Raw genomic sequence first — 140,777 nt, forward strand, 5'->3', positions numbered from 1 at the left:
TTTTGCTGTCAAGTCTTCTGTGTATTTTAACTTCACATCTCATCACAATACTCATTGTAGTCATCATATATAAGATAAGATAGGATAGAATAGGATAAGACTTTATTGATCACACAATGGTGAAATTTTTGCGTTACCTCAGCTCAAGTAGGTAAAGTAGGTATCGGAAGGAAAATACAAAAGTATCACTAAATACAAACAAATATAAAATACACTTTATACAACGGTAGCATACAAAGTATGTGCTTATGGATGTGCTTGTGGAAATATCCAAGACATAAACTATATAGCTTAACATAACTATTCTATTACTGTTCCTGTGAAGTAATAGATATCTATACGTATAGACATGTACATGAACACACACATAGACACTAAATATACATATGTATACATATACATACATATATACCTGCACACGTCCATAAACAGAGAAGGTGCATTTTGCATTAATGTTGTCCATGGATATCCACAAAGTTCTGTGAATTATGACATCGTGATTGAGGAGTTATAGAGTTTAACTACTGTTGGGATGAATGATCTGCGAAAGCACTCCTTCCTGCAGCGAGGGTGTATCAGGAAGGAGCTGTGATAGTTGTCTAAATTGGTTCATATTTATCATAGTTTCATAACAGTTTTCATAATTATTTTCCCACTTTAGTTGTTACTCCTGTTCCATCTTTGCTGGTGTTTTGCTCATGTTTACCTGCATTAATAAAACCACTTGCTTTTGGTTCTAGTCTCTGCTCTGTCTCCTCCAGTGTCTCCATTTCTGTCCTCGTTCTTGTTCAACACAAGCACTTACTATGATTTTCTAAAAATAAATATGATTCAAATTTTTTGAATAGCAAATGTTACTCGAAATAATGACTGCATTGTTATATATTTTATTCACAGTTTGCAGAGTGCATCTTAAAAGATGTTGCAGTAGAGTTTGAGAACTCTGCTTCAAGTATTGCAAGTCTGAGACAACAAATTGCAATATGTCTTCTTGAGAATTCAGGTATCATTACAAATATAAATTACATAATAAACTACAAACTGTTATCTTGAACGTGTTTTTAACATTGTTCTTTTATTGCTATAATCTTATTATGTAGTCATGCAAACAGAGTTCATTATTGTTAAAAGTAAAGTATTTGCTTCTTGTTGTTGAAGATGACCTGACTGACCTATGCCACTATTGTGGGAACCAGGATGGTGACACCCAGTGGGTAAATGCTTATGTTTTACATGTCCTTAGCCCATTGAGCTTAAAAGATGATAAAAAAAAATCATGAAACAAAAATATAATTTTAAAGATGTCACAGACCACACATCATATGACTTATTGTAGTTGTAATAAATGGTGGACTGCTTTATGATCTGAGTATTTTGCAAAATTGTTATTTAAATACTTATTTATATAACACTATTAACATAATAATTGTGTTACCTTGTTTTGTCTAATTCAGATTGGCTGCGACATTTGCCCACGGTGGTACCACAGGAGCTGTGCAAAGAAGCCCCGCAAGAGCAAAGAAAACAAATTTGTCTGTGAAGCATGCTGGTCAGCCAGTTAGGGTTTCTTTTTTGAAATGTGTGTTTTGTATCGTTGTCTCCAATAGTATTTATTAGTTGTTTATTTATTTATTCTTTCATTTATGTTTGTGTTGCTGTGTGTGCTTCTGTATTGTTAACAACATTAAAATTCAGCTTTGATGTTGTTTCATGGTTTACTGGTGTTCAGCTTCCGCTATACCCAATGTTTCTGGTATATTTGTTAGTTTATTTCAATTGGTGGTTTGTTCTTTAATTGGATATTATTATTATTTTTTTTGGTTTTAGTTTCAATTAATAAGTGCTGTATTGGAATTACATTTTTTTACCTTTTGTTTTCTCTTTAGTATTACTTATTGTTCCGAATTTGTTTATGCATATCTCCTCCCAGCTGTTTCCATTTGGCCATTATCCTTTTTTGTGTTATATTTGAAATTTGACATTTTTTGCGCTGTCCAATAAAGGCTTGATTTAAATTTGCAGCAGAATGTGTCACATATGATCCTTCTGAATGATATCAGTCAAGTTTGAAGCAGAAATATTGTTTCAGTGACAAGTTATAGGCAGCAATCACTTTTTGGCAGGCTGGAAATGGCATATTATCAATGTTTATGTTCCTTTAAAAGTTATTCAGCATTTCTTACAGACTGTTTGGGATATGATGTGCCACATATGATCCTTTTGGATGATACCCAACAAGTTTGAAGCAGAAATATTGTTTCAGTGACAAGATATATGCGGCAATCACTTTTTGGCAGGTTGGAAATTGCATATTGTCAGTTTTATTGTTCCCTTAATGGTTATTTAGCAGTTCTGAGGGACTGTTTGAGATATAATATTTGACATATGACCCTTCTGAATGACATCCACCAAGTTTGAAGCAGAAATAGTATTTCAGTGACAAGTTATAGTCCACAATCACTTTTTGGCAGGTCGAAAATGGCATATTATGGGTATTAATGGTCCTTTAAAAGTTATTCAACAGTCCTTAGAGACTGTTTGAGATATAATGTGTCATACTAAAAATGTATTTAACAATGGTAAGGAGGTCTGTGTACACAAATTATAGGATTCCTAAACAGTTCATGTAATAGGCTACTTTTGTTAAACCCACAAATTCAAACTGAACGTCTGCACTTCAATCACATGTTGGTTGTTTGATTTAAATTTCACTGCCATGGTGGACAAAAGCAAAATTATAGAAACTGTGTCACTGTCCAAATATTTGCAAACTGGAGCTTATCTAAGGAGGCAGGGTGCCCCCTCAACACATCTACGGCCAATTTAGAATCATCAATTAGTCCAACTATGCATGTCTTTGGACTGTGAAAGGAAGCAACAACAGGTAAAAGACAACCCACACAAACTTCACAGGAAAAGCCCAGCCTGTACCGCTATGAGACAGAAGTATTAATCACCACAAAGAGTTCAGTTTAAATTTCCCAAAGCCTCTTTTTTAAAACAGTTCTGGGCAGTGTTCATTTTCCTATCCAGGTAATCACCTGGAGATTTATATTCTTCCCTCAACCCGGTCACGATTTGTTTAATTGTCAAGTCTCAATATAACTTGTCTTTTGGGTATCAATTTACTTTTTAAAAAATTTTTAGGTTTTGTTTGTGTCAGAAAGTAAAAATAGATTCTGATGAAAAACTAACGTACTCTCTCTTCCTTTTCCTCCTTGGCTGCCTGCTCGGCTGCCGTACAATTTCCTGTTGTATTCGTGATTCAAGTCCCTGCAGTAAACCTTCTAGATTTCTATCTTCTTTTATTTTCCAGATGTCTTTTTAAATGCTTTAAACATTTACTTTAACTATTAAAATCTCACCAGCTCTTTGCTCTGAACCTGCTTCTGCTTCCTGTCTTCACACCACATTTTGCTTCACACCTACTGAAGTACATCCCAAAGGTATTCCCAAAACCATGCACACTGTAAATTTGCTCTCAGTGTGTTGCTCCCGCTGTCAACATCTCTGCTCCCTGCACCTCAACTCTTTCTCTACACCATTATAAAGCTACACTTTGGACAGTGTTTCCGGAATGCAGGAGCTAGCGAGCTGATTGGAGACCAAAACAGACAATCAGAATTTTTGCATTCAAGTCTGTGATTGCTTGGTTGTGTGCCACATTTATAATGGTGTAGAGAAAGAGTTGAGGTGCGAGGAGCAGAGATGTTGACAGCGGGAGCGACACACTGAGAGCAGGTCTGCAGATGTATGTCAGCAAACAGAGCAGAGATCTGAGCAAGAGCAAATGCCAAAAACTGGGCGAGAGGGGCTGTTATTGTGTGTGTATATGGATAATAGCAAACACTGAAATACATTTCTCTCACGCAGCAATGAATTTTGTTCGCTCAAATTAAACTTTTCTTCGCTTAAAATAATTTTCTCCTTGAAATGCAACATTTGCACTTGCAAATTTTTTTCCATGCACTCAGAATAGAGGGACAAAAGTAACGCCATAAAACTCAGCCTCTTTCTCACAGTGTCTTTGTTTTATTCTTCTCAGAAGACATCTGTAAGAACAAAAAAGAAACTGATGAAACACCAGACGGATGACTTGCTCAGACTTTGTCATACAGTTCCTCTGGAAGTGGTGAACCTCGGTGGGTAGTCAAGTGTGTACAGTGTGGCCACTCGTGAGATGAACGCAGTGTTGGATAACTTGTGGTTTTTAGGTGGGAAAGGATATGATCCAGCAAGTGGGGACTTCTCTGACTTTCAGGCATGGCTGCAGTGCTACTATGTGGACGGGATGAAAACACTCCGGGATCATAATGGGAGAACGATATGGTTCAGAGTGAGTTTAAAGGAAATGCAACATAACAAAGCTCTGCCAGATGATTTTATTTATCACACAATTATTTGTCTACCTTTATAATTTTAGGGGGATCCAGGGCCCATGGCACCAAAAGGTAATGCTCCCAAGAAGTTTAGCACTTCAGGTGAAATGTACATGAAAATGTTCATTAAGTAACTTTTTTCTTTAATTTATTTTTTAAGATTCAAAGTCACCCAAGGCAAAAAAGTGGGCAAAGAAAGACGATGACCATGATTACACAAACAAGAAAAAGGTGAGCATGAACTGTCTTTTGGCCAACAGTGAGCTTCATGTTACTGTGGAAGAGTCTTGAGCCAACCCTCATTTTTCCTTTATAACTTGCTTGCTAAAAGCAAGCCCAAACAGCAAACATCCAAAGAAGCGCTTTGAATGATCTTCAGGAAGTCTGAAGAACTATTCCTGAAGACTAATTAAAGAAACAACAAGAAAGCTTGCCTAAAAGAGTTCAGGCTGTGTTGAAGAATAAAGGTGGTCATACCAAATATTCACTTTTACACTCAAACGAATTGTACAAACTCCATTTTTGCCTTATATACTGTATGTTTGTACATTTCAATAAATCGCTGCGCCCATTTCCCTAGCAAAAAACAAAACAGAAACGAGGAGTGGCTTAAGACATTTGCACAGTAGTTTGTATCCAGCATCAGTTTTATTTCACCAGGGGGCCAGAGCAAGGAAAACAAGGATCAAACAGGGAGGTGAGATGAAAACACCAAAGAAAGAAATTGATACTTTATTTATCCTGAAGGAAACTACGGTAGTGTTATGTTAGTTAATGTTATCATCTGTATCCCATTGTGTAAGCCAGTTCTTGTTATGTAGTTAGTACGACATGTATTTCTTGTCTGCGTGTTTCATGTTGTCAAGCCTCCCTTGTTGGTTCGTGTCATGTCTGCATGTTGTTATGCTTGCTGTTTTACTTCGACAGTCCTGTGCTTCTTTCTTCTTAGTGTTTAATTTTACTATTCTACTGTGATATCATAATTTTCATTTCATTTAGCTGTTTCCCTATATGTTTCCAATATCCATGATCACCTCCTGTCTGTATCTCAGACCTTTTTCTTCCTTTGTTTTGCTGTCAAGTCTTCTGTGTATTTTAACTTCACATCTCATCACAATACTCATTGTAGTCATCATATATAAGATAAGATAGGATAGAATAGGATAAGACTTTATTGATCACACAATGGTGAAATTTTTGCGTTACCTCAGCTCAAGTAGGTAAAGTAGGTATCGGAAGGAAAATACAAAAGTATCACTAAATACAAACAAATATAAAATACACTTTATACAACGGTAGCATACAAAGTATGTGCTTATGGATGTGCTTGTGGAAATATCCAAGACATAAACTATATAGCTTAACATAACTATTCTATTACTGTTCCTGTGAAGTAATAGATATCTATACGTATAGACATGTACATGAACACACACATAGACACTAAATATACATATGTATACATATACATACATATATACCTGCACACGTCCATAAACAGAGAAGGTGCATTTTGCATTAATGTTGTCCATGGATATCCACAAAGTTCTGTGAATTATGACATCGTGATTGAGGAGTTATAGAGTTTAACTACTGTTGGGATGAATGATCTGCGAAAGCACTCCTTCCTGCAGCGAGGGTGTATCAGGAAGGAGCTGTGATAGTTGTCTAAATTGGTTCATATTTATCATAGTTTCATAACAGTTTTCATAATTATTTTCCCACTTTAGTTGTTACTCCTGTTCCATCTTTGCTGGTGTTTTGCTCATGTTTACCTGCATTAATAAAACCACTTGCTTTTGGTTCTAGTCTCTGCTCTGTCTCCTCCAGTGTCTCCATTTCTGTCCTCGTTCTTGTTCAACACAAGCACTTACTATGATTTTCTAAAAATAAATATGATTCAAATTTTTTGAATAGCAAATGTTACTCGAAATAATGACTGCATTGTTATATATTTTATTCACAGTTTGCAGAGTGCATCTTAAAAGATGTTGCAGTAGAGTTTGAGAACTCTGCTTCAAGTATTGCAAGTCTGAGACAACAAATTGCAATATGTCTTCTTGAGAATTCAGGTATCATTACAAATATAAATTACATAATAAACTACAAACTGTTATCTTGAACGTGTTTTTAACATTGTTCTTTTATTGCTATAATCTTATTATGTAGTCATGCAAACAGAGTTCATTATTGTTAAAAGTAAAGTATTTGCTTCTTGTTGTTGAAGATGACCTGACTGACCTATGCCACTATTGTGGGAACCAGGATGGTGACACCCAGTGGGTAAATGCTTATGTTTTACATGTCCTTAGCCCATTGAGCTTAAAAGATGATAAAAAAAAATCATGAAACAAAAATATAATTTTAAAGATGTCACAGACCACACATCATATGACTTATTGTAGTTGTAATAAATGGTGGACTGCTTTATGATCTGAGTATTTTGCAAAACTGTTATTTAAATACTTATTTATATAACACTATTAACATAATAATTGTGTTACCTTGTTTTGTCTAATTCAGATTGGCTGCGACATTTGCCCACGGTGGTACCACAGGAGCTGTGCAAAGAAGCCCCGCAAGAGCAAAGAAAACAAATTTGTCTGTGAAGCATGCTGGTCAGCCAGTTAGGGTTTCTTTTTTGAAATGTGTGTTTTGTATCGTTGTCTCCAATAGTATTTATTAGTTGTTTATTTATTTATTCTTTCATTTATGTTTGTGTTGCTGTGTGTGCTTCTGTATTGTTAACAACATTAAAATTCAGCTTTGATGTTGTTTCATGGTTTACTGGTGTTCAGCTTCCGCTATACCCAATGTTTCTGGTATATTTGTTAGTTTATTTCAATTGGTGGTTTGTTCTTTAATTGGATATTATTATTATTTTTTTTGGTTTTAGTTTCAATTAATAAGTGCTGTATTGGAATTACATTTTTTTACCTTTTGTTTTCTCTTTAGTATTACTTATTGTTCCGAATTTGTTTATGCATATCTCCTCCCAGCTGTTTCCATTTGGCCATTATCCTTTTTTGTGTTATATTTGAAATTTGACATTTTTTGCGCTGTCCAATAAAGGCTTGATTTAAATTTGCAGCAGAATGTGTCACATATGATCCTTCTGAATGATATCAGTCAAGTTTGAAGCAGAAATATTGTTTCAGTGACAAGTTATAGGCAGCAATCACTTTTTGGCAGGCTGGAAATGGCATATTATCAATGTTTATGTTCCTTTAAAAGTTATTCAGCATTTCTTACAGACTGTTTGGGATATGATGTGCCACATATGATCCTTTTGGATGATACCCAACAAGTTTGAAGCAGAAATATTGTTTCAGTGACAAGATATAGGCGGCAATCACTTTTTGGCAGGTTGGAAATGGCATATTATGAGTTTTATTGTTCCCTTAATAGTTATTCAGCAGTTCAGAGGGACTGTTTGAGATGTAATATTTGACATATGACCCTTCTGAATGACATCCACCAAGTTTGAAGCAGAAATAGTATTTCAGTGACAAGTTATAGTCCAAAATCACTTTTTGGCAGGTCGAAAATGGCATATTATGGGTATTAATGTGGCCCTGGAGAGGAGTGATCATTTTAAGTGATTTATTTTAAGATTTAATTAAACACAGCAGTGGAAAATGTCCAGTACAAGCACAGCTACAAACAACTTTTTAAATTATACAGAATATGTAAATAAATAAATAAACCCATCTACTTGTCCTACTAGGGATTAAGTTAGGAAACAAGAGGACACACAGATGTTGCCAGCTGTCACCATAAACCTTACTACCCCCAGTGAGCACACTGGCTACCACCAATGCCCTGAAGATGACAGAAGGACTAGGGTTTAAAATCACTAGGACAATATCTTTTAAAAAACAAAAAACAAAAATACAAACAAACCCTGGAGAACAAAAAATTAAAAACAATTAAATTAAAAGGTAATTTATTTTAAATGAAATCCAATAAAAGTACAAACACTTAAAAGAGAAATGGATAATAATCTGCACTTGACTGGAATTTCAAAAGAAAAACAAAGAACAATTAGAATCACGCACAGCATGAATATGCCTTCTCTTATACATAAACACACATATGTCGAGTAATTACCAAAAAATTCAAGTACCCCACAGCTCAAGCAGCTACAGGTTTAGGATTCCTGAGGAAGTACTGTACAAATAAAATCAAGCAATGGCTCATCTGGTGCTTTGTTATTTATTTTTCCTGCTCTTTTTTTAGGTAGTTTTGTTTTCTACTTCAAAGGGAAACCGCCACATCCAAGTTATCAAGGAAGCATCTGTCGTGACTCACAGACCGGAAGAGAACGTTTTAGTTTTCATGTAACGCACTACTAAAGCAAGTGCAAACAACTCAGAAGTGACAAAATCACAAAGCATACCTTTCTGATACTTTTACTGCACATGCATACTTTGGAGGCTTGAGTGCTGAATCACCCTCCAAGGCCTATCACACCAGATGCATGTCGCATTTCATTTGTTATCCAAGGAATTCACGCTATTCTGAGTAATGTCGACTCCCCGGGGACCTTGGAGTTCCCATACACTACACTCATAAACTGAGAGAATCATTTTCAGGGTGAAATGGGCATGCGAGTATTATTTTAAGAAAGCCTTCGCTTGTAGGGTCAGGTTAGCCATGGATTTGTGTTCAGTTCAGGGTAGGCGTTGAAGCGAGATGTCGGGTCTGTTGGATAACAGCGACCTCTGCTGGCAACGGATTGCAGTTACAGACAGGAGTTGTAAATTCGTGTCAAGCAAACTATCGTGCGAGCTTAGAAACTTTAAACAATATGACGCACATGTGAAAAGCTACATTTCTAACATTTGCTTTCAGTTCTAAGAATTTCCTTAATCGGAATTTGTGTTTGTTTTCCAATAATTTCCTTCCTTGAGTCTTCCTGTGAGAAGAAGGACAGGAAAACTTGGGAGTCGAGGTCCTGAATGAAGGTTTACTCTTATCAGAACAGAACAGAAACCAAAAACACGTTTGTCAGTCACCATATCTGTGACCTCAGACAGCAATGCAACACCAGCTTAGTGCTGTGATACTATAAGTGTTTCTTAACATAGTCCTAAAGTAAAGCCTATCAGTGATGCTTAGCTATAAGTCCCTTAAAACACCACTTGACACATTTCTACAACTTGATGAGGAGTGACTCAGAAAAGAACCCAGACACAAACAAAACATGAGTGAATGCAGATGGTTTACCAAAGGACAAACCTAGTTGTTAGATCAGAGATTATGTAAAATCTGCCTTAAGCCACAGATTGAGTAAGCTTCATTATAAGTAGTCTAAGACAGACAGAACAACATATGAATCATAAACAGCGGAAAGTACCATCTCCTTCTACAGTGTTAAATATTTGTGTAGACACTGCAGATCAAAACGTTCAAACCACGTGGCTGTAAAACAGAGCCCACAACAACATAGTGTGTCACTCCAAGTCAGTGGCTGAAAGAGCGTGTCTCCTAGAATGAAACTGCAGCAACAGGGTTTGGTCAATAGAGTGTGGCCAAAAGACTGTGAGAGCCAAGTTCAGAGTCAAGTGTTCCACTATAATGGATAATGGATGCTGTGTTATCTCATATTTGGAGACAGGACGAGAGAAGCATAAACAACACAAGGTTTCCATGGAGTTTCTGGACTTCAATTAGTTAATCTGAAAGAAAATCTTACAACCGTATCAGACTCCACCCAAATGACCATTTCTTGTTTTTGTCTATGCACGTACACTGTAGTACCAAATCTCTTTACATAAGCAGGATGTACTCTGTGCAGTCATTAAGAACGCTGTGACTAGATCTAGGTAAAAGACAGCTTAAGCTCAAGATCCTTGCTTTGTCATCTGCCCTCTCATCATGCTGAAAGTTATTTACAGAGTACTCTGACTGATTAAAACACAGCCTGCTAAGATTGAATAACAATATCTTACCTGATAGGATGACTCCTTGTGAACAGTAAATTGTCACACTCTTTTTTATGATGAAGAAATCATTACAAGACATTAGCAAGTTTTCTTATCTCTTTAAATATTTTGTGAATATTGAAATAAATAATGCTTTTCATATTAAAAAAAACAGTTTTTTTTAAAACATTCAGGATTAAATAACAAGTTAATACCGTACCAAAATACATGTGTGTAACAAAGACTACATGACGACACAAGCTATAAAGAGACATTATGTTAAATTCATAGAATTAAAGCAACACAAGGCACAGCTTAGTACATTCTGGTGTAAATAAAGTTTTAAGTGGTTCATTAGCTACATTATTGCTCTATAACACTCTCTATCAAGGGACTAAAGCAATAATTCAGGTAAGGAATCTGACTCCATCTCAGGCTACTGAGGCCAACTCTGTGTTCTTTAGAGGTTTTCTCTACAAGGTGATTAAAATAATTCATTTTAACAATATTATGTGCACTATTTTATTTGTATTATAGTATAGATCAACAAAAAAAGAAAAAAAAGAAAGTGCTATCAGTGCTATAATACTGTCAAACTGAAGGGACACAAAATGTGTACGAAAATAAGATTTTTGTTATGTTTTTTCTTATAGTGGTACTCAATCTTTAACATCCTTTCCAGTATAATAATACGCCTCCTCTGCACTTCCCCAAACCGTCTCAGCTGAGCTGTCCATCTGATCGACTCATTTCTAATCCCAACAAAATCAAATCTCTACCACCTCCAGCTCGGCCTCCTGTCTTTTTGTCACTGCCACCGTCTCCAAACCGTACATCATAACAGGTCTCACTGCCATCTTGTAAACCTTCCCTTTCACTCTTGCTGTTATCCTTCTGTCACAAATCACCCCGTCAATTGTTTCCATCCACTCCACACTACCTGCACTTGCTTCTTCTCCTCTTTTATGCATTATCCCTGCTGTGGATGAGCAATGCCAACTCATCCACCTTCACTATCCCTACCCTGTCCAGCGTCAGGAAAACACATACCCAATTTCACTGAGTATGTGTTAGAAATTATAACACTACAAATAGGCCAAACTTTTGCATGTTTTAGAGTATTTTTGACCTAACTGCTTTTAAATACTGAGAGAAGCCATTTCCCAATATCAAAAGCCAAATATTTTCATTGTACATTTTTAAAATATCTTTCTGAGCACTGAGACAGCTAGGCAAAAAGAAGGTGGAGACACATTCTTAAATTATCTGGTCAGCAGTGCAGTGTCAAAAAATAAACAGATAATTTACATTGTTTGGCTCTATATGGACTAAAGTGGAAAGAGCTCTCCCCCCCAAATTTTTTTGGGCTCTATATGGACTAAAATGGAAAGAGGAAAGTGGTAAGACTTACAATTAAGCCGACTTACTGTTTAAAGATTGTCTGTGGCCCTTTGACTGGAAGCTTTCCCACTTACACTCATAGTTTAATAGTGTTGTTGACTTGAGATATGCATTCAAGAATGGAGGAATTACCTCTGATTACTTTCTGTGCCTTCCATTTCTTTCTTTCATTGTGTTAAAAGGAAGAAAGGTACTCAGCTAAAGTGTTTTATGTAAGATGCTCAGATGTTTTCAATCACCATTAGAGACCATTCTAATGCAGTGTTCACTGCAGCTGACCGGTTGTACTTCTTTCTTTTTCTGCCCACTTCCTGTTCTAGCCCCTCTTTGAAACAATAAGCTTTTTTCACAACAGAAATGTTTCTGTGTAAGGTTCCGCTAAAGGCTTGACATGGATTTCCGTTGGTGCATTATTATAACCATGAATACAGGGGGCTTGAAGTTTTGACACTGCAAATTAAAAGTAGTGAGTAACAGAGACTCAGTTCAAAAAGAAATTATTGCCACAAGCAGCGTGATCCATATCATCTCTGGAATAAGAGCTGGTGCAGCGTTCCAGTTGTCAGGTGTATTGCTTTTTGAGCACTTTTTTGGTTCTTGGTTCTCTATGAGCTCGTATGTTCCCACCACTTTGATGTAGTCTTTCTCTTTCGAAATGCATCTGTACGTGCCATAGTTCTCCTGTGACATGGACGGAATGAGGTGCAGACAGTTGGTAAGCATCTGCAAACAAGGACTCTTTTGGCCTTTTTGCTCCCATGTATACTCGGCGTGGTAGGAGTCTATAGGACAGGACAGATAGAAAGGCACACCCTGGGGGAGTGAATGAACTGTCCTCAAATGCACTGATGATAATGGACGTATCTCACGTTTGGTCCGGTTTCTTAGCGCTTGGAAAAAAGAAAGAAAGGAAAAAAAGAGAAAGAGAGCGATCAGAGAGATTAGACTAAATTTGTTCCTGGAGTCTACAGCAAGATGAACAAATGTCTCATTGTTAGCTACCTTTAACTGTTAAATTGCATACGTTTGTTTTCCCATCCACGATATTCTGAATGCTCCCGCTGCAAAGACGAATAAAACATGTTTCAGTGAGTGATGTTTCTGCAAGATTTTTTGCTCTTTGATTATCTGTCAATTCAATTCTGATAAAGAATATGCAAAGGATTCATTTCTACAGCTGTTACAGGTATTGTGCAAAACATAATAATAAAATGTCCCAGAGGATCTTGGTAAGACTGCTTCTCGCACTTACGGGACAGTCGAGGTGCATCCATCGTTAGTCCAGGCACAGTATGGATCCCGGGCCAGAACACATTCTTCGCAAGACTTGCTGTACTCCTGACAACTCTGAAGGTTTACTGCAGTTATTCTCTCAGCAAACCCCACAATTAAGGTTTTCTGAGCAAAGGAAGACAAAAATCTAAATTTACTTTAAACCTGGATGAGAAGATTTTATTTTTTGGTGAAATTGTAGACTCTATAGCCTGCTTATTGATAGATTTGTCTTTCTCCTGGCGCTAGACAACTAACATGAGGTGTTTGTCAGCTAAAAATAGCTGCCTGTGAAGCACAAAAGCAATGAGCCAACAGATAAAATGCGACGCTCTGCAAAAAGAAATTGCAACATCATGTTTCACTGAAGGTTGGCGCTGACAGCAGCTGAGAGAAACACTAATGCCAGAACCGCAAAGCACAGTGCCCTGCACTTAGTATGGCATTTTAAATGAACCGTACCTTTTTAGAGTCAAGCTTCATTGACTGTATGATTGAAGAGTTGGAGAGCTGTGTTTCAGATATGATAAAAGGTTCTGACCCAGACTCCAAGACTTTATGGATCTTCCCGGAATCTGTTGGAACAGGAATTTGATATTGTGTTATTTTTTGCAAGTGATATATCTGGCTAGGTATTTTTAGCTTATTGTTCCTAACAGATATCACAGACAATGCATTCTTAAAAGGTAAGACAATTGAAAGGCAGCGAAGGCGCTAATGACAAAACAAGAATCCAAGGACCCTGTGCTGTTGAACAATGACATACCAGTAGCTAGAAGCAGAATGTTATAAAATCTTTGGTCTGCAGCCTGAACTCTGTCCACGACTATCTTGGTGTAGTTGTTGGTGCTTATATAAAAAGGATCTGAGTCAACCCAGTCGGCCATTTCTGAGTGATCCTTCACAATATTGACTGTGTCACGTGGCAAAGACTTGCTGTTCTTGGAACACTGAAAAATAAATGCAAAAATAGTCTGCATACTGCATGAAAGGAAACAAATAGTCTGAATTGTCCAAAAAACAAAGCACAGACAAACTTTTCCACATCGTAAATTACAGGGGTGGTTTTATTTACAAAATATAGCAACATGACCAGAGAAAGGACCGCAATTGGTGTCAGCCCCTCTGTGAAACTTGCATTATGGTTGCACCACAATGAGGGGAAACTGCAAATACAAAGGGCCTTCATTTGTTCCATTTAATCTCAGTGGATACCAAATAAATAACCACAGTCTCTATGATGGAAACAATGAATGCGATGAAACTATGCGTGCACACGGCTGTTCCCATGTCTTTTTGTTTCTTTGTTTTTTTTAAAACCACAGGTTGTACTCATGCACATGATATAGAATAAACTGCTTAGACTGCATGTGAGCAAAATGAAAATAGAAATATAAAAATAAAACCATTAGAGGAAGTTCTCTGTAAATTCTGTTTCCTTAAGTAACGTAGCAACGCAATAAAGTTCTTACCGTTCCTGGCCTTGGTGTGGGAATGTTGGCGTTGTAGCCCTTGAAATTGGAGTTCTCAAATATATTTTCAATCATTTTTATTGTATAGATGCAGACTGCTGTAGAATTCCTAGAGGAGATATAAAAAAGAAAGGTCACCAGAGAGTTCATTATAGGTTTAAATCATCTGTAAATTTGTTATTGCGTCAGCTCATGGGAGTGGAAAAAGGGCAACACCCTTGACAATGAGGACAAACAGATGACCAACAGTCTAACATCATGTGTTTTTGGAGCTACAGTCCTAGGATACAAGGAATGGAAAGTCATGGTGCTAAAGCAGTGGTTCTTAACCTTGTTGGAGGTACCGAACCCCGCCAGTTTCATATGCACATTCACTGAACCCCTCTTTAGTGAAAAATAAAATGTGATTTTTTTCAAATTCAAGACATACATATGTTTTTTATTGGTGCACAAAATTAGCCGTGCACGTCACGGCGGAGGCTCTGCCGAATCCCTGAGACCGACTCACCGAACCCCTGGGGTTTGATCGAACCCAGGTTAAGAACCACTGTGCTAAAGCAATACCGCCCCTCTTAATGTTTTGCTTTTGATTGTGCTGTCACTCTCATGTTTACATGTTGCTTAGGTATTAAAAATGAAGCATCTAACCAGTTGCTCGTGAAGAGGGCATAGACCTTGGTGTCTTGCCAGTTGTCTGCATGCATCACATAAACATCTTGGAGGCGGTTAAAATACAGCGACTCCTTTGGAATTCCACACACAAGACGGGCCTTGAGAAAAGATGTCCACATGTTCTGGAAAAATCGTTTTGATCCACCTTCATCCACCTGAAACATGATGCCGACAGGTTATTTCGAGAGGAAGCTCATTAATCCTGCTTCGGCTGAAGGCTATTCGATACAGCTGCCATTACATTCAGCTGTATCAGAAATGTGAAATGAGAACACCCAAACACTTTTAGGGCATGTCATGTCTCGTTTTGCACAGATGTCAAGCGAGGATCCTGAAAACAACATTTTAGCAAAATGAAAGCATTTCAGGCTGGTTAATGTAAAAAAGATGAAGTCCAAGTTTTTTTATTGGTGGTGGGTCAAAGGTTTGTTTGCTTTTGCTTTGTTGTGCAAATCAATAATTTCCTGTGAAGGAAATGCTGGATGAGCATAATTACTGCTTCCATAAAAACATAAAGCCTAACATCAACATCAAGCACTTCTGATCTGACAGACCTTAGTATCTTGTTTCTTCTTTATGGAAAATTATGCAGAATATTACTGTAAAGGAAGCAGGGGAAACCCTCACAGAATAATATTAGAATTATTCACAATCACTGCCTTTAATTTAGATTCAGTACAGCAGATGGTTGTAACATAAAATAAGATATCAAGCAGATTTTGCGTTTAAGTATCGACTTGTTAGGGCCCGAGCACTTCGAGTGCGAAGGCCCTATTGTATCTGCTCTGTTTCTTATTATTATTATTATTATTATTATTATTATTCAGGCAAAACAAGGGCCTTTTTGAGGGCTTTAACATGCTCAAAAACTCTTGAAATTTTGCACACATGCCAGGTCTGGTGAAAAATTTTGTATTTTATTGGTTTTACATATGAGCACTGGGAAATGGCTCTAGAGCGCCACCTATGCCTTGTTAAATGCAGCCCTACGAACACATCGTTTGAGCTACATGTCTGAAATCTGGCACACATGTGTATCATGCCAAGACGAACAAAAAAGTCTGTGGGCCCATTGACGCAAACCCAACAGGAAGTCCGCCATTTGGAAGTGAAGGTGACATTTTGGCTCTAATTTTGCCATTTCCATGCCTCGAACTTTTGCGAACTCCTCATTGGAATTTCATCGTACAAGCTTCATATTTGGTCAGTGTCAACTACACACCTGGGCCATGTTAAATTGCGGAGCTTTTGAGTTTTCGGGATACGGTGAGGCCGTGGCGCCACGGCGAATTTCGATGACTCGCCATGAAAATCTTATTGCCTCTCGTTCTGTCATACATTGTCCGACCTTGACCAAAGTGGACACATATGATAAGGCTCCACCCCTGAACATATTTCAACTGCCATATTTGACATCAGGGACAGCGCCACCTAGTGGGAACAGGAAATGTCATGTTTTACACTTTGGGGTACAGTATTGTAATGGGTGACATCTGCAGCCTCAAATTTCTCCAGGAAAGCCTTAAGGAGTTGGTCTTGGGTTACAGAAAAAACTGTGAGTTTTCGCTGAAGGGTGTGACCCCAGCAGCATGGCGAACATTGAGGTCTCGCCATGAAGAAACAAATTAGTGTAACTCAATGAAATCCAATGTGATCAGTACCAGATTTTACAGGGATGATGTCAGACCCGCCCTGAACAGATTGATATGCCCATTGTCAGGAATACGTAGAGCGCCACCTAGTGGCACCAGGAAATGTCATGTCTTTCATTTTGTTGTACTGATTTTCACAGGTTCATCGTGGCCACCTCAAAAGCGGTGAATATCACCATCAGTCTCTCTTGATGCTTCAGTGAGAAAATTGTGACTATAAACTGAACGGCGCGCCCTGGTGGCAACGCAGTTCACCATGAAAGATGAAGTGGCTTTTGAGGGGCTTGAAAAGTTTAAAAAGTCTTGAAATTTGGCGCACACCTCTAATGTGATGAGGGATTTCTTTTTATATGTTCATTTTCCTTGAACAGCACAAAATGGCTCCACAGCGCCCCCTACAAAATTTCAAAACAACAGCCCCTGCTCTGTGTTTTATGTATGAGTTTGAAACCTGGCAAGCTTATTGGAGATATCAAGATGTACAAAAAAGTCTCTTGGAGCAATATCCCAAATCCAACAGGAAGTCAGCCATTTTAAAATTAAGGTGTAATTTTAGCCACTTTTTCACCTCTTTTCAGGCCTCATACTTTGACGAACTCCTCCAAGGGATTTCATCAGATTAACCCGATCTCCTGTGTATGGAATCTAAAGACCTTTGTGATGTTAAATTGCGAAGCTTTTTACGTTCAGGGAAACGGGGTGGCCATGGCGGCACGTGGAGTTTCAATCCCTCGCCAAAAAGCAGTAATCTGCTGTCACTCAAAAACACAATGTCCAATCTCTCCCAAAGTTCGCAGGCGTGATGAGACTCAAGGTCGGAAATGTTTGTTATCCCATTTGTCAGTAATGGTTAGAGCGCCACCTAGTGGGACGATTATAATAATGATTGAATGAGATGAATCGTTTGCTGGTGGTTCTAGGCATGAATTCCATCAATGTGACATCAGATCGGACGTGCTGGTTGTAGGTGTTGGGCGTGGCCCGACGTGCCGGGGTGCGAAGGCCCTCATAACGCTGCTTGCAGCTTTAATTATTATTATTATTATTATTATTCAGGCAAAAGAAGGGCCTTTTTGAGGGCTTTAACATGCTCGAAAACTCTTGGAATTTTGCACACATGTCAGGTCTGGTGAAAAATTTTGTATTTTAATGGTTTTACATATGAGCACTGGGAAATGGCTCTGTAGCGCCACCTATGCCTTGTTAAATGCAGCCCTACGAACACATCGTTTTAGCTACATGTATGAAATTTGGCACACATGTGTATCGTGCCAAGACGAACAAAAAAGTCTTTGGGACCATTGACGCAAACCCAACAGGAAGTCCGCCATTTGGAAGTGAAGGTGACATTTTGGCTCTAATTTTGCCATTTCCATGCCTCGAACTTTTGCGAACTCCTCATTGGAATTTCATCGTACAAGCTTCATATTTGGTCAGTGTCAACTACACACCTGGGCCATGTTAAATTGCGGAGCTTTTGAGTTTTCGGGATACGGTGAGGCCGTGGCGCCACGGCGAATTTCGATGACTCGCCATGAAAATCTTATTGCCTCTCGTTCTGTCATACATTGTCCGACCTTGACCAAAGTGGACACATATGATAAGGCTCCACCCCTGAACATATTTCAACTGCCATATTTGACATCAGGTACAGCGCCACCTAGTGGGAACAGGAAATGTCATGTTTTACACTTTGGGGTACAGTATTGTAATGGGTGACATCTGCAGCCGCAAATTTCTCCAGGAAAGCCTTAAGGAGTTGGTCTTGGGTTACAGAGAAAACTGTGAGTTTTCGCTGAAGGGTGTGACCCCAGCAGCATGGCGAACATTGATGTCTCGCCATGAAGAAACAAATTAGTATAACTCAATGAAATCCAGTCTGATCAGAACCAGACTTTACAGGCATGATGTCAGACCCGTCCTGAACAGATTGATGTGCCCATTGTCAGGAATACGCAGAGCGCCACCTAGTGGCAACAGGAAATGTCATGGCTTACATTTTGTTATACTGATTTTCACAGGTTCATCGTGGCCACTTCAAAAGCGGTGAATATTGCCATCAGTCCCTCATGATGCTTCAGTGAGAAAATTGTGACTATAAACTGAACGGCGCACCCTGGTGGCAACGCAGTTCACCATGAAAGATGAAGTGGATTTTGAGGGGCTTGGAAAGTTTAAAAAGTCTTGAAATTTGGCCAACTCCTCCAATGTGATGAGCGCTTTCTTGTTACGTGATCATTTTCATTGAATAGCGCAAAATGGCTCCACAGCGCCCCCTACAAAATTTCAAAACAACAGCCCCTCCTCTGTGTTTTATGTATGAGTCTGAAACCTGGTAAGCTTATGGAGGATATCAAGATGTACAAAAACGTCTCCTGGAGCAATATCCCAAATCCAACAGGAAGTCAGCCATTTTAAAATTAATGTGTAAATTTGGCGACATTTTCCCCTCTTTTCAGGCCTCATACTTTGACGAACTCCTCCAAGGGATTTCATTAGATTTACGCGATCTCCTGTGTGTGGAATCTAAAGACCTTTGTGATGTTAAATTGCGAAACTTTTTACGTTCAGGGAAACGAGGTGGTCATGGCGGCACGTGGAGTTTCAATCACTCGCCAAAAAGCAGTAACCTGCTGTCGCTCAAAAACACAATGTCCAATCTCTCCCAAAGGTCGCAGGCGTGATGAGACTCGAGCTCGGAAATGTTTGTTATGCCATTTGTCAGTAATGGTTAGAGCGCCACCTAGTGGGACGACTATAATAATGGTTGAATGAGATGAAATTTTAGCTGGTGGTTAAATGCATGAATTCCATCAATGTGACATCAGATCGGAAGCGCTGGTTTTAGGTGTTGGGCTTGGCTCGACGCGCCGGGGGTGCGAGGGCCCTCATATCGCTGCTTGCAGCTTTAATTATTATTATTATTATTATTATTTTTCATTGAAATGAATTGCCTTTTTGAGGGCTTTAACATGCTCAAAAACTCATGAAATTTTGCACACATGCCAGGTCTGGTGAAAAATTTTGTATTTTAATGGTTTGACATATGAGCACTGGGAAATGGCTCTGTAGCGCCACCTATGCCTTGTTAAATGCAGCCCTACGAACACATCGTTTTAGCTACATGTATGAAATTTGGCACACAACTGGGACCATTGACGCAGACCCAACAGGAAGTCCGCCATTTTGGATTGAAGGTCACATTTTGGCTCTAATTTTGCCATTTCCATGCCTCGAACTTTTGCGAACTCCTCATTGGAATTTCATCGTACAAGCTTCATATTTGGTCAGTGTCAACTACACACCTGGGCCATGTTAAATTGCGGAGCTTTTGAGTTTTCGGGATACGGTGAGGCCGTGGCGCCACGGCGAATTTCGATGACTCACCATGAAAATCTTATTGCCTCTCGTTCTGTCATACATTGTCCGACCTTGACCAAAGTGGACACATATGATAAGGCTCCACCCCTGAACATATTTCAAATGCCATATTTGACATCAGGGAGAGCGCCACCTAGTGGAAACAGGAAATGTCATGTTTTACACTTTGGGGTACAGTATTGTAATGGGTGACATCTGCAGCCTCAAATTTCTCCAGGAAAGCCTTAAGGAGTTGGTCTTGGGTTACAGAGAAAACTGTGAGTTTTCGCTGAAGGGTGTGACCCCAGCAGCATGGCGAACATTGATGTCTCGCCATGAAGAAACAAATTAGTATAACTCAATGAAATCCAATCTGATCAGTACCAGATTTTACAGGGATGATGTCAGACCCGCCCTGAACAGATTGATGTGCCCATTGTCAGGAATACGTAGAGCGCCACCTAGTGGCACCAGGAAATGTCATGTCTTTCATTTTGTTGCACTGATTTTCACAGGTTCATCGTGGCCACCTCAAAAGCGGTGAGTATCACCATCAGTCCTTCATGATGCTTCTATGCGAAAATTGTGACTTTAAACTGAACGGCGCACCCTGGTGGCAACGCGGTTCACCATGAAAGACGAAGTGGCTTTTGAGGGGCTTGGAAATTTAAAAAAGTCTTGGAATTTGGCCCAAACCTCCAATGTGATGAGCGCTTTGTTGTTATGTGATCATTTTCCTTGAATAGTGCAAAATGGCTCCACAGCGCCCCCTACAAAATTTCAAAACATCAGCCCCTGCTCTGTGTTTTATTTATAAGTCTGAAACCTGGTAAGCTTATGGAGGATATCAAGATGTACAAAAAAGTCTCTTGGAGCAATATCCCAAATCCAACAGGAAGTCAGCCATTTTAAAATTAAGGTGTAATTTTAGCCACTTTTTCGCCTCTTTTCAGGCCTCATACTTTGACGAACTCCTCCAAGGGATTTCATCAGATTAACCCGATCTCCTGTGTGTGGAATCTAAAGACCTTTGTGATGTTAAATTGCGAAGCTTTTTACGTTCAGGGAAACGGGGTGGTCATGGCGGCACGTGGAGTTTCAATCCCTCGCCAAAAAGCAGTAATCTGCTGTCACTCAAAAACACAATGTCCAATCTCTCCCAAAGGTCGCAAGCGTGATGAGACTCGAGCACGGAAATGTTTGTTATGCCATTTGTCAGTAATGCTTAGAACGCCACCTAGTGGGACGACTATAATCATGATTGAATGAGATGAAATGTTAGCTGGTGGTTAAATGCAGGAATTCCATCAATGTGATATCAGATCGGAAGCGCTGGTTTTAGGTGTTGGGCTTGGCTCGACGTGCTGGGGTGCGAGGGCCCTCATATCGCTGCTTGCAGCTTTAATTTCAAGTTGTTCTCTTTTCATTCTTGACTTAAGTTGCGAGACATGAAGCTTCTCCGCTGGTTTACAAAAGTCACTGTAGTTTTTAAGCTCATCTCACAGGTTTTGTGTTTTTTTAACTGCGTCATTTTAGGCAACCTGTACTGTTGATGTGTCCAAATAAAGTATTTGTTCAACCTCGGACTGAACTGACTGACTCAACCTTCCCTCTGCTATTATCACACCGTCTCACACATACTGAGCCAATAATGCCTCTCCTTTATTTTAATGGACATGATCACATTTTGCCATTCATTACGAATATTGTTGTTCTAAAGCTTACAACATTATTACAACATTTTCCAACTGTGTGGCAAAACAAAAACAACTGAAACAACCTCAAATTTGCTTCAAGTACTTTGGTATTGGACATACTCTGTCAATGCCAGAGCCTTGCACTCATGCGAAATGCAATCGCAAAACTTTATCCATTTGTAGATTAAATTAGACTGAATGCCACATTCAAAGGTGGGTGTGGTCCATCCTATGAGGACTGGGCACAAAGGGTTCCAGAATGAGCGGGCACAATCCACCTTCCAAAATACTTGAAAAAGGTGTGCTTATGTAGTCACAGTAATACTTTTGATTGTTCCTAATTATTGAAAGTGAGATGAAGATGTTTTAGAGAATTTATCTGTACACAAAGTTGAGTTTCATTGATGTTAACTCAGCTTTTTTCACCATACCTTACAAACTCTGGCAACCCTAGATATCAGTGGGTCAACCTCTCGGTTGTGGTCTGAGTTCTTCTCACGGAAAAAGACATAAATTTTCTCATTGTCTGGGTCGTCCTTCCGCTGCACCCATGACGCAGAGACAAACGTGGGCTCTGTGAACACATGATAAAAAATGTGTTTACAGTGTGGCACAAACTGAAAAAAACAGGAAGCCTGCCACAACAAACTTGAACCAAAGCATAATTACCCTACAATGAGGTGAGGAGTGAACAAGACAAACTTTTAAGCCAAACATATTCTGATTATACGACACCAATGTATTAAATTACAGTAGTTTTCCTCTATTATAAATTAAAAGCAGGTGTTTATTTACCTGAGACCCAGCTGTCATACATCCAGACATTAGTCCTGCGGCCAGCTTTTCTTCTGAACTGCAATGTACTTCCATCAGCATCCAAAGGTGCTGCTGCATACAGATCCCCTTCTAAAAATAGTCAATACATCAAATTGAAAGGGACAAAAATGTTGAATTTTGGAATAATCAGTTACATTAATCTGGGCACTGACAATTAAAACCTTGAAAACTTAGTAACTACAGAAGTGGCGCATGACATACCTACTGTGAGCGATAGGGAGTTCTGTGTGTAGATAAATGGAGAGATTCCAGTCCCATCACGACTATCGAATATTTCAAGAGACTGATTGTTCACTGAAGGGCGCTGCAGGGTCACAGAGAGTCAACAGAACACAGTGACATTACTTCAAGAGAACTGTGACGGGAAACCAGAAAACACCAGACACCCAGCACCTTAATTAAATTATAGATGAGGGCACCCAATTAAAGTTTAACAAGAAGCACCAGAGCTCCACTCCTTAATTGGCTTTTCTCTGCTGCTTCTTGTAACTACTTTAGTTTCCATTAACTTGTCACAGAAGTGCAGAAAGTCACAGATTTTTAGTCTACAGTTTAACACATTTAACACTTTTTAGAATCACTCACAAGTTGCCAGCACTCTGGTTTCTGTCCGTTTGTCCCGCAGACAAACAGGTCGTTCTGAAACTTCTCAATGACAGTGATAACATTTTCACAGGGGTCCTATGACACAGAGAGAACTTTGTTATGCAAACCGATTCTATATTTCATTTTCACAATGTATTTATTAACACATCTCTGATCATTCTGTAATCACCAACCTCTTGGCATTCCTCTTGCCCCGTTGCATTCAGATGAAATTTCTGTCAACACATCGATTGTAGACAGATTATACATGACTTTAGCAACATTTCAAAAACATAAGAAGCATCTGAAACTAAGAAACTAATTACAACACTGTCTACTGAAATATCTGTCTGACAGATTAATAAAAGGATAGACTAAAACCAGTTCCCTTAATTCAAATGTCTTCTTAATTCCCTTCAGCTTCTCTTCCCACAGCATGACATCCATTAGTGATATTAATGATAAGACCCATTTCCTCTCTTATGGTCAAGAATGATTTACCTAAAATGTAACATTAAGATAAAAAAAAAAAAGTCATACTGAAATTTCTGGTTTATTACATATTGTATTCTTCATGAATCTGTCTGTGCCATGAGCTCAGCACCTGGACCTGTTAATGAGCGCTTGAGGCTACAGTACATGTAAGGTCTTGTATGGCAGATAGACGCTTATTAAGACTGTCACAGCCATCTGATGGGTTTAATGGCTCCAGCTGCAAATCTACAGCAGCTCTACTGCTTAACCCCACAGGAATTGAGAAAAAAAGAAACAACAACAACAACATAATAAGAAAACATAAATAAAGATCAAAAATGATTAGTTTACGATATGTTGCTCCAACCCACCTCTATGATGTGGAAGTCGTCCACATTGAGTTTCAATATAAAATCATTGCCTCCCAGGTACAGTTCATCTGAGCCCTCCTCATAGAACAACACGCTGTGGTTCTGATTAATTTGGTATTCAAGCCCAACGCTTAGAATATCTGCAGGGTGAAAAGGCATCTCATAATCATGCTTTAATAAGGAATTACCGCATTCTGCACTTGCATCAAAACATGAGAAGATGAATCGGATTTGTCCTTGCAGTGTTTTTGCCTAAAGTGAATAGGCAAAGAAACACCACAGCTTTCGTAATGTAATACCGCCACTGTGTCTATAATGTTAACGCAGCCTACCTTTGCTCAGAAGTCGAGGAGTATTTTTAGACCCCAGAGTCGGTGTATCCTTCAAACCAGCGGAAAGAGCCAGCTGCAAATCCCCGACAAGCCAAAATAAAGAGAAAACAAAACGCCTCATATTGCGCCTTAGCTGCTCAGCTGTTCTACAATCCATTTGAACCCTCAAAATCCATCTGCTGGACTCGCTCCAGCCTAACTGACTATAAAAGCCTTGTGGGCGTGGTTCCCTATATATACTGCCTTATATAAAACACAAGTCTTAGAAACATATGGATTGTTTCGCGTGTCAATTTAATATAACAATTTCTTCGTTATTAGTGGGTTTGCGTCACCTATCAAATTAAAAGCTTCGTATAGATGACGTTATTTGAACTGGGCTGAAACTGTAGCCGAAAAAAACGTCGACTGCATTTCAGATAGTGTTATACTGCAAGATCAGACTTACTCTAATCCTTTTAACACCGACTGCTTCACAGTTAAATCCTTGCGTAAATCCACCTTACTGGAAACGGAATCCTGGACACTCTTTAGTGGTTTTAAATGAACCTTCTTCCTCATTACAGGATAAATAATGTCGAGAGAAAAAGCTATCAGCAAAAAGTTATTTATTTATATCACGTTTGAATTCGGATTCTACGAGAATAAAGTTGTTGTTTTTTTAATTCTTGAAAAAATTATAAACCGATAAAAATAGTGAAACTGTCGCATTGTAAATGCTGTTCAGGTAGTTTTCCTGCAAGCAGCTCCCCTGCTTTGAAGTACAGTCAGCTGCTCTGGTCTGATGGTGTTCTCACGAGATCAAGATGTGAGATGAACAACTTCTGTTTTATGGAGAAAGGAGAAAAATTGCCACAAACAGAAGCGTCACAGTTCAAATTAATTTAGAAAGAAAGGTTTCTGATGTACATTTATATAGATTTAGAATAGAATAAAATAGAATAGAACAGAATAGAATAGAATAGAATAGCCCTTTATTGTCACTGTACATGAACAACGCAATTATGGGTGCTCCACGCCAACTGCGCAACGGCAGCAGCCCAAGCAGAGAAGCCCAGACCTCCCTCTCCCCAGCCACCTCCTCCAGCTTGTCCGGGGGAACACCAAGGCGATCCAGCCGAGAGAATTAATCTCTCCAGCGTGTCCTGGGTCTGCCCCGGGGCCTCCTCCCTGGGACATGCCCGGAACACCTCACCCAGGAGGCGCCCAGGAGTCATCCTTGTCAGATGCCCAACCACCTCAACTGGCTCATTTCGATGTGATGGAGCAGCGGCTCTAGTCCCGGATGGCTTCTTACCCTATCTCTAAGGGAGGGGCCAGCCACCCTTCGGAGGAAGCCCATTTCCACCGCTTTTATCCGCGATCTCGTTCTTTCGGTCACTACCCAAATATAAATAGTAAAGACATCAGGAATAGATAGCAAAAAATAAGAGATATATACAGTCTAGAGGAACATATACAAACTAAGTAATATATACAAAACAAGAGAAAAGCACACAACCACTTCCAAGCAAAGTGCTGGGAAGCACTTCAAAGGGACTTGGTGTGAGTATAGAGTCCATATGTGAGTGGCCTGAGTGATGAGGGTTACTCAGACCATGGCTCAGATTGGTGAGGTTGGTGGGCAGGGGTGGGGTGTGGGGAGTGTTTGTTAACAGTCAGAATGGCCCAGGGGGAGAAGCTGTTAGTGAGTCTGGAGGTGTGGAATCTGATTGACCTGATTGAAGTGATGCTGTGACCGGAGGGCAGCGGGTCAAACAGGTGGTGTGTGGGGTGCAAGGGGTCACCTGTGATGGGCCTGGTTTTTCTGACACAGGTGGAACTGGCAATGGCCTCCAGGGGTGGCAGAGGGCAGCCAATGATTTTTTTGGGTGGTGTTAACTACCCTCTGTGCAGCCTTCCTGTACGCAGTAGTGGCCCCTGCGTACCAAACACCTAGGCAGTAGGAGAACACACTCCATATATTTTAACGTTAAATCAAATACTTGCTGGGACCAGCAGAGGTAGTAGATAGTGCAGTGGTAAGCAAGGAGGTTTTATACCGAAACTGATTGGCTGATGTTCAGCTTTTAGAGGTACATTTTAAAAAGTTTTTTCTGCCTTTGGAAACTACACCTCTACCACCATATCTGCAGATTTTCCCCATAAATTTCAATTAGGTGGTCCTTTTGGAGTCTCTGGGTGGGTTTACCCTCACTGTTTCCACAGACTAAAAACCAGCAATTGACTTGGAAATGCAAATGGGAAAGCAAAATATCCTTTTTTAAGTGTAAAAATATAAAACATTGTAGAGAAATATTAAGAAAAACAAAATAATTCAATTTTTACGGTAAAAGATGAAGCCTCTCAATACTGTGTGTGTGCAGTTACATCTGGCAGACGCTTTGAAACAGGAGAAAAGGCACAGCAGCAGGAGTTTATTTTGGATTAGCCTGTTCATTCCAGTAAAAAACAGAGATTAATTTTTATATACAGTGAAACATGGAAGTACCCTAAATAGTTATTTTTGGATTTAATGTGGCCTAAAAGCTGTTTAAAGAATCATGTGTTTAAGTGTGGGGCAGGTTTTCCAGCTGTGGTATTTCTATATTTGCATTTCAAGATGACCATGTGTCTTTTTCCAACATAACAACTTGAAGCTGCTGTTTTATTTTGTTCTAGCTTTGTGGCTTTTATTCTCTACCGGAACACAAACAAGATGCTTTATTGCATACAAACACATCTTTTTTTAAACTTTCCAAACAATCTTATTTGTCTGAAATTGTAAATCTAACTTGTGGTTCCCTGAAGGGTGTCTCACAATAAAGCCCTACTGTTACGTCCCCCGGAAGGGGTCTAGGCATGCGAGTGAGGGGACCAGTAACAAATGAGTCCAGAACAGAATGAAAGGAGAACAGACAGGTGCTTTTAGTAAATAAAATAGTCTTTATTATAAATAATCTTAACATAAAGAGCCGGCAACGCCGTTTGACTAATAACACTTAGAAAAAGGAAAAGGTTGCAACAACAAAGAACACAACAACCAAACAAAAACTCCACACCATGAGGAGGCACTTCCAGGGGCCCACAAGCTCACCCTGTCACTACTAGCAGCTAGCTTTACTGCCGCCGAGGCCCACAAGCCAACACTACTCACGTAAAGCAGCTACACTGCTTTACAATAAAGCAAGACCTTCCATTTCAGTAATATTCACATTTCAGGTACACCCTGAACATTTTCTCTTTAGTTTTACTGCTGCTTATTGTGTGCATCCATGACTATGTAAATATTTAGCTCAAGTCCTCTTAGCTCTGTAGAGGTTTTCCACAAATAATAAAAAATAATCCACATAAATAATCCACATAATTGTTGCTTCATATCACAGTGAGCTGATTTATAAGCCATTAAGGGACTGCCACACATTTCTTTAGTTGGCCCCATGTGTTCAAAACATCAATAGCAAACACATATACACCTTCCAAAGCAACAAACCTGTTCTTTATTGATAATCTCTTACATTTATAATATTTATTTTATAATATTTCTTTAAGAGGAACCACACACAGCCCATAGAGACCTGCATACACTCAAGGAGGAGTGTCCTGATTCAAATAAAAGATTGGTAAACCAATAAATGTTACTGAACTGGATTTACTGTCATCACAAGCCTCCTGCTTCTACTGGACAACCGCTGATGATTGCACCTCTACAGGTTCAGGACCTTAGATTTAAATCACTCATCGTCACACAGGTCACTTCAATATCCCTTGGACTGATACCCTGCTATACCATATAAATAAGTTACTCAAATCTAACTTCATCAAACATATTTTTTTCACTGTATAACATAAAAAATGAAGACAAAATAAAGGTTGTGAGGTATGTTTGTGTCTCATAATGATATATTTGCCGTCTTCTTTGCATCACAGCACATGACAATGGAACATTCAGCATAGTCTTTCATACTTTTTAATAGACGTATGGTCATGACTACCTATGAGGTGGCTGAGGTCTAGTGATTTGTATTTTTAAAAACAAGACCATAAGAACTGGCATGAATCACTGTGTGACCTGGGAGTTTTGGTTTAAAGTATTTAAATGAAATATTAAGAAAAACGCTTTACTCAGATTTTGAATGCACAATTTACTGCAAATTGTGCTTAATTTGACACTGAGAAAACACTTTCTGCTGTGTTCCGTTAGAAGTGTTAATGTTTGGAACTGGGTGGGGCAGATGTTATCAGCATGTAATACAGGGGTGTCCAACTCCAGGCCTCAAGGGCCGGTGTCCTGCAGGTTTTAGATATCGCCCTGTGTCAACACACCTGAATCAAATAATTAGTTCATTACCAGGCATCTGGAGAACTTCAAGACATGTTGAGGAGGTAATTTAGCCATTTAAATCAGCTGTGTTGGATCAAGGACACATCTAAAACCTGTAGGACACTAGCCCTTGAGGCCTGGAGTTGGACACCCCCGATGTAATGGGTGCTTTGCTTGTACGAAAGTGTCGGCTCTGTCCTTCAACTCTTCACTACATTCTCATACTGAATATTTAGAGCCAAACACCAAATACTTCTGGTATTTGAATGAAAGAGAGCAAAACTTAACGTGGAAAGTTGGAGGGAGGCGGAGAATCCTGGTACAATTTGTAAGAACTTCTACAGAAAGCCAGCTTCATGTTTTTGTTTACTAAAGATGGCGGCTCCCCACTTAGATGCTCCTCTTTTTCTTTTCTTTTTCCTTTATTTCCCTTATTGCATAGCCAAATTTACCTACAGTCATCTGGAATTATACAACATTGGTTATAACAGCCAGATCCCCGTTACCAGCGATTATCAGTGGATCAACAACATCCTGCCAGAGATACGGAGAACATCAGGCGCTCTGTGGATTATTATTGGCCAAGTGACGCAGGCGGCGGAAGGAACGCAAACAAAAGCGCAGCTGCCGGTCAGGCCTGCTAGCCAGGCTAAAGAAACAGCCTTTTAAACCACTGCTCCCTTCTTGCCGCACAGCCACTCGTCCGTGACTATTGTGTCTTGGTCGTCACGGAGACATGGCTACGCGAGGAAATTCCCAACGCCTCGATGCAGCTAGCAGGCCACACAATGCACCGCAGCGACCGAAAGACTACAGCAGCGAAAAACAGAGGAGGAGGTTTGTGCATTTACACACATAACAACTGGTGCACAAACACTAAGATCATCACCACAGTCTGTTCTCGGATATAGAGGCAATATCTGTCATGTGCAGGCCTTTCTACTTGCATAGAGAACTACCTGCAGTGCGAATAACAGCAGTCTACATACCACCAGACACTAATGTTAGCACAGCCCTTGCCTATCTGCACAACACAATCTCCGAACAGCAACGGACATATCCAGAGGGAGTACGTGTCATCGCAGGGGACTTTAACAAAGCATGCTCAAGAACTGTGCTGCCTAAATTTGTGCAACATGTGAAATGCCTGACGAGAGGGAATAACACCTTGGATCATGTTTACTCAAATATTAAGCAAGCCTACAGATCTGTTCCCCTCCCCCACCTGAGTATGTCCGACCACCTCTCCCTACTCGTTGTCCCGCCATAAACACCACTCAGGAAAAGGACAAAGCCCACCATCAGAACTATCAACTCCTTTTCTGAGGAAGCTCTGGCTCAACTACAGGACTGTTTTGCTCTCACAGAGTGGAGTGTCTTCAAACATACCGACCTAGAGACACACACTGCTGCAGTGCTGGGTTACATCAAGCACTGCATGGACACTGTCACTACGAAAAAGCGGGTCCGGGTCTACCCCAATCGAAAACCCTGGATTACAAGTAAGGTTCAGGCATTGTTAAAGGCATGCAACTCTGCATACAAATCGAGGGACCAGGATATGTATAGCAGAGAAAGAGCAGACCTTAAAAAATGCATCAGAGCAGGAAACTAGACTATTCAAATAAGCTATCAGACCACCTCTCGGACAACAACTCCAAGAAGGTATGGGAGAGCCTGAAACACATCACCAACTACAAAGGCAATGGGACAAATACAGATAACATGGACATCTCATGAGCAGAGGAACTTAACCACTTCTTTGCCTGCTTTGAGAGAACTGTAGACACCCCTACCATGCGCACTCCTCTGCCCATAGCCCCCTCTGAGCACACCCCACACACATTTACTCTCCAAGAAGACCAGGTTCGCAGTGTGTTCAAAGCAGTAAACCAGAGAAAAGCCGCTGGCTACGATGGAATATCTGAAAGTGTCCTCAAAACCTGCGCCGATCAGCTGGCTTCTGTTTTCACCAGACTATTCATTAAGCTTAGCTTAATCTTTGCCCCAAATTTAAGACATTGTCCACCACCCAAATTGCAGAGTAGATTACAGATGTTGCCGTTGTGGCCGGAATCATGCACCTGATGAGTGCACCCTTAAGACACCCTGTAAAGTGTGCAAACAACAACATCTTACAGTGCTGCATGAGGTTTGCCAACAGGAGCCCAGGAAAGTCCTGATGGTCAGCACTGCTCCAGATACGTCCACCATCTACACTGATCGCCCAAACCATCCACATAAGGTCCTGCTAAAGGTTAAGATGTTGCATCTGTACAATGCTGAGTATTCATTAGAGACCTTTGCTGTACTAGATGATGGTTCTGAACGAGCCATCATCCTACCACCAGCTGTGCAGCATCTCAATCTAGGGAAGGAGTCAGAGACACTTCCACTGAGAACCGTTCGTCAGGACGTGATTCACCTGCAAGGGGCCTCGGTCTCTGTGGAAACTGTGGAATGAACTGCGCCTTCACATCAGGACCCCCCCAACATTGGACACTTTTAAAACCCGCCTGAAAACCCACTTTTATTCCTTGGCTTTTAAATCAGAATGAGTTTGTATTACTTTTATTTATCTTATTTCTCACTCAAATCTTCTAATTTGATGATTATTTTTCTTAAATCTTATCATATCTCCCTATGTTTTTATTTCTTTTAATTATCTTAATTGTACAGCACCTTGGTCAATGGTTGTTGTTTTAAATGTGCTATATAAATAAATTTGACTTTGACTTTGACTTACAACATCAAAGTAGGACGGCGCACCGAAAAGCTTTGGGGTATAATATTCAAATGCATGACTACAAGCTGTGTGCATCTTGATCTGTTGGACAGCATAGATACCGATGCCTTTCTCGTGGCTCTGCATCGATTTATTGCACGCCGGGGCAAGCCATATGAGATCCTATCTGACCGTGGCACCAACTTCAGGGGAGGAGAGGCCGAACTTCGGTCTAGTTTCCCAGCTCTCAAAGCCCCCATTAAAGAGCAGTTGGCAGAGCAGAAGATTGAGTTCCAGTTTAATCTACCAGGTTCCCCACATTTTGGAGGTACCTGGGAGCGGGAGATAAAATCTGTGAAGACAGCTCTTCAGGTGGTGCTGGGAGGCCATACAGTCACAGAGGCAGTTTTGCAAACTGTGCTTATCGAGGTGGAAGGAATCATTAATCACAGCCCCTCGGATATATCTCTTCGGATGTAGCTGATCCTGATCCAGTCACACCGAACTTACTGCTGATGGGTCGACAAGATGCAATTTATGCTTCAAGCGAGATGCTGGGAAGACGGCGGTGGCGCCATAGCCAGATTCTGGCAGACCATTTTTGGTCCAACTTTCTTCCTCACCATTTGACTGATCTTCAGAGGCGACAGAGATGGCAGAGGGATACTGACAACTTAACCACAGGTCAAGTGGTTGTGGTTGTTGACTCACAACTACTGTTGTTGACTCAGTGGCCTATCGGCAAGGTGGTCACGGCCTGTCCAGGACGTGGTCATGGTTGTATGAGAACGGAAGAGGTGAATATCAAGGGACAGATATATCTTCGGCCTGTTCCCAGATTAGTCAGACTCTCAGGCTGGGAGGATGATGAGGACTGTAAACCCAATGATGTTTAGACTTTCTGTTGAAGAGCAAACTTACTGCTTAAATTTGGGGGCGGTTGTGTCAGAAAGTCTCCTTATATTTCAGTTGCATTGTTATAATTGTAGTGGTAAATAATACATGAATAAGTTTTTCACTTTGTTCTCACTGGTTGCTGGGTGATGATGTCACATGCTCTTACGACAGTCCAGCCTTACTAAGAGTCCTCCGAGCAGCAATAAGCGGATTTTTCCATGAGTTCGGGGGAGTAGCGTTTTCCAGCCGTGTGAGTTCCTGCACAAACGTGAGTCAGAACCACGTTAGCTCTAAGGGTCAATTCCCAGATTTATACGATGAATATAACTCTGCCATTAATTACGGAAGTTGTTAGAAATCTGCTGAAGTTTACATCTCCACTTAGGCTAACTAGACGGAGACAGATCAATGCTAACACTTATTGTTTACATCCCTTAGGGGTTTTACGTCAGCAGTAGCGCATTATAGGACATGTAAGTGATATGGAGTATGTTAAGAGATTTGATTGATATTAGTAAAAGCATGTGACTTACCACCGTAGCCTTTGTCACGGGTCAGATTCGTATATAGCAGTTAGGCTATTTGGCCACTAGAGGCCAAATCTTTACTAATTTTGAGATATTAGGCCTTTTCTGTTGTTTTGGATATGCAGATAATCCTGCTTTCTGCCTATGTAAAATACCACTGTGAGATTTTCTTAAGCCAGAACATTTAGCTGATTATTTATATTTATTGGTATATGGTGTTGAAAAGTAATGCTTGTTATATTTGTCAAGTAATGATTTTTATTCTCCCTGTTTTCTTATTATTTAGAACAACACACACGTACGCACTCCCATACTCTGAGGATGCCAATTGCTGTACTACTGGCCTGCTGTTAATGTTCATTCATTGTTATTATTATGATTATTATTATTATTAAAGTATCTTGAAAGCACTCTCTGTGCCCCACTCTTTAACCCTGCTGAGTCCTTGTCCTGAGGGAGCTATCACACCGGCATCCCAGAGATGACTCTCTAACAGTGGGACTTCAGTAAGGCTGCTCTTCATTGATTCCAGCTCGGCCTTTAATAAACAACACCCCCCCCCCTTTACAATCATTCTGTTGCTGCTACTTGCTATTTATTATTATTACTATTTTTGTGTGTGCATGAGTTTCTTTTTGTTTCTGTACAATATTCTGCTCCTCCTGTGCAATATTTCGGCAGATGTGCAATCTCCATCACTTAATGACCGCCGCCCTTCCACCCTTATTTATTGTTTACTATATTTTATTACCACGTCTACATTGTGTATATAGTGTACATAGTGTTTTATACTGTCTGTTCTTGTATATTGTTTTCTTTACTTTCACACCTTTGTGGTCTTGCTTCCAAATTTCAGTGTACAAGCAACTGTACATTGGCAATAAAGGTTCTAAGTTCTAAGTTGTTTTTGAATGTTTTTCAGGGTTTTAGTTAAATTTCTCCTCAGTGAACAGTCTAGCTGTTACAAACAAATCTCTTTTGCCTTAGTGGGATGTTTTGCATCATTGTCTTGCTGGAAGAGCCTCCATGACCCATCTTCAGTGTTCTTGCTGAGGGAAGGAGGTTGTTGTCCAAGAATTTACAGTAGACAGCCCCCTCCATTGGCCCTTCAATGCAGTAAAGTCATCTTCTTTTTCATTATCTATTTCCCCTCCTCCTCCTCTTCTTTCTCCTTCACCACTGCTTCCTCCTCCGTGATTTCCACCTCATCCCCTTCCTTCTCAATTCAAGCAATCTGCTGAACTGACGTCAGGGCTCTAACACAAGACAATGTGCGTAGATATGCAAATTTTTCCAGATATTTTCGTAATTACTTATTGTCAGCAGATTAGACATGTGATCCTCCCGTCTACGGACAGCTGACAGACAGCCGGCTAAACCACAACAACAGCTGGTTATAAGCTAACCTTATGTTATAAGCTAATGTTAGGCTCAAGTGTCAAGTCACACTTACCTTCTGACAAGCAGTTTGATTACATTCTCATGTTGTATGAGAGAACATCACAGGACTGATTCTAAGACAGTGTGTTGAGGAACTCACCATGACGCTGACATCTCTCTTTCCCAAGCTGTGTTGCTTGTCTGTTTGTAAGAGGTCCATTATTTTCCCTGTGCTTAAAGACTCAGCTGTGAAAGGCATATATCACTTTCACTTGGCACTTCCCTGATTACCAAGAATGGCTGATTTTATCCAACATTAAGGATTCGGTTGACATTACTGTGGATCCACAACAGTATGAGTACAGGAAGAGCTTTGTCTGATGCAGTATCAGCTGTAATCCACTCTGCTCTAACTCATTTGGAGGCGAGGGATGCATATGCCAGGCTGCTCTTCCTGGACTTTATTTCTGGCTCTAATAACACAATTTCACAGATAGTAGCCAAGAAATTTTTATTGTCAGGGTTGAGAAAATCAATGCGAAACTTATTTCTAGACTTCTTGACAGGCAGGCCAGAGTCTATGGACATGTATGGCTGTTTGTCCTCTACCATCATACTCAGCACTGGCTTTCTGCAAGGGTTTATGTATTTAACCCTTCACTCACAGATATGATTGCGTAGAAAAATATCTGGACAGTCATATCAGGAAGTTTGCAGATGATACAGCTGTTGTTTATCTGATCTCCAACAACAATGAGTCTATGTAAAGGAGGGAGATGGAAGAACTTGTTCTCGATCAGTGTAGTGAAGACAAAAGAGATGGTGGAGGATTTTAGAAAGCGCTCACATGCCTCATTCCTTCATTATTCATTAGAGGAGAAGCTGTGGAGTTGGTGACCACAGTCAAATACCTGTGTATTTGTGTGTATAAGCCAATAAGAAAGTGCTGCAAAGAGTGGTTTAATCTGCTCCCAAAAATGACTAGTACCAGCTTTTCTTCTTTAGAGGCCATTTATATTAACAGACCCAGAATCAGGGAGGTGAAAATTACGAGGGTCCCCTCCCACCAACTGTTTCGCCTCTTCTCACACAGAAGGCTGCGTAGCCTCACACCTGTACAACAAGGCTGAGGTGCAGCTTTTTCCATGAGGCTGTGAGGTTAATGAACTTGGCACAAAAAAGAAAGACAGAGAAATTGTCCAGGGAGAAGAACAGTGCTGATGAAGATGTTCAGACAGGTAGAAATGAACATGAAGCTGTGCAATCATGACTTTATGAGGGTGGCATATAAATCAAATGGGGTGGTAAAATCAAAGCCTTTTTTTAAAACACATATGCAGGTGTTACATATGGTTAAAATGATTCAAATGCAGTAAGTATGCACGTTTCATATAAATATAGTCTGTAACTTAATTATTTTCTGTAGCCCACATAATTAAACTTTTCAGCTACACACAGAGTGTCAATAACATTCACCTTAATTCCACCTTCAAATTGTTAATGCTATCTTATCTTAATAAACAATGCTGTCATAAACAAAACTAGGGTGGCACTAGGGGTGGCAAGGGATCATTTTAGGGTGACACATGCCAGCCCATGCCACCCCTCTAGAGCCGCCCCTGGTAATATCAGATTATGTGATCAGTTATAGCTGACTAATGAATGTGAACTGTGCATGCTTATGTGCTCTACCATACTTTATGACATAGCACTAAACCTCTGATTAAGAGAGAAAAAAAAAGTACGGACCTCATATCTAATCCACACTAAACTGTCTACATCAGAAAGAGAAAGAAAGAGAGAGAGAGAACAACCTGCAAATAAAAAGGAGGAACAAGGGTGCTGCAGCCAGGCCGTCACGTGTCCTAAGACATCGTCCAATTAGATGCAAGGAAACAGGGTCGTCTTCCTGTTGTCTTCCTACTTCAACAACCATGGTAAGCTCGTTCGCTATTTATCACATTATTTAATGCTGTCTAATTCATTCATAATTCTGTTTAATTGTCGGATTATATAGTCCCTTTAAGTATAAACGCAATGACGGAAAATTTAGCTCATAGGCGTCGACGTTTAGTGCTGCTGCTAGTTAGCAAGCAAGCTAAACCAGTAGCCCATTTTTTGAGCCTGTGACTGTAAATACTGTAATTATTGCACAGTGTATGAACTTATGAGCCACCCTCTTTGTCCTAGCGGTTCCGTTTCTGTGGAGACTTGGACTGCCCAGATTGGGTACTTGCTGAAATCAGCACGTTAGCAAAAATTGTAAGTAAAAGAAACCATAAGAGATAAAATAATGTGTTGTTTCTGGCACCAGTTTATTGATTTCATTTTTTTTTTATAACGAGTATGTTTTCTATTTCCATTAATGTAATAGTCAAGTGTCAAAATGAAGCTCCTTTGTGCTCAAGTGCTGAAGGATTTGCTTGGAGAGGGCATTGATGTAAGTTGTTGGACATTTCTATAGGCTCATCATATGTAGACTGTAGTTTTGAAACACACAGATCTGTGATGTCTTCTCTCTCTTGCTTCATTTTCAGTATGAAAAAGTTGGAAAGCTTACTGCAGATGCAAAGTTTGGTAAGTGTCTCTTCTGTTGTTTCTCTGAGAGAGATGCAGCAATTACATTTCAAGGTGCTTAACATTTCTGTCTGCAGACATATGACTGGCTTTTTCTATTTAGATTCAAGAAGTAGTGATGTGCGATACCACTGATTTCCTTTCTGATCCGATACCAAGTAAAATTCAGGGTGGTATCGACGATACTGATCCGACAGCGATACTTTGTACAAAAACTTATTTTATTTATTGTATCTTTTATTGTATCTCAAATTTTAGCGTCATCATGATTACAGGACATCAGACTACTTGTTCTTATCACTTAATACTGCAGAATTCATCATATAATAAAAAAACTCTATTTGAACACCTTGCCTGCCTGCAGCACTAAAGGACTCTGCGAGAGACGTCTGTCTCGCCCTAGCAGCACCTGTCCCTGTCCGCTCCTCCTCTTCAGTTCGCCTCAACATACGCTCGTCATATTCTGTGATATGATTTACTCTGAGGTGTTTGACGAAGTTAGTGGTGTTGCCACAACACCACACTTTCTTGCCACATGTATCGCAAACCACGTCTCGGCTGTTTGTGGAGGTAAAATACGTCCGCGCATGACTCCATTTAGGCTCAGCCATTGTTGTGAGTGCGCACGCCAGGGGCTGCGACACATTTATACAGCCGTATTTCACAGCCGTATTTCGCACATGACTATGAAAGGCGGAAGAGGAAGTAGTTCCTTCCAATGTAGACAATCCGAATGATATTTCCTTATTTTCTTTCCACTGTGTTCCTCTTAATGATGAACTACAAATTTACCCTAAATTACTAAAATATCGATATTTTAATATGAGAATCGATTCTAGAACATAAATTACTGGTATCGGAGGAATCGATATTTCAGTATCGATCCGCACATCACTATCAAGAAGTTTATGTCTTTATTGCAGCTTATCTGTCTTTCCACAAGGATTTTTTTTTTTTTTAAAGATCCAACTATATATTTCTATAATATTTGATCTTCGTGCATTTGATCAATCATGACATCTGCCTTGTCCTAACTGATCAGTAACCCTCACTGGGGGAATACAAGTATTTGTTCACTTTATTTATTATTATTATTATTATTGTTATTTATATTTATTTCTTAACTGTAAAGATGTGTAAGTACTATGTAAGGTAATGTACTTAAAGTATGAAAATATATAAAAAAAGATATGTATATAAAATCTCCAAACTATGGATCATAACATTTTTAGGCAAATCTGGCATGATCGAGCAAAAATTGTTGCATACATTTGTTGATTTGAGATGGAGTTTATTCATTTATTTTGTTAATGACCCAACATTTAACTGTTGTGGTGGTTAGGGGGGAATCATGGTTGAGGGTGGAGCTGGTTTGAGGTCAACCAAATGGACTTACTCAACCAAGTGATTTATTCAGTTACTATATAGGTTGAGGTGTCTCTCATTTGGATCAGTCAGCTTGTTGAGTTTTGTTATTTTGTTAAACACTATTTGTAACTAGCGTTTCATTAAGTTGACCTTTTTATGAGTCCACTTATTTCTTAAAATAACGTTATAGCACTTCCTAAGCCAACGTAAATCCCAAAACGACGCAGCAGATACAGTGTTTGTACAATAAACTATTGTTTGTGGAAAGCAATCTTGACCTATGGCTATTGATTGAGCTTCCCTGGACAGCTCTAGCCACTCTGCCACTAACTCAGACTCCTCTCTCCACACACCCTCCCAAGATGCTAACTCATAAAATACAGGAGCAACCCAATTAGGTGATCACCTTCAGCCAGCCTCCCGTGGCACTGCCCCCTGAAACTGCTGCATCATCCCTCCCCTGCAACTGAGCCACAAACCACACCCTGCCCGTACAAGCTTATTTCCATGAATGTGTATTTTTGATATTATTTTGAATTTTTTGGGGGGGGATATTATAACCCAGATTTTGTAAATTACTAGTGTGCCTCTAAGTCTTTGGCTGCTTGGTCCTTGATTAAAAAGGTTTTGTTGCTATGCAGTAATCCTACCTCATTTAAATTTGAACATTGTCCTCTTCAGGACAATGCAGCTTCTAACACTGTCTAAAAAAGCAGCAAAGTCCACCATATTAAAATATTGAATATCTTCTTAAACTTAAATGTCATAATAGAGAAGAGTACAAAGCTACAAAAAAACAAACAAATCTGGTTGCTGGGCTGAAGCTGATCTTGCTGGTGTGGAAATAAAGTTCTGAGCTTTCATAGTGTTGTTACTAGTTGCTAAAAGGCATGATATCACAATCCTGATTTCACATCATTTGTGGTGAGTTTTCTTCCTTGGGTCTCTGAGAACATTACAGTAGAGTAGTGTCTTAACAGTTTAACTCTTTAGGGATGAATTCAGTGGCCAGGCCTCATTCTCATTCATTCGGTTGTTTGTGCTCCTGACTTGACGTGTGACCTTTGGGCTTGGAGCCTGCACATTTTTCCTGTTGACACTGCTGATTAGACAGATGGTAGTAACCAGAGACCCAGATCGCATGACAAGTGATGATCTTGACAATAGCAAGTGGGTCGGTTTGACACAAAAGTCCGCGTTTTCTCACTGTGCCACTTTGTAGTTTATGGTGAATGAGTGGCTGGACAGGTGATGTGTTAGAACAGGACTTCATGGAAGTCATTAAAACATAGCAGGAGCACTTAAAGGGTTCCAGAAGTGCACAAAAATTGGCTTTAGGGGAGCAGCATTAAAATTCTTTTTGAGCTTTTTATGGAAAAACAGAAATTAATGATTACACATTGTAAATGGACTAAGTTGTGCGGCATTCCTGGTCTATCTAATTCGCCTTACACACAAGTCTTTAACACTGTTCAACTTACATTTTGTATATTTACATTTTCTGTCAGATAAGCTGTTTTTGTGTCAATAAACCATTTTGTAGAGAGCGGAGACATCAAAGCTAGTGTGGCAGTGCTCAGCTTTATTTTCTCCAGTGCAGCGAAGCATGACGTTGACAGTGAATCTCTATCCAGTGAGCTACAACAGCTTGGTCTGCCTAAAGGTAAGCCCGTGTGTTTGTGTCCAAAGGTAGGTATAAAAATAAATGCACAGTCTACAACTTGATATGCACCGATCTGTTCTCATGCCTGAACCTTTGCCAAGAGCAAGGACAGCCAAAATTTCTAACAAAAACATACGTGACTAGTTTAATCTAACATCTAATATCCTGGGGAAATGTCTCACATAAGGATAATGTGGAACAAGAGCAGCTAAATGCAGAGTTTATGTTACAGGATTTTAATATTTTATTTCTAGAGTATGAGCACATAAGTATAATAGAGCAAGGATTTTTAGAAACTCCTGTATTGCATTAGTTCAAAATCATTTATTGTGTTTTTTAACAAATGTCCTCAGGATGATGTTAGAGGATATTCTAGCTATTAAATGGATGTGTAAGGCATCATTTTTGCCAAGTGAAACTGGTATACTGAAAAATGAGAAGCTGTAATGTATTTCTGTAATTAATTTTTTTAACGTATGCATGTGTATGAATGCATGCCGATTATTATCATTGTTTTTCATATTGTGAATTGATTTTTGACTTAGTGAACCAAAGACAGTTTTCCACTAACACGGACAGTAAAGTTATTCTGTTCTATTGTTTCCTATTCATAGCCTATTGTGTTGGTTCTATAAATGCACATTGACAGTAAAAGAAGCAGTACATCATGAAGAACAAAGGCAATGCTGATTTACAGACTGGGTGGTGCATTGCTGCATCAACAACTCTATAAAAGTGGTGTTAACACATTTGCCTTACACATGGACAATCCCCCATTTGAGGTTGAGTGGAGACACAAGCTAGCACGCTTTCAGTGGCCCCTCCCTGCATAAATCACAGCTTTGTGTTAGGAAGGCTGTCTGTGCCACGTCAATCCACCCTTTGAAAAATAAGAGGCCCAAAGTTTCACCATGATTTTTGTTTGTTACATTAAAAATAAAAATGACAGGTGGCTTTCTGCCTGAGATTTTGAGATTGTATGTTATGTTTCAGAAATAGTAAAAGGTCTATTTTATTTGATAAATATTAAATACTTCTAAGGACTTTGTAACTGTTAGATTTTCTTTTAGTCGTCTGGTAATGCATAATTAGTTCTTCAGCTAATCATCAGCTGAAACACTTAATTATTTTTTTCTACTCAATATTTCTTTAGAGCACACTACAGGGCTGTGCAAGTCCTACGAAGACAAGCATGTTGCACTGCGGGAGAAATTAAGAGAGACAAGCCTGAGATGTAAGTATTTTTGCCTTTCCTATTCAGGAAAGAAGAGAAAATTAATGATGGCTGCTGCTGGGAAGTTGATGACTGAGCACTGACATAATTCTGCTCTGTGATCAGTGGGTCGACTGGACTCTGTGTCCTGGCGAGTGGACTACATTTTGAGCTCCAGTGAATTGAGGGAGGTGAATCAACCAGTAATTCAGCTTAAACTGCAGAGGCAAGGAGCAGAATCAGGTGCCCCAGAGACAACTGTGGTGTCCGTTTCTGCTGACAAGTTCAGAGTGTTGCTTGCTGGTGAGTTCAGCATCCTTTTTTGTCTTTTAATTTGCCAGACTTGTGATGTTTAGTGATGTTATTTTATTGTCTCCATATTTTTTTTCAGAGCTCAAACAAGCCCAGGTTCTAATGAACTCACTACAATGAACAACAGACGTCACTTTCTGAAAACCGATGATAATGATGATTAACTGCCTAAAGTGCCATACTTACAAGTTGTACAGTGTTATGTATTCTTCCTGAAAAAAATGTAATTCCTTGTGTCTCTCACCTGATACTTAGTTGTATTTTTCTACCATTTTAGTAAAAATTAGTAGAAATGTATCCAGATTGTGTGATATTTGTTACTGAAGTAAAAAATAATGATCATTGTTTAAAAAAGATGTTGCTTGTCTCACTCAACACATTTAATTATGTTAATTATTTGTGTTTTACCTCTGTATGCTTATAAATAAAAACAATATAAAACTTATCTGTCAAAAAGTGATGACCAAAAAGAACTGGATTGATTAAAATGTAGGTACAATAACACCAAATCCATAAGATACTTGTAACACATATAATTTATTTAATATATAACGCCTCTGTAAACCATATTGATTACAGCCTATTTAACAATGTAATCAAAGATATTAGACATTTAAAAAAAAAAGTTGGAAATCACTTCCTGGTTTCCGCAGCGCCTACAGTTCCCATCATGCATCGGTTTATTTGCTAGGAAACCCACGTCTAGTATTTTATTTTAGCCGTTTTAAATGAATAATAACCGCTAAGAATGAAACCCAAACAAACACACGTACACATTAGACCAGAAATAAACGAGAAATTGTGGGTTTTGTCACAGTTGTGCAGGTCTCGCGACATTTTAATGACTGCCGCGTGGTGATTGTACAACTTGTTTTGTAACACCGCTGGTTACACGCGTTCGATAAAAGCATTAGTCAAATATTTATCTGCACTGTGTTTCAGCACAAAGACATATCCTCTATAAATTTATATCAGCAGCAGCTGCCGTGCAGACAGTAAACGCTACAAGCTGAGTGCACTTAACGCCGAGCTCCGTTTCCTGGTTTCGGTGAGGTATGTACTTGTAACTTGATAAAGATCCAGCCATTATTGACAACATGTTTTGGTTTATGCAAATGCACAGAACAGTATTTTGCTGTGATTGGATTAAGAGCATATTCAGGAGAACCTCAGGTTTGAAGCTTAATGTTAAAGGTTTGAGATGTGCATTGTGTTATTTTTTTGAACCCCAAAGCTGTATGTAAACATTTATTAACAGCCACTGATTGCAAGTGAGAAGGTTTTACCCATATCCCTGCACTCTATAGAGGACACAGGGTTCTGAAACATGCGTTATGTGGAAGTAATGTTATAAGCCTGGAAGTGACGTTTTTTGATATAAGCTTTGACTAAATATTTGATGACATAAGTTTTATTTCTGGAAGTTTCAGCCCAGCCTTATTTGTTCAGCCAAAATGCCTGAGGGACCAGAGCTCCACCTGGCCAGCCTGTATGTGAACAGAATGTGTGAAGGAGTGCTATTCAGCGGTCCCGTCATAAAGTCAGAGGTCAGCAAGAACCCTGATGTGCCCTTCACCTCTGAGGCCTATCGCATCACAGCTGCTTCCAGAGGGAAGGAAGTGAAGCTCACACTGACGCCCATAAAGACAGATGAACCAAAACGGCGAGTGAAATCAGGACAAGTTGAACAACCCATGGACATAGTGTTTCGCTTTGGGATGTCAGGCTATTTCCGCTTCACCAGCGAGGATGAGCTGCCCAAACATGCCCACTTGCGTTTTTATTCCAAAGAAAAGCCCTGCAGAGTACTTAGCTTCGTGGATCCACGCAGGTTTGGGAGCTGGGAGCCCAACGGGACCTGGCAGCCTGGCAGAGGTCCCTGCGTTATGTTTGAGTACAAAAAATTCAGGTTAGTGATGCTGAGTGTCACTTGCGTCTTCTGCTTCAACGAAATACAGTAGCACGGCCACACTGATCAGTAAAAAAACATTTTCAGGGAGAACGTTGTGTCACACGTGTCTGACCGAGCCTTTGACAGACCCATCTGTGAAGTCCTGCTCAATCAGAAGTACTTCAACGGTATTGGAAACTACCTGAGGGCTGAGATCCTTTTCAGGTGATGCGCAAAGACAACATTACACATTATATAGATTAGCATGAGAGCCGCACTCATGCTGACCTTACTAGACAGTAGCACCGTATGAGGACGTACAGCAAGATCTTTGCACTCGACCAGTAAATTGTTATCTTATCACCAAATCTGAAGTAAGGTGCATATCTCTATCCCTCGAAAAGATTTACTCTGCTCTACCATTTTTATCCTGACTGATAGCAGGTGATTATTGTGTAAACATACATAAAAATCATACATGATTTTTAAAACATTTTAATTTTACCAGTATCCCTTATACAGATAATTGAAGACTTTAAGTATGGCAAGTGGTGTTTCATTAGTGATGGCTGAAGGTAGAAACAGTAATGCATCATATTACAGCACATTAGGTTGAACCTCAACAAGTTCAACCTAATTTTGTACGCAAGGACCCTGGTATTGTTTTTTTCTTTTTTTCAAGGTCAGAAGAATCAGAGCCATTTAGATTAGGGGTGTCAAATACAAGGCCCAAGAATTGGCTCGGCAAATACTCCAATCCGGTACGCTGGACGGCTTTGGAAAGATATGAATAAGGTTTTTTTACCTTTTAACTGTATTTTTGTAAGTTTTACAGTTTGTTTTTCTGGTGATAAAGACTTTGCCCACAGCCATTCAAACGAAACCAAAGTAGTTAAATAAAAGATAAAAATTAAATGACAGAGAAGTTCAACTTTAGTCTCCTGTAGAAATTTTGGTCAAAAAGAAGAAGAAAAAAATCAACAAATCAAACAAAACTTTATTTTTAATATATAAGGGACAGTCTGGGCAGTAAGCTACTATAACTGTTTTTGTAATTTTACACATTCATCATGTAGGAAAACTGAGATGTGCTGTTGAAATTGCACTTCTTTATCTTATATTAACAAAACTCAGGGATTAAATGTGTAGTTAAACTTTTTTACACTGACAGAAAGTGAAATTTCATTCATCTGGCCAACATAAGCTCAAAGTGGGCGCCATGTGGGCCTTGATGTGAAATGAGTTTGACATCCTTGATTTAGAGGGAAACGAGAAATACTCTTCTAAATACGAGCAAAAGATGTGAAAAGAAGTCAATGTTTTTGTTTCTGGAAAGTTCTGTTTTCTTACAAGGTTTTGGCCTTGCTGAAAATTCTCAACTTTCTGGATTTCATGAAGGTTGCTTCATATCAGATGTGATATGAATGGCTTAACACATAAGGTTTTGTTGATTCAGGGAGCTAACAAGAGTGTTATTGTTTCCTAAAAGAAAAGACCTTCAGTACTGTTCTTTTCCCTTTTTTTCTAGGTCTAACATCCCTCCCTTTGTGGCTGCCAAAACTGTGCTGGAAGGTCTTGGGCCAGACGATTCATGTCAAAATGAGAATCCTGTGAAAAATGAGTCAGACGCAAAGGTGAAAAACGTAATTTTTACATAACCTTCCCAAACCCTATGGCGTTATTTTTGTGCCTCTATTCTGAGTGCACATAAAAAAAAAAAATTGCAAGTACAAATGTTGCATTTTGAGGTGAAAATTATTTTGAGCAAAGAAAAGTTTAATTTGAGCGAACAAAATTCATTGCTGCATGAGAGAAATGTATTTCAGTGTTTGCTATTATCCATATACACACACAATAACAGCCCCTCTGGCTCAGTTGTTAGCATTTGCTCTTGCTTAGATCTCTGCTCTGTTTGCTGACATACATCTGCAGACCTGTTCTCAGTGTGTCGCTCCCGCTGTCAACATCTCTGCTCCCCGCACCTCAACTCTTTCTCTACACCGAGACTGTCCAAGCCGGGGCTCGAACCGGCAATCTTCCAATTGCAAGGCGAGCTCCCAACTCTTGAGCCACGATCCGGGGCGATCGTGGCTCAAAAGTAACGCCATAAAACTCAGCCTCTTTCTCACAGTGTCTTTGTTTTATTCTTCTCAGAAGACATCTGTAAGAACAAAAAAGAAACTGATGAAACACCAGACGGATGACTTGCTCAGACTTTGTCATACAGTTCCTCTGGAAGTGGTGAACCTCGGTGGGTAGTCAAGTGTTTACAGTGTGGGCCACTCGTGAGATGAACGCAGTGTTGAATAACTTGTGGTTTTTAGGTGGGAAGGGATATGATCCAGCAAGTGGGGACTTCTCTGACTTTCAGGCATGGCTGCAGTGCTACTATGTGGACGGGATGAAAACACTCCGGGATCATAATGGGAGAACAATATGGTTCAGAGTGAGTTTAAAGGAAATGCAACATAACAAAGCTCTGCCAGATGATTTTATTTATCACACAATTATTTGTCTACCTTTATAATTTTAGGGGGATCCAGGGCCCATGGCACCAAAAGGTAATGCTCCCAAGAAGTTTAGCACTTCAGGTGAAATGTTCATGAGAATGTTCATTAAGTAACTTTTTTCTTTAATTTATTTTTTTAAGATTCAAAGTCACCCAAGGCAAAAAACTGGGCAAAGAAAGACGATGACCATGATTACACAAACAAGAAAAAGGTGAGCATGAACTGTCTTTTGACCAACAAGTGAGCTTCATGTTACTGTGGAAGAGTCTTGAGCCAACCCTCATTTTTCCTTTATAACTTGCTTGCTAAAAGCAAGCCCAAACAGCAAACATCCAAAGAAGAGCTTTGAATGGTCTTCAGGAAGTCTGAAGAACTATTCCTGAAGACTAATTAAAGAAACAACAAGAAAGCTTGCCTAAGAGAGTTCAGGCTGTGTTGAAGAATAAAGGTGGTCATACCAAATATTCACTTTTACACTCAAACGAATTGTACAAACTCCATTTTTGCCTTATATACTGTATGTTTGTACATTTCAATAAATCGCTGCGCCCATTTCCCTAGCAAAAAACAAAACAGAAACGAGGAGTGGCTTAAGACATTTGCACAGTAGTTTGTATCCAGCATCAGTTTTATTTCACCAGGGGGCCAGAGCAAGGAAAACAAGGATCAAACAGGGAGGTGAGATGAAAACGCCAAAGAAAGAAAAGGATACACGTCTAGAGGAAGCTGAATCAAAGAGAAGGAAAACTGGCGAGACGCATGAAGTAAATACACCCCAGCGTGAAACAAGGTCAAATGCACGTAGGAGAAAGACCAGTAGTGTGGAAGTGACTGCAGGTGCGGCCATGAGTAAAAATGAAAATATTTTATCTAGTGGGGAGAAATGAAAACTGATTCATTTCATAGCTGTTCTTGTTGCAGGGTCACAGAGACGAACCATGAGAACGACCAGATAGGATGGTAAAAGAAGAGGCATCCCCACTTTGGACACTTATGATTTTATACTATTAAAAATCCTTTTTTATAAATAAAAAAAGTTTCTTCAAAACTTGTTGTACAAAGCGTTTATTAATTTGATACAAAATAATCAAATCAAATCACTTTTACACAGCTTATAAACAGTACCAATCATATAAAGTGTCCTCGTAAACTGTGAGTAAAACAGCAGCCAATTCAATGTAATCTTTAGCTTTCATGTAATGTCTAAGTGTTGATCCGTATTCTACTTCCCTAAGGCTTAGTGAAATCCCACATGTTATCACATGATCAGCAATAGTGAGACAATTTGAAAGGGTTTGAAGTCCAGAGTGATTCCTTCTGATGTAACCTGTACTGGCCGGTTGGGGTCTTGCTTCTCCAGGAGGTCACAGCTAATAGAGGAAAAGACAAACCTTTAGTCATACAACACAGGAAAAAGCAAAACCAGCAAACTAAAATAGAAACACTTACACCCAAGCTTCCCTGACTGGAAGTGTGGTTCTCAGAGTTGCAGTCACGCTGCTCCCATGCGACTCGTAAAGGCGGACTACGAGCACCCCACCTCTGTCCTCAGCCTGTTGTGGTAAATGATTAAAAAGCGAATAAAACGAGCTCATTGTTTTCAGGAAGGGCAGTCTAAAGTTCCCACGCAAGATGTTACAGATCTGATTGTTCACTTTGATACCTGCTTAATTGTCTCCAGTATGACAGCTTGAGAGGTCACAGAAAAGGCACTCCAGGGCATAGTGTCGGGGCTGCACTGGATTAACCTCAGAGGGAAATTGAGGTTGTAGGCACACTGGATGACAGAGGCTTCTTGGAAGGATCCTATACAAACAGCACAATATTACATTAGACACAAAGACAAGCTTTATTTCCAAGATCACATCAAAAGGAAAAAAAAAAAAAAGTATAACTTACTTGTGTGTGGCATGATTGCATATGTGAAGTGATGAATCCCCATGTCAGCAGTAGCATCTGGGGCCTTGGGTGCTCTCAGTCTGAGATAAAGTGAGAAGCAAGAGTTAAAATGTTGTATGCCTGAACTGTACTGCTTGTAGGAGTGTTGTAAATGAACAATGGGAACCTCACAGGGAAAGCGTCATTGTGTTCTTGTGCACAGAGTAGCCATATTTGCAGTCGTTGAGCAGTGAGACTCCAAAATTGTGCTCTGACAAGTCGGCCCATTTGTGGCCCCAAACCTGAGAAAGGAAACGGATGATACAATGACATCCACGAGTAACACTTTTGCTGAAAATCTGTGAATTTAAAGGTGAAGACAGCTTTAAAGTGCCGTACCTCGAATCTAGCCCAGTCCCACGAAGTGTTGCGATGAGTGGGTCTCTGCAGGTGGCCAAACTGGATCTCGTAGGTAGCATTGGGGCTGCGTACTCGCACAGGAAATTCAACCTTGAGAAACTTGTGAGATTCTGCCCACTGAACCTGAAATTGGTAGACGCAGCATGTTTTTTGGTATGCTGAAAAAGAAATCTTACATGCCTTAATGCCACATTTCAGAAACATTACAGCCTACCTCTGTGCTGAACTTGATGTAAGGACACATGGCATCCATGATAATCTCCTGTGTGATTGTGCTCTTATCACTGATCCTCAGGGTGAAGCTGACACTTCCCCGCAGTCCGCCTGAGGACACCACATGAACTGGCTGCACCACCTCTGCCACTGGTTTCCTATTGAGTTTGTTTTTTCTGTTAGTTTTATGATGCTGATATACTGCACAGTACTAAAATATTTGAACTTAAATGCATTTGACAGCAATGGCTGAAACCTTGTCTGGAGATGGTAGTCCATTACATCCCATGCATCCCAGTACAGGGGGACATCGTCAAACATGACAAACTGGTTCCCAAGGCAACCATCAGAAATGCTTTCCCTGAAATCAACACAGTGGTGAGAAACTCCCTGTTGCAAGTACAGTAGTAGACAATATGGACCTTTTACACGTCTTACCTGTTTCCGCTGATCAAATACAGCGACGCCAAAGTGCCATCTCTGTTTATGGCTGTCTTTAAAAGACCATTCTCCATGACGACTGTGCCATCAGCCTACAATTTTACACAGTTAACTAAATCAAATGGCAAAATAGCTGAAATTTATGCAATCATCTTTCTATATGTAGCACACACCTGAACGGTGACAGAAACCGGAGTCACTGGCGGTGTGTCTTTCACGGGAGACACACCGATGCTGGAAGCTCTCACCAGAACTATAGTGCCACACATAACAGTGAACGTCAGATATGAAGTTTATTGTGTGAGGAGAACAATATAGATACTGGATACCCAACAAACCTAGACCACTTTTTTCAGCTCCCTCTTGAATCTGGACAACTTCCAGACGTTCCCAAGGCAGAGAATTGAACACGGCCACTGAGCTGCCTTTTGCCACCAAAGCTTCACATGCGTCACGCAGAAGTGCAGCACCACCACTGCGGATATCTGAGACAGGATGTGTGAATCAGAATGTGAATACTTTATTAATCCCAGAGGAAATGATGTGGGCACAGCGCTCCAGGTCAGTAAGAACAGTAACTACCTAAACGAAATTAAATATTACAATATATTACAAAGTTACAAAAGCTCTAATAAATACAAATAGGTCAAATTAGAAATATCCCAGCATATTTTGCTAATTATATAGTTAACATTGAAAACTTTCCGGAAACTGTAAATGAGCACCGCTCTGATTTAGGCTGCACCTAAAAGCTGTAAAAACTCACCTTCATAGTATTTCAGAGCATCCTCCACCACCATCTCTATACAGCTGCCAGGAATCACGTCGTGAAACTGGTTTAGTAGAAGCAGCCTGCAAAGGGGAAATTAACAACACATTTTCAACCTGCAGACACAAAGAGTCACTTTGTTTAGTCCGATAAAGATTGTGTTTGAACCTCCAGAGCTCCTGCAGTTTCTCAGCAGGGTATGGAAACGTGTTGTTGCGGTACAGCGCCAAGCTGCTGGCTATCTCAATATCATGAAGCAGCGTCTCACACTGGCGGTTTCCTCTTTTTATCTAGCCAACAAAAAAGGCAGGCAATTAAAATGACATACAACAATCGCACACATTATTGGACTGAAGCCTATTTATTTAGATGTGAGGTATAAACTTTGCATGAATCACTGTACTAAGCAGGATTATGTTCTTTTATACAGGTAATAGTTCTTAAATCCCTGTATATACTCTTGTGTATCTCATCTAGCTTCTCTAGCCTAATAATTAACTATTCCTTATAAATATATTAAACAATCATGACTGTATAGTGATCTAAGCAGCTTCCCACACAGTCTACCTGATTGTCAAAGCCACTATCATATGTAAACCTACTGTAAGAAAATATATATATACATATTATTTTTTTTATTACAAATAGTATTACTGTGGTCACTCTCTGTTTTCTTTTCCACACAGATGAACAAGGTGTGGACTATATAATGACGACTATAACTATTATTCTACCTGTGCCTGTGTGGTGTATGTTCCATTGTGCAGCTCCAGAAAGAGCTCCCCCGCCCACGTGCACAGCAGAGCTGAGTCAGCCTGCAGCCGAGTGAAAAGCTCATCAGGAGTGGACATCTGGACTCTGGAGAGACGAGCACGAGCTATGACATCGCTGGTTAAACCTTTGTTAGTTATATGACGCAAATACTGAATGACTCAATGACTCTATTGAAATTGAATCTATTGTAATATTTTGTAAAAATAACAAAATGACATAGCTAGACATATCATATCCTTTTGATTATTTTTTTACTTAGACAAGCTTGAATCTGCCTGACTTACACACCCTTCCCTTTAAAAAGTCCTGGAAATGACAAAAGAAGAGTTGTGACTAAATCAATCAAGAGAAGTGTTTCTGGATCATTTCTGGGTTTTGGTCATTGTTACTAATGAATTACGGGTTAATGTAAGAGACAGGAACTTACTTAGGAAGTCCATTTGTGTCCTGAACAAGGCGCAGTCTGTCTAGCATGAGCTGTGTGGGTCCGCCACCACCATCACCAAAGCCAAAGAGTGCTGCGCTGTGATTGGCTCTCCCCTTGTCCTTGTTATTTTTCAGAGTTTTTACCAGCTGTGGGCAGAGAAAGATCCCACTGAATTAAATCTTTTATGAGAACAGACTCAGCATTCACCATGTTGTGGGTACTTTAATCTAACTTACGTCTTCGACCTTGCCTTTCATTTCGTAGGAATTCCCAGGTGGGAAGTGAGTTAAAACAGTCGAGCCATCCAGGCCTTCCCAGAAAAACGTGTTGTGCTTTGAGAAAGAGAAATAAAGATTGAAAAATGAAAACTTTCAACTGTTTTTTACAGACACGCACTGTGGGAGATGTGCACTTACAGGAAAGGTGTTGATCAAATTCCAGCTTAGCTTCTGGGTCAAAAAGTTGGAAATGCCACAGCCCTGCATTATTTGCGGAAGCTGAGCAGAGTAGCCAAACGTATCAGGAAGCCAGAACTGTGGGAGATTAAAAAATCTAATTAAATCAAATCAAAACAAAATCAAAAAGCCTCAAGAAATGTAGCTGATAGCTGCCAGAGAGGTTAACTCTTATGAGTTCCTACCTCTTTGCAATACCTCCCAAACTCTTTGTTAAAGAAACGCTGGCCCTCCAGGAACTGCCGGACCATGGACTCACCCGAAGGCAGATTTCCATCCTAACAGGCAAATATGTCAAATATATCAAGGCAGATCAGTTTACATGATATATAGTATGGCCTTTATTTTTAAGATCAAGCTTACCATTTCCACCCACGTGCCTCCAACTGGAATGAACTGTCCTTTCTTCACATAGTGCTGAATTGAGGAGAAGAGTCCTGGGTACCAGCTCTTTACCCACTGGAACTGCTGGGCCTGCACAAAGACAAAACAGTCAAAACTGGAAGGGACTGCTCAGATATTCAGAAGTGTTACGAGACATGTAAAGCTATGTTAGTGTGAAATTACCTGAGAGCAGGTAAAGACGAACTCTGGGTTCTTCTCCATTAAACGGATCACTGTCACCCAACTTCGGCCACATTTTCTAATGGTCTCCTCATAGGGCCACAGCCAGGCTATGGGTAAAGAATCATAATTATTGGTAGTATTTGAACTTAACTGACTATTAGATTTTCACATTTTGTATATTGAAAAATAATACAAAATCTATACTACCTATGGAAATCTATTTCTTACATTCTTTTCTCTACCCAAAGGTGGTGCTGTTCACCCCGTCTTTGTGAGTTTCCCCAGTGTGCTGAGTTTCAGAGGACAACTGATGACTGGCCAAAAAACTGATAACATAGATTTTTTCAGCTGATTCTTTATTCACAAGCAGCCAGATCAGCAGATAAACAATACTTTCCTCTTCCATATTTCCTTGCGCCTAACAAGACCTCGGCTTCAGTGGAAAAGTCAGTATTATGATTTCCATGCCAGATGCTGCCTGAGAGCCTGAGGAGCATCACATTCATTATTGTTTAATGACCTAATGTTGACTTTTGGTCTTGCGCACAGATTTCGTCTGATATCATGACAAGATATTTAAGCTCTTTGCAGTTTTATGCTGAGGAACATTATTCTGAAATCGTTCCACAAATTGTAGACACAGATTTCTTGCTCTTCTTATACTCAGTCGTGTTACTGACCTGTTGCCAATTAACCTAAATATTTGAAAATTGCTCTTCCAGCTGTTTCTTTTTAGTAACATTTACATTTCCAGCCTTTTCCTGGCCCCAATCCCAATTTATTTGAGACATGCTGCTACTATAAATGTCTAAATGATCTAATACATACATCAAATATGTTTTCTGTGCTGTATTGTGAATAAAATACAGGTTTGCAAGATTTGTGAACCATTGAATTCTGTTTTTGTCTACATTTAAACAGTATTTTGACTGTTGGAACTTGTAGTTTTATTACAGCAGATCCACATCAACACCAGCCATCACATTTTAAGCAGCCTATTGTAAGTGGCATTGACATTTTCCATCCATGTTAAAGTATAGTGATTACTACTTAAGGTGAGGAGAGCAGTGCTGATTTGAGATCTATCGTATATATTGAACATATTTGCCGTGAATAGTCCTGGGCTCTATTCCAGGAAGGCAGTAGAACAAGCTCTGAGTTTAAGAATAAACTCTGAGTGGATGAACTTTTTCCAAGTCTTTAATAAATGTAAAGTTTTATCAGTAAAGGCAAACATGTTATAAGAAATGTCTCAACTGTTATAGATATATTAATTAGTTTTGTGAGGATGAGTCGTTTTAAATAAAAATCACAGATCATGTTGGGGAAAAATAAAGCCATGATATTTCCAGGCAGGATGAGCTGGGAAATGACCGCAGGCGAAGTGGACCTAAGCCTGATCCAGAGCCATTACAGAGCCAATGATGCCTTCAGATGAACCCGGGTCTGGGTTGATCCGCTAAGACTGATTTAGGGGATTTCAAATCTAAATTTCAGACACCATACCTTTCAAAATGTTAACAGCATTTAATGTCTGAATCTCAATCTGTGAGCAAATTTCCTCAGAATGCAATCAAACTCTCTGTAGGCTGCATTCCTCATCTTCAGTCAAATGTTCACTCCATCTCTAAAACTCCAGCAGTCATACATATTTTCAGTCAGTGCGACTGATTACAAACACGACAAATGACTGATCAGTCATCAGTGTGTTGTGCCTCTAAAGCTTTATGCACATCATTGTTAAACTGTGACTGCTACAGTAACATACAGTAAATGTCTGCGGTACAAGGAGACTGACAATCTGACAACATTAATGTCCACAATGTCATAGAGTTAGAAATTAACAGACTCCACACAGATTTTATTCTGAGCTGATCATAAATCTGTGACATATTTAGCTCTCCGACCTCATATACTGAAGACTGAATGACTTTAAAATCACTCATGTTAAGTATACGAAATAGCAAACTAGCATTTAGGTGTTTGTAAAAATGTAAACTTCTGCAGTTTAATTCACTTCGTTACACAGTTTGGCACCATGAATGACAAAATGAATCAGTGTCAGTCAGCCGGGTCAGCTGGTTCAGAGTCTGTTATCCCGGTAACTGACTCATTGTTGAAATTAACTCTCTTTATGGAACAGAAAACCTGAGTTTCCCTCATCTTACGGCGAGTTGTGTGGTGGCAGATTTCTTTTTTCATGTATTAGTCACATATTTTAATCATATCACATTAGTAATAGTAATGTCACTTTCTCACTTAGTTGTATGCATGTGCACTACAGATGGGCCTAAGAGGCTCACCAGCGCCTCTTCTTCTTGAGGACTGAGGAAGAACCACCTGTCCTCAGACATCCTGGTGAACTTCTACCGCTGCACCATCGAGAGCATCCTGACCAACTGTATAACAGTCTGGTACGGGAACTGCTCTGCCTCGGACCGGAAGGCGTTGCAGAGGGTCGTGAAAACTGCCCAGCGCATCGCCGGAGCACCACTTCCTGCCATAAAGGACATCTACAGGAAGCGGTGTCTGAAAAGGGCTGGGAAAATCATCAAAGACCCCAGTCACCCATCACATAGACTCTTCACCCTCCTGCCCTCTGGGAGGTGCTACAGGAGCCTCCGGACTAAGACCACCAGGTACCGGAACAGCTTCTTCCCCACAGCTGTCAGACTCCTGAACTCTGCCTCCTGACATCTGACCCACGTTAAACTCATGGACTGAACATACACACACCCACAACCACCTACACACACACACACACACAAAATGGACAACCGTACCCTCAAACACACAATAATAACATGGACTGAACCACCACTCACAACCACTAGCACTTTATATAGCCTCTGTAGAAATTATCCACATATCTCACTTATCTTAACTGCACTACTGTATAGTTCTGTGTAAATAATCATTCTGTACATACAATAATTTTTAATCCTACAACTGTTTATAACTTGCATAGTTCACATTTTTGTATAACTGTATATCTCATATTTCTGTATAGTTTTTTTATTTCATATTTATATCCTGTTCATAGCCTGTACATAGCTTGTACTCACTAGAATAGAATAGAATAGAATAGCTAGAATACTAATAGAACTACAGCCTGTACATACTTATAGTTATAGAATATTCATAACATACTTCATACCGTGTACATTATAACATACCATAATAGACCCATTTCTGTAATATACTTACATATCTATATTATTGCTAATATATATTGTAATATATCTATATCATGGCTAAAGCACTTCTGGATGGATGCAAACTGCATTTCGTTGCCCTGTACCTGTGCATGTGCAATGACAATAAAGTTGAATTCTATTCTATTCTATTCTATGCTCTACACACACAGTGAGGCCATTGTAATGGGAGACGTTAAACAGATAGTGAAACTCCTTCTCCTTATCAGGGATGTAAATCCTTAGGTGACGGCCAAGCAGAAAACAAGGTCATAATTCTCTCTGTGAGGAAGGTGGTTTAATGATGGGGCTGAAGCCCCCGCCCCCTCCCCCGTGAGAGGGGCCAACATGTAAGAGTTTGTGGAATGTTCTTTGTCTGTCTCTGTGTATAAAGGTGCAAGGGCGGCAGCCACAATTCAGAGATGATCCTAGTGTTCTGGCTGGGATGCTTCTCTCCACATTGCAATGTGTTTATTAAACTACTTCAAAACGCTCGCTGGGTGTGTTGTAGGTTATTGTTAAAATATCCATAACAGTTGTTAGTTAAACCTGCTTTGGCTGCTGGTTTCAATACCGCTGCAACCCCTCCTGAATTCTTTCATCTCATATTCTGGATTGTTTTGTTTGTTACTTTGGCAAAGCTCACCCTACAATTTTCATTGCATTTTGGAATGCAATGGAACTGGTCATCTTTGGGAAAAGAGCGACACTTTGTCTGGCCAGGTGGACTCGACCAGCAGCTTAATGAAAGCTAAAAGAAAAACATTCATACCCGAGTCTATGTGGCAGTGACCCATTGCATGGACAGTATGCTGGCTTTCTCCATTCCGCTGGTTGAAGAAGGTGCCCGCCAGACTATGTACTTTAGCAAAAGAACTGGGGTCAGAGGGGTCACAGAGGTTCACCATCTCATTGACAGTGAAGAGCGCCTGGTAGCCTCGCTGCTCTTCCTCTCCAAGCTCCTGTGAAGAAAAGGACAGAATGTCATGTTTGGCTTACAATGTTTTTTAAAGCAATGTATCATCATGCACTATTTTGGTTGATGGTACCTTTACAATGTCAACAAGCATCTCAAAGTCTGTCAGCAGCTCTCTTACATCCCTGTTGAATACAACTAGCTCAGCTCTCTGTACAGAAAACTTCCGGTTTGGATCTGGAGCTGCAATCTGAGAGCCCTGACCAGCTCCAAAAAGCCCGTTGCAGGCCATTTCCACATACAGGGTGAGACTAAACAGAGACACAGACATGCGTAAATCTGGGGTTAAAGCTGTCTAAAAGATGTGGTTGCTGCTGATTCAGCAAAAATAAGATCAGATCAACTCACCTGTGCGGCTCCTCATCTTGCAGACACTCAGAGAGGATGTAGCTCGTCTTTTCACCCTCTTTAGTCAGGCCCTACAAATACAAACAGCATGGATAAGATGGAGGTTAAGCAGAATATTTCTGCACTTTTGTCTTTAAATAAAACTGCCGCTGCGTTACCTGAACTGGCTGCTCGTCTCTCCAAACCATCGCTTCTCCATCACTTTCCCATAGAAGATGAACCTCTTTTCCTCTCCAGGACTCTGGGATTTTCAGAGTGGCTTTAAACCAGCAGGTCCACCACCTTCAGCAATCATCATGCTTGGATTAGTGCCAAGATCGTAGGGAATAATAGATCCCAGAGTGGTAATCTGTTAATCGATCTTACTTACGTTGGTCCAAAGGTATCGCCAACTTTACATGGGTCAAAGATCTGTTTGGAAGCTTCTGAGAACGTGATCCGCTTAGGGGTGAGGAAACAGGCAAGTGATTCCAGGGGACAAGAGTCTCCATAAAGCCTGGGGAGATCAAATCATTTAAAATTCATAGAAATCCATAATCATAAATCATAATCTCCATTTCCACGTTGAAGCTTTAAAATACCTTCATACTGAGACTCTAAAATCAGAAAGTCCGTTCATACTTGCTGTGTGACTGATGAAAATATCAGTTAAACTACAGCGGCATCACATGAAGACTTTTGTGGTAAAGTCACATTTTGAATTTTTATAATAGAGAAAAGTGAAAACATGACTAAGTGCATTTCACTTAAAGGAGGCTGTACTCTAGTGCATCATAACTACTGGGACACTTAACGCAATGTTGCCTGCAATATGTATTGCATACATGCTTTCCACTGTTATTAAGAAAACAACTCTCTGTTTAAATGCAATGGGCTAAATAAATTGCATTTCCCCCTCGCAGTATTTTGCAGTCACGGAGACTCACGCTGACGTATAAGGTAACAGAAAGCAACAGCTTTATCTCTGCTGTACTACATCGTTAAATTCGGATTATCCACGTCAGTGCAGCTGAATGAACGAAACCTTACCGTCCTCTCAGATTGCAGTCAGTGAAGTAAATATCCGAGATGAATTTCTCTGCTCTCTCGAGGAGAGTGCGCCTGTTCTTCAGCACAGGCAGGTGATACATGACAACAAGAGCACCCAAACCCTCGCAGACTTGCAGGTGCAGCAAAGAGAACAGCTAGACCTGATGTGGAAAAATTAGCTTAATTCTTCACACGAGACCCCGGAAGTAATAAGGTTTTGTTATTGCACTTGAAGGAATTATCCGCTAGATGTCACTATTGTCCCCCCAAAATCCCCTGCCAACAACGAATACGTTTTAATTCTTTAAAAAATCAAGAAAGGGAGATTGACTCAAAAATGTAAGACAGATTGAATTTGAACATTTTTAATGATGAGTTTTGTCTGCATTTGTTGTACACAAAAAACTATATAGCTTACTATAACAGACATATAATTTATAAAGCCAATGCATTTTGACACGTGCAATGGTGCATTTATTTTTATTTTTTTAAATCCAAACAAAACAAAACAGTAACAACAATAAAATGTGATGAGCAGGCAAAATAAATAAATAAGTAACAATTACAACAAAAAATATGTCAATGTGTTAAAGAACTGACACACTGAGGGAGCATTTTATTGTGACAAAACAAGTCACCTCATGTTTATTTTGCTTTAAGATTGTACTTCTCATTTACACAGGCTTTTTAATCGGTGCAAACTATCTAAAATTTACTTATTTGCTTTATAGTATGCGTCACCTTATATGCAATAAGCATGTTAATGCACAGGGGGTTGTAGCAATTCTCCAAAATGAATGCTCATTTCATAGCTTGATTTTGGGGACCAACATTGGCTTGGTCCAGTCCATTATTCTGATATGATTTCCAGTTCATCCATCACCTCCACACATTACAGCTTTCACCAGACAAACGCGCTTTAACCAGGGATTAACAGCTCCACATGGTCATTACTTTGCAGGAAGATGGAACTGACTACGTCCTTAAAATACACAAAGCAATAACTCATCTCAAATTATACAAAAGAATGGCATGAAGAAAGGCTAAGGGAAACCTGATGAGGATAACATGTTGGTGTAATAACTTTCCAGCAGTCCTGTGGTTAACTGTACAGCCTACAGTCTAACTAAGAAGCTATCAGGAGCGCTGGGGAGTTAGTCTTGTGATCCGACTGCCGGACAGAGGGTTAGGGGTCAGCCCACGAGTGGCTGGAAACACAAAAGCCTTTTTTTCCTCAACATTTTTCACAATGAAGGAGCTGTGTTTGAATGAAGCCAAGCACCCTTTTATTATGAAATCCATAAAGCAACTGTAAGTACAGGGTTGGTGAAATTGTGGTATAGCCCATCCCTCTAGGGCCATCCTATCATCAGAGATGTCTGTCAAATCCTATCCCCCTATTGTTTGAACTGTGGTTGGGCTTTCCATCATGCCGGGACAGCCCTAGGGAATGGGTGCCATGATCTGACTTGACCTGAGATTTTCACCAGTTCAGCTCTTGGCTCTTGCCTGGTAGACTCTGTGTGAAGCTCTCCTTAGGAAACACACCACATCATGTCAGATAAATAAAGGGGAATTAGAGAGGACAGCTGTTCCTCTTGCTCTTAGGAAGCATGCAGTTTAAAACATCCAGCATGAAGGCCTACCATCTTCTGCCTGCCACAACACAGCAAAAGGAGTCCAGATTGTGGCTTGAGAGAAAAAAGTACTTCCCAAAACCCTAGAGCCACACGCAAACTTAATCATGTGATGTGATTAAACCTTGCATGCCTTTATAAATCTCCAAAGTGACCCATGGGGCAAAAAATAAATAAAATGAGTGACGCAAAGGGACAAAAGTCTTAAGGATGTTGAAGTTTCTGAGTTCCTTTGAAGTGTGATTCAGAACAAGGAGTTATACTCTTGAGCCATACTCGTCCTTGTCTCCAGTATTGTATCCAACATGCATGCCTTTGTCTTGTTCAGCAGCAGCTCTAAAAAACAACAGGTGATACTGTGCTTTAAAGAAACACAGTTATAGTTACCAGTGAGGTGTAAGAAATGATGGGGGGAGCATTTAGACAAAGATGTAACGTTAAACACCTTTCAATCCCTTCCAGGATGTAATTAGGAATGAGACTGTGACATAGCCTTTAATCTCCAAAAGTATGCATTTATGTATTTTGGAAGGCATTGTCAGAACTGCTGAGCCTCACAACAATAAGGTCCTCGGTTTGAATATCCTGGATAGTTGCAGGCTGTGTGGCGCTTCCATGCTGTTCCTGTGTGTGGGCAGATTTTCCCAAGATACTTTGGTATTATTTTCACAGTCCAAAGATATGCACCTTAGATTAATTGGTGATTTGAGGTATAGAAAGTGATTAAAAACCCAAAGAATAAAGTGCTGTATGAACATATTTAAGTTTAATTTTAACTGCTTTGAGTGGTCAGCAAGAAAAGTGCTGTAGATACGTCGGCCCATTTCACCCCTCTGGTTATTACTAACCTGTCCTTACATATTTAAACTAACATTTTTTTTTCCATATCTAAAAGTATGAATGCAGTAGTATACTCAGATATCGCTCCTCATCAGTGTGGAAGTTATTAGAATTTAAAACCAGCTATAACATTACTTCCTCTAGTAATAAATTGACCAGCCATAAAATTCTACATGCTTGTTTTTCTAGGTTGATCATTTTCATGTATTTGTAACTATGTATCACAAAAATTACATAATAAGTTACAAAGTAACCCCATAAAAAATCTCTAGTGTCCTACTAGTTGTTTATATAAAACTATAAGTGCATAAAAATGGGTTTATGATTCATGTGTTGTCACACTGCCAAGGAGTGACTAAGAGCGGCACAAGTGAATGCACACACGTTTCCCACCTATAAAATAAATTTAACGAGGGCACAACCACTATCAACTCCTGGACTTTTAAACTCTATATTTGATTGTCAATTAAAGTAATCTGTCTCAATGTGTCAAATTTACATAGTGTTGTGTACTTTATATTCCAGGCTCCAAATCCAGTCATATAAAAAGCCAGTCAAATTCTTGTTGTATTTAGATATTTAGTGTGGGGCAAACCAGGTTTGAGCGCCTTGACAACATTGTTTGAGGAATGGAAATAATCAAGCAGAGCAGATGCGGTTTAGTTAAAAAACAAAACGTATACAGTAAGTTATTGTTATGTAAGGGATGTTTTCTGTGATTTTGCCCTTTACCTACCTTTTTTGCCTTAATATGCAGCACATCAAGGTGACAATGAAAACAAGCCCCAGTGTACAGCTCACCAGTATGGGAACCATTAAACCTGCAGAGCAGCATAAATATATATTTTGTCATAAGTGGCAATTATTGATAAATAATATTTTCTAATGGGGTTTGTTCATATTTCAGAGGATTAATTATAAACTTGAATTTTCATGTGACACATCATAAATGAACAGAAATCAATACTTAGTAAGTCTTAATAATAAGTCTTTACTTTTAGACTTGTGTTTAGTGAGCTAAGAAATATGAAAATAATTTAGAAATTATTATTACAAAACATCCACATTGTGTAGCTTAACATGATTTCACAAGTCTTAATTAAATTGTTTACTGAGTCTGATGCAACGTACCAGTGTTTATCCAAGAGAGGTCGTCTGAGTAACAGAGAGAGAGAGAGAGAGAAATAGTGAAAATGCATTTTAACAGATTTTAACTCAGATATAAAATAGTGAAAGAGTGATCCACGACTGATAATAGAGGGAAAATAATTAAATTTCAGTAGTTTTCATAGGAGAAACAGACACTCTCATGACACGATATAGGAATTTTAGTTCCTCTTAAATTTCTGCCGCACACTGCTGACCCATTTGAAAAATGTATATATTGTATAAATGAGTCATCTGTGAATGACGGTGAGACAGGTGCAATGGTGAAGATGCATGGAAAAGGGAAGGTGGATGAGTATAAATACCTGGGGTCAGCCATACAAAAAGCAATGGGCAGTGTGGAAAAGAGGTGGAGAACAGAGTGCAGGCAGGGTGGTGGAGTGGGTGGAGACAAGTGTCTGAGATGATTTGTGACACAAGGACGCAAGATTGAAAGGGAAGTTTTACAAAAATGGTAGTGAGGTCTGCCATGATGTGTTGTATGGAAACAGTGGTATCCTTAAAAAGACAGAGGGCAGAGCTGGACATGGCTGAGTTGAAGACGGTAAAATTCGCTAGGAGTGACCAGGATGGGTAGGATTACAAATAATTACATCAGAGGGACAGGTCAGGTTGAGTGGTTTGGAGACAAAGTCAGAGAGAAAAGGCTGAGATGGCTTGGACATGTGCAGAGGAGGGATAGTGGATATATTTGACAATGGATGCTGAAGATGCCAGACAGGAGGAAAGGAGATCGACCATAGAGAATATTCATGGATGTGGTGGAGGAGGACATACAGAGGGTGTGTAGTGGTTCCCTTTTGGGACCAGCTCAAGGAAAAAGAAGAAATCATCTGTGCTGTGACCTGGATCAAGTCAGAATTTTAAATACACAAGCTCAGTCTAAAACTTTATCTCAACTAGTTAACCCTCAACATTTTGATTTGACTACTTGTTTAATCCTCCTCTAGATAGTTAGGTGCAGAATCTACAAAGTACACACTTCTTTTTCGTGACATGCAAAATAAACATAATGTAGTCTAATAACTTGCTGTAATTTCTTCTATTTAAGCATCTAATTCTGTTCATAGATGTGCAACTGAAAACCTTTAATGCTTAATTAGTCTATATAAATATAGAAGTGAAATGTAAAAAGCTTCGGTTACCCTGCAAAGATCTGAAAATCATGTTAGCTCAAAAGAAATTCTTTTGGTTTAGCCACATTTCTACATTGTGTAAGACAATAATTACTAGCATGGCTCCAGAACTACCATACTATAGGACTGAGCTTGGCATCCAGTAAAACACTTTAAATGGTCCTTGACATCTCCTAGTCGTACAAGTTGACACATAAAGATTTTCACACAGGAAATTTGTCATTTTTTATAGTTTATTGAAAAGCATTGCTCAGCCAGGCAAACGTGGGCAAAGATACCAAAAGCACTAACAAATTAAAAAAATAATATATATATTTTCATGACAAAAATATACACACTGAGATAGTCCTATCATTATACCGAGGACAGTCACTGTTGGGCACTGGTTTTGCATCCAATTGATTTTGTGCAAAAAACAAACAAACAAGATCTGTGACAAAGAAAAACTGTTAAAGTTTCTGAAAACTACAAATATGTGCACACACGGCAAAGTAAAATTGTAATATCACATACATAGAGCATAAACTGGTTAAAAGAATGCAGGGCGTGGCTTGGAAATTTGGCTGTCATTGTGGGACACACAACTGATCTCTGCTACAGAAAGTCACACTGTGAGTTTCAACAATGCCAAGCATCTTTCTAGTCTTCCCACTCCATAGGCAAAAGCCAAGGATGTGGATAACCCTGGCTTTGTGGTTTCCTGGAAACTGTAGCAGTGGAATGACCATTATATTGTGTCATTGGCAAGTCTTTCTCCAATGCTGTGGAAGTCTTTCTTTGATTCATCATGGCTTTAGTCAGGGAATGATTTAACTCAGTAGCCTCATCTGTTGGCCGGCCCTGGAGAATATACCTGATGGTAGGGAGAGCTAAGTCTGACCTGCACTCTAGGTAGCTTTTTAGGTTAAGCTCAGGGAAAACTGCATCTCTGAGAGCCTGAACCATCTGATTCTCAGCATGGGACTGTTTGAGCTGGTGGGAAACCCTCTGCTCCAGTGAGACGTAGCTCAGTGTGTTTTCTGCTAGCCCGAGTTTTCCCACATGGCGGTTGGCCTGGCTTTTCTTCCAAAGGGATGGATTCAGCGTTTGTTGTTTGGATTTGGCCAGTCTCTCACTCTGTTGGGTTTTGAGGTCTTTCTTCTTGCCAGCATGGTGTTTCTCTGAACCACTTGGTAGGAGCTTATGCAGGTCTTCATCAGCCAGGTCTCCTAAGTCGCCGACCAGTAGCTGCTGTATGATTTGCTTCCTTGTTAACGGAGATGTAACTGTAAGAGTACCATGCAGTCCTCTGCCTGCATCAGACACAGAGCCAATGTTGTTAAACATCCCCGCAAGCTGGATACTCATTCGGACGATGACGGATCTTCAAGCCCAGCATGCAACAGCGCTGCTCATAGCGATACAGTAAAAGCACAAGCTACTGTCTGCTAACTAGCGCTTCTGAAAAGCTCATAGCATGGGATTTCACACTGCCATGTCACAGCACGTCTCATTAGGAAAGCATAGCTCTGCGTGGAAAGCTTTGAGGAAACCATGCACATTCATACCACACAATATGGACCTAAATACCATACATTGCGGTACACCAGGCAACCACATAAAAGTAAGACTTTAGGGACAAATTTAAGGGCTGCAGATGTTTTCAGCATGTCAGAGGAGTGGTTAAATCAACATGCCTTAAAAGATGGCGTACTTCCAGACAAGCTCATCAAGCTCAATCAAATTTAAAAATGATCAGCATCAAATCTCAGCCACAAGCAGGTGACACCATACAAGCCAAAGCCAGCATGACAGCTGTAATCTCTGCAGCAGAATAAATGCCCTCAATTCATTCAAATATGTCTTTCAGCCTTTTGTTTTAAAGCAGCACAGCAGCCATGTCGCTTATGTGACCTTTTCACCCATTCTCAGGTAATAAAGCAAGCCATGTTTGTAGACCATACTTACGTTCTTTGAAAGATACCAAGATGAGCCGACTGTCAACAGGCTGCGTTTTCCTGTAGTTGTTATTCAGCGGCATAGGGGCTGAGTCCTGGGCATTTGAGGAGTAGAGCGCTGTTGCTAGACTCAGAAACTAAATAAAGCACAGAAAAACAAAAGCAAGTTTAGCACAAAGGCTTTTCCACACCAATAAAGTTTAAATGAGAGAAAGACGCCACACTGACACATCTCAAAAATGTTTGCATCTGCTTTCTTATTCTAATATTAAACCTAGTTAAAATTCACTTCAGCTGCTGAAGCACCTGTTTGCGAGAAATTGTTATGGGATTCCTGAACACTGTCCACAGGACACTCGGATAGCACGGAGGAGTCGTCAGTGAGCCGTCGTAGCGATAATACTCATCCAAACGCGTAGGCAGCAGAGCTCTGATGTTGAAACCAGGCACCTTCACTTTCTGATCTGACAGTCGGAATGACAAAACAGAAATCAGCTGTTGGGTGACACTAGTGTAAAATCCATGACTGTCATATGAATGATTCAGACCTCAAACCTAGATAAAGAATCACAAACTAAAGCCACAGCTTATGTTTTGCATAGGCTTATGTTTACTCCACATTAGTACTTAGAAAAAACTAGCACTCAGGTCTTACCTCTGTATTTAATACCATTTATGAACTTCAGAATGTGTTCAAAAGCTGGATTGAACATCCCAACCTTTATAGAAACACAGATAATCAAATAGTTAGGTCTACTTTACAGAAGAAAACAAAATTACAGAACATTGTCCACAAGGTCTCACCTCAACCAGCACACCCAGCACAGCCAGGCCATCAGATTTGTCCACGGCAGTGGAAATATTGGGATACTTATCCGAATTGTAATGCACTACATGCAACTGTGAACAAAAAGAACAATATGTCAAGATCCTGTGGAGAAAAACAAAACAAGAAGGTATTTTATGTAAATCACTCTCATTTTTATAACTCAAGCCATCTGTGACACAGTACTAATAGCAGCGATTTGGTGGGGTTATGGAAAAAGTGACGCATACACTGCCAGATTGTTATGTACACCACTGCATCACTGCAACAGCCCTGTGATAAACCTTAAAGTACCTTAAGACTACTACCCTGTGTTCAGACTATTACTTAGTTTTGGGCGAGCATGGAGGTTGGTATATCATGTCATTATAACGTCTCTGCTCTCCATGTTATTTTGTTTTTATTTAAATGACAACCGTTTACACTTATAATAGCTGTTCAATGCAGAGAGTAGATGTTAGTTGGGTTGAACATAAGTGGAGGTATTCAGAAAGCATTGAATACAATCTTCTATGGAAGAAAATACCAAAAGAAAATATTACTTATAGCAGAAAGTTATTCTATATTCTGTACAACCCAAAGGCTTCTTAGCTCTTCTGGCCAAATATATAGTTTTATTTACAGACTTTGCTCTGTCTTGAGAATTAAGGAAGGCCTTTTCACTATTTCAGGGAAATGTTCAATTTCCCATCATGCCATGCCTCCAAAACAACATGTCATCAAGGAACTGTGGTTCTGGAGTCTGGAGAGACTTGAAAAGACGCATGTTTTCGACGTGTCCACACAGAAACTCAGGTCAAACCACAGCACCTTAAATGTGGCTGCACAGCAGCTGGAGCGTGGTCACATAAAAAGAACACAGGTTGCAGTCGTTTCAGCAGTCGTTTAAGTCTCCCCACTGTAATCCAAATAATTCCAAATTATATACAGCGGTATCCCATTTTCACCTACTTTACTTTAAACTTGACTTTCAAATCGTCTTCTTTACCTGAAGTGCCAAAGTAAATACATGAAGCTATTGTGTAAAACCTGTTTACAGGACTTCACACGTTAAATAGCACAGACGGCCACTCATTTAGCGAAGTGGTTTAAAACCACAGTATATAATAGCCTGGTACATACAGTCCTCTAAAACCCTTCTGAGGCAAGAGACTACATAACATATAGTAATGAACATTCTGATACTGACCTATGTCTTTTTTCTGACTTTTAGTATATGCAACTAAATGCCAAAAATGCTGATTTGATGACTGTAAACCAATGATTTATTTTGGTAAAAGAATCATCTATGTTCTCTGTAATATTAGCAGTGAGGGTGTAAAGTTTTTATACATATAATTTCAATTTACACTTGATTGCACATTAAAATAGGCAGCGCATAGAAACAACACATTTGACAGATGGATGTGAGCTACATATTTGCAGCAGTCTCAACAAACCACAACAGTGACATGCGGATGCTTTTCATATTTCATATTTAGCAACATCATCTTTGAAGGGTGTCAGTGGCTTCGATTCCCCTGCCAGTCAAATGTCACACGTTTCAGTCACAAAGTATTAATGCTTTGCTCGAAGCCAGAGTTGTCACTTCTAAGTGCAGATAAGGGTAAGACTTATTTAAATAAACAGAGCCAGATAATCCTATCTTTAAATCCTGACAGAAGGAATATTGTGTGACATTTAATAACCTCACTCCGCTCTCTCATTTAAAGATTATAACTTCTGTTTCAGTTCTGTTTACTTCCATTTACTTTGTTAGTCCACCTTCCTCCTAATGCATATTAATTGAAGGTTGCTCTTCTCATTCAATTCAATTCAATTCACTCACAAATCACAACAACAGTCATCTCAAGGCGCTTTATATTCTAAGGTAGACTCTGCAATAATTGACTATGGAAAGTCAGAGTCAGTGAGGCTCTGCTGGAATCTAACTAGGACTGAAGGTAGTCACCTACAAAGAAAAATATACTGTTTAATCATACATGCCAAAGGGGTGAGGTGAAGTGAGGTGAGAAGCTACCTCTCAACTGAGAGTGTTGAGCTGGCAGGAAGACCAGTAGCAAAGAAAAGGCAGAATGAATCAGTAACTAAGAGTTGGTAGAGTCAAGGAGAAAATGAGATAGACTACTGCTTGGTCAGAAAAGCTGCATCTTAGTCATATTACTTGCAGCTGATATTATGATGGTATAGCTTATTGCCTAACACCATTCACCCTAACAGGAAATGAATGAGTTGATGAACCAACCAGAACGAATATTTGACATGTACATGTAGAAAGTTGCAAAGATATTGAAGTACTTTAGGACACCTACCTTGAATTTATACTTAAGTGTAGTGTAAGTAGTGCAAATGTGTTCAGTCACTTTGCACCACTATCTCTAGAGCCAGTATTGGGTAGTGACAAGTGCAGTTTGCATTGTTTACCTCTGCAGCATACTGCTTATTGTTCACCGTATGCTCAGAACCTGCAGGCCGACTGGCGGAGCCCCAGTGGAAATGGAGTTGAGCCGCAGTGTATTGGTTATGTAGGCTGGAGATAGACATCATGGGGGACAACGAAAGCTGCACTGTGAATCAAAGCAAATGAAAGCATACATCAACATAAAGAGTCATGACTGCACCAGTAAACACTGGGCCATCACAAAACATGAGCTTTATCTAAACTGAGGAAGTCAGCATGCCAAATCCCCAACCCCCAACCCCCCACCACTCCCTATCCCCACCCTCTTGTGCTGTCAAAGTGGGGTAGCCAGGTGACGCAGAGTGCATTTCGCATGATCGTCAGTGCATGACGAACGCTTTGTCAGCCCATTTGGAATACACATCACACTGATGATGTCACTCAGCTTGTGGTGTTGCAACCCATCAGGTATGCACACATAAGCATTTCTGTGTTATTTGCATTCTGTGTGTGGAAAGCAGTTTTGTTATGCAGATATAACAGCAATGCATCCTTACCAACATTCAGCAGACATGACATGCATCCTCAGCTATACATGATTGTCACAAAAATTCCCAATGGAGCAGTTTTTACATGATGCTTAAAGGAACATGACAGAAACTTATCTAACTAGTTTTGCAGCGCACAGTTTATTGCATAGTTTCACTTCACTTTGCTATGTTCTAAATAAATATTGCACATTAAATTTAAGCTGGTTTCCTTCATTAAGATGCGTCAGTCCAAGCAGAGGCGGATCAGATGAGTAGTTTTTGGTCATATTTTCCCAGACAGTTAAGATAATAAGAGGGTGATTATAGAAAATTGCCGTGGCAGATGAAGAAAAAAGATCTGCCTATCATTTTCCTAAGTTTGACCCAGAAAATAGGTCTCCACATTTATGTGTGGACATTTTAATGAATGCATAGACGAGCGCATCACTTTGATTTGAAAAAGTTTTAGATTTACAGGCCAAACAAAGCATGGCATACTTAAATATTTGCTTAGTTTGATACACAGCTGTCTTACTTGTGATGAGTGTAAGTGCACATTACATCTTACATCGCACTGCACGTCTTACATATTCTTTGGATAACACAGTTGATGTATACTCACCAGAGTGTCCATTGTTTCCAAGAGTGAGCTGCTCATTTGGAGACAGGTTGTAGTTCTGAACCTCAATTGGACGTAAAGTGGGATCGAACCTTAGCAGATCTGACTTAAAGTCTATTGGTGACTGTAACGCTCCACCACAATACGGATAACGCTCGGACCAGTGGTCCTGTCCTTGGGGTCCTGCAACAACATTAACATTATTACATTATGCAATTTTTGATTTTGAATTTGTACTAATACCTAGATTTCAATTTTAAAAGTGTGGATTCACCAGAAAACATTAGCATGGACATTTTTCAGAAACCGAACTGTTTAATGTTATCAGGCAAACATCTCACAGTGTGAGGCTGAACAGTGGGTGGCTCCAAAGAGGGCTAGAGTTTGTTTTAGTGTGTAATAAATGTTTTATCTTTGGTCTAAATGACTTATTATTATCTATAAACAAGATGGTGGGAGGGAGGCGTACGGCTCTGCTTATGGGCTTTTTTTGAAGCAGTGAGAAAAGAGAACCAGGCTGCTTCTTGCAGGAAGCGCCACGCAGTGAGAATGCCGTCTCTCTCCAAATGAGAGGTTTCTATAAAGTGCAAGACACCGAAAATGGCCACATTTACAATTGAGTCATACGGTTTACAAAGCGACCTCAGTTTTTTTTTGTCAGGGGGGTAACTCTCAAAAACGTTTCCTCCAAGGCCACGAGGCACAGTATGCTTTAAAATAATACAAAAATTGGGAAAAAATTATTTTAAAAAATGGACTGAAAAGAAAAGCAGGAAGCTGTTAAATGTGCATCTTTTCATTGCGTGATGTTTTAAGTGTAAGCGTCTATGCACTAAGCTTTTCAAGCATGAAAGTCAGGCTAATAGTTTGCAATGAATGGACTTCATCAAATTTGAAATGTCACATTTGTGACAAAATGGAAGAAGCTGTGCGTATGCTCTCGTCTTGGCAGCACAATTGCTGCTAATTCATTATCTGTGTAGCATTCATCAAAAGATTCACCATTCACCATATGCCAGCTGACCATGGTTAAATATGAAAGACTGCCCCCAACCTCCCTCTCAGACAAATGTGGATTGACTGTATATGACATGCCAGAAGTCGTCAAGCAAAGTTGCAAAATCACTGAATACTTGTTTGATGAAAAGCTCCAAGTTCAAACTAGGCAAACCTTCTCTAACTAAGAAGAAAATTGCTCTTATTTTACTTTTTCTGTTACTCACTATTCATAACATTTGTGCTTTACTTTGATGCTGGCTGCCCTTTAATATAGGATGTTTAGTGGCCCTTGGTGGTCCCTAGGCAGTACTTGGTAGAACATAGAAGACTGTGGGTAATTTCTACGTAAAACAAATCTTAAAATAGAAGATTTAAACAAGCTTTTCTAAGCAATCCTCTCAACATCACACTGGTAGCAGAGCAGGGCGAGAGGAATACAACAGTAATTGTTAATCTCATTTATTTTATTCTCGTGCAAAGACTCATTGTATGTCTTTTGCCAGAGGGTGGAGTGTTGAGGTGGAGATAATTTATATGACTCAGCTGTAGCACCACCAGCAGAAAGTGCTACCAGTAGATAGACTGCTGACTACTATAATGTGGCATTTAGTATTTAATCTATGTTATTCTATGTTATCTATTTTTTGTATATTTATATATTGTGCACATTTCAGGAACTGTCAAAGTTTTGTAATTTGTAGCAGTTTTCTCTGCTACAAATTACTGAGCAGAGAAGTGGGGATTTTCTTATTCAGCCCAAAAGAACCAGAAGTAAAGAATCCCTCCACCGTTTGGTTAACCTTTAAAGATAGAGGGCTTGATCAATGATTTTTTTTTCTAAAGATTGCTTAAGATTTGTCCAGAAAACAAAAACAAAAACAAAAAACTGTCAAGACAAATTATATAAATTTTCACTGCTTCGCCTGCAAAGATTTTGCTTTAACATTCAGACATTTTTATGCTGTAACATAATGACGAGAGGTTTTAGTAAGAGTAGTTTATGTAAGAGATAGACATGATTCAAGAAGTCCCTCTCCATGAAACTTAAGGCACCAGACAAAGGCAGCCAGCCACTTATGAATGTTATAATTGTAGAGTCCGACTTTGTTCGCCACAGACAAAAGTGGTGACTGTGCATGGTGTTTACCACACTGTCATCGCTTTTGTCTTCCTGTTTGACACTGTCACTTAAAACACTGATGAAGAGCCAATACGAAAATAATGCTTTCTCTATATCAGTTCTTACTGGATAGCGCAAAGCCAAAAAACAAAAAACAAAAAACAAACTTTATTATATTATTCAAACTTTTTATATTTATTTACCATATATATATATATATATATATATATATATATATATATACATATATTACAAATTGTGTGTAAAATATTGTCACACTTACCATCATATGTCCATTTGGCACCTAAACAAGACAGAAAGAAAGCACTTGTAGAACAAGAGTTTACGGTACATACAAACAGCAAAATTGCATGGCCAACTTTTGATCAATTAAAAACGATCACGAATCAAACTACACACAAACTAAACACAAAAGAAAAAGTAAAAAAGAAAAAACTTCTTGGTCTCCGTCACTAAGCATGCAGCTGGATTGAGACACCTGCTTCAAAGCATCATTTTCTACACACACAGAGAGAAAATCTTACCAATGCATGGTAAGATTTCCATGTATTTCTTTATTTACTGTAGGAGCGCTTACCATGCACTGCGCTGAATAAAGTCAGCTGAAGGGAAACGATGGCAGTGCGAGTCAGAAACTGCATCTTGATCCCCTCAGCCCTCCCTCGCAGTCTGCTGTCAGCCCGGTGCGGAGCAAGAGCTTGAAGCACCGAAGCCCCAGCCTTCAAACCGGCCGGCTTTTTATACTCATGCCGTCAGCTTCTCTGTAGCTTGCGCTGACGTCAGAGCAACAACAAAACCAGCCTCCACAGTCATTTGGTCAGGGTCCGGATTGTGACAGCAGCGACCGCATATAAGCACAATCAGTCATTTAGGTTTCCGAGTCCGATGTACCAGCAGACGGAGGGTTCAGGAGAAGCAGCGATGCGCTCCCTCGCAAAACATACAGACCACACACTCCCAACATCTGTATATGCTAACAGTTTAAAAAAAAAAAATACAACTAACACCAGTTATGTAGAGGAGTAAGCTTTGCTGACCTTCAGGCCAGAGACCAAAGTTTGAGTGACACATTTCAATTAAAAAAGTTTTAAATCAGCCTAGGAAGGAATTTATTGTGTTGCCAGTTAACACAAGAAACCAGGGAAACAAACCATGACTTCTGACCACAGGTAGGAAGGTTGTTAATTTAAATTGAATTCCTGCTTAAACTTAAAAGTAATGGTGTTTATTTTAAATGCTACTGCTACTGCTTCTGTTTTTGTTATGGTATTTATGTGTTTTTGCTGTTATAGAGCATTGTCAAAGTATAAAGTTCTGTGACCTCAGCACTAATAGCAGCTGCACTGCTGCCATAATAGGTATCTTAATAAACTAAAACTCAACACACTTAAAAACACATCACAGATTTTCACACAACATTTGTATGATGTTTAATTACTAAGTTGATTAAGGTTGATCTTTAAAAACTACTAGGTTAATACAACAGTATTAATACAACAGTATTAACCTAGTAGAGGTAAGTGAGAAGGGGAGATGTAAGTGAGAAGGGAGAGGTAGGTGAGACAGGAAGAGGTAAGTGAGACAGGAAGCCCGTAGCATGAGAGATAACCTTGTGTTTTCTGGTATCACACAATCTGCAGACAAGGATGCGGAAGAAACGGTGAGAGGTTTCATTAACCCTTTAATACAGCCAAGTCCGCCAGATCTTATATTTATATTTTTACATGCTGTAGTGCAATTTTTGGAAGCATTCCAAGCTGCTATACATCAATACAACCGTTATATCCCAAATTTTAATAATATGTATGCATTAAGTCCATAGTAACTACATAAATTGCAAAAAGTGCAATAAACTACAAAAAAATTGAAAATCGTTGTAGTCTTTTTTTTTTTTTTTTTTTTTACATATATTTCTAGTTAGAGAAATTTAAGAGGTTTATCCCTCAAAGCTGTAAATACAAAAAAGTTGCACAAAATAGTTTCCCACCACAGGAAATTTATTTTGAGTGTCTTCATAGTTTTATTTTTGAGATACACCAATTTTTATATACTTCAGGAAAACCGAAAATAAATATTATAATGCAAATTTGCAAAAAAGGCCCTGAAGATAAAAAAAACAAACAAACTACATTTTCCATGAAAATTACATCACTTCCGGTTTCGGGCAGGTAATGGCGGATATGCGATAGTTCGCGCTGACGTCTATTCCTACATAGGAAGTGTTATGAACAGCTGATCGGATCGGCAAAGCGTGTTTCTGGAATATTATGTTTTTGTTGCTGCAAATGCTTTTTACAAAATTTTTGCAAAGCTATATGTGGAAGGAAGCGTGACTTAGGACAAGCTGATGGCATAAAATGTAAGTACAACTCCTCCGGTTTCATTGGCAAAAAAAAATTACTGCGCTAGCTTATGTGGTTGCAGTTCTACAGGGCTTTAAAATAGTTATGCAAAACGGAGCGTGCTCGATCCGACCGGTCTTAAAGGGTTAAAACCCACCTGAAGATGCCAGAGGACAGAGAACATCACTCGATCAAGTCCATCGCATCGGGCCTAAGGGGACGGGAGCCAGCGGACCACATTCTATTGTGGCCAAATTCGGCCACTTCAAACAGAAGGAGCAGGTCAAAATTGCGGGTGGGAGCTGAAAGGAACGCACTTCAGCGTGAACAACCAGTTCACCGAAGGTCCCGTTCCCAATCAGACATGACTTCATCCAGATGGGCTCTTGTGCAGTCATCGCTGTGGATATCTGGAGATATCAGACCTACCATTTATCAGTTCAAACATCAAACGACATGAATGCTTTAAAAGCATCAACATCAGCTCTTCTCTGACAGCATGGTGGGAGTTTCTAAAAATGAAGGAGTCTTCATTAATTCCATGCAAACGTGCACCTATCTGGAACAACCCTGACATATTACAAAACAATAATATGATTAACTTCCCAGATTGGAGTTGCAAAGGAATTAAATACTTGGAACATATATTAGAAGGAATAGACTTTATTTCGTTTGACAAAGTAGTTATACAATATGGGATCAACAAGAAAATATTTTTAGAATATCAACAAATTAAATTCATATTCAGTAAAAGGACTAGATGTTACAATCCCTGATAATGCATTGCTTTAAATGGAGAAAATCTTGAGGGATGGCTGTTATGAGGAAAGGCAGCCCAGAAACTTTACCAGCCCTTGGTTAGGTTTAGGGATTATCTGATCTACATTATCATACTAAAATTTGGGACACATCGTCAGTAGTGCACCTTGGATTCATCCGGTGTTTCGGCCATTAGCAAGTAAGACAAGAGGGACAAGATAGGAGAGAGCAGAGAGGAGAGCCGGAAGGGGGGCGCCTGATCTGGCTTCCCACACCTCCCTGCCGGATCGGGCTGTACGCTCTACCTCCCCACTGCCTCCCAGAAAAGGGAAGAAGAACAGAGGGGAGAAGAATGGAACATTTTTCTTTCCTATTTTTTCATTCCTCCTGGTTTCACTACCATGAGGTTAACTGCACAGTCCCCAGGAGGCCCTGAGACAGCTGTATCAGTCAACCAGCAAAAATACGAATGTTATGTTTTACCCTTTTGACGCCCCCAGTTGAGGCAGGACCACCACGGGTCGATCAATCCTGGGCGTGTGTCTCACGGTTAGCTGACTGCCTTAGCTGCCCAAGTGATGTCAGCCCTTTTTAGCCATAGCCAGTGACTGGTCCTCTCAGCAGTGTTAACTAATTCTCTTATAGCCTGCCGTTGCGCCTGTCCTCTGATCCCAATCTCTCTAAGCAGTTTTGCTGTTGTACTGGTAGCAAAGCCCCTGCACCCCACTTCCACCGGGCGCACCTTGATCTTCCAGCCTCTGTCCTCTGCCTCAGCTGCCAAGTTGGCATACCGCAGCTTCTTACACTCAAATGCTTCCTCAATTGCTTCCTCCCATGGTACCGTCAGCTCAATGACGTACGCAAGTTTTTGGGTGTTAGACCATAGGACAAGGTCTGGTCGTAGAGTAGTTGTTACGATCTCTGTTGGAAAAATTAGCCCATTATCCAAGTTCACTTGCATCTGCCAATCCATGGCAACCTTCAGTGGGCCCAGGTCCGGGGTTGAGGGGCTTATCCTCGGCTTGTCTCCCTCCCGGACAAATGCTGATGAAAACTGACGCTCCTCTTGGTTCGTAAAAGGTTGAGCATTGATGGATTTTCTTTTGCGCTCAACTTTCTCGGCTAGACACCTGAGGACCTGGTTGTGTCTCCATGTGTATCTGCCCTGAGTAAGGCTAGTCCCACAACCAACCAAGATGTGCTTGAGTGTGGTTGGGACTGTACACAGGGGGCAGGCTGGGTCCTTTCCAAACCACAGCTGCAGATTTATTGGAGAAGGTAGCACATCGTATGTCGCTCGGATGATGACACTTAGTCTGTTAGACTCCATTTCCCAGAATTCACTCCATGAGAGTTTCCTCTTTTCAACACTCTCCCAATTCATCCAGCGACCCTGCTTGGCCAGCGCTACGGCTCTGGCATGTCTGGCTGTTTCCTCCTGTCGACGTCGACGCACCTCCTCCACTACCAAAAAGAAATCTAAACCCAGTCAAGTTGAATTACAAACACCACTAAGTGTGATCAGCTCCAGCGGGGGTGGGGGGTCGTAGTTTTGTCCCACCTTTCCTAGTATCGCTGGTGCGGCGGTAGGTGCAGGCTTGGGGCGTCTGGGGATTCCCTAGGGACGTTTTCCCTGGAGAGCACAGCATGGGGCCTGTGGTCATATTCTGGTGGAGGCTCTGGTAACTCTTGGGTGGTGTTTTCCTGGTGGCTGTGTCACAGGGTGGAATGGACAGGTTTAACTTGGTGTTTTTATCTCCTTGCATGTAGTGCTGTGTTTTATTTTTTGATCTTTTACTAGCATGTAGTGTTTTATTTTTGTGGGGTTATTGCATGCTTTTTGTTTTGATATGTGATTTGTTCCGGGGGGATGCCCATTCCACTGCCCCTTCTGATCATTAACCTGACACACCTGGGAGGTCACGACTGCGAGAATGACCTGTCAGGGTTCGCCACAGTTATTCAATAAGCGGGAGAGAGAGCGTGATATACGGCGTCCAGAGTACGGTTTGTATATCCAACCCAGCCTCTGGGGCCGGTGTCTACCTCTTAATTTTAAAAGCATATAGACATTGAGTGTTCTCGGTGGGGGCCGTGCTGACACCTATTGCTTTCTGGCAGGAAGCACCATGCCCCTCCCATGTTTTAAATGCAGTTTAGAACAGCATGCAGCAACACGACATATGAGTGGGCGGAGTGAGGTATGGGGTCTTCACACCCTCGTTGCACTCCATCGAGGCTGGGGGCTGGGAGGAGTTGGCAGTCTGGTCGGAGTCTGTGACGCTGGGCCTCCCTGCTACTGTCGGGCCGGTGGTGGTCTGCTTGCCCCCACCGCAGGGAAAAGGGTAACTTCTCTTGGGTCTAAAATAAAATAAAATAAATAAACAATGATAATATAAACTAATCAAGTGGAACAATATGGCATTGGCATATTTTCTCCACTTGAAAAGATAAATCCGTCGGGTTCTTTCCTGGCCTTTAATTCTGATTTCTAAAGTACTGAATGGGACAGGCAAAAAAATAAAAAATAATACAACGATTGCTATGCTATTTGGAATCACCAATTAACCTAACCTCTAGAATTTGTTTGAAATGTGGGATGAAAAATTTTTTTTAAGACCGATATCTTCATTATTAGTGTGAGTGCTGAGTCAGCATTCACAGTACGGCGATCGATATCTGTGTTGGTGGAGCAGTTGAAAACCAAAAGTCGCACTATTATGTTGTGAGTGCTGGCCCTTTATTTAAGATTCTTCATTTTAGATCTTTTTTGTTTTTAAGTCACGATGCCAGGATCAAAATATTTAAAGTATCTGAGTTTGCTTTTGGTTATTTCCCAATTCGATTTTTTAAAATTAGTCATCTCTTTGTAACATAAATTTTAAAGCTATACTCCAAGTTTAAAGCTTTCAGTATTACATTTTATTATACAAGTCGTTCCTACAGCTTTCTGCATTATCATTCTGCTCATTTTTAGGTTGAATTTGTACTATGCTGTGTATCTAAAAGTGCAATGTTCTTTGTTTGCTTTGTTTGTTTGTTTTATCAACTGCATATTAAACTCTGTTTCTTTATACACAAGCTTCAGCTTTATATAAGTTTAGCGGTTTGGCTTTTAGGAGAGCAGTTCAAGACACTGCATGAGAAAATATTTCAGCTTTCAGTGTTGACATTTTCAGTGGAAATGGCTTCTGCAGTTAAATCTGATAGGCAGCTCATTAACCAAATAATATCAAGATGAGGTTTCACTTCACCACGAGCTGCAGGCACAACAGAAGTGAAGTGGCAGCTAATTTGCAACACTTGAAAAAGCTCAACAAATATCGTCAAGCACACATATTGCTCTGTGTGCTATTAGCCACACATCGCATCTTCCAGATGTCCACAGTTACTGTAGTTGTATTTGCAAGGTAGAAAAAAAAAACAGCATGTGAGCAGTTCAATATCATATATGAAGAAAAATGTAAGACAGAGAGGACTCAAGAGGAAGATGAGCCTGTCAAAGATATTCTCAAATTCAAGACTACTGAAGACTAAAAATAATCTTCAAAGATAAGACCTGCTTAGCAAGTGACATTCGACATTCGATAAACTGGAAATTTTGACCTTACATGTAATGACCGAGCTCATGTTAGATTTTTCTTAATCAAATAGAGGATCTGTATTTGATGTTTTGCTGAAGTTATGATATTTCATATTGGGTTTAACAAATTACATGATAAGAATTTGATGTTATTCAAAGGTTAAGATGGACATTAAATGCAAAACTGGTTTTGCAGTATTTTGGTAGAGTTTACATGGACATTATTAATTTAGGTCCTCGGTATCAGCAAGCGTGATAAGAGAAACAGCTATGGAAATGTAAGAATTTAAGAATTTTGCAAGAGTAAATGTAGTGATAGAAAGATAAAATCCAGGGGGAAAGCTTTTATTTGTGGGGCAAGTAAGCTAATGTTTTTAGGTTATTGTTTTTCACACACATTTAGAATTTTCTGTGCATGCATTTTTATGTCTCATTGACCATTAGAATGAAAATAAAAGAAAATACTTTAAAGTCGGTGCCCATGTGCATTTCACTACGGCTGCTGATTAACATGATTTGTTTCTGGAAGGAGTAATCAGATTGAATTTAAACAGATAAGGTTTATGTAACATTCTCTTTCATTTCCCTATTAGGTGAGAACTTAAGCTTCCTCCACCTGCCAAATCCCACTTAAACCCTTGCCTGAAAAGGTTTATAATTCTGGTTCCACTGACCATTGTTATTACATTTTGTACTAAATGAATTACACAATGTATTTCATAAATGCTTTAAGGTCACTAGGCCTTCCTTTACTCACTACGCCATTAGTGGGCCTAGTGACCCTAGGCATGCTGTTGTTGACGTACACCGTCAAAATGTGGCTGTAGTTCAGGAGGTAGAGCTGGTGAGCCACTAAACTGAAGGTTTAGTGGTTCAATTCCTGGCTGCTCTAGTCTGCATGCAAAAAGCATCCTCAGGCAAGATGCTGAACCCCAAATTGCTCTCCGATGTATCTGTGGGAGTGTGAATAGGAAGCAGTAAGGTTGAAAAAGCATAGAAAATCCACTTAGGATAATGAGGCATATTGTATAAAGTGCTTTGAGCACACAAGTAGAGTAGAAAAACAGTATATAAGAACCACTATATTCACCAAAAGTGTAGATTCTCACTCTGCTGCAGGTAGACACAATCATTTTGTGATGGCAATAATAAAAAAAAAACTCCGCACACCTGAATCAATGACAGGTGCATAGAGGACATTTGTTTTTAGAAAAATATATAAAATAACCTCTACGCACTGTCCCCCTTAAACCTTCGGCTTGGTACATGACCCGCTCTACCTTCTTAGCTACAGACACTTCTATACACTTTTATGCACAGACCTGCCGTCTTCAGAAGTTTTCTGATGACTCTGCGGTGGTCGGATGCATCAGCAAGGGTGATGAGTCAGAGTACCGGGCTGTGGGTGACTCCTGTGTCACGTGGTGCAAGCAGAATCATCTGCAGCTCAATGTGGCAAAGACCAGGAAACCTTTGACTCCTGTTTCAATCCAGGGGGTCGATGTGGACATTGCGGAGGACTATAAATACCTTGGAGTACACATAGACAATAAACTATACTGGGTTAAAAACACCACTGCACTTTACAGGAAAGGCCAGAGTCGTCTCTATTTCCTGAGGCGGCTGAGGTCCTTCAACATCTGTCAGACAATGCTCAGGATTTTCTATGCCGTTGCATGCTGGGGGAGTAGGTTGAGGGTCACAGATGCCAACAGACTAAATAAACTGATCTGCAAGGGCAGTAATGTTGTGGGGATGGAGCTGCACTCCCTTAAGGTGGTGTCCAAAATAAAGCCAATGTTGGATAATACCTCCCACCCACTCCATGACGTGCTGGGTAGCCACAGGAGCATGTTCAGTGAGAGACTGAGATTACCAAAAAGCACCATTGAACGACACAGGAAATCATTCCTGCCCGTGGCCAACTCCCTGTACAACTCCTCCATGTATGCACAGTATACACTGTAAACACTGCAATAGCTACACCCTTTTTGCACACGCTGTTTTCTACTCAGTAATGTTGCTGTCAATATTCTCGATATTGATTTATAATCACCTCTGTCAATCCTTGATATATATTATTGAGTGATTTGTATATATTTGTTCTATTTCTTAAATCTGTAAATCTGTAACTTATTGTATTGTTAAATAGTCTAGTCTGTTTCTGTTACTGTTACTGTATTGGATCAACTGTAACCCACATAATTTCCTTAGGGATTCTGATTCTGATACTGAGGGTTTAGATCAGCAATGTACGTACACATATACATATCTTGCCTATACAATAAAAGTGTTCGCTGTAAACGAGGAATAATAAAGTATTCTGATTCTGACAAATATCTATCACTGCCATTGCCTTTTTTAAATTTATCTTGTCCATAAGTCAGCAATGAGTACCTGCTCGCACTGTTGTTTATGACTCTATCACTTAAAGAAAGTGAGTGACTGTTGATTTAAAGGTAAATCCAAGAACCAGTTTACATACAATACAAAGAATAAAATGTGTCTATTAGCTCTTGGTGAAGGTCATGGCTCACACTTAAACCTCGCTGTGTTCTGTTATTCAGGCAAAGATCAGTGCAGTCATATTACAAAGGTAAAGTATGCAATGTCAGCCATTTTTTGTATCTACCTAATGTTGAACAATGCATTGTGTTTAACCATGAACCTTTGGTCGTTGACATGCAAATTGTAATGTTATATGACTGATATTACTGATACACTTTTAAAAAGAGTCCTACTTAATTTGGACCTTGAACTGGCTGATGACGTGATCTGATAGCAAGAGAGAGACCCAACTTTGTAAAGGATTACTGTGTTAGTCATGAAGGGGAACTGGTTTATAACTACCCTAAAATCTATCTATGTTTATGCATTGTTAATCTTTACTTTTCATGAATCCTTTCTAGATAAACTTATTTCACGTAAGAGGCTGTAGGCTGTTCACACTGAGCACCAGACATATGCCACCAAATGGTTAAAGAACTGTGGGACCATTTTTTGTTAGCTGCATGGTCACATTTCTAAACTTCCCGGCACCGAATTATAGTTCGCGCTGTAGTTAACCCGAAGTTAAAGTTGCATCCAAAAAGCTGATAATTTCAAATGGGATGTTTTGTTGAATTGACAGACGCATCTTCCTTGTGACAGACATGATCAAGTAGTGTGTCAGTGTTGACAATCTTTTTTAGACATACTTGCCCATGAAGTCAGAAGCTATTCTCAACAATAAAATGTTTCTCACGGTTTATTTTTGGCCATCCATTTGACACTGTGTCTGCCTTTGTCAGTGAAAATTGGAGCTAAGAATCTAGTGAAATCAAATGTATTCAATTTATTTATTTTCATTGATTCATTTATAGGGCTATGAAAAGTATTTTCCTCTTTCCTTGAAGTTGTTCCTACCATGAACAGCTTGTAACACTCCTCTTTCACTCTCCTTTTACTAACATTTTTGATGGCCCTGACTGGCCAGGGAGCACGCTGCATCCCATGTGGATGAAGTTCTGGCCAGGCTCAGAGGTGAGATAGAGACTGATCTGTTTCACTGCAATTTTTTTGTTAGCTCAGTAAGGAATAAATATTAATTATGTTATTTTTTGTATCGGATACCACTCCTTTCTTTGCAATGCTTCTCATTGTACTTACACTGCATAGGTGTAACATGCAGTACCCTACAAAAGAAAAGGTCTTTATGCATTTAAATATGTAACATGGCTTCATGAAACCAAAGTATACATGAACACTTTTGATAGCGTTTTGAATTTAATCACATCAGTGTTCGATCGTGTGTAAGCCAAAAGTGTATAACAGCTGTCTTTTATTTGGGAGGAAAGAATGAGTTTTAAGAATACGGCCTTGAGTGCTCTGTTTCCTTTTGAGAGATATGCCGAATTGTTGCAAAGTAGTTAACTTCTTGTCAGATTGTGTTTAGAATTTTGAGAAATTGAGCCACAGGTGTTTCTGGAAATGTGTTTAAACTGTTGGAAAAACTGTAAACTGTGTAGCCAATTTACCAACATAAGGGGTCTCACAAAACACAGATCCATTCAACTGAAGTGTGTTTTTTTTAAATATTACAAATGTTAGGTACAGTCATACTCACATATTTAAATACATGAGATCATCGTTGAACCGGTGTAACTAAGGGGACAGCATCAAAATACAATCTGGGAAGAAATGCACACCCAGATTAAAAAAAAATGTCTTTAAATGACCTGAGGCTGTGATGATGATTACAACGACTACTCTCAACCACTCCTCCAGCACAGCGGAACCTGATTACCATCACCAGCGCCATTTTTATTTCCTGATTAAAGAATATCAATCTGTCTCTGTAACTTGCTTCCTTCTGTGTGGCGCTTCCATGTTCTCCCCATCTCTGTGCGGGTTCTCTCTGGGTACTCTGGCTTTCTCTTGCATTCTAAAGTTGTGCACGGGGTTCAGGTTAATTGATTTTAAATTGACTCCAGGTGTGAACGTGAATGCCAGTGGTATCTGTCTCTATGTGTTAGCCCTGCAACAGACTGGTGACCTAGTCAGGGTGTTGCCTAACTCTCGTCCCTATGACATACAGCTGGCATACACTCCAGCTTTGCTGAACTCCACGACCTTGAACTGGATAAGCAGAGGAAAATGGATGGATGACTTTCTTTTTAACAGAAAGCCTCACATCAAACATGATCATACATTAATGCTAAAAATCTAAGAGTGCAAAGCTGATGTGAGTATTGTAGAAATATTAGCCAAATAATAAGACAGAGTAACTCTCTCTTGTAACGCTAGGACAGGGCAAGTTAGTTTACAAAAATGTCCTCGCTTTTGTAGGCCTCACTCCGTCTGTGTAGATTTCTGCTGTAGTGCAGGTGGTCAAAATACATGTTTCTGGGTTTTTTGTGATCTATAGATCATTTATATCTGGCTATAAATTCTATACAGTAGCGGTAATAAAGCCATAGGACTACCTTACATTTGGAAGGTGTCACCATGCAGAGAAACTCCAAAGGTCAGACTGCAGTTTACAACCTTCGCTCACATGTGAAAGATATCCTGAAGACAAGCAGCAAGATGAAGCACCTTCTGTTTTGGGGGTTTGTCCTTTCGGCTTTCAAAATCAGCCATTCAAACATTCCAGGTACATAAAAATGTTTTTGTCTTAAATTAGAGGTAATTTACAGTTCATTTAAAGAGGAATGTGTACTGGCGCTATTTAAAACAAAGTTTATTGATCTTCTGGTCGTTTTCTGTCAGGGTTATGTTTAAGCTTACATCCAAAATCCTAAAATTGTATTTTAGGTCTTTACTGACTTCATGTTCATATTGTGACTTGCAAGTGAATAATGACTGTCTTCTATTTCTACCAATGGTGTTTACTACACATTTAATCCCCAGGAAATGTTATTTATATACTCCTGACAGCCTTTCAAAGCTGACTGGATGATTTCTTCCTCTGTAATGCCAAACGTTTAACTAATGAGATCATTTCTGTCCGATCCCATCAGTTGTGAGCATGATGAGATTAATTTTAGCACCCAAGAGGTAATAACAGGATCGTTTTCCAACAATATCAAGTAAATTTTTAGATGAAAGAACTTTTGAAATCATTCAAAAGCAAGAGGTCTGAAAATGTATGTGAAATTCATGTTTTCTACTAAAACAACATATTGTGGCCCAAAGCTACTTATGATCATTATGAAGTGCAGAACTTGTTTAAAACCAAAACACCAAAATCAAATTTTGCTTATATTAGAAATCTTACAGTACATTATTTCTTTTTCAACAGATTTCTGTCTATTACCTCCTGATGTGGGCCAGGGAACAAGCTTCACTTTTGCTGTTCATTATGATGTTAACAAAGATCAGTGCACTCCTTTCCTATACAACGGTCAAGGAGGAAATGCTAACCGTTTTGAAAATGAAAGAGAGTGCATGAGAAACTGTTCACCCAATGCAGAAAATATCTACCCTATGGATGGTAAGATTTATAAGGACAAAAGAACAACTGAATCATTTTGGTAAATGGTAAATGGCCTGTATTTATATAGCGCTTTACTAGTCCCTAAGGACCCCAAAGCGCTTTACATATCCAGACATCCACCCATTCACACACACATTCACACACACATTTTCTATGTTTAACGTCTCCCCTTCAGATCTTAAAATGCAAAATGTAATGTAATCTTCAAAGAATGCCAAGAGTGGATGTAGACTTAAGATTTCTCCTACTTCCTTGTTTTCTGAGGACTTTGGAGCATGAATTGACTGATAAGATAAATCTCACATCGAGAAAGAAAGAGAGACTTTCTTGAGATGTGAAGGTTGAGCTTCTTCTTGGATCATTTTAGCATGTATTTACCTCACACAAAAGACTGTAGGATCGAAGCACTCATGCTATCAACTGTTTATAGAGCAGGACTGTTACACTTCTTGGCACTGCAGACAAATTGCCCCAAACAGCTCAAACATTTCACTAAAAATAACAAAATACCAAAAGAATACAGTCTGTTACAGATTCCACAAGTGTGCCACGGTTACACTTCACTTGGAGGAACAGTAACTAAGACCTATTTTTGACCCAGGTGGAGAGATTACTAGGAGAAGACATGACATCATATTCATATAAATAAAACACTGATTTGTCTTTATTTGCTGGCAGGGTTTAACCCGCTATAGTGGTCCTATTAAGCTTACTGTGGTTTTGGGTTGAAGTGTTGCTATTTCTCCCCTACCTTGGACACTGCCCTTATCGCAATGAAGTTTTTAACAATAAGGAAACGAGAAAACTTCATATCTGTGGTGAATTTCTTAAATCTTGGCTCTAACAAAAACCTTTCAATCAATTATATTAAAATGGGTAAAATTACAGAAGCTAATGATAACAAAACTAATCTAATCTTCAGGTCAAGGTTACTGAGATTCAAACTCAGCTGAGATTTTTAGTACATAAAATAACTGGAAACATTAAAAACAACTGCTATTTTAATTACTATGATGATGATGATGATAATTATGGTGATGTTTTCTCTACACAGCATCTAAAGGCTGCACCTTAGAAAAGGCTGAAGGTGAATGCAATGGCAAATATTTGAGATACTACTATGATTCCATTGATAAAAAATGCAAAAGATTCCTTTGGACCGGATGCCTCGGAAATGGAAACAGATTTTTTGACTATAACAGCTGCAACTCCACCTGTTCTGTTGTCCAAGGTGAGCACAGTGGGCTCTCTTTCTTCTACACACACTTCCAGATACTGTGTTCATATGTCAATAAATCACTGTATGTTTTAAAATTAATAGGTCAGTGCTAATTCTATCCAAAGCACGGGACACCTATATGTGTTTTCTCCAGATTTTCTGACTTTCTTAATGATTAATATGGGCAACAGATGATTAGTTACTAGTTACTGGAAATGAAATCCACCATTTAAAATAAAAAGAGTTTTGGATTTCTTACCTGCACTCTATCAGTATCTATTAGTCTGATAGATTTTCTTTTACAAAGTCTGTTTTCTGCAATGCATCTACTGATTTTAAGTGAAACACAGTGTATTGTGCAGTGACTGTCTTATATTTTCTATTTCATCAGATAAATGTCATTTAACTCCTGATGAAGGTCATGGCTCAAGTTTCAACTTTGCTGTGTATTATGATTCCACCAAAGATCAGTGCAGTCCTTTCATATATAAAGGTGAAGGAGGAAATGCCAACCGCTTTGAAAATGAAGCAGAGTGCATGAGAAACTGTTCACCCAATGCAGAGAATATCTACCCTATGGATGGTAAGATTTATAAGGACAAAAGAAAAACTAAATAATTTATTATGTTTGACTGATAACCCTCAGATGGTAAGATGCAAAATATAATGTCATGTACACCATGTACAAAGTGTTCACAGTGTTGTGCAATAGCCATATGCCACCAAGTGCTCAAAGAGCAGCAGGACTACTAATTATGATTTTACAATTGCTTTCAGCACATTTCTCAAAACATTTCTAACTTTATTAGCACTGCAGACAAATTGTCCCAAACTGATCAAACATGCAGGGAAATAATACAGATAACCTGCAAGATGATTATGCTTTACACTACAGATAACATGAACTCAAATTTTATACAAAACAGTGATGATTTTACATGGTACACTTTGGGATTAAGCGTCTTTGAATTCATCAACAATCACAGAGATGTTAAAAGTAGATGTCGGCATTGACAATCCTCTTTAGCCATAATAGCCCAAGGGGTCAGAGACTTTTTCCACAAATATGTCAGTGTATATCTTTGTGTGTAGTCCTGTGACAGTGCAAATTAGGAATGCTAGTGAAACTGCTAGAATTTAAATTCTTCTATAGTGAAGTGTATCAGCATCTGGATAGTATAGTGATAAAACTACACACCTTCGGAGCAGAGGTTGCAAGTTCGATTCTCACCCGGTATTCAGTAAGGGTCCTGGCTAGACCGCCCATGCTAAAACCAAGCCCTGGTATGGTGCAGCTACGTCCGCAGCTTGGACACAAGCATTTCACTACATGCTGTACTCTGTATGATTGTGTATGTGACAAATAAAGGTTGTTTGTATGTAGATTATTTATTTTAATGGACAATCAGTATATGTATCTAAAAAAGGTCTTTCTTCTTCTCTTTTCATGACCCCATTGACAGGTGAGCAGTACACTGATTTCTCTTTGGTTGTTGGTAATATTATAACTCAGTGTAATGGTCTTAGTAGGCTTACAGTGGTTTTGGTTTGTGGTTTTGCTCTTTCTCCCCCACTTTGGGTAATGCCCGTATAGTAACAAACTATAGTATTTAAAAAACGAAAGAAATAAAGAGAGAAAACTATAACAATTTTGTTTACTTATAAAACTATCTAAAATAAAATATAAGAAATATAGATAAAATGTCCGTTGACTTTGTCAGTTTGGTGAAATCTGTCAACAAAATGCCTTTGGAAAATAAATCAAATGATTAAAAACAACTGTCATACCTATTTTGATAATGATAACGACATTTTCTCTGAACAGCGTCTAAAGCTTGCCTCCTAAAACGAACGGAAGGTGGATGCAATGGCAACTGTGTGAAGTACTACTATGATTCCAGGGATGAAAAATGCAAAGAATTCATTTGGACCGGATGCTTTGGAAATGGAAACAGATTTCACGACTACAACAGCTGCAACTCCACCTGTTCAGGTGTCAAAGGTAAGAACAGTGTGCTCTGATTCATCTACACATAGTTTCAGATATTTACATATGTTCATATATCAATAACTCATTACATGTTCTAAAATCATTAGTCAGTGATACTTCTATCCAAAATACAGGACAGTTACACGTGTTTTCTCTAGATTATGTGACTTTGTTAATGATAAATATTCAACATAGAGGATTAATCCACTCATTCTTTGTTACTTAACACTGAGGACCAATCCTCTTAAATGTGCAATTTAGAAACTTTTTTATAAACAAATCAAACAAATCATTGCATTCTGTAGTTATTGAAATAGAAATGCACCATTTTAAAATGAAAACAGAGTTTTAGATTTCTTACCTGCAGTATCTATTTGTCTGCCTGTTGAAGATAATTTGAAGATTTTCTTTTATAAAGTCTGTTTTCTGCAATGCATCTACTGATTTTAGCTGAAACAGATAGTGTATTGTGCAGTGACTGTCTTACATTTTCTTAATAAAATGTGTGTCACAGATGATTTTTTCTCGTCTATCAGATAAGTGTTATTTACCTCCTGATGAAGGTCGTGGCTCAAGCTTCAACTTTGCTGTGTATTATGATTCCACCAAAGATCAGTGCAGTCCTTTCATATATAAAGGTGAAGGAGGAAATGACAACCGTTTTGAAAATGAAGCAGAGTGCATGAGAAACTGTTCACCCAATGCAGAGAATATCTACCCTATGGATGGTAAGATTTATAAGGACAAAAGAATAACTGAATAATTTATTATGTTTAACTGATAACCTTCAGATGGTAAATGTATGTCATGTATCTTTAATGACCACCAAAAGCAGATGTGACAAGATGAAACATTAGTCCTACTTCCTTGTTTTCTGAGGACTTTGGAGGATGAATTGTCTGACAAGGCAGAATCTTATATATAGAGAGAGGAACATTTGTGGTTTGTTAAGATTTTCAGACTTTTATATGAACCATTTCTACATATAATTACTTCACGAGAGGCTGTAGGAACAAAGTGTTCACACTAAGCACCAGCCAGATGTCACCAAGTTCTCAAAGAACTTCTCAAGTTCTCAGAGAATCAATTTTTAGTGTTTGTAAGTTTGGTAAAATCTACTGGCAGCATGCCTGAGGCTTTTGTAAATGTTTACCGAGGCTTAAGATGTCTACATGTCTGAAAGTCGAATGCCTTCAAACATGTTGTGTTAGTATTTAAAATATTTGTGTTTAAATTTTACCTCTGACAAAAACCTTTCATATAATGACAATTAAAAATGCTAAAACAACCAAAACAACTGTTATGCCTACTTTGATGATGATGATGATGATGATGAGCACATTTTCTCTGAACAGCATCTAAAGCTTGCCTCCTAAAAAGAGCTGAAGGTGGATGCAATGGCAACTGTGTGAAGTACTACTATGATTCCAGTGATAAAAAATGCAAAGAATTCATTTGGACCGGTTGCTCTGGAAATGGAAACAGATTTCACGACTATAACAGCTGCAACTCCACCTGTTCAGGTGTCAAAGGTAAGAACAATGTGCTCTCTTTTTTTTCTGTACACACTTTCAGGTATTAACACGTGTTCATATATCCATAAATCATTACATGGTGTAAAAATTAATTAGTCAGTGATAATTCTATCCAAAACAACACAGTGATATATGTTTATACATACTGACATGAACTCCCAAAAAGTTGATTCTGTTCATCTGGAAGTAGCGTTTTCAGTGGGAGAAACATTTCGAAAATGCTACGTCCAAATGAACAGAATCAAAGTTTTTTCGATGTCCTTATGTAGATGATGGAGCATGCATCAAGACTGACATGAACTGTTTTGGATTTTAGATGGTCTTGAGGAGGATGAAGTGGATACTCCAACTGGTCAGTAGATCACACTCTTATTTAAAAAGAGACAATGTAGGATACGTTTGCTTTAGTCCAACCTGGTTGCCAGCATAAATATATGTACTGTTTAACAGATTTTGAAGATTCTTAGGGGTGAAACAATCTTTTGTCTTTAATGTCTTTAATCTTTAAACAGGTCTTTTTTTAATTGCCATATTATGTGGAGTTTTGATTGCACTCAACAGTTAATGTCCACTTTTAAGCAGTTTTTTTTTATATAACTTTTGTTTTCCTTTCTTTAGGCCCTTACTCCACTGGATAATTCAGGACAACATTTGACTCTATCAAATAATATCATGGTGGTCACTGATTCAATGTTCAACCTTTAATTTTTCTTGTTCATGTATGTAAAAGTCTTACATGATTCTAAGTTTTACGTTTTACTTAATCAACATTACAAATGTAAAGTAATGATTTTTTTATTCTATTATTTTTCTGAGCACTTTTTAATGACTACTTTTCATATTGAGAATTTTTTCCTTGCCTTATGTTATAACAAACTTAAAATTTTGTCTTTTTTTAAAGTGTTGGTCAGACACAGAAAGTAATTTCACGTGTTATGAGTTGTGTTTCAGGTCTGGACACCCCTCACTCAGAAGCAGAAAAAGAGAAAAAAAAAACTCAACAACAACAGTAAACTTTTAGGTTTTCTTAGTATGAGAACCTAAAAGTGTAATTTTAGGTTCTCATACTTATTCACTTGTGCACAACTGCCTGAAAGTCTTTTAGTATTGTGGTCTCATAATTATTTAAGTGTTTCCAAAGTATAACAGCATTATCAGCTCGTGTTTTGTTGAAAACTGAACTAAATCTGAATGCATGTGCCAATTAAAAAAACACCAGATATGTTTAAACCTGTTTTTGCACTGTGATGCGTTTTGACTCTGTTTTCTTGCTAGATATTCATAAATCTTACAATATTATGTTGTGTTGCTTGAGTATTGTACTAGCTGCATAAAATGCATTCTCAGTATTCAGTGCCTTTTTAACGGTCCTAAAGGTTCACAAAACATGTTATTTACCATCTACTGTTTATTATGGTCTGCAGGAAATATTCTCAGTGTTGTCCTATGGAGTGTATTACCGAGCCTTCTTTTTAAGGTGCTTTTTTACTTTAAGACAAGACAGAAGAAAGGCACACTTTGGAAAAGAGCCAGAGATTAATAATAACTAATGATTAAATGCAGATTGGTGTGTAAACACATAGTGAGTGAAGAAGAAATGCTCAGGGCATTATGGGAAGGCCCCCCCAGCAGCCTAGAACTACATAACTAAGCATAACTAAGGAAGGATTCAGGGTCACCCAATCCAGCTCTGATTATGTGCTCTATCAAAAAGGAAATTTTGAGCCTAATCTTAAAATGTCTGCCCTTAATGTCTGTCTCCTAAATCCAAACTGGAAGTTTGTTCCACAGAAGAAGGGCCTGTAAGCTGAAGGCTCTGCCTCCCATTCTACTTTTAAATATCCCAGAAACCAAAAGTAATTCTGCAGTACTCTTTTTGGGATGTTACTATGGGGTTTTTAAGATAAGATGGGGCCTGATTATTTAAGACCTTGTAAGTGGTGAGAAGGATTCTGGATTTGACAGGGAGCTAATGAAAAGAAGCCAATATAGGAGAAATATGCGCTCTCTAGTTCCAGCCTGTAGTCTTGTTGCAGCATTTCGGGTCAGCTAAAGGCTTTTTAGTTTTTAGGAGTCTAGCCTAGAAGCAATAAATGCATGACTAGTTTTTCAGCATCACCTGAAACAGGAGATTTTCTAATTTTAGAGAATTTTTTATATATTACAAATACTACATATGGGGTATTCATACTCGTCATCATATATTTGTTTTCTTTAAACGGGTGTGAGTAATGTGACAGCATCAAAATGCAATCTGGCTTTAAATGAGAGGGCAGCACAAAGGTTGCCATGATGCTTACAGTGGCTACTCTCAACCTCCTGTCTGCTATCACCAGCGCCATTCTTATTTCCTGATTAAAGAATATCTATCTCTATAAATTGCTGTTTGAAGATATGCCAGATATGATTTTCTTTTGGTTAGTGAGTGGTTACCTCAAAGAAAGAAGGTCCTGGATTTGAATCCCGTCTGGTGCCCTTCTGTGTGGTGTTTGCATGTTCTCCCCATGTCTGTGTGGGCTCTCTCTGGCTACTCTGAATTCCTCCCCCATTTCAAAGATATGCATGGGTTTTAGGTTAATTGGTCATTCTAAACTGACTGTAGGTCTAAATGTGAAAATGAATGGAATTTGTCTCTATGTGTTAGCCGTGCCACGGACTGGCGACCTACTCAGGGTGTTGCCTTTCTCTCACCTTATGACAGATAGCATAGCCTCTAACTCCCCCCACGACCCTGAATTGCATAAGAAGAGGAAAATAGTTGGATGACTTTCTTTTTAAAGCCTTCGGTAAACATACCACGGCAGACACAATGACGTTTTTATGAACATGTTTTACAGCATCTTTTATTAACTCCGGTGGCTGCTACAAACACACTCAGTCGGCTGCAGCCTTCCAGCTCACAGCCCGACTCACATCAACAACAACGCAACCCTCAGGACCCAGTGCAGATTTTCAAGCCAGCGAGGCATGATTGCAGATGCCGTGCAGGTGGGTCCATCACTCCTGCAGTGGCACCGCAGACCACGCCCCACCACACCTTACATCAAAGATTATCATATATTAACCCCCACTTTATACAATAAAGGTAATAAAGCCATAGCTCTGCCATTACCTTTGCAAGATGTTACTCTGCCATAGAAGGTCAGTACTGATCACCCACTCCCACTGAAGTTTACAACATTTTCTCACTTATATATATAGATAGATAGATAGATATTGCAAAGACAAGCAGCAAGATGAAATCCAAATCCAAATCCAGTTTATTTATATAGCACGTTTAAAAACAAAAAGTTTGCCCAAAGTGCTGTACAGAAACACAGGGTAAAACACAAGATACAACCACTGACACTCACATAAAACATAATAAAACACATAAAAACCATAACAACTCAAGCCAGTCTGAACGCTATCGAAAAAAGGTGTGTTTTCAAAAGGATTTTAAAAACAGGAAACGAAGATGCCTGTCTAATATTTAAAGGCAGCGTATTCCAAAGTTTTGGGGCCATAACTGAAAAGGCTCGTTCTCCTCTACGTTTAAACCTTGATTTTGGGACAACCAACAGCAGCTGGTCAGCTGATCTGAGGGTCCGTGAAGGAATATAAGGCTGAAGCAACTCGGAAAGGTATGGGGGAGCAAGACCATTAAGGCATTTATAAACCAGTGTTAGGACTTTGAAATTAATTCTGTGATGAACAGGAAGCCAATGAAGAGAAGACAGGATAGGTGTTACATGTTCATGGCTGTGGGTACCAGTTAAGAGGTGGGCAGCAGCATTTTGAATGAGCTGAAGACAAGCAAGAGATCGTTGGCTGACTCCAAAAAACAGTGCATTACAGTAGTCAAGCCATGTTGAAATAAAGGCATGTATTACCTTCTCCATGTCACGTCTTGACAAAACTGGCTTCAGCTTAGCTATTTGCCTCAGCTGGAAAAAGCTTTTTTGCAACACCGAACTAATATGTTTGTCCAATTTAAAATCTGAGTCCATAATGACTCCCAAGTTTGTCACAAGCTGCTTGATATAAGACCCTAGCCAACCACAATTTACGAGCGGGCTGCATGAAATATTATTAGGTCTAAATACAATCACCTCCGTTTTACTCTCATTGAAACTCAAAAAGTTCAGAGCCATCCAAGCTTTGATATCGTCAAGGCAGTTCAAAAGGATTTGGATGGAGCCTGGGCCATTTGGTGCTAAAGGCAAATAAATTTGGCAGTCATCCGCGTAGCAATGAAAGGATATTTCGTGTTTTCTAAAAATAGACCCCAAAGGGAGCAGGTATAATGAAAAAAGAAGAGGGCCAAGGATTGAGCCCTGGGGCACCCCACAAGGAAGGGGGGCTGAGGTGGACTCAAAATTTTCAACTTTAACACTAAACGTTCTGCCACTCAAATATGAGCGAAGCCAATCCAGTGCTGCACCTTTAATGCCAACCAGGTGTTCCAAACGAGAGATAAGAATATTGTGGTCAACAGAGTCAAATGCTGCAGTAAGATCTAAAAGCACAAGGATCACGGAACTTCCACAATCAGTAGCTAAAAAAATATTGTTAAAAACACGTAAAAGTGCTGTTTCAGTGGAGTGTAGATGTTTAAAACCAGACTGAAAAAGTTCTATGATGCCATTAGCATCAAGAAACATATTCAGTTGGGTAAAAACTATTTTTTCCAATAACTTTGAAAGGAATGGAAGTCTTGAAATAGGTCTAAAATTTGAGCAAACTAAAGGGTCAAGGCCAGGTTTTTTTTAATAAAGGGCTAACAATTGCATGTTTAAAACCATCAGGAACCACAGTGGAAGTAATACTGCTATTTATAATAGCAAGGACTGAGGTTCCAATTGAAGGGAAAACCTCTTTAAAGAGCCATGCAGGGATCACATCCACGGGAGAACCAGAAGGTTTAATTTGTCTAACCATCTCGTTAAGAAGTGTAATTGAGATGGGTTCAAACTGGTATAAGGCAGCTGAACAGGGACTAAACGTGGATGGGTCATATGTAGGAGGTACTATTGCTGACCTGATGGACTCAACCTTGTTTACAAAAAAAGAAAGAAACTGATTACATCTATTAGTAGAGCCTTCCTGGGTGGCAGACTGGGGCACATTTAAACTAGAACTGATGGTCTTATAAAGTGCACTGGGATTATGACAATTTGATGCAATCAGCTGAGAAAAATGGCTGTTTTTCTCATTTTTCACTGTATTTTGATAGCATTTCCAACAGTCCTTTAACATTTCAAAAGAAACCTGCAATTTGTCCTTCTTCCACTTTCGCTCTGCTCTCCTGCATTGACGTCTGACCACTCGGGTGGCTTCATTTAACCAGGGCTGGGGAATACATTTAGGACGCCTGGTTTTTAATGGGGCCATAATGTTTAGGGTCTCAGTACAGGTTTCTTGGAACTGCAAAAACAGCTCATCCAGACTAAGTCCTAAACTAATTTCAGGGTCAATAAAAGCATTTTTTTCTATAAAAGTTGAGGAGAAGAGAGCAGCAGTGGAAGAATTAAATATTTGACAGCACCTGGGTGGAGCACGAGCTTTAAACTCATGCACAAGAGAAATGTCAAATAAAACAGGTTTGTGATCAGAAAACACGGAATCCCCAATTTCCAAATTAAAAACAGATAAACTGCACGATAACACCAGGTCAAGAGTGTGCCCCTGCTGGTGTGTAGGGCCTTGTACAGACTGTACAAAGTTAAAAGACTGAATAAGATTTAAAAACTCCTGAGCAAGCATTCCATCAGGGCAACAGACATGAATATTAAAATCACCAACTATCAAAATCCGATCATATTTAGGCACAATGTCAGCCAAGAAACATGAAAAGTCATTTAAAAAGTCTTTGTTAAACTTCGGTGGTCGGTAGATTACCGCACACACAACCGGTTGAAAACGTCCCAGTTCAAACATCAAAAGTTCAAAACTGGAGGGGGGAACCGGTACATGGAGTTGCTTGCAATTAAAGTTATTTTTAAAAACTGTCAATATTCCTCCTCCTCTACCTGATATCCTTGGAGCATTTAAAAATGAGCAGTCGGAGGGCAATATTTCAGAAATGAAGCTAGACTCACCAATTTTCATCCATGTCTCAGTCACAAAAAGGAGATCCAATCCATTTGAAGAAAAGAAATCGTTTATGACAAACGTTTTACTTGCTATGGACCGGGCATTTATTTGAAGCACCTTCTGTTTTGGAGGTTTGTCTTTTCGGCTTTCAAAATCTGACATTCAGACATTCTAGGTACATAAAAATGTTTTTGTCTTAAATTAGACTTCATTTAAAATCATTACAAAAAAACCTGTTTCAAAACTTAAGTTTACTTTTCATAACGGGCCAGGCTATTAGCACATAGGTTGATGTCTTCTCGTTGTTTTCTGTCAGGGTTATGTTTAAGCTTGCGTTTAAAATCTTGAAATTGTTATTTTGGTTATAATTGGTTTTTACTGACTTCATGTTCACATTATGACTTGCAAGTGAATAATGACTGTCTTCCATTTTGACCATTGGTATTTACTGCACATTTAATCCCTTGGAAATGGTATTTACATATGTCTGTGAAGGTTCTCAGTCATCCAGGGTCATTGTAATCTAAGGAGGTTGGAAAGAAAAGCGTCTGGACTTTTTTAAGTAGCTTGAAGACATCCCACCTCTCATCTGAGTAGCTTCTTCAGTTCTAAGGTCAAATGGTGGAGAGTCCCAGATTTAAGCCCTATGGGGGTGTCCCCCCCAGAGGGACAATTGACCCCCCAATGATCCTCTACCTAATCACAAGAGCCAAGGTGTCACAACGGGTGTAGGTCACAATTAGCCAAGTCTCCAAAAGTTGAATCTGTTCATCTGGACGTAGCGTTTTGTGGGAGAAACGTTTCGTTACTCATCCAAGTGACTTCTTCAGTCTCAGCTGACTGCAGGTTTCCCCAAACCTTATAAACAGTACATCTGCATAATGACTGAAACCAGCCCACTGAAGGAACAATGGGCTGTGAGGTCAGTTCCTTAATCATAATTATGCAAATTCCCATGACCATTGATCAACAATCACTGACCAAAACCCACTGATCAAAGAACACTGATCAATGGCCATGAGTACCATTCACAGAGAGTTGGGGAATGGCTGCAATCACAGCATTGTAAGATGGCGAAAGATGTACCCTTAGGCCCCCTCCTCGATTCAGAGATGGTCTTTCCCTTTTCACGTAAATGGCCTCCTTGACTCCGCGCTCAAACCAGCGTTCTTCCCTGTCCAGGATGTGTACATCCTCATCGTTGAAAGAGTGTCCACTGGCCTGTAGGTGTAAATAAACTGCAGAGTCCTGGCCTGATGAGGTTGCTCTTCTGTGTTGTGCCATCCGCTTCGCCAGAGGTTGTTTGGTTTCCCCGATGTATAAATCCTGGCAATAAGGGTACATCTTTCGCCATCTTACAATGCTGTGATTGCAGCCATTCCCCAACTCTCTGTGAATGGTACTCATGGCCATTGATCAGTGTTCTTTGATCAGTGGGTTTTGGTCAGTGATTGTTGATCAATGGTCATGGGAATTTGCATAATTATGATTAAGGAACTGACCTCACAGCCCATTGTTCCTTCAGTGGGCTGGTTTCAGTCATTATGCAAATGTACTGTTTATAAGGTTTGGGGAAACCTGCAGTCAGCTGAGACTGAAGAAGTCACTTGGATGAGTGACGAAACGTTTCTCCCACAAAACGCTACGTCCAGATGAACAGATTCAACTTTTGGAGATTTACTTTCCTGGATGATTGAGAATGCATCAAGACAATTAGCCAAGGTTTCAGGTGAATTCATTGTGAAACCTAGCCCCACCCTCTCTTTCCTTGATTCTCTTTCCTTGAAGAGTCACAAGTCTCGGCTGTCCATCTACATCTAAAGGACAAAGGTCACTCCTTCAAGCATGCCAATGTTTACTTTTTGGACACAGAAGACAGATGGTGGTTGTTGACCAATGGTCATGAGAATTTGCATATTAATGATCAAGGAACTGACCTCCTAGCCCATTTTCCCCTCAGTGGTGCTAGTTTCAGTCATTATGCAAATGTACTGTTTATAAGGTTGGGGAAACCTGCAGTCAGCTGAGACTGAAGAAGTCGCTTGGATGAGTGACGAAATGTTAGCTAAGTCCAGATGAACAGAATCAACTTTTGGGGAGACTTGGAAAAAATTTAAATATCATCCAGATAAACAAAGACGAAAACATTTACAAAATTTCCCTAGTATAGCGTTTACTAGAGCTTGAAAAACGGCAGGTAGTTAGTGGGTCAAAAAGGGATTACTAGGTATTCAAAGTGGCCTAAAGGAGTGTTGAAAGCTGTTTTCCATTTGTCGCCCTCCAAATGCAAATGAAAATAGTGGCCCCCTGAAATGGTTCAGAGGCAGAGTTAATGAGCGGAAGAGGGTATTTATTCATTACTGTAATTTCATTCAAGCCATGGCACTCACTGCATGGTCGAAGAGTCTTATCCTTTTTTGCCACAAAGAAAAATCCCGTACCTACCGGAGAAAGAGAACGGACGGATGATGTCTGCTGCCAGAGACTCACAGATGTACTCCTCTATAGCATCCCTCTTTCAATCTCCCTTTTCCCTCAGGCAATTATTGATCCTGAGTAAAAAGGAAACTACGCTTTAGAGTTAAGCTTTTTTGAGTTAACTCATCCTTCATTTAGTGAGTGAGCGCTTCAACAAAAACCCGCCGCAGTGGCCCAACTCAGAGAACGCTAGCCCAACTTAGATAAAACCATAATAGGTTTTATCTGAATGGGGTTAGTGGCATTGGAGCAGACCTCCAGCATGGTCGAGAGTATCAGCACCTGTTTATCAGGAGAGTGTTTTATGCTCATTGCTGAGAAATTGGATTGCCTGCTCATGTTCACCAGTCATGGCGCCCTCTTTGGAGATAGCTGTGCAAATTGGGTCTCCTCCTCCTCCACAAAAGAAACACGTTTCCATACACTTTTATGCATTTGAATATGTAACATGACTTCATGAAGACAAAATATGGACAATAATATATGGAAACAGTGACTACTCTAAACCAGCGGTCCCCAACCTTTTTTGCACCACAGACTGGTTTGTGTCCAACAATATTTTCATGGACTGGCCTTTAAGGTGTCGCAGATAAATACAACAAAATAAAACCAGTACAGGGACCAAAAAAAGAAGATTTATTCATAACACACGGGAAAAGACCCAGGGAAACCAAGTTAATGATAAAAATGATTAAAAAACACAATAAAAACCGATAAAACCCTGAAAACCATAAATTTCACACCTGAGCTGCAACTCTCACGGCCCAGTACAAACAACTCACAGACAGGTAGCAGTCCGTGGCCCATGGGTTGGGGACAACTGCTCTAAACCTCTCCTTTAACACAATGGGACCTATTTACCCCCACAAACAGCATTTTTACTTTGTGATTAAAGGGGACCCATCTATCTCTATCATTTGCTGTTTCAAGTTATATTGACAAATATATTTTTCTTTTTAACCTAAAGTCTGAAATAAAAAAAATTGTTGTTCAAGAAACCAGTTTTAATAGATATGCTTTCACCCCTCTGCCATCTCTAATCTCTTTGCAGTGGCAGTGCAGGAGTCTTCCGGTGTTGCTTGGGTTGAATTGCTAACAGACCACACCTAGCGAGGTGTGGATAAACTGACTTTGGAGAGCTCAGGCAACTATTTTAGCTAATTTATTATGTAATTTAAAATAAAACCTCTTCTTTATGAAACTCTGGTGTTGGTCTCCATATTTATGTTGCCTTTGAGTCAGGTTGTAACAATATATATAAAAACTGGTTTCTTGAAGCTTTTAGCTTAGCCTTTCCTCTACTTTTGGATGCTCAGTTTAAAATTCAGAAGGCCATCTTGACCATATCGTCATATCCAAATCCATCGAGTTACAGCAATGCAATATTTCTGTTAGCAAGCAGTTGAACAGTTGTACCTGAAAAAGGTGAGTGTATATGTGTCTTTTTCTGCTGTGTTGTAGGTGATCACACTAACACAAAATAGGAGTGGCAATAACTGTTTTAACTTCTTCTATACAGTAAAGGTAATAAAGCACTAGCACTACCCTTTGTTTCGATTAAAAGTGTCCCCATTAGAGAAACTCTGGTCCAAAGGTCAGTTATGACCACCCACTCCCACTCTAGTTTATAACCTTCTCTCACTCCATGAAAGACAGCACAAAGACAAGCAGCAAGATGACGGGCCTTCTGTTTTTGGGGATTGTGTTCTCAGCTTTCCAAATCAGCTATTCCAACATTCCAGGTATATAAAAGTGTTTTTTTTTTCCTTCGTAAATTTGTTAAATAAAAAGAATAGCTGAGCGCTTTTTTAGACGTGAGGTTTACTTTTCATTATCAACCAGGCTTTCAGCTCACTGAGCTCAACTTTAGTGAAAAATCATAAAGACTTGAGACTTGCGTTACTGTTTATTTGTTTTGTTTTTTAATATGTACATGATTGGTGACCAAAACTAAATCAAATAGCTAAGCTTCACCTTCAGTCCTTTCAGAACAACATGGCGATTCTGTTATCAGTTTTTCTGAGATGAGTGGATGAACTGCACCACAGCCTGTGCACAGTGCAATGTGTGGAATCACATAGAGTTTTGCTTATACCTATTTTAATCAGTTCAATAGGAAAAAAAAAACATGTTTATATTTATTTTGCAAGTCTAACGAGACATAAGTCATGTAGCGACTTCCAACTGACGCCAACAATGACTGTTTTCCCTCTGGCTGTTTACCATACTGTAAATGTTATTTACATATTCTTCACGACTGCACAAAGCACTGAGATCATGTTTGTCTGAGTCTGACCATTATGGACATGCTGAGCTAAAACTACATTAACTCACAACTTCATCTCACTGCACCACAGAGTAATAGGAAGGGCGCAGCTTTTCAGCACCCAGATGGTAATAGCAGGTTAAATTATTAGATATTTAATTAAATTAAAGTTTAACTATGTTTATAAAAAGTTTGAAACCACTTCCATACTGTGAAACCTATGAAGGGCGGGAGAGCTGAAAATGTGCCATAAATGATACTTTTTATTGCCATCATAAAAACAGGGAGTTGGTCTCTGCTGATGAGGTTAGTTAAACATTAGTTACATTTCTGTTTGAACATTATATTTTAGAGTATACTATATTATATGTATTATTTGAAAACCAAAACATCGACTCAGAATTTTTTTGCATATAAAATGTTTCTAACAGTATGTTCTTTCTCATCCAACAGAATTCTGTCGACTACCTGCTGATTCGGGCCAGGGAACAAGCTTCAACTTTGCTGTGTATTATGATGCCAGCAAAGATCAGTGCAGTCCTTTCCTGTACAACGGTGAAGGGGGAAATGCTAACCGTTTCCAAAATGAAAGAGAGTGCTTGAGAAACTGTTCAGTCAATGCAGAAAATGTCTACCCTATGGATGGTAAGAATCATTTTGAATAAATCATTTTCTAACCACTAACTTGTGAATATGCAAAATGCAATCCAAATTAACTGTAAAAGTAAATAAAAACACACACAAAACATCTTCCTTCCTGACATTCTGAGAAACTGGGAACATAAACTAGCCCTTAGTAATGTCTTATGGCCTAAAGGATCATGACAGGACCAGACAACTCCTTCAGTGCAACTGACAGAGAGAGAAACAGACAGAAGAAACAAAGAAAATGATCGTGTCGCATATTAGCAGCACAAAATACTTAGCAGAACAAATTTGTGCTATAGTTTTTTAGACCTGAACATTTTATAGCTTAACTTTGTTTAACAATTTTTTCCACATGCAATTTCTTTACGTCCTAAGAAGCTGTAGGAAGGACAGGAGCTATTGAGTATTTGCAATGCGCCACCAAGTGGTGAAAGAGCATATCTTCCTAAAAATAAGTAAATCACTCGGGTGATTTGCCTTACAGTTATAATTAATCCAGGCCATCATTTCCATGTTAATATTCTGAATGAACCTAATTAGCAGCCATTGTTATGGCTACTTTCAGTGATCAGTGACGATGATGTTTTCTCCCCACAGCTAGGAAAGCTTGCCACTTTAAAAAGTTGGAAGGTACATGCAATGGAAATTATTTGAGATACTACTATGACTCCGTTTATGACAAATGCAAAAGATTCATTTGGACTGGATGCATCGGAAATGGAAACAGATTTTTTGACTTCAACAGCTGCAACTCCACCTGTGCTGGCATCCATGGTGAGCACACACACCTCTCTTTTACTGTCACTTTTACATGTTAATATATCAATATGTTATTGAATATTAACTAATGAGTCAGTGTTAATTAAAAAAACACACAGTACAGTAATATGTTTTTGTTTGTTTTTTGTTTGAAGATGATGGTAATGAGCCAGAGGAGCATGAGTCAGACACTCCAATCGGTCAGTAGACACACTTTAACTTTAAAGGACATAATGTGAGAAAAACAGATTCTTAGTGAGCTACGTCTGTTGTTTTAACTATTATGAGTCAACTTCTCACTAGCTTTTAATTCAGCACCGTATCCATTTACGCAAACCTTATTGTTAAACTGCCATCCTCTTTAACAGCGATCATCTGTGGAGTTTTGCTTGCACTTATCGTTGTTGCTATCATCGGAACGGTGGTTTTCCTAACTCTTAAGTCAAAGTAAGAACATTTGTGTTTGCCTTAACCGAAAAGAAAGATCATTCCCTACAGATAATGCCAATTTTGCTATAATTACTTTAATATTCGTTTTACTTCCTCTAGGAAAAAGAAGAAGGGTGCTGGGAAAAGTAAAGAGCCCCAGGCTGACGCGCCTCTTCAGGCAGAGAGAGACATTGAAATGTCATAGAAAACTTCAAAGAGCAACATTTAGATTTTACCAGCTTGGTTTTGGGCAAATATCTGTCCACTAGTTTTGATTTCCGTATAATAGTCATTACATTGTTGACATATTGTGTTTTATTTCATTTCTATCTCTTTAATTACTTTTTAAGCTTTGATCAATAGAATTAGTCATTGTTAAATAAATAGAAAATAGATTGTTGTAATAGTAGCAGTAGTTAAACAATCAAAAAAAAAAAAAAACCCCTAAAAGACTTGCATCAATAATTTGGGGTAAAAAATTAAACATTGGGGGGGCAAAATCATTAGAACCCAGGCAGTGTTTTACACAAGCATTCAAACATAGGCAGGAGACAGGAAACAAGTTCACGTTCGTTTGTTGTTTGAAAGGCTGTTAGTAGTTTGAGCTCATAATCATTTCACTGTTTCCAAAACTGCATCGACACCTGGTGATTTGATGAAAAACCGTCTGAAGTCTGAATGCACGTGCCAATTCAAAGCCCAGCACGTATATTTAGAACTGTTTTTTGTACAGTGATGTCTTATGCACTCTCTGTGATTATGTTTTCTTACTCAGCATTTGTAACTCTTGCACAGGCAGTAAGGATCTAAATATAAAAAACACATTCCTTCCTATCTTCTCACATTTTCATATTCTTCATTAAGTATTGCTTTATTTTGTATTGCATTCAGGGTATAAAAAGTATTCACAGAACATGCAATGTTTGGTTTTAATAAATGTGCTGGTAAAAATTGATTTTAATTTCTTTTTCTATTTTTTGTTAGTCAGGAGGGATAAATGTTCATAAAACATTGGAAATATCCTGAGCGCTGTTTTACATTACAGGGTGTTCTTTTTAAGGTGCTTTTGTACTGTTTGAGTTGGAGCAAAGTTGAAAAGTGATCAAATTCAACTGTAACGTTGTCTGATTGGTTCAATAAAAGATGCTGTTTCTTTTATCTGGATGGTTTTCTTTTTTTCATTGTTAATTCCAGAAATACAGCTGGGATATGTGCAGCTGCATTATTGGCTAGAATGTCCCATACTGCTGTCAGGGACTTTTCTTTAAAAATAAAAAACATGGGTTCTTGTGGAATCTCGTCATCTGCACCTACATATGGCTAATTTTACAATAAGCTTTGGGCAAACAGGATAGAACTATTTCTAATCTGCAGAGAGGTAATCCCATATTTTGCACTATTTTAAGATCAGTTTCCATTATGCAAGAGTTGCATGTGAGTTATTGTGTTTTCATATTAATATTTGTGTTTCAGTGCAATCTTAAATCTTTTTCATTAGTATTTCCTGACTTTCATGTGGGAATTATGCAAGTACACACATGTAGTATCTGCTCTGGGCCTGATTCTGGCTGTAATGTGTACCGATGGATTTTGGGGGTTTTCTTACCATCTTAGGAGAGAGCTACACTATACTCACAGAATCAGGGGTTAGGATAAATAATCAACATTATTTTGCTTCATTTCCATGAATACAGCACACTTTCAGAAAGCTATGTGGGGAGCAGCAGCTCATTTTTTAAAAATCAGTAAACAACATTAGGGTGAGAATAAGGGTGAAAATTACTATTCATCTGCTTCTTAAAGCAAAACTCTCATAAGCCAATCACATGCATGGTCAAGATGTCCTGCTGAAGTTCAAACCAAGTATTAGAAGAGAAACAATGTGATTTAAGCGACTTTGAATGTGGCATGGTTGTTGGTACCAGACAGACTGCTCTGAGTATTTCAGAAACTACTGATCTACTGGAATTTTCCCACAGACCATCTCTAGGGTTTACAGAGGATGGCCTGAAAAAGAAAATTTATACAGTAGCAGTTCTCAGGGTGAAAATGCCTTGCTGATGGCAGAGGTCAGAGGAAAATGGTCAGGCTGCTTCGAGCTGATAGGAAAGCAACAGTAACTCAGATCCTAGTCGTTACTACTGAGATATCTACAAGTGCATCTCTGAATGTACAACATGTCAAACATTGAAGCAGATGTACTACAGCTGCAGACCACACTAAGTGCCACTGCTGACAGCTAAAGGTGGGAAAGAGAGGCTGGCACGGGTTCATTAAAAACTGGGACAACAGAAGGTTGGAAAAATGTTGCTTTGTTTGATGAAACTTCTGCTGTGAAATTTGGAGGGCAGAGTCAGAATTTGGGGTAGACAACCCCAAAGCATGGACCAGAATCTGTGATGAATGTTGAAATTTGTTCAATCTATGCCAAAAAAGGATTAAGGAAGCGCTGAAGCCAAAACGGGGTCCAACCTGGTACTAGCAATGTGTAACTAATAATTTAGAAGTGAGTGCATAATAACTTTTAATAATGGGGTGTATGCGTTGGGACCTTTAAAGGTGAACAAACATGAACCCTGCATTACTGCTTATTACTTTGCACCTTCTGCAAAGGGGACCAGTGTCAAGATCTAGTTTTTCTTTGTTATTTCACTTTATAATGTATTCATGTGGAGCATAGTCCTAAATAAGGTTGTGTTTAATGGAAGTGCCAAAGTAAGTGCTGTTTCAGCATTGGAGGTGTGATCTGAGGACCTATTTGGAAATTATAAGCAGATGGGGGCCCACAAACCTTTGTCCAGGAACCTCAAGTTATGCTGGCCATGTGGCTGACCCTGGCTCATAGGAGTATATCTATGTCCATAAAACTCTTGCACTACATCTGTGCTGATGATACAGAAAGATGTAGTTTGAATCAGTTTAGTCCTCCCTCTTTTAGAAGGATTAAAATTAAGTGCAAAATTGTTTAAATGTATCTTAGTGAATTATCAGGCCTTAAAGAAAAAGTATTTTAGCTATATGTAGATTATACTAATAACTATTCTCCAATATTCAAAAAGCACATGTTGCAGTTTCAGCTAATGTGGTCAGCGGATTAAGTCCCTAGTTATCGATTACTTTCTACATTTAAAGACACTGTAATAGGTTCATCTGTTAATTGTTAATGGTAAAATTTCACTTTTTTCATAGGTTACTTAATCAGTGTTATTTAATTTTAACAGACCATGAAGCTTAACAGGTAGAAGTAGCATCTCTCCACGTTTACTCGGTTATTAATGGTAACAAAATCATTAAGTAAATTTTATGTATGATTGAATCATAGTAATTTTTCATCAACATCCCAGTTGACCAGAATGATATCCACATAAAACAAAGTCTTAAACAAATTATTACATTTCCCTAATAATTTGAGCAAACAATCTCTATCCTCAGATTTACTACAACTCAAATCCCAGCGATTAATTGCAGAGCTACGTGGTGACAGTGTTAAAGTTTTTAAATGTTAAAGTCCCTTTTGTCACCTACAGGACAGCACGCGATGTCGAAACACGGAAATAGACGTCATCATAAGCTCGCATGCGCGTTGGCGAACGAGGTTTAAACAAGGGAAACTTACTAATGACCTGCAACGAAAAACATAACAAAACAAAACGTTATAGAGGACGTGGCAAAAATGGTTGTTAATATTTGTGTAACTACAAAGAACATAACCTTTACTAGTGTTGTAAGTTACTTATGCGTTTACCTGAAATTTCAAAATGAAAATAGCTGCTGTTTTGTTAAAAATTGGAGCATCAAAATATCAGTAAACGCAACAGAAAGAGCTGCTATCCCAGAGTAAGGTCGGTTTACAACGTGGCTTTGGCCTCTTTAAGCAGCTCAGTGGTTAAAAAGGGGGGGGAAAGGCGAAAACGGAAGTGGTAGGAAAAATTCTCTGGTTAAGTTTTTAATCTTTGTGTGTGTATGTGTGTGAGCCGGCAGACAGTACGTCACTTCCTCAAGTTATTTCCATTTCCATTTGTTTGTGGCAAGCGCCAGCAGTTATCTGGTACCTCTTAACACCAAAGATAAGGTTACGATTTCATCTTACAGTATGTGCGGGTGGAAGCAGCGGCTCTTTTTATTTATGTAAACAGTTTTAATGTGAAATTATGCAAGCTATACAATAGCTACATAACGCGTCGGCGCAAGCAAAAGCAGGAAAACGTGCGTTCGCCACCAGAAGCAGTAGACCTGCTAACGTTAGCTAGCTAGTTTTAGGTTAATTGGCTAACTATTGTTAGCTTCCCGGGTCCTGGTACCGTTGGTGTGTTAGTGCTGGTTATAACGTCGGTTGACTCACAATCGTGAGCTGATGGAGTGCCCTCATCTGAGCTCAAACATAAGCGGTGCCTTTGATTCCTCCAGGTTCCCTAACGGTACTCCGTCCTCCTGGTGTTGCAACGGTAAGAGGAGTGTTTTTCTGTCTTTTATTTTACTTCAGTAAAATTCATTTCGTTGTACTTAAGCGTAGCTCGGTGCGCAACATTTTTGGATGCCAACTTGTGAGCAGACTGCCATATTTCTGTCTGCTAGGTAAGCACTAGCCACGAGTCAACAGCAGATATCGCAAGGGCAAATCACAATTCGCCATATCTTTGTGACTGTTGAGAGAATTATTTATTTACATATGCGAGCTCATTAAACGGAATCATCTTTTATGTTCAGTTTGCAGGTCTAATAAAAGTCCATGGATTTGCCTTACCTGTCTGATGGTTCATTGTGGACGGTGAGTTTGGGTTTTTTGTCCGCTAAACCGCCTTCTTAGTAATTTTTTAAGGAAGCTATTGACTTTGGGACAAACAACTTCAATCATTCAGTCACTTAAGGACACAATAAATAAAGGCGTGTAGACTGCACCCGGTGGTCACTGAGATGACTGTGAAAAACTCTCAGTTGTGATTTTAATATGCCTGTGTTTATTCTGTTTAATAAAACGTAAAAAAAAATTCTTCAATACTTTTTTTTTTTTTTTAAACAAAAAATGTGTTTCCAGAATTCCATTCACATTTGTAAGCTTTATAACACAACAAACACGTGTTAAACTTCTGGGAGAGGAAAAAACACTTCTGTAGCCATTTATTCTGATGAGGGACAAGATGTCAAAATGATTTAAAAACATTCCCCTTACGTAATTTAACCTTTTAACCAAAAATAAATACATTTGTGAGCATAACTGTTGAGTCATTTCCAGGAATTCCAGATGTGTGTTTATAAAGCTGTCTCTTTCTGCACAGATATGTCAATGGGCATGCAAAGAAACACTTTGAAGAGAATCAAGTCCTTGGTGTTAGTCAAAGGAAGGGTGAGAAACATGAAAAAGAGAAAATCCATCATTCTGTTTGCATGGACTGCAGCAGCTACAGTGTGTTTTGGTAAGTGTTCTCTCTGACTACAGTCTGATTAAATTTTTTACCAGTCAGAGGATTGTGTTGTCATTTAAAAAAATAAAATAAAATGATCAAACTTTATTAAAATCTGTATCGATTGTAATAATTTCTTCCACATTTCTATGCTACCTGAGAAAGATGGAACAGTATTAGTATATTTTTAATAATAATATTTTGTCGTTAATGTGTATTTAATAGTTACAGATGTGATGAATTTGTTGTGAACGACACCAAACTTGGGCAAGTGCAGAAGTTGCGGGAACATCTTCAGAGTTTAGAAAAGTAAGTATTAAACAATTTTTTCCTCATTTTACTGTCATGGTTGCCTTTTACACTTTAAAAAGGACAATTTGCTTTGATATCTCAAGAGCAGGGCTGCAATGATTCATCGAGTAGTTCGATTATAAAAAATTGTCAATGCAAAGTCTTTGCTTCGATGGTTCATTTAACACACGCGCACCGTTGTGTTAAACGATGTAAATACGAGTTTTTCACCCGCGTTTGCCACAAAAAACAGAAATACAAACATATTAAGGACCAGCATTTGAATAAAAAGTTTGACAACATTAAGCCCACACAGCTCCCAGTTTTGAACAAAGACACAACAGCAGCAGTGACAATGATGCTGACATAATTAAACACGTAGCCGGAGTCTGTTTACAGAGGTGGAGCCACGCTGAGCTCAGACTGAGTGAAAGAAAACACAGGAACATTGATCATAGGAACGGCGATCACCAATAAAATCCTTACTGGGAAACTGCTAGCAGGAGGTCGTCATCAAAGCACCTGATCAACAAACTCAGATGAACTTTGTAGCTGCTGCATCCACAGCCATTTGTATTACACCGCGAAAAATCTGCAGTAAGCCTCTAGAAGTTGTATGAAAATCTGCAGATGAACTGTTACTTAGTCTAACACCATGTTTAAATGATACAGCTTGCTGAAGGCTGATGGCAGCCATCCTATTTTACATTGAAGCGAAACCTGCAGCAAACAGGGATGAGTCTAAAGGGGGGGATGGAGTGTAGTAAACTATAATAATTTCAAGGCTTTTGTAACACTGTTCAGATTGAAATTGAAGTAATGTAAAATACTGTATTAATTAAATAGCATTTTTTTTTTTTTTTTTTATAACAAGACAATGAAAAATGTACATGGGCCAGTAAATTCTGAGTCATTGTCCTGGTGGTTGTTAAGCTGACACTGAACTATTAATGTCTACAAAACGTCTGTTTTCAACAACACTAAAACATAAACATAGGAAGAGCCTTCCAAAGGTATTTTTTTTATGCCTTAGTTTAGTTTGCATATACATCTTATTTTATTCATGTTTGACCTTTAACTCTACTTGAGATTATTTCTATTGTTCTGCATTAAAGAAAATGTTTTCTTTAAAAATGTAATTCAATATGGCACGTTTGTACAATCAAAGAGTTTAGTTTAGTTTTTCAATGGAGATTTTGTAAAACAGTTCAACTTAAAAACATTTCAGTATCGATAGATTACTCGATTACTGAAATAATTGATAGCTGCAGCCCTACTCCAAGAGTATGCTAGGCAAGTTAAGACATGCACCAAAGTAATCTGCTTTATCCGGGTGACACAAGTAATCTTTTCTGCTTACAGTTCAGCACTAATGGGTGAGCGACAGAGGAAAAGAAAACTTCAGGACAGCCCAGCAGGAGACGGCAAGCTGTTAAAAGACAGTGTAAGTAATAGTTCAAGGTAAATGTTTGCTGCCTTGAAAAAAGAAGTAAAGATAGCAGCTACTTTAGAATCGCACTCCCAGCACAAAAGACTGCACCACTCCTTAAAACTTGCTCAAATTTTCCTTTTACGAGACTATTTTTTTACACTGTGGTGCAGGGCTTCAATTAAATGAGTCACAGCATCTTTATAGAGCTGTACGCCAACTGACTTTAAATGTTAGCTTAAAACATCGAATTTTTCCATATGTCTTTAAACATCCACATATACTCTTGTCACTCGTCTCTCAGGATGGCGTGGCTTTAGGTGCTACAGGCCTGCGCAACCTGGGAAACACGTGCTTCATGAATGCCATTCTGCAGTCCCTCAGGTAAGTGCACTGAGGACGAGGTATGTAGGCGGTGAACCGAGTCTGTGGCACGATTCAGTGGCTCTGCCCCTGTAGAGCCAGGGCCCCACGAGCAGTCATCCTTTATTAATATAGTCTGGGGCACAGTTAGGGGGATTACAGAGGCTGCTTGGAAACAAGACACAGTCAAAGGCCAGGTTTCCCAGATAATACACATTTAGCCACAATGCTAAAGCATTAGAGCAGCAGGGTTCCACATTTACAGACAAAGAAGCTAGAATTCTTGCGAAATTTCTTTCTTCTTTTAATATATTGATTAGTAATTTAAAAATATAAAAAATGTCATGAATAAGCAAATTTGTTGCTTTGAATTTTCTTTTGTCAGGTTGTCATCTTTAAAGTCAGTGAATAAATAATGAGATATATTAAGACAGTTTCAGCTGTAGTTTTCCTCCATGATTGCCAACAAACATGAAAACAAAGGTTAAAACCTTGTGTGGACCACACCATGTGTTTTTCAGGTTTTCCACACTTGCTCTTGCTTTAAAAGTCCAAAGGTTGGATGTATGTTAGGTTCCAGCATCATCCCTTCAAATGTGAAGTTAACTTTGTTTGAAAGCATGTACATACATTGTATGTAACTTTGAGCCACACCCCTTAATCAGTGAATTCAGACCCTTTAACATAGCTGTATAAAATCAAGCACCTATCCATGCACTCTTCCTTTACCAACATTTACCAACATTTGTGAAAAACGTATTCAACTGTGTGGGAACAGTTAGAGAAGGGAGCTCGACTGTCTCGCAGAGCCCGACCTCAACCCTATTGAATATCTTTGGGATGAATTAGAGTGGAGATTGCAAGCCAGGCCCTCTTGTTAAACATTAGTGTCTAACCTCACAAAGGCTCTTCTGGATGAACAGGCAAAATTGTCGAAAGCCTGTTATACTGTATCTGCAAATAGATGCAGAAGCTCCTGCAGATGTTGTGACCCAATACGTTTGTGCATATAGTGTATTTGGAACTTCGATCCTCGATCCCTTTAGTGAGGTGATCTCGTAGGTATGTTATACTGGGGTATTTTTACTAGCATGTTTTGGGCCCACTTGTCTCCTCTGCAGATCAATAGATAGACATTGTGAGTGACTGCCTTTTTATCCTACAGTGAAGCATTTCCATATTTGTGGGGTTGTTCCCTTTGAGGATAACAGTGCTTCAGTTCATGGGGCATACCGGGACATTGCTTACCATAATGAAAACTCTAATCCAGGGACTATTTCAACTAAAGGTTTAGAGACTTTTAGAATCAATGCAAAGGTTGAACCTGTTCTCCCAGCGTTTAATCGTCCAGCATTTTATTTTGACACTCTCCTTCTCTTTCCTTTAATTTGTGACCTGTCAGGTGTCTGCTGATGTTACGTTTGAGACGACTGATGGCAAAATTTGTTTCTTTGACAGCAACATCGAGCAGTTCAGCTGCTATTTCAAGGAGTTGCCTGCTGTGGCTCTGCGCAGTGGTAAGACGGCAGGAAGAAGGATGTACCACACCCGCAGCCAAGGGGACAACAGTGTGTAAGGTCCTCTTCTGAAGGAGGGACGATTTATGGGCAATAATTAGCGTTAATTTCAGCAAGTGAAATCGGCAACATTGTTAGTTGTGAGTGGTTCTGTAAGGCATCCAGTTCTAATGTTTTTGCTGAAAAGAAAAAGATAGGTAGGCAAATGAAGAAGAAAAAAATCAGGTATAATTAAAAATCCATAAAATTATTTCGGTTAAGTCTAAATTAAAGTTGCTTTATGTTGAACAGATCTTTGGTGGAGGAATTCAGGAAAACTCTTTGTTCCCTATGGCAAGGGAACCAGACCGCCTTCAGTCCAGACTCCTTGTTTTATGCCATATGGAAAATCATGCCAAGTTTCAGGTACACCCACATTGTAAACACTGTTTTCCATAAGTTAAGCTGCTAATGCAGAGCAGGAAACTGTTTCCGTTTCACTTCTGTTGTTGTTCCTAAGCGTTAACGTTTTTAGTCACACTACTAACAAAGGTGCATTGTGTATCAAAAAACTGCAGTAAACCATTGTGAGTCATTGCATGAATGCAATTTAAAGCTGTGTTTGTGTGTGCAGAGGTTATCAGCAGCAGGATGCCCATGAATTCATGCGTTACCTACTGGACCACCTCCACAGGGAGCTACAGTACAGCCGTAACGGGGCGTCGCATCCACTCTCACCTCAGGATGGAGTCAGACTCTCTAGTACAGATGGCAAATGCTGCACGTGAGTCCTTCTAAACATACACTGAATTTGCTTTTGTTGTCTCAGCGGGATCCTGAATTTTATTGCATATAGTTAATATTTCCTACTTTTTTCCAGTTAATACAGACTAGTTGTAACAATATACTATCGGCATGACCATGTTTAGCAGAAAGTCACTATAACTTGAATGTAAAAGCTACTGCATTTTTAAAAAAAAAATTTTTTTTAATTCTTTACAGAAATGGGACCGCAAGTGTTGTGACATCCATTTTTGGTGGTATACTTCAGAATGAAGTCAACTGCCTAATTTGTGGGACAGAATCTCGAAAGTTTGATCCATTTCTTGGTAAGACATAAACTTTTGTCAGTGAAACCACACTGAGCTGCTTTTGTTGTCCCATATAGCAAAGTTCATGTATCAGTGTTTGGCAAGATAACACAAAAATAAATGTGGGTTTCTGTAGCAAATCTTTTGATTGTTGCTCTACATCATAAAGCAAATAAATGAATGGAAACCCATTTATTATAGAGTTACAGTGTTAAACTTCATATAGCCTGATGGTGCGTGACATGTCATGTTTTTCCCCTTGTGTTTTTTACTCAGATCTGTCTTTGGACATTCCCAGTCAGTTCAGACAAAAGAGAAATAAGGACCAAGAGCCAGTGCCAACATGCACTCTACGTGGTAAGTTTCTTGTAGTCAGAAATGAACTTTTATAGACCTTTTTTGCAGTGTTAGTTTCAAAGTTTGTGATACTAAAATTCTTCAGAGCTTTTCAATTTTTTTGTGTGTATTCGTTTTTGTTTTTCTTTAAGACTGCTTACATAGCTTCACCGACCTGGAAGAACTCGATGACACAGAGCTGTACTACTGCCATAAGTGTAAAAAGAGACAGAAATCAACCAAGAAGTTTTGGATCCAGAAGCTGCCAAAGGTTTTTTTTAAAATATATTTTAATATACACTTCACTGTATCTACTATGAAACTAGACATATGTTTGCTTTTACTTCTTAAATAAATTGCACTTTTGTTTCTACTCATAGGTTTTGTGCCTGCACCTAAAACGGTTCCACTGGACTGCCTTTTTAAGAAACAAGGTGGATACCTATGTAGAATTTCCACTGAAAGGTCTGGACATGAGAGGCTACTTACTTGAGGTGAGCCCAACACTGACGGACTGCTGATTAGGATATATCACAGTATTTTTTTTTCTTTTTCTTTTTTCACAACAGCTACATTTCAGAATCAGATCAGCAAATGTTGATCTGCAGTTTAATCAGGAGAGGATAAGATCTGCTTTGAATGGCAGATAATACAAAGGCCAGAGTAGGTTGGTGAGAAAACACATCAGCTAAAGTTGATAGAAACTGCAGTAAATGTTTGCAGACATGTGCTGCAATTCTGTTGGCTCCTAAAAGCTCACAGTGCTGTATCAGTAAACACTTGTACAGCCAGTGATGATCATCTTTTTCCATTTTTCTGCTCTTACGACAGGAAAAACAACTTCACCGAAATTACCATTGTGGAAATTTGTTGGTATTCAAGTCAGTTTCGTAGGAAAGATCACAACAGGAACGTAGTTTACTTAAGACAGTTTGATTTTTTTTTTGTAATGAAGCATTATAGTTTTGTTACTTAAAAAAATAACATTTAAAAAAAGTAACACACATTCATCTAAATAAGAATTTATATCAACACAATGGTAAAAACACATTGGTTGTTGGCAGTGACACTGATTGTGATTGGTTGATAAGGCTGATGTCCTAAAATGTACACATGAGTGCTCTGATTGATAATATAGTATTAAAGAAATATGCTAAATTGTTAACAGTAGTGCACAGACCTGGGTTGTTGGACTACCATCTGTAGCGAATGCATTTTTCATTATTGGATCAGTGGTTACCACCTGCATTTGTGACTTTCTGATAGATCTCCAGCTGGTTACGTAGGAGGTCCGTGCTTGTGTTCACAACTTTGCAAGATGCTGTGGTGGCTGATTCACACCTATGTCTGATTCGGGGACATGGAGTGTCTATTTCATTTCATTTCAGAGTACAAACAGTTTTATACTGGGCATAAACTGCTTTTGATTAGATCTTTATGTAAGGTCTGGAATTCAGAGTACTTGTGACAAGTATTAATCTTGTTTGTCTGAATGCCCCAGAGCTTCAGGGGGTGCTATTCTACAGCAAATTGCTTTTCTGACCGCAGTGCAATAAGTATGTCAGTTTTTTGTTATAATGCAAGAGCTTCTCCTAACATGCAACCACAAATCCTAAGTAGTTGGGACACTGTAAAATGCCAGTGTCTCATAAATCCATATTTGATTCATAATTGAACATAGAAAACACATCCAGTGTTTAAACTGAGAAAATGTACCTTTTTAAGCAATATATAAGCTTATTTTATATATTTTATATACAGCAACACATCTCAAAGGTGCAGAGACAGGGCTACATATAAAGTTTAGCATTGTTTTGCTGAAATATGCAAGGCCAACCTTGAAAAAGATGTCATCTGGATGCTCTAAAACCCGTATGTACCTTTCAGCGTTGATGGTGTCTTTCCAAGTCCCTATTTCAAGTTCCAGTCACTCATGCACTCCAATACTGTCAAAAAGGATTTCAAATTTCGATTTGTCTGAACCCAGAGCAGTTTTTTACTTTACCTCGGTCCATTTTAAATGAGCTTTGGCTCGGAGAAAACTGCAAGGTTTCTTGATCAAAGTCACATATGGCTGCTTCTCTGTATGATGGAGTTTCCATGGCAGAATCATGTCTGTTTTTAATGCATTGCTGACTGAGATGAGTGAAGATCACCACATCCAATATTGATTTTCAGCTTTGTCCCTTTGTCTCCAAATTCTGTGAATCCTTTGATTATTATGTACTGCAGATAAAGAGTTGCAGTTCTGTGTCGAGGAACATCATTCTGAAATTGTTACACAATTTTTTTTTTATTTTTTTTTTAGATGCCATTTTTTGTGGATTGGTGAACCTCTGTCTGCTTCTGAGAAATTCTGTCACTCTAAGATGCTCTTTTTATACCTAATCATCTGTTGCCAATTAACCGGATCAGTTGCAAATTGCTTCTCCAGGTGTTCTTTTAATGAGGCATTCCTGAGTAAGCCACAATTCCAGAGTTCCCATATGGAATTTGAATGTGGAATGCCCACTCAGCTTTTATTTCCCATTAGGAAAGTCGGCAGAGCCCACCAACCCTTATCAATCCAAGATGGAGTTGAACGTAAACAGTAGTAAAACTTTTTTTTTATTATTTTGGAATTGGGTTTGTACTTTAAAATTATTAACAAACATAAATTTTTAATGTTTGTGTGACTTTTTTTTTTTTCAGTCCAAGAGCTCAGTTGCAAATCTGTTCCTTTGCTCTGTCAACGGATAAAATTTCATCAAAAACATTGTTCTTCACATAGAAGGTCAAACAACACATGCACACAAATACAAGTAATGAGTGAGAGCTAGGAATGTTGGCAACTAATTTGCTAAATAACAGGAAAAACTGATCTAGTCAAAAAGACAGAAAATGCTCAGAAAACATTAAAAAGTGAACAGAATTTAAATGGAGAAATTTTAGCATTTTTCATAGAAATAATTTTGTCTATGAAAACAATAATGTTCCTTGTTAATAAAATCATGTTTTAATCCTCACTAAATGTGTGACACATCTTAAACCATTGCAAACACACACCGAGTGAGATTATTTTGGCTCTGCGAGTTCAGCAGTGCTAGCAGCAGTGACCTTCTTTTCTGGGAGCTTCCACATGAAGATTGTGGTTACACCTGGCCTCGGCTGCTTGGCTCTAATCCAGTTTATTCTGGCAAAGCTGATATACAACTGCTCTTTGTTTTATTTTTTGTTTGTTTGTTTTTTAAAACATCAAAATACTGCAAAACAGCCTTGTTACCGTGGTTGTTACTTGCTTTTTTCTGTTCAACTGCCATTGAAAGAGTGGTGAAGTGGAAGTGGTCAGTGTCCCTGTATCCCAGCTCAACCAGTAACTGCCGTTCTACATGAATAAAATAAGAAAAACAGGCTTAACCGACTCGTAATTCTGGTACTGACTAGATGGTGCAGCAGCATTTAAACATGTAGTCCATTAATCGTGTACATCTCTACTCATAACTGAAGGAGTGTAAACTGTTTTGATTATTATCTGTCTGCCAGTCTGTGGTTTGTATCCACTTCCAGGTGTGAAGGGCATTTCCACAGCATTTTCCTTTTGCTCTGTTGTGTTTGCAGCCAGAGAAGTCATTACCAGGGAGCTGCCTGTATGACCTTGTTGCTGTCGTGGTGCATCATGGATCTGGGTGAGTAGTTTAACATTGTTGAGTCTGGCTTTCCTGATTTGTTAGATGGTGTAAAATGTGGTAATTACAAAGCTTTCTTAACCAAGAAACATCAATATTTAGAGGTCATGAATCAAAGCTATAATTAAAAACTGATTTAATTTGATGACTAATTATTTCCTCTGGATAAAAGGGCCAGCTTGATCCATGGTTTGTGTGTTTTTTGTTTTTGTTTTTTTTTTGTACAAGTGTATTTTTTTGTGTTGTAGAAGAATAAAGAACTGGATCCTAACATGCAATCAAGACTGAGCTATGGATCTGTGCATTATTATCTGCCAGCTTTGAGTTACTGTATAATCGGATCACAACCAATTTTGTTAGAAAGCTTTGTGGAAAGCTGCAGTTTAAAAATTCATATAGCCGCTAAAAGGCATTAGGCTGCGAGTCCTTGAAAACACATTTAGATTCAAACAGAATAAAAGTGCTTTTGTCTTTGGCCTCTAGGTGGCAGTGTTGCACTGCTGCTATATTGTCACGCTGAATTCTCCCCTCTTGCTTCAGCAACGATAGATGAAGTCTTACATGAAAGCAGGCAGCAGAATATGACGTGCGTTTGTGTTCACAGGGTTGGGTCGGGGCATTATACAGCATACGGCAGCCATGAGGGTCGCTGGTACCACTTCAACGACAGCACAGTGACTCTGACCAATGAGGATACAGTGAGGAAGGCCAAAGCCTACATCCTCTTCTACGTAGAGAGGACTGGTCAGGTGCCCTCTGACACAAGCGCATCAAACAGCACAGCCACAAATAAGCCTGCCGTGGACGCTGCAGCTGTGGACAGTGTTTCTCCAGAAATAGTTTCTCAGGACACAGTCGTAGCCGACACAGTAGCTACAGATATGGATTTTGCGGACGCAGCGTCATCACACGGGGACGTCGTGGGCGAGAAAGAAGAGGAAGATGTGAACAAAGACATGGCTACACTGGCTGAGGGTGACACAGTATCAGTGAAAGCTGCAGCAGATGCAGATACCTCAGACAAGGCTGCAACAGAAGAATCTCACCAAGCTCTACAAACTGTTGCACAATAAATAATTCTTTGAGATTTCACTGCCTCAGACCAGCTCGTGACTTTTGTTTCGACTTCACCTCAATCACATTTGTCACCGTGCTTGATTATAATTTTCACATAACATTCACATTTTCACGTTTGTGTTATGATTTGTTTGAAAGCGTCATGTTTTAACTTGCTGCTTAATTTGTTTAGTGGGACTTTTTGCATGTATTCTCTCGATGATGTGCCCCTCATAACGAGGTAGACTTCTCCATATCCAATAGATTCCAAAGGTGATCGTTTAAAGTTTAACGTAATGAAGCTTTAGCCTTGGAAAACCTCAGTTGGTCCAATGTTTAGCCTAGACTGAAGAGATTCATTGTCAAGAACACTGTGTAATATTTGGCATTTCTATTGTTTTTAAAGTTTCAGATGTCATATTTTTCACCTTAAGAGCCCAGTAGTTCTGTTTTCCAGTCATTAGAGGATATTTTAAGATTTAGAATGCAATGCATTTGACTGACTGGTGCTCATTAGGGCTTTAGAAAGTTGGTTCTGGTCAAGAAGTTAAAACAATGTAAAAAGAAGTGATCATTCTCAAAAAGTTTGCCTGTACTGATGCTGGAGTATCATGTAACATTTTATGTTATTTGAAATGGCCATACACGGGGACCTGAAGTGAAGTTCTCTTCAAATGTGTGCCAGGCATCATGAACATGACAGAATACAATGGAGAACATTTTATTAAGACGTTTGTGTTGTGCTGTTTTTATCATCGACGGCAACCGGCCGACCCGCTGCAGTAAAAGGCAAACAGGACGCCACGGTTCACGTTAGGTGGTGGTTACTGCACTGTCACAAGGAAAGATGGTAAGACCAAAACTAATAAGGCATCGTTCAAAGTTTAGATTTTGCAGGAGTGAATATTGAAGAAAAACATGTTTTATAGAAATCTGTTCATCAGTCAGGAGTAGAGATATTAACCTAGCAAGCAGCTCTGCAATTAAAGAACTGCATCATTGTTTCTACACTAGCCTCTATTTTAAGCTTAGACTGCAAATCTATTTTCTAAACAGGTTCATGTACTTAGTGCAAATTAAATGTCATCAAACTATTTATTGATGCATATGTTAGGAACAGTTTTTTCCTTTTGTGTGTGTGTACAGTAGACACATGCATACTAAAATATATTTCATGTGTATTTCCAGTATACAACTGTCACAACACCCTTATTATGCCTTGCAGTGGTTAACTGGGTTTGATATGACCCAAGTATGACTTCTAAAATGAGAGCCTTTCTGTTGTCTTCCCCCCACCCACACACACACTCTCGCAGAGTCACCCTCCCCCCGGCACACGTGCCACCCAGTGAGCCGCCTCACTCTGGCAGGAACAGGCACTCCTGTATGCTGAGGAGCAGCTGCTCTTCATCGCCTGCACACAGGTGGCTGTGGTTTGTTATTCAGTCCCCATCAGTGATACAAGTGCCCCCCTTGTTTTTTTTTCTACATTTGTGATTAAATCACAAATGGCTTACATTACAATGTTGGAGAGCTTGTACAGGACGTCGTGACACGGTGACGCAGAGTACAGAATGTGATCCGCCTTCCAGCAGTGGAATTTCCCAGTCTCCTGCTTTTTATAGAGATCGCCGATAAAGAGTGACGTAGAAAAAGCTGGCAAGGAAGTGTGGAGTGATGACATGGGCTGAATGGTATTTTGCCTTTTGCCACCTCGGTACGTCCTCTGCGAGCCAACTGAACAAACACACCCTGAGTTGTAGTACTGTCTGTTCCTTGAGGCAAAGTCCTGCGTAACACGGCTCGTGACTTTCACTCACATGAAGCGTTTTCCAGGTTACAGTTGTGAAGTTATGTGGCTCTCTAATGATCTTGATCACAATGCAGGGAATGCAGATCCCTTTAAGTGCATTAAATACAGTTGTTTTTTTTTAACACTGGTACATTCAACAAAGAATCATTTAATGTAAAAATTTGATATATCATCGCATTATTTTTTACTACCTCTGTTTTTAAAAGTATCACAGAATTTGTTCATAATTCTTAAGGTGTTTTATGTTTGTTTTTTTTCCTTTAATTTGACACCTAACCGTAGTTGTTGCACGGGTGTTTCTGCACTACCCAGTGAAGGTGTTTCTCTTTTTTTGATGTCTCTTAGTGTGTATCTGAGAACTAGGCCAGGACAGTGTAAACATCTGGCTGAATCCAGCGCTTGCTGCCTGTTGAGAGCCATGACAGATGGAAAGGGAGCGTATGGCTCAAACACTTCCATCTTTGACTGCACCGCAGTTGTCTTCCCAAAATAGCCCGTGCTCTACGGCCTTATATGTGCAGGCCTGTGTGGCGTGCCTGAGGGGGCATCATGTATCTAGGCCACACAATACGGGCTGTGGGCTCATTGTTGCTGCTTACCAGCAGGCCTACCACTGCCCCAGGGACGAAGCCTATCTCTATGTCTCAGGACAACACACCATGCATCTCATTCAGCTCAACCGTGAGTGTCTCCTTCACCTTTTCTCCTTTCTGGACAAGGACAGCCGGAGGAGTTTGTCCCTCACCTGTCATCAGCTGCGTGAGGTCTTCCTGGACCCCTGTCTCTGGAATCTACTCCACTTCAGCTCCCCTTGTCAGCTCAGGAAGGACAACTTTGTGCTGGGACCCTCGTTGCGTTACTTAACTATTAGTTGGTACTCCAGCATGGTCCTGCAAGTGTGCAACATCGAGGACTGGTTGAAGAGCTCGTTTCAGAAGAACATCTGCAGTAAACACGAAAGCCTGGTCAGCACGTTCCTGGCCCATGTCTGCTATATGTGAGTGTTTGTGTGTGGCTCTCCCCTGCTGTGTTGTGTGATCAGAATGGCAACTGACGAAAGAGGAGAGAGGACACTGTAATATCCTGTAATAATACCTCAAGCATTGACTTTTAAACACCTTAAAAGTAGAGTAGAATTAACATGACACTGGCACAGCCTGTGCAGCTTGTGTTCATCTTGACACTCGCATGAGAACATTCAAAATTGCGTCTCTCTTTATGTGTCTTGAGGATGCTCACACAATTTGGGGGAGGGGATGTTGCTTTCAGGGTCATTTACACCCACATCAGGAAACCAAATGGTTTTCATTTAAAGGCACGTCGCTCAGTCTAACTGCCATGTTTAGCTGCAGGCAGCATGGAACATGATCATTAGAAACAGATGGCGTATCCGCAACTGGCTGTGGAGACAGAAAAATGACACATCTGTGGGACACAAGACTGATTCTATTAACTAACATAACTGTGGTCACATATCAAATTATATTTAATGAATGACGTGACAGTTGGACTTGATAGGTCGCTGAAAAGTAGCCGTTTTGGCTTTTGGCCTTGTGTGCGTGGCCGGGTCCAGGCAGGAATCGGCCCGGAGAGGCGTAATGAGGTCTCTGGATAATTTCTTCAAGGCAGCCAATAATAACAGTTGATGTGAGGGAGCTTGGCCACCACAGCTGGCCGGGACAAAAGGAAGGGAAAAGGGGAAAGGGGCAGTCTCAGTGGCGTGGTGTACAACCCTGTGAGGACTTCCTGTATTGTGAAATTTGAGATTTGTGATGTGAGAGCTGTGAGATGAGTCAGAGCTTAGAACCACCCACTTCGTCTGAGGCTTGCATCTCTGTGTCCTTAAGGCACACTCTCTGCATACTGATAAACCCTCCCAAATTGTCAGAAGAAAGGAAGTGCACGTGACAAAGTGGGAGGGAACGCAGAGGCTGTGGGGGTGATAAAGAGTGACTTGGCTCCAGACCCTCCCAGTCAGCTGCATAGTGGAGATTTATGCAGGCAGGTGGAGCCTACAATTGGCTCTTTGTTGCCGTCAGAGGAATGAACATGTGCTCTGTCTGTGCCTGCCTCTTCCTGGATAAGACTCCACGCAAACTGTGACGCCAACCTCGTGTCTATATTCTCTTTTTTTTTTCATCTACATGGAAAAAACTATAAAACATAGCATGTCTTTGGGCCTCTTTTGCAGCATTACACTGAAAGTATTCAGTGTAATGCTCTCTAGAGCCAGAAAACTACAGTAAATCAATTTTCTTAAGGTCACAGTATTAGAATTATACAAGATTAATTAACATGCTTGATTTGCAGTATAGTGTGGGCTGTGCAGTGGGTGGCACAAGAAGCTTTGGCATGAGACTGGTTAAACATTTCTGAGTAGTTTTACTTCGATCTTTAATGTGCACCATTTGGATAAACTGATGCTTTCTCTTATATAATGAGAGCATGCATGACTTTTGCTTATGAAGTGCTTAAGAGATTTATCTGACAGCTGCTTTGGAAAATATTTACTACTGAATCTAGAAAGTGGAAGGCTCCAGCAATGTTTTAGGCTTTTTTTGACGCAAACCTTTCCCCTCAAGCGACTGAAGGACACAAACAGTAAATGGACACTACGTCTCAGTTCCTTTTAAAGCTCGCTGGATAATTTGACCAGACAAATTAACCGTTGGGAAACCAAACGGCTCATTACAGGCATGATTACAGGTTGGTGGTGTGGTGTTCTGCTTGTGCTCAACATAGACCAGTCTGCTCTTGTTGCTGTTTCTTTCAATGGGAACTACATCATGTCTCAAACATAAATTAAAGGCATAAAAAACTTCTGAACATTTTAGGCACACACTGCTAGGTGGAAGCAGCTATATTTGCCCTCGCTACTTGGAAAAGATCAAGGTTTTTGCTTTTCTTTCTTTTTTTTTCATTCAGCTGCTGCGTTCCTACAGTTGGCCAACATATGAAATATTATGGGAATGAATTTGAAAACTAGCTTACAGACGGAACAAACAAAGAAACCCATTAAAAGGAAATTATTTTCCACTTAAAAAAACAAGGTGCTATGAGGCGGTGCTTTAATGCGTGAACAACTAAATACTTGTATGTATGTAAGTGCACATATTCTATGTGTGTGTGCAATACAGATTCAGATAAGTGGGTATGTAAATATTGGAACAACACACAAAAGAGTCTGCGCACAGTGGAAGTTCCATGAGAGGGCGGATTATGTAATGGGTTAAAAAAAAAATACTACTCCTCTTATCTCTTGCTTCTATCCACTTCCTATCCTATGTCATTAAAAAAGACAAACGAGTCTCTAAATGGAACTGTTTCATTTTAGCGCGCTGCTCGACTTCCTCAATATTTTGTTAATGTCAATAGCGTCCGATCACATGCTCTGTTAAAGTCTCGCTCTGAGCCCATGCCACAATGCAGCAGGGCACATGGATCGACTGCATGCTCAGAGGTTACTGGGGCACTGCCCTCAACACTTGCAGGCAGCTGGAATATGTCGGGCTCACATGTGGTGAAGTGGTAAGATTATGTAAGTCTTTATGTAATCTGCATCTGTCAACATGAATGACACTCACTATCCCTTGCCATCCCGGTGCCCGTCTACCAGCTCTGGCCTGCCACTAGGTTGCAGTGCACTGAATGACAATCCAGCAGTGCATGCATTTCACAGAAACACTTGACATTTTGTTTTTAGAAGCGGTTTTCTAATTAAAATTGTTGTCGGCTCTTTTTTTCTTCACTTACTCACAAAAGCTTTTTAAAGAAACGAAGCACACATGGCCCAGTGGGACTCGGTGAACACAAAAGGTCTAGGTATTTAACAGCTCTGTCATTAAACACATCATGTGTCCATCTCGCAGTGTTGCCATTCACACGTACATAGCTCAGATCAGGCCCTCTGATCTCTATTCTGTCCCTCTATTATCTGATTCTATTTGCTTCCAGAGCAGTATCCCTTTGAAAAGAGCAGACGTCAAACTGCATTGCTTACTTTAGACTTTGCCTTTGCAAACAGACTAATCTCTTCCTGCTATTATCCCCATTGTATATATATATCTCAAGGCGTTATGAGTAAAGATGACACAGAACAGGTTTTGTACTCCATCATATAAGTGAAAACCTGCCTCAGTTAAGCAACATGTCTTACGGATGTCTCTACCACAGGTGCCCCAACTTGCTGTCGCTAACCATGTCTGGCTGTGGACACATCACTGACCGGGATGTGATTTCTGTGCTGCAGTGCTGCAGGAAGCTGCGCTACCTCCATCTAGAGAACTGCGTCCGCATTACTGACTGCAGCCTGGAGGGCGTGGTGGCTCACGGAGACAATCTGGAGGAGGTGAAGGTGGACTTTTGTAGGAATATCACTCAGGCAGGGCTGCAGCACTGTAAGGAGATGAAGCCAGCCCTTCAACTGACTGCTGAGAAGAGCGCTGACTTGATCCCCGACAGCAAGCCGGAGGAGAGGGTACCAATCAGGAGGACACTGCAGAAGGTCCTGCAGAATTCCTGATGGTAGCGGCTCACATCCACACTAACTGGGACCATAAAAGGAGCATTCCTGTAACTTACTGTGTAATGACTCTACTGTGATGATTTGTATTTAATTTCACTTTGTTATACCTTTTATATGACACACATTGAATATAAATTTCTTTTGAATCTTGAAGAAATAGTTTGACATTTTTTGAAAACATGTAGTAAAGTTGAAGATGCCACCAGGAGCTACACAAACTAGCAACAGGAGGGAGCAGATCGATTCTATCTAAAGGTTAAAAAAAGATATTTAGCAATTGCAGAAACACAAACTGTTTTCACACCGCAGCCCTGAACCTTTGTTGATTTTGAGAATGTGACAACACAAATGGATAGACATAGCTGGACTAGACACAAAACAGTCTTTGACCTGCCAGCTCGCTTGTACAAAGTCTGTGCAACGTTCGATTGGGTCAGTTTTGTGCCCGTGTGAGAGCAGCTGCGGGTATCAGTCCCGTGTATCCATGGCCTTTGCTCTGCCCTCTGCACTCTGCTCTCTCTATCCAGATAGCTCACCTGCCAAAAACACTAAACCAAACACAGTAGTGTCTGAGGCAATCTCAAGCTATGTCCCAAGTTGTTTTCCTGACATTGTCCAGAGTTCCCATGTGCCAAATAATGACAAAATGACAAAATTTGAGTTTGCATAAGGGGTCATGTGACCTGTCTCTTGGCCAGGACTAGTTGACAGGCAACAAATGGAAACTTCAGGAAGTTTCTTCTTCCAGCAAAGTAGCTGCTGTCACACTGAATGACAGATCTTCTTTTTGCCTTGTCTTATTTCCAGCACAGGCATGGGAGTGTTATCAATCATCTCTGTGTATCTCCAAATGATTGAATAGTCGTTTTCCCCAAATGTCAAACTATTCCTTTAATAGCATTTGATGGTTTGATTACATGTTTTACAACCATTCCAGCATTAAAAAGCAAAATACAAAAAAACCCCAAACACGTGTGTGGTCGTGATCTCCATCCAGAGAGGAAGGATTCTCCCAAGGAAAAATGCCCTAAGCCTGAGTTGTCATCTTACGTAATAGTGACACTTGCAAAATTAGGCTGAACAGGAGTGTCTGTGAATACCATGTGAAAAATTTATGACAGGTGACTGCGGCAGCAGGGTACTCCTTAATCGCTAGTTGACGACACCCAGTTTCCAGTTTTTAATTAACTGAAGCAGTTCAAGTCGAGTGAATTTGATATGATACAAAGATAAGATGTAAACCTCCAAAGCTTAAGCAATTAAACGTCATGTCACCATCCAAAATCATGTGAACTTCACAGAAAAACTGGCTTTTTTGGAGATTAGGAACTTGTTAAAAGTACAGCTTTTGTACTGAAAATTAAGCCTTTAAAGGTGATGCACCCCAAATTTTCGGATTTCTTGCAAGCCATCAGTCTATACCTAGGTGGTCTGATAACAAACTGTTATTACACTAATTGATGCATTATTACGACGATACTGTACTGTAGGAAAGCAGAAAATGGTGAGAAAAAGGCAGGCAACAAAAGGAAGACAGACTGGTTGATCGAGAGTTTCATGTTACAGAAAGACTGTGACTCAAAACACAGAAAGAAAAGAACTAGATGGTAAGCTCCAACATGTGAAAGACCTGAACTTAAACCCTATCAGGCTGGTTTGGGATTAACTGAATGGGCAGAAGAGTGAAAGAAAAACACTTGTGGGAAACTCTGCAACGGTTTTGAGGGGGAAGAAAAAACTTTCCGCATAGTGTTTTATTTCCATAGTATATAAGTCATAAGTCTGAGTGAGTCCAAATATTGAATGTTATTTAATCTAGGATTTTAAGATTCTGTGATTTCTGAGACACTTAGATTATGGGAGATTATGCTAAATTAAAGAGTGTATATGTATGTTTGTATAGATAAGTTTGACAAGAACATCTGAAAAACACACAACCCACTAGAGTTGTCCTTATCTAATTATTCCTATTTTTTTTTATTTGGCCATGCAAAACTGATTAAGCAGGGAAATGTGGTCCATGTGGTTTGGACTACAGCAGTGGCTCTCAGACCACAGAATCATGGACTCACTGCAGCTGGGACCTTGGACGACCAGGTGGAAAATACAGAGTGAAACTAATAAGACTATTCCTCCAAGTATAATGCAGCACATGTCAGTAATACCACAAACTCCAGAATGACCACAGAGTCAAATCAAAACATCTCTAAAACCAGTTCAACAAAAACTGAACGTAAACCTGGTAGGGGTGGAAATCATTGCATAACTTTTAGACTTCATTAGTTGTAACTGTGCGTACCTAAAAATCGCCAAGTCAAGTTTTATTTTCATCTACATGTGGGAGAGGATAGTCTAGCACGTACTGTTTTAGTCTTGGTTTCCAACAAAGCAAGCCCCAAGCCAACTATAATTATCGTTCTGGACTGAAACACAGGTGCACTGTTTGGAGGCCAGACAACAAAAAGTGTATTATTTACCATCAAATACTGGCTGAAACTGTTAGGAGCTAAGTAGGGAGAAAAAGTCTTAAGGCACATCCGGCTGCCTGCAGCAGTCATGCACACTAACAGCACTGAGTGCCAGACATGTAAAAACACGACTGTATCAAAGCGTCACTGCTCTGCTTGTTTCTACCAGGGGCAGTGTTTTTATGGTTGGATGATTGTGAGGGAAGATAATGAAGAAAGACCTGGACACGTGTCCATGTGTTTTAGCAGCTACAGCTGATGTAATGTGATTTTTCCTTTACATGTGAAAAAAAGAAAAAGTTTTCACAGGACTCTGTGCAGTCCTGTGTGAAAAACTAAGTAAACCCTTACAGCTTCCATAAGAATTAAGAGGGTAAGCAGCAGTCAGGTGCTGCTAGTCAAATCCACTTGATGAGCTGATCATCAGCAAGTGTGGGCATATCTATAAAAGCAGAAGTTCTGGCAGTTTGCTGGTCTGGAGCACTCAGGTGCTTGTTAACACTTCTTCCCAAAAGCGGATGTCTCAGCAAAATCACACTACAGGCCTCGGTTAGTGTATTAAATGTTAAAGTTCATGGCAGGAAAACTAGAGTTGGAAGGGTTGCCAGGAGAAAGCCTTTTCTCACTTAAAAGAACATGGCAACATGACTTATGTTGTATCTGAGTAAACCACAAAACCTCAGGGGTAATCTCCTTTGGCCAGACAACACCAAAGGAGAGATATTTAGCCATAATGCACAGCACCATGTTTGGAGAAAACCAAACACATCATGTCAACTGTCAGACACAGCGGTGGAAGGGTGGTGATTTGGAGTTGTTTTGCAGCCACAGGACCTGGTCACATGGTTGCAGTCATCCTTGAACTCCTCTGTATAACAAAGTCGTTTGGGGCAGTGTTAGTTTTTGCAGCAACTTTTGATTTAGTTTTAGACACATTTGAACTCAAATCATATTGTTTAAGTCATAATTCAGGCATCTAAATACTTTTAGTTTTAGTCCACTAATTATCACAAAACTTTGATTTGATTCAGCTGACAAAAAAAAAAAAATAAAGTGTGAAAGTTTTTCATGTTATTACCGGTGAGAGTTCCTCAGTGTGGGCCTTACTTTCCTTGACGTCCAATGTGAAATGTCTCCATATGTCTACTCTTCTCTTCCTCCAAATGGTTGACATTTTGGGGCACATGGGGCTAGCTGCACCATTTCCCATTAAATGTGGGTGTATTACCTGACTGCACAAGGAGATTACCTCCTACCTCCTACCCAGGGGCGATTCTAGGATCAGAGCTTTTGGGGGTGCTGAGCACCCAGAGAGCTGCCCAGCCAGGCAAGATAAACTTTACTCGTCACGATGAGACTTCTTCCCCGTCTCTGTCAGTCCCTGCATCCTTAAATGTCTCCAGTTGTCCCGAGTTACCTCTGACTGTCTCCTTGGTGCATTTAAACCCCTGTTCCTCCCTGTCCTCATCATCTGTTGTCTTCATCTCCATTATCAGTCATCATAATTTTACCATCTCTGTGCAAGTCTGCAAATTTCTTTATTAAATCATAAGATTCTTAAATTTATCAAGTCTCTCTGTGCCTGGGTCCTCGTCTCAAAACATGACATCACTGTTTAGTACATTTTAACACAATTTAATCCCCACATTTGTGAAAGAAAAGCAAAACACTTTTTTTAAAAGTCTGTAACAAAACCATCAAATCAGATAGAGGTTATCTAAATGCTGAAGCACCCCCAAAATGGGCTAAAATCGCCCCTGCTCCTACCTAATTATCGCCCCATATTGTTTTCATAATGTCAACAAATTTCATCATATTTTGTCGTTTTACATCAGCTTTTATTTAGTTATTGGGAAACAAAAAGTCATTGACCAAAACTATGACGAAAATTATTGATCAGTGAAATTAAACCAGGTCCAGAGCCAAAGGTGAGGCTACAACAGAATGGCTGAAAAAGAAAAGACAGGAAAGAATAGCCCAGTTAAAGTCTGGACTTCAAGCCAACTGAACTGCTGTGCTGGACCCAAGAGAGACGACTTTCACAGAAAGACCTGCATACAGTTTTCTTTTTCATATGAGTGTATGCAGTCCCTTCAGTCTATCTGGACTATGAATAAGGTATTCAGGTCCAGCCTTTACACTTGCAGATTCTGGGAAAAGTAATTAGCAAAAATGGCCGTTTATGCTTTCTATTTTAGATATCTTTAGAGGAAGTTACAGTCTAAACTGAGCAACCACTTTCTGTGTTTTTTTCATGTATAAACCCATATATCCATTGGAGTTGTAGTTTTCTCGCTTTATGAGAGGACTGTTCATGAGAGTGCTGGTGAAATATAAATCCCCCGAGATCAAATGTGAACCCCCACAAGCATATGTCTCCACTTGTTTAAGCAGTCCTGGGAGAGAACACAGTGGATTTGGGGGTTGTGGATAACTACATCTTCAAACAGACCACGCTTTGCAATTATATCCCCATTTTATGAGAACAGCCAGATACAACTTTCATGTTCCAGCGTCTCAAGCTGAATATTGTGCAATTTTAAGACTGAACTGAATGGCCTTTGGTCACATAATCCACTCAACAGGTTGCCCATCTGCAAAAGGATCTCAGCAAAGGTATAAGGCATGAATGTCACTCAAATGAAAATAGGCAAACATTAACAGCAGAACATACTCATTACGCAACACACTGACCTCCTGTATGATTATATAATCATATTACCGGGCTATTATTATAATAACTGATGCATCAATGTATGGCAGCTGTGTGTGAAGTGAAATATTTGTTGGTAAAATAGCATGAAAAGCACAAGCAAGTGCTTGAAAAACTTTATTTTATTTACTATTTTATTCCTTCCCCCAATACTCATACAAGAGGAAGCTCATAACAACAGTATGGCGTCGGCCTCACTTTCTGCAGGCTTATGTTCTTACCTGCCAAAACCTGCACATTTAAGAAGGGAGCTGGAACTCGGTGTACTGTGAGGCCTCACAGAACGAAAGGCACAGCGAGATTTCAACTCTGTGATCCTGTCGGAATATCATATAAAAAGCAAATTGCAAGGGATTGATTGAATTTGTTAATGTTGCTCCATTAGAATAACAAATTTCATTAAAAATTCTCTGCTGAGGGACCCGGCTAATCATTTTAATTAGCTGCTCTTGTGGCGTCACGTGGAGAGATGAAAGACCGTGATGTTAATGATGTGGCATTTTCTCGTGTTTCGTTAGGCAGTCTCTTACATTTTAATGTCCATCAAAAGAGAACAAGGTCATTTCAAATTCCAATAATTAATTTGTTAGTATAATTTGTGTTTAAAATATACAGCATGATGCTGCTGGTCCCTGACAGATGAGGTAACAATAGCAGATTAAAAACAACAGTTGAAAATCAACATGTGAATAACACCGAGGCGCACGCTTCCAGAAACACGTTCTTGTGAAGTTTGCTCTCCGTGCTCCTTTGCCATGAAATTATTCTGTTTATTTTAGTCCCCCAGCTTTTACTTAATGACCTCTAAAACTGACAAATAGGGAAAGTTAAAGTAATGGAAAAGATCCTGAACAGAGATTGTGTTCTTTTAAGCAAAAGAAATTCACCTTTTTTTTCAACATAGCCCTTATTTGGTGATTTAGGATTCCACTCACTTGGCAGGCTAGGAAAGGAGACGACTTGCTTTGCGTCTGCTGTGATCAGTTGTTTCATTGTAATAACAACTGTTGACGGTCTTGGCAAAAGTTTGCACCGGTGTTAAATGGACCAGCTGTGACTTGGCCCAGTTTCTAGTCGAGTATATTTTTCAAATTGCTTTGCCTCTGATGGGAAGCTTGACTAAGTCTCACAAACCTCTAAAATGTAATGATGCTAAGGGTTCTAGCGGGTCTCTGTGTCCACCTGTAAAAGGAATGGTTTGAATATATTCAGAAACAAGTGAAGTTCAAAGTGACAGTTGTTAATTTAACCAACCAGCAGGCCAAAAGTCAAACATGTGATGTTTATTTAAGTGCAAAAAAAGCAATATAATGATTTAAAAACAGGAAATATTGAAATTAAGAGGGAAATGCATAATAGGATTCATTTTTGCAGCAAAAGAGATCCTGTGTGAAACACTAGAAAGCTGTGAAGGAGGAGTTTCAATAGGATTTTTCTTTCTGAGCATTTCTTTGCCCAGTTTGTGTTTGTCTGCTTTGGATACATAATGTATGTTATATAAAAGATGGAGGGACATCTTTTGTGACCAGTGAGTGATGTGACTCACTGGTTCATCCCTGAGCTGAGCATTTCAGCGGTTGGTGTCTTTGTTTTTTTCTGAAACAACAGACCTCAGTCAGGGTTGGATCTGACTGAGAACCCTGGAAAGCTGCATCCTCATACTGCAGTGACGTGTCAATCACAAAGTGAGGTACACCATAAAGCATACATTCCTTTAGCCTCCTTTTTGATTATAATAGGGAAAATTATTTACAAAAGGAACCTCACGTTGCTTCAAACACGATGGAAAACCTGCAACTGAGGCTATAAACTTCTCAGAAAACCATTTACTGAGTTTATACATGACGTGAGCAGTAGGCTAATTTTCCCAGACTTCTATTCAATTTAACTTGTGTTTGAGATCAGATGCTCTATCCCCTCCTGCAATTACAAAGAATGCATTTCTAAGGTAACTGCTCATTGGATTCACCTTTTAGAACTTGAATCATTTTTATATACATTTAATTTATCTGACTCTAAGTATTTAGTCATACATGGCAGCAGAGTGTCTGAATAATCCAATCTTGCACAAACTCTTTCTTTGCTTATGAATAGCCAACCAACTGTACAACCTTACATATGAATATACATGATATCCATGATACTGGGGTGGCTGTAGCTCAGGAGATAGATCAGATTATCTATTAATCAGAAGGTGGAGGGTTCAGTCTGCATGCCAAAGTATCCTTGGGCAAGATGCTGAACCCCAAGGTGCTCTCTGATGCGTAGAAAAGAGCTTGTGTGAATATAGATTAGCTGTCGAAGTTAAATTTCACTCCATTCATCCTGTTTCCTTCCACAGTAACTGTAAATCTGAGAAACAGCTTTTTAAAAGTGGGTTTAAACACCATCCAATACTGTTAGATTCAACATTTAAACTATATCACCCTTTTATCCACTTTCACAAATAACCCCAAAATATTCAAAACCATGCTGCCCCTTAGGGGTTTACATTCATTTTGTCTTTCTGGCTGTGCCTTCTTGCGAATATATATGAACATGATACACAGAAATTCTTTTATAGGGAAAAGTGCAACTCATCTCAGCATGTCAATTTGTATCCTGCCATTAGCAGAGGACACTCCCTGTCTATAACAGCACTCAGGATGACAGCCGGCAAAGAAAAAAATTTTAAAAAAGAAGAATCTATGATGTTATCTTAAGAAGTCATGCTTGGAAAAGGCCTTTGTGGAGCCAGTAGAGTGGGCCTTTCCCCTGTGTGAAATATGAGCTCACAGAGACAGGATGCTGACCGTAATAGCGGGAGGGGAGGGCTGGAGCAATTGAGGTGAAAGGCAGCCCTAAATCCCCAAATCAGCAGTTTCCTGGCTGCCATATAAGGTCAGCCATGGGAGGCATTTCCAGTACCCACCAAGATTACTTTGGGATTGGGAGGGGGTGGACTAGGAAACCAGGGAGGACTCATGTTTTTGATGTTTCTGAGCTTCCCACTTTGTGTATTTGGGAGTCGGTGACTGAGCGCTTGTCCTGAGTTGACTCAAGGAGGGGCTCTTTCAGTAAAGTAAAAAAAACATTTTAAATCCAGTGTGTGCTTTTTTAATGATTTTCTGCTGTGCTACAACACAAATCAGTATATGTATTGCCATTTAAACAGTCAAAAGCTCTTTGTATAAGAGTCAGTGTTATAATGTAATCTCCTCTCCTCTCCTCCTCTATGCAGCAAAGATGGGCAATATTTAATTTTCTCCATGAGAAATTGGGACTGTTGAGGAGGGCCCCACCAATCAGCTCATAAAGATATCAAATTAATATTGAGTGAATTCAGCTAATTGGTACAGCCCTTCACAACAGTCCCAGTTTCTCATGTGGCCTCTTGGAAAAATTAACTCCCCATCCCTGGTTTAGAGATGAGTAATGCAATGTGGACAGTGGAAATATAGCCCTTTACTGTATAGGACGAGGTGTAAATAGGTTTTAGATATGTTACATTTAGCCAAGGGTCTGCAAGTGTGAATACAAACACAATCCAGTGATTCAAATTTACAAATCTTATTAACTCATATTTTATTCACAAAAAAGCCTAGAAAATACATGAAATGTTTAAAGAACCATTTATGTATTTCACAAAAAATATTAATCATTTTGAATTTGATGGCAGCAACACGTCTCAAAAAGATGAGATGGCACAAAAAAGGCTGGTAAACTAAGTAAAACTCAGATAAAACATTGGAAGAACATTTTGCAACTAATAAGGTTAATTAGCAACTAGTCAGTAACATCAGTGGTCATAAAAAGAAGACCTTAGAGTTTTTCAGTAGGAAAAATGGCACGACTTACCAATCTGCAATAAACTGCTTCTACAAATTGTGACAGAAATTAAGAAGAATGCCCTTCAATATAAAAATTGCTTTGAGTATCTCATCCTCTACATAATATCATCAATATAATGTTATCAAAATATTCACAAAAAATTCTTGTGGGTAAGGCACAAGACTGAATATTGGATGATTTTTGGATGACTGGATCAGGAGACACAGCCTTAAAAACAGGAACACTTCCAGAAATCATTGACTCTCCTTAGTTATCCACAAATGTAGGAAGATGATGGAGAAACGCTTTCATCTTTTCTGGACTAAAGCTCATTTAAAATGGACTGAAACAAAGTGGAAAACCTTTGTGTGGTCGAATTTTGAAATTCTTAACAACAAGCTGATTTACACAGCACAGATGCTGTGTAAATCAGCTTGTTGTTAACACTCAGCGATGCCTGTATGGAATTGGTCGCACATCTGGAAGGGCACCATCAAAGCTGAAAGGTAACTACACATTTCAGAGCAACATAGGCTCCCACATCAACATCTTTTTCAGGAAAGGCCTTCCATATTTCAGTAAGACAATCTTAAACCACATAATGCAGCTGTTACAACAACATGGCTTCATAAAAAAAAAAAGGCATCCGTGGACTGTTGAGCAGCTAAAATCCTTTGTGAGACAAGAACTGGACATCATTCCTCTCCTAAAAGTCCAGCAACTGCTCTCCCCAATTCCCAGATGTTTACCGACCGCTATTAAGAAAGAGGAAATGCTAAACAGTGGTAAACACGGCCCGGTCCCGACTTTATCTTTAACTTGCTCTATTGAAAATTGAATAGGAGTTGGAAAATGACTGAATTCTGCTTTTATTTGCTTTTCCCCAGCTTTTTAGGAACTGGTGTTGTTTAACTCAACACATTTTGGGGAAAACACTGTGTAGGAAATATATACAGTTACTAAAGTAGGACATTTTCTCACACAGCAAATTAAAGAGTAACACATACAGTTATCTTAAACTGCAACACTAATATTAAAATGCTGGTCAAACATGGAGCAAGAACAATTTCCTTATATTTCTCCCATATTTTTTTATTGTTTCAAGTGCAGGACTTTAATTTCTTATAGATGATGTATACACACAATTTTTTTTTTCCAATTTTGGACACTATAGTTGGTTTCAGCTTGTGGTAGAAAGGTGTTTGGATGTACTAGCAGGGTTAGAGACACATGAGACAAATATATCTGTGAGAATGAGATGTCTGAATTCCCTGTTAAGAGTTTAAATAAATTTACTGCCTCATAAGTCTAATTTTGAATGGCATTTTGGTGCAAGTTGCATGAGTGTATTTCAGCGCTTTTATGTTGTGTCTGGCAGTAGGTGTGAGTCTGTCCTCAGGCCCCACTGTGCAGATGGAGAGAGCATATTAATAATATAGCAACGCTTTGAAGCCCCTCTCTTGTCCTGGGATACTTTATTCTCCACATTTCCTGCAGGAACTCATACACTCCATGCCCGAGGTCTCAGTCCTTAGGTAGCTCTCTCATGTCTACCCAGCAGCACAGGCCACAGTTCTAAATTATTTAGCTAGCTGTGGTACTGTAGCTATGTGTGTATATTTCTAGGTATTGCTCTCCACCATGTTGTACCTTTCTGCTTCCAGTTTCACATTCAGTTCTTACCTGAGAGATAGCTTCTTCACTCCGCTCCTGCACTGACGCTGTGAGGTGTTGTGTAAATGAGATAGCAGAGAGGGAAATACAGTGAAATAGAGGATATGCAGTGGAGCAGCTTTGCAAAAGGAAGCCAGCTCAAGGACACGTGAAGTCCGGGCAAGAAACAGGTTTTGCGTCTGTCACAACATGACAGCAAGAGAAAAAAGAAAAAGAAAAAACCAAAAGAAACGGGAGTCGCAACACAGATGGAGGTTTGACTCAGTCATTGGCAGTCTCTCGCCTCCCACTTTCACACGCTGTGAAACCTCATCAAGATTTTATCCCGGTTTTATAGGCAGACTTTGCTGCGAAAACTCAATCTTCCTTCCTTGGAGCGAGTTTTTACTGAATGCACAATTGTGATATTACATTTCAAACCTTCACTGATGAACACGGGATAATAACTCTAAATTAAATTCAGTTTCTACATTGGGCTGGCATTTTGCACACTCAGTCTCCAGATGTTCTTTCCGTGAGCTCGCCTTTGTTCTCATTACACGTAGCGCCAATTGTAAAACGTCTGACTAAAAACGGAGGTCCTGCTTAATCTAATCACCACACGCACAGCATCCAGGAGGTCGATGACTGCCTGTTTACTGTAAAAAGTGATACTCTGAATTTAGTTTCTACTCTGATGTTATAGCTACGCCGTTTTCAAGAGACCTGCAGGTTACTGCAGATCCATTTTAAAAGGTGACGTGAGGTAAATGCAGGCAGTGTTATTTCCCACTAAGCTGCTCCAGATTTCACCCTGTTATTGACAGACGGATGAAAGCTCCAGAAATCAACCCATTTTCATAACAATATGTATTTATGCACACATTTTTCTTCGTCCCTTGATACTTCCAGTGTGATCTAATAATTCCAAATTTGATTTCCCTGTGGTTCCTTTCTAACTTGTTGTGGCCTGAGGCACAAAAGAAATAGGAGGCAAGAGCACACAGAAGTGGGGCTAGTGCTCCCCAGTGAGCCAAACGATGGGTCTATTTGAGGAGCTATTTCTCTTTCTGTCTGTCAGAGCATCTACACAGGCTGACGAGCTCTGGCCAGAACACATGTGAGGCAGGAACTGGAGCACTAAAGAGGAAGACAGTGAAGACGGTGATGATGGTCTTAGGCCAGGCGTGAGGCAAGGACAGAATTAAAAGCAGCGCAGGATGTGAAGCTGTACACTGAGCCGATATCGCACACCGCATGCTGTTTCCTTGTCCCCCCATGTGGCCTGATAATTAGACAGGCAGTATGAGGGCCCTCTGTGTCTGCTGTCGATCACAGCCTCTACAAAGAGGTTTCATCCTCAGACCAGGCTGCCTCTCCAACTGGTCGCACTCTACGGGGAATGTAGGAGGACAGCCAGCCTCCTCTGACGTTAGAGGACAGAGCAGCAGATGACATGTGCAAACAGGAGTGGGAGGCTGAATGAAGCTTGCTTGTGAGTCACAGTGTGCACACATGAGCGAGCTACTTATAATGACAGGCTTTCAACTTGAGTTCATAATGTGTTCACTCTTTTGCTGTCAGCTCTAAAATTGCAGGGGAAACATAGATGGAGAGGATTAAAAACACAGAGAGCCATAATGGCTTCCTAACCTTGGAGAACAAAAGAAACGCGGCAACAACCTCTTGAGCTCGCAGTTCTTTGGGTTTAGTAGCCAAGGTCAATTACCTCCACCTGAAGAATAAAAAATATTCTGATACACACACACACACACACATTAGCTGCAGCCTGTGGCATGAATTCATCTGTGAGCATGTCCTCAATAACGTCTGTTCTTCTGGGTGATCCGACCAAAACTATGCGATGGAACATGAGAGTGCCATAAACCTGTCTGTCAGATCATTAACATCCAAACCGCTTTCATGAGAAATCTTTATTGGACAAAAAGCTTTGGACAAGACTGCAAGAAAACTTCTGTTCACTTTCAGGATATTCCATCGCAGACGGAGTTAGTACAAGTTGTACAAACACTTTTTTTTGATATGCCGAATGCCGTTTTCTGTGGATTTAAATGTTATTATCACTAATGCATTGAAATGGGACCGCTATTTCTGGAGCTGGTCAAGGTAGAGTTCATTTAAACTAATGGAGCATAGCCTGCAAGCTTGTTCAGGCAAGCTGCACTTTCATGCTCACTCTCCTCACATTATATGCCAAAACACTCCTCACCTAACACCCTGCACTCCCCCCTCTCTTCAGTGGTCTGCATTATTCTCCCATTTCTCCCTTTGACAGCTCGTTGCTGCTGCCCAGCATTGCTGGCTGATCTTTGGTCTCCCCACCGCCATGATGATGTTTGCGCATCACTCGCCACCTTCAATATGTAATGTGATGAGCTCTATACACCAAACTCTAACTCTGTTCTACTTTAGTAATAAAGAATTTAAAATGTGAGTGGTCTGACTGACCTTTAGTAAGTGGGAATAAGCTGAAAGTTGAGATCTAAAATTAAAACAGACAGAGCAATAAGAATATTTCAGTTTTCTTTAAATCAGCTAATCAGAGCAATCTGTAAAAGACTGTATCATGTAACCATTTTAAATAAAAACTATTTTAAATCTCTTCAAGAAGCCAGTTACTGTCTACAATCTCTGTAGAGGATAATCTTGCTTTGCTAAATAATGCATTAAAAGCTAATAATCTGGCATGTATAAAAACAGATGCGACACACACTACTGCTACCAGCCAGTGTGATGCTTTTCATAGGGAATCCTGGGACCTCTGACCTAATTTTCGTGACTCTGTCAATGAGCTGTGACATTTTGGCTGTGAACATTTTAGAAAATGAACTCTGACAGGTCAGACAAGAACACATATTTCACACGCGTTTCGTGTTGCATTCTGCTCAAAAGCCAATGCCACCCGTCAAGTCAGGTGTATGAGTGTATGAATAGCTCAATTTTTTTCTCGTCATTACCTTCCTGCAGAAGCAGAGGGGAATAAATAGTTTCATAGGCAATAGAGGCTTTCTCAATAACTCTTCACCATAACATGGTAGAAAAGAGGTCCAAGCCCATTTATGCAAAATATATTAATATTTTGAGTGCCTTTTCTTTTCAAAGATTATATAATAGGTCACGTTGACTCAGTGATTAAAAACGACCCAAAGTTTTATAGGTGGCCATGCAGACTGAGAGTTTATAAAGAGCAGAAGGACGAAATGCCAGTCAGTCCACCTGCAGCTCGGACCAGAATTAATGTTTTCTTAAGAGATGAGCAGCAAAGCTCCACAGAGACCAGGAACAATGAAAAGGTCACCATGTGTTAAGCACCAGCCACTGCACAGCCGTGTTATTTCTCAAGTGTTTCCGGATCAGCTGTGAGAGAGAAGTTGTTAAGATACGCAGCGCAGTCATTGCAGGTACAGCTGCTGATTGCTGGCAGGGCTTTTAATAGGTTTCCCTCTGAGGTGCTGAAGCTCATTACTCGTATCTGTTGCTATAAACCTCCACGCTGACGTACATCTGTTTTTGAGATTACGTCAGTGGAAATGAGAAGGTTTTCATCTAGATTTCCATTCATAAATACAAGCTACTTCACTAATTGGTAGCTCTAAAATAAATTGTGAGATGGCTTCACATACATTCACCAGCAGAAATGTACACAAACTCGGTGACCCGCTGAAAGCCCATCCCCCGGTTGCTGTTTCTCTTTGCTCAGAAATACCAACTACCAGGCTCAGCCATCTGTGACTCTCTGAACCTACTGACCTTGCGGAAAAGCAGATCCTTGAATTATACTAATGCATTTGGCCGAACCTTTTCCTCCTGAGGATCAGTTATCAGACTCACTGTGCTTAGCTGTGTTTTGGCGCCACTTCCCCTCCATTCAAATCCCTTTACCGCCGTACACGTGCATCTGAGAGAAACGCTCCAACAGATTGTTATGTATCCTCCTTGGATAAATATATGACTTTCCCTTCCAGGTCCGTACAGTATGTTCATTATGCACGCCATAGTGCTGTTGCCCTTTGCAAATGTGCTTCGCTGTTTCCAGGTGTTGATCTTTGCAAAAGGGAAGCATAATCAGAGGAGTGCACATCAAGATATTTATCACAGGGGAAGTTGAGAAGGTGTATCTGGAAAAATAACACACAGTCTAACTGCACGGTCACGTTTCATTGACTATATGAAAATACCACAGAGAGGATGGGCTTAACTCTGGCCGCCCAACACAGTTTGAAATCATAAGCAGAGGCACATTTAACAACTATAACAGGGGAAATTTAGTGCTTTCAGGGGAACGAAAATATATAATTCAAAATCCCAGAGACCTAGAGGAAAGAAGATTAATTGCAGGATAAATTGCTGTAATGCTGAATATCCCTGACTGGCTTAGTTTGTGGCTATACATAATTACCCGCGTGGCCTTCAAACTGTTAAACTGAGATCTGCTGAGCTCGGCTCCAAACAATACTGAGTGGATTTTGCCCTTTGAAAGGTAATGGACCAGGAGAGGGCTCAGGCTAAAATTAGTTACTGTAACAGTGTTTTATCCTGACAATGAGCTTTCTGCCCGAAGTCCACACAACACCTCACCACTGCCTCCCTCCTCCCTGTCACCACTACTCTTTAGGCTGTTGGCAGATTCATTTGCGCTTGACCTAGTTAATGTCTATGGAGAGATGGAGGAGTAAACACACACACGCAAATGCTCCACTCCAGAAAACCTGGAATTTTCCATTCTTCCACACCCAGTCCACAAGCCAGACCACAGGGAGGAACATTTTGGGCATGTGATGCACTGTACGTAACAGCCTGATAACATATTGACAACACCAAGCCTAGAAGTGAGGTCACCTGAGGACATCTTCTGAATTACCTCCAAAATGCATTTGATATTTCCTTGATTGTCTCTTGAAAATGTTTAAGGTTTCAATTATTTGAAACTACGGTAGAGTGAAACTGTGGTCCATATTATTCTTCAGAGATGCTAGATTTCATTTGAGTATGCCTCTAGTGGGAACTCAAGGTAAAATAAGGAGCGCATGTACAATATGAGCAATATAACTGGAGAGTAGATTTCCCTGGTAAAACAATTTGATCAAATTAACAATGATTAATAAAATGAGAGCAAAAGCCATCTCAGCTTTTCTTCATTTGCTTTCTTTTGTTTACTGCCATCATTTCTATTCATAGAAAAGTATCCTGCAGATGGCAGGTGTGGCTGTAAATGAATATGACACCCAACATCTGCCCACTATTTGCATTATCATGAAAACTGGTCTGATGGGGTTATATTTCTTCTTGGTATCAAGTAAGCGCTGTTTAATTGTTCCACCCAGATAATTGCCCATTCTTCTCTTTGATATGCCCATGGAATTATGGGAAATTCAAACATCTAGGAACTCCAAAAACGGGGCTGGCAATATTTTACTTGTGAGTCTGTGTGCCTATGTGTGTCGTCATGGCAAAATCTGGTGCTGGTAACACCCACTGCAGTAAGGACACCTCAACGATATTCACTGCAACAGTGCAATAGTGTTGCATTTGTACAAGATGGTACATTCACATAGAATAAAACAGATTGTGTTGCAGAGATCAAACTGTAGTTCAAAGTTGTGTGCACTTCTATACATGTGTACTGAGTAAAGAGCTGCAATGTAAAGAGACCAAGGGGCTCATTATCTCCCACAAATCTGTCAACTACGGTGTCAGAAAATTGGTGTTTATTAAGTGTTGGGTTAAAATGGACTGATTCTTATATAGCGCATTTCTACTTGATCACATGCCTCATTCATCCAAGCAATTTTTCTTTGCCCGAGTGCTTTCTATCTAACATTCCCACTCTGCTAAACTCATGGGAAAGCAATTTAAGGCTCAGTATCTTGCACAACAATAGTGTGGCATGCAGATGGGAGCAGCCAAGGATTAAACTACCAGCCTTCCAATTAATGGATGATCTGCTCTACCTAATAAGCTACAGACACCCCGTAAAATAAAAGCACAAGATTTGGTGTGACTAGTCCTCATCTCAGTGCTACAATATCAGCGCTTACTTTTATACTAGCTCTGAGCTGTTGTTATTATTGTTAAATACAATAGCAGGAAAAACACAAATGGCTCAGTAAGTCATAACGGTGTCACAGTGAGCCGGCATAAACAATACTGGGACACTAAAACTGATGCACAGCAATAACTTTCTTATGTGAAATGTAAAAAGATCTAACATACACACATACAAAACACTTTAATATATACGTACTGGTATTCAATAGCACTGAGTTTAGATTTTATGTGCATCAAATAACATGATGAATAATTAATAAGCTGTAAAGTTTAGACTCTGTGCTTATGTGCTTGTGTACGCTGCCTCTCTCTGTCTATCATTGCTAATGCAGATGCCTGATTTGATCTGATTTCACCTGTGCTTTACCTGCAACAATTATTTTTGTGTTCTGTTGTAATGCATCACTGCGTCTCTTAATTTAGAAATAATTATCTGTAGACTGTAGAGTCTTCAGATAAAATCCATCGTTTGGGCACAGAAGACAGGAAAGACTGACAAATGGATACAGTGCAAACTCTTATGTGGATAAATTAAGTTTCTGGGGTCATGAGAACTTTTTAAAGTAAACACTGAGTCACGGGCCTGAAGATTTAGTCTAAAGAAAAATGTCACCCCGTTCGCTATCTGCTGCAACTGGCAGCTAAAAATTGCCATCTGGCTCATTCAGCACACTCTTGAGTATATTTCTTGAGTGTTACTGCTTTCTGAAGCGAATAATGTGTTAACAGGAAAAAAAACAGTGGCACACTGCAGCTTACATCATCGCTTCTGGTAATAAGCCATGTGCTGTCTATTTTTAAGAAGATTCACAAACTTCTGCATTTTTGCAGTTAACAAATTGAAACATGTCACACATCACTGTTTGTGTGGCATTACGATGTTAAAGTTCACATGGATCAAGGATGCTACTGTGCATGTGTGCTATTGTGGGGTAAACAGGATGAGGAAATGGGCTCTGAGGTGAAGTCTGGCTGGAAGATCACTGAAGGAATTACAACAGGGGTGTGAAAGTGTCAGAAATGGCAGTGAGGGGGATGGAACAAGATTCACGAACTGTATATAGAGTGATAGGAGGTATGTGTGAGTGAGAAAGAAAGCTGAGGACAGGAGAGTGCAAGAGTGTCACGTGTATGCCAGAATAAGCATAGCGCTGCAGCGCTGCAATCTCTGGACACAGCAGCAGCAAGTCAGGCCCTCAGTCCCTCAGGTTCCTCATGCTCCTTCCACATGTAGTTTCTGTAGCATCCACACTTTCGTCACCCGTCCTCTTGCTCGCCTTATCTAACCTTGTCCTCTTTAAGACTTGCGCTCTAGCTCTCTCTTGACAATCTCCTGCCTTGTGTAAACTGCTAACACGAATCAGAAGCATTTTGTTGCAGTAACTCAGGCTCATTTCCACTCAATTGATAAATTTTTGTCTATGACGCTACAAGAATTTGAATGACTTCAGCTTGGCATGTATACATATTCTACAGTACCATGTAAAAGTTTGGAGTCATCCCTAATTTCTTTATATTTTTCCAAAAAATGGGAAAGGATTCAGGAGTAGCTGCCCAGGCTTCTTGAATGAGATTCAAAGCTCTTCTTTGGATGTTGGCTGCCTTTCGTTCAGTTCTCTGTCTAGATGATCCCAAAGTGCTTCAATAATGTTGAGGTCCAGGCTCTGGAACTCAACATTGATGGTCAAGTAGGTACCTCTTAGCTAAGTATAGCTCTGGACCACTGACTGAAATGCAACCACAAACCATGACAGAGCCTCCACCGTGTTTTACAATTGAATGTAAACGCTCATTGTTGTACCTCTCTCCTGACCTCCTCCACACATGTTGATGATTTGAACCAAAACTGTATTTGCATAAGAACTCTTGCCACTGACTTCAGTCTAGTTCTTGTGTAATTTGGCATAACTCAGCCTTTTTTCCCCTGTTTCCATTTCCTAATATTGGCTTTTTGTCAGCAGTATTGAGACCATTTCTGACGAGACTTCAGTAAACAGTAGATGGATTAAATGAGGG

At 39.6% G+C, this 140,777-nt stretch overlaps 11 protein-coding genes and 1 long non-coding RNA gene across 15 annotated transcripts; 8 read left to right on the forward strand and 4 right to left on the reverse strand.

Moving 5' to 3' along the window:
• Positions 1–3,990: 3,990 nt before the first annotated feature.
• On the forward strand, positions 3,991–5,150 carry LOC102078658 (endonuclease 8-like 1). Its single transcript, XM_019362019.2, has 5 exons — positions 3,991–4,142; positions 4,215–4,336; positions 4,424–4,451; positions 4,540–4,610; positions 5,040–5,150. The coding sequence occupies exons 1-5, from the start codon at positions 4,076–4,078 to the stop codon at positions 5,148–5,150; spliced, it is 399 nt and encodes a 132-aa protein (XP_019217564.2). The 5' UTR covers positions 3,991–4,075.
• A 4,373-nt stretch (positions 5,151–9,523) lies between these two features.
• On the reverse strand, positions 9,524–25,509 carry sema7a (semaphorin 7A (JohnMiltonHagen blood group)). Its single transcript, XM_005470693.4, has 14 exons — positions 24,432–25,509; positions 24,100–24,239; positions 23,449–23,490; positions 23,255–23,350; positions 22,871–22,973; positions 22,628–22,738; positions 22,264–22,406; positions 15,100–15,278; positions 14,452–14,560; positions 13,746–13,929; positions 13,442–13,554; positions 12,960–13,105; positions 12,710–12,768; positions 9,524–12,597 (listed from the first exon to the last, which is right to left on the reverse strand). Exons 1-14 carry the CDS (start codon positions 24,586–24,588, stop codon positions 12,194–12,196), a joined length of 1,986 nt encoding a protein of 661 aa, XP_005470750.1. The 5' UTR covers positions 24,589–25,509; the 3' UTR covers positions 9,524–12,193.
• A 9,965-nt stretch (positions 25,510–35,474) lies between these two features.
• Positions 35,475–41,843, forward strand: commd4 (COMM domain containing 4). The gene is made up of 9 exons (XM_003440440.5): positions 35,475–35,501; positions 36,048–36,200; positions 36,454–36,525; positions 36,638–36,703; positions 36,801–36,840; positions 39,752–39,871; positions 41,025–41,105; positions 41,211–41,387; positions 41,476–41,843. The coding sequence occupies exons 1-9, from the start codon at positions 35,484–35,486 to the stop codon at positions 41,514–41,516; spliced, it is 768 nt and encodes a 255-aa protein (XP_003440488.2). The 5' UTR covers positions 35,475–35,483; the 3' UTR covers positions 41,517–41,843.
• A 147-nt stretch (positions 41,844–41,990) lies between these two features.
• Positions 41,991–48,519, forward strand: neil1 (nei-like DNA glycosylase 1). 4 transcript variants are annotated; one of them, XM_005470694.4, is made up of 10 exons: positions 41,991–42,449; positions 42,821–43,305; positions 43,393–43,512; positions 44,816–44,921; positions 45,442–45,538; positions 45,612–45,733; positions 45,821–45,848; positions 45,938–46,008; positions 46,439–46,634; positions 46,719–46,845. In XM_005470694.4, exons 2-10 carry the CDS (start codon positions 42,851–42,853, stop codon positions 46,751–46,753), a joined length of 1,230 nt encoding a protein of 409 aa, XP_005470751.1. In that variant the 5' UTR covers positions 41,991–42,449; positions 42,821–42,850; the 3' UTR covers positions 46,754–46,845. The 4 variants fall into 4 exon arrangements, with proteins under 4 accessions (XP_005470751.1, XP_005470752.1, XP_025764779.1 ...); XM_005470695.4 differs by having other exon boundaries at positions 45,445–45,538; XM_025908994.1 differs by lacking the exons at positions 46,439–46,634; positions 46,719–46,845 and adding an exon at positions 48,391–48,519.
• On the reverse strand, positions 46,847–57,510 carry man2c1 (mannosidase, alpha, class 2C, member 1). Its single transcript, XM_005470698.4, has 26 exons — positions 57,289–57,510; positions 56,630–56,755; positions 56,418–56,541; positions 56,260–56,330; positions 55,985–56,162; positions 55,708–55,897; positions 51,742–51,848; positions 51,538–51,648; positions 51,360–51,452; positions 51,136–51,252; positions 50,956–51,051; positions 50,720–50,865; positions 50,253–50,376; positions 49,687–49,808; positions 49,516–49,601; positions 49,088–49,234; positions 48,923–49,002; positions 48,747–48,841; positions 48,565–48,669; positions 48,310–48,466; positions 48,075–48,218; positions 47,868–47,977; positions 47,697–47,776; positions 47,461–47,603; positions 47,247–47,350; positions 46,847–47,167 (listed from the first exon to the last, which is right to left on the reverse strand). Exons 1-26 carry the CDS (start codon positions 57,387–57,389, stop codon positions 47,056–47,058), a joined length of 3,069 nt encoding a protein of 1,022 aa, XP_005470755.1. The 5' UTR covers positions 57,390–57,510; the 3' UTR covers positions 46,847–47,055.
• On the forward strand, positions 49,219–50,753 carry LOC112847373 (uncharacterized). Its single transcript, XR_003220888.1, has 2 exons — positions 49,219–49,310; positions 50,205–50,753. It is a non-coding gene; the product is annotated as an uncharacterized LOC112847373 (long non-coding RNA).
• Positions 57,511–62,283: 4,773 nt separating the features above from the next.
• Positions 62,284–71,254, reverse strand: ca12 (carbonic anhydrase XII). The gene is made up of 9 exons (XM_005470697.4): positions 71,099–71,254; positions 70,784–70,804; positions 68,385–68,564; positions 67,256–67,398; positions 64,810–64,905; positions 64,661–64,724; positions 64,312–64,469; positions 64,016–64,142; positions 62,284–63,360 (listed from the first exon to the last, which is right to left on the reverse strand). The coding sequence occupies exons 1-9, from the start codon at positions 71,160–71,162 to the stop codon at positions 62,708–62,710; spliced, it is 1,506 nt and encodes a 501-aa protein (XP_005470754.1). The 5' UTR covers positions 71,163–71,254; the 3' UTR covers positions 62,284–62,707.
• A 2,402-nt stretch (positions 71,255–73,656) lies between these two features.
• On the reverse strand, positions 73,657–78,607 carry LOC109203016 (uncharacterized). The gene is made up of 2 exons (XM_019362044.2): positions 78,528–78,607; positions 73,657–75,983 (listed from the first exon to the last, which is right to left on the reverse strand). The coding sequence occupies exon 2, from the start codon at positions 75,004–75,006 to the stop codon at positions 74,173–74,175; it is 834 nt and encodes a 277-aa protein (XP_019217589.1). The 5' UTR covers positions 75,007–75,983; positions 78,528–78,607; the 3' UTR covers positions 73,657–74,172.
• Positions 78,608–82,188: 3,581 nt separating this feature from the next.
• LOC102078991 (papilin-like) lies at positions 82,189–89,154 on the forward strand. The gene is made up of 9 exons (XM_013268715.3): positions 82,189–82,339; positions 82,988–83,179; positions 84,237–84,413; positions 84,793–84,984; positions 86,227–86,403; positions 86,928–87,119; positions 87,747–87,923; positions 88,243–88,278; positions 88,545–89,154. The coding sequence occupies exons 1-9, from the start codon at positions 82,192–82,194 to the stop codon at positions 88,562–88,564; spliced, it is 1,311 nt and encodes a 436-aa protein (XP_013124169.2). The 5' UTR covers positions 82,189–82,191; the 3' UTR covers positions 88,565–89,154.
• An 8,938-nt stretch (positions 89,155–98,092) lies between these two features.
• Positions 98,093–101,739, forward strand: si:dkeyp-73b11.8 (kunitz-type U19-barytoxin-Tl1a). The gene is made up of 6 exons (XM_003440307.5): positions 98,093–98,221; positions 99,199–99,390; positions 99,991–100,167; positions 100,308–100,352; positions 100,521–100,599; positions 100,702–101,739. The coding sequence occupies exons 1-6, from the start codon at positions 98,125–98,127 to the stop codon at positions 100,784–100,786; spliced, it is 675 nt and encodes a 224-aa protein (XP_003440355.2). The 5' UTR covers positions 98,093–98,124; the 3' UTR covers positions 100,787–101,739.
• A 2,832-nt stretch (positions 101,740–104,571) lies between these two features.
• On the forward strand, positions 104,572–116,438 carry usp3 (ubiquitin specific peptidase 3). Its single transcript, XM_003440306.5, has 15 exons — positions 104,572–105,026; positions 105,289–105,349; positions 105,858–105,995; positions 106,209–106,292; positions 107,637–107,718; positions 108,008–108,087; positions 109,525–109,638; positions 109,875–109,988; positions 110,197–110,346; positions 110,565–110,671; positions 110,930–111,010; positions 111,142–111,260; positions 111,370–111,483; positions 114,587–114,654; positions 115,259–116,438. The coding sequence occupies exons 1-15, from the start codon at positions 104,936–104,938 to the stop codon at positions 115,725–115,727; spliced, it is 1,872 nt and encodes a 623-aa protein (XP_003440354.1). The 5' UTR covers positions 104,572–104,935; the 3' UTR covers positions 115,728–116,438.
• Positions 116,439–117,825: 1,387 nt separating this feature from the next.
• On the forward strand, positions 117,826–123,014 carry fbxl22 (F-box and leucine-rich repeat protein 22). Its single transcript, XM_003440305.5, has 2 exons — positions 117,826–118,520; positions 121,697–123,014. Exons 1-2 carry the CDS (start codon positions 117,949–117,951, stop codon positions 122,043–122,045), a joined length of 921 nt encoding a protein of 306 aa, XP_003440353.2. The 5' UTR covers positions 117,826–117,948; the 3' UTR covers positions 122,046–123,014.
• Positions 123,015–140,777: the final 17,763 nt, after the last annotated feature.

The sequence above is a fragment of the Oreochromis niloticus genome, linkage group LG7, assembly GCF_001858045.2.
Source record: "Oreochromis niloticus isolate F11D_XX linkage group LG7, O_niloticus_UMD_NMBU, whole genome shotgun sequence".
Classification (NCBI taxonomy): Eukaryota; Metazoa; Chordata; class Actinopteri; order Cichliformes; family Cichlidae; genus Oreochromis; species Oreochromis niloticus.

Excerpts from the sequence above, each read along its gene's own strand:
- LOC102078991 (XM_013268715.3), top strand. The coding sequence starts at position 82,192 with ATGCAGAGAAACTCCAAAGGTCAGACTGCAGTTTACAACCTTCGCTCA. Across the intron at positions 87,924-88,242 it reads CACCTGTTCAGGTGTCAAAG|ATGGTCTTGAGGAGGATGAA; the intron begins GTAAGAACAATG and ends TTTGGATTTTAG. Across the intron at positions 88,279-88,544 it reads TGAAGTGGATACTCCAACTG|GCCCTTACTCCACTGGATAA; the intron begins GTCAGTAGATCA and ends TCCTTTCTTTAG.
- si:dkeyp-73b11.8 (XM_003440307.5), top strand. The coding sequence starts at position 98,125 with ATGAAAGACAGCACAAAGACAAGCAGCAAGATGACGGGCCTTCTGTTT. Across the intron at positions 98,222-99,198 it reads CAGCTATTCCAACATTCCAG|AATTCTGTCGACTACCTGCT; the intron begins GTATATAAAAGT and ends CTCATCCAACAG. Across the intron at positions 99,391-99,990 it reads AAATGTCTACCCTATGGATG|CTAGGAAAGCTTGCCACTTT; the intron begins GTAAGAATCATT and ends TTCTCCCCACAG.
- ca12 (XM_005470697.4), bottom strand. The coding sequence starts at position 71,162 with ATGCAGTTTCTGACTCGCACTGCCATCGTTTCCCTTCAGCTGACTTTA. Across the intron at positions 64,725-64,809 it reads TGCTGGGTGTGCTGGTTGAG|GTTGGGATGTTCAATCCAGC; the intron begins GTGAGACCTTGT and ends GTTTCTATAAAG. Across the intron at positions 64,143-64,311 it reads TAACAATTTCTCGCAAACAG|TTTCTGAGTCTAGCAACAGC; the intron begins GTGCTTCAGCAG and ends TGCTTTATTTAG.
- neil1 (XM_005470694.4), top strand. The coding sequence starts at position 42,851 with ATGCCTGAGGGACCAGAGCTCCACCTGGCCAGCCTGTATGTGAACAGA. Across the intron at positions 46,009-46,438 it reads ATTACACAAACAAGAAAAAG|GGGGCCAGAGCAAGGAAAAC; the intron begins GTGAGCATGAAC and ends TTATTTCACCAG. Across the intron at positions 46,635-46,718 it reads TAGTGTGGAAGTGACTGCAG|GGTCACAGAGACGAACCATG; the intron begins GTGCGGCCATGA and ends TTCTTGTTGCAG.
- LOC109203016 (XM_019362044.2), bottom strand. The coding sequence starts at position 75,006 with ATGAATTGGGAGAGTGTTGAAAAGAGGAAACTCTCATGGAGTGAATTC.
- commd4 (XM_003440440.5), top strand. Across the intron at positions 36,201-36,453 it reads TTCCTACTTCAACAACCATG|CGGTTCCGTTTCTGTGGAGA; the intron begins GTAAGCTCGTTC and ends TCTTTGTCCTAG. Across the intron at positions 36,526-36,637 it reads TCAGCACGTTAGCAAAAATT|TCAAGTGTCAAAATGAAGCT; the intron begins GTAAGTAAAAGA and ends TTAATGTAATAG.
- usp3 (XM_003440306.5), top strand. The coding sequence starts at position 104,936 with ATGGAGTGCCCTCATCTGAGCTCAAACATAAGCGGTGCCTTTGATTCC. Across the intron at positions 106,293-107,636 it reads CATCTTCAGAGTTTAGAAAA|TTCAGCACTAATGGGTGAGC; the intron begins GTAAGTATTAAA and ends TTCTGCTTACAG. Across the intron at positions 110,672-110,929 it reads AAAGTTTGATCCATTTCTTG|ATCTGTCTTTGGACATTCCC; the intron begins GTAAGACATAAA and ends TTTTTTACTCAG.
- man2c1 (XM_005470698.4), bottom strand. The coding sequence starts at position 57,389 with ATGTATCACCTGCCTGTGCTGAAGAACAGGCGCACTCTCCTCGAGAGA. Across the intron at positions 56,542-56,629 it reads GGCGATACCTTTGGACCAAC|GTGGTGGACCTGCTGGTTTA; the intron begins GTAAGTAAGATC and ends TGATTGCTGAAG. Across the intron at positions 51,253-51,359 it reads TTGGGAGGTATTGCAAAGAG|TTCTGGCTTCCTGATACGTT; the intron begins GTAGGAACTCAT and ends AATCTCCCACAG.
- fbxl22 (XM_003440305.5), top strand. The coding sequence starts at position 117,949 with ATGGAAAGGGAGCGTATGGCTCAAACACTTCCATCTTTGACTGCACCG. Across the intron at positions 118,521-121,696 it reads CTGGCCCATGTCTGCTATAT|GTGCCCCAACTTGCTGTCGC; the intron begins GTGAGTGTTTGT and ends TCTCTACCACAG.
- sema7a (XM_005470693.4), bottom strand. The coding sequence starts at position 24,588 with ATGGATTGTAGAACAGCTGAGCAGCTAAGGCGCAATATGAGGCGTTTT. Across the intron at positions 13,555-13,745 it reads CATTCTGCTTCTAGCTACTG|ATTCCGGGAAGATCCATAAA; the intron begins GTATGTCATTGT and ends CTGTTCCAACAG. Across the intron at positions 12,598-12,709 it reads ATGCAATTTAACAGTTAAAG|CGCTAAGAAACCGGACCAAA; the intron begins GTAGCTAACAAT and ends CTTTTTTCCAAG.
- LOC102078658 (XM_019362019.2), top strand. The coding sequence starts at position 4,076 with ATGAAACACCAGACGGATGACTTGCTCAGACTTTGTCATACAGTTCCT. Across the intron at positions 4,452-4,539 it reads AGGGCCCATGGCACCAAAAG|ATTCAAAGTCACCCAAGGCA; the intron begins GTAATGCTCCCA and ends TTATTTTTTAAG. Across the intron at positions 4,611-5,039 it reads ATTACACAAACAAGAAAAAG|GGGGCCAGAGCAAGGAAAAC; the intron begins GTGAGCATGAAC and ends TTATTTCACCAG.